At 38.0% G+C, this 144179-nt stretch overlaps 1 protein-coding gene and 1 long non-coding RNA gene across 2 annotated transcripts; one reads left to right on the forward strand and one right to left on the reverse strand.

The window, feature by feature from the left end:
• Positions 1-3666: 3666 nt before the first annotated feature.
• LOC5570464 (5-hydroxytryptamine receptor) lies at positions 3667-60447 on the reverse strand. The gene is made up of 8 exons (XM_021845710.1): positions 60011-60447; positions 53976-54224; positions 53532-53665; positions 41478-41587; positions 33923-34112; positions 33416-33550; positions 12980-13183; positions 3667-4609 (listed from the first exon to the last, which is right to left on the reverse strand). Exons 1-8 carry the CDS (start codon positions 60078-60080, stop codon positions 3959-3961), a joined length of 1743 nt encoding a protein of 580 aa, XP_021701402.1. The 5' UTR covers positions 60081-60447; the 3' UTR covers positions 3667-3958.
• Positions 60448-101903: 41456 nt separating this feature from the next.
• LOC110675496 lies at positions 101904-103720 on the forward strand. Its single transcript, XR_002499543.1, has 2 exons — positions 101904-102788; positions 102856-103720. It is a non-coding gene; the product is annotated as an uncharacterized LOC110675496 (long non-coding RNA).
• The last annotated feature ends 40459 nt before the right edge of the window (positions 103721-144179 follow it).

Raw genomic sequence — 144179 nt, forward strand, 5'->3', positions numbered from 1 at the left:
TGATCAAAATCCTTGATTCTTGTAAATTTTAGGGCCGAATAAAATAAAATAATCGTAAGCCCAAATAAATAATCGTAAACCCAAAATCATCATTCTTTTTTCAAAATCTCGCATAAATGAAATGAATATTCAAATAGATTTCAATAGATTTCCAACACAGTTTTAACTTGTTTAATTACAGTTTGGTTCTTTTACATCAGGCCATCACCCACTGTTCATCAGTTAGACCAGTGCTTCCCAAACTTTTTCAACTTTCGCCCCCTTGAGGCCAATATTAATCTGGAATCGCCCCCCTGATGTGTGATTCAAATATTTTAATAAGGACAAAAAATGTCTTTGACGCGCATATCCAAAGAATCATAATACAATAACTATTATGTACATTTAAAAATATTTTCTTAAATATCGGTAGCCTGGACTGTAAATTAAAATATCGATTTTAAAAATATCTTGCGTACATTACAGGCAATGATTTAGTCTGCAAAAGTTTGGTCCAGTTTCAACTTAACAAATGTAATGTGGCGCCTTGTGACATAGTTGGGGGCGAAGTTCTCCAAAACTATTTAATTTCACATGAATATGTCATATCTGGGTGAACTGCAATGATTCTGTTCACAATTTTTCGTTTTTGATAGATCTTACCCCGTGAATTGTGATTAATCTGCTATTTCTCAAATTACTGGAATAATTTTCAGAAATTGTGAGTAATAAATGCCTGACGTTTCTAACGTTTTTCTTTATCCAATCCAAAAACCTTGAAAATTATATGAAAATCCAATATGTTTTTCAACTCAATTATCCGTTCAATTTATCAAAAGGGTGTTTTTCTAACACCAAGAAAAACTCGATTTTTTCGGACGTTCTGGAGGTGTAAATCCAACGCATTTCTGAAATTACTTCAAATCTATTTATAAATAGAGTTTTTTTGGCTATGGCATCGCTTGAACGCGATTTTTGTAGGCTAAATTTTCCAAAATTTGTTTATAAAACGATTAAAAACATCACAAATGGTACTGTAGATTTTTTTGAAAAAAGCTGAATGCCAGAAATTTTAACTTCCAAATCTTCCAAATATTAACTTTCAAATCTTATTCAAAAAGCTCAATGAACAACTCAAATATGTTGTGTTTGACAATCATGTAATGTTGTCTAAAATAATTTTAAAATGACCATGATTAGAGATGTAACAATCTAAGGTAAAATAGTCCTAGAAATATTTGAGTTTGGAATTGATTAACCTTCAGATGTGTGTCCTCCAAAGGTTATGAGTAATTATTTTCAAATGCTCCCATGTTAGCTTTTTCGCCGCCTTTCTGGATTTTTCGCCCCCCAAATTCTGTTTTACAAATTTTCGCCCCCTTGAGTTTGAAAATCGCCCCCAGGGGGGCGAATTCGCCCACTTTGGGAATCACTGAGTTAGACTAAACAGCATAGGTCTGTACTGGGAGGGAGGGACCGATACTACACACGAAATATGACACAAAAATATTTCAAACTCCAAGAAAACTCCAGCATGCCAAAGACAATCAAGGCAGACTTGATGAAAATCGCTAGTTTTCTTTTGTTGTGTACCTTCGATCGTTCTGGACAAACATGGTTAAAGGGCCAAAACTTTCAACGCACTTTATTTTCGTTTCTATAGGAAAAAGTGTAATTATGCGTATTTGAATACATTATGTTCAATCATAACAAATGGTGCTATAGTGACTCACTTTTGAATAAGCTTTTTGAATAAGCTTTTGTCACATTTGATAAAATGCAAAAACAAGTTTTGATCAATTACGCGCTTTTATCATGTTTGACCATTGTTTAAGATCTGGGCTCACAGTGACAGTTCGTGACAGCAGAATCTCGGCTCACTATGACGTACACTACCCGTCATAAATACGGACTCACTCAAATAAGTATTGCAACACACAGCTGAATATTGAATCACCCTGAAAAGTTTAGCATCACCTCAAAACAGGTAATTTCTTATTGCTATATCTCGAGATCCTTACGACTTACAAAGAAGCGATCTTCGGCAAAGTTGTTCAGGGGATCAAGGACATCCGGAAAGCGAACAGTTAAGTTCGCGATTTTGCCGCTAGGTGGCGCTAGTGAGCATTTAAAATTGAGCATTTTGAACCAGATCTAGCTTGTGATCCGAAAGAGATAGAAAGTTCGGGTCTTCGGCAAAGTTGCTCAGGGGTTCAAGGACATCCGGAAAGGGAACAGTTTAGTTCGTGATTTTGCCGCTAGGTGGCGCTAGTGAGCATTTAAAATTGAGCATTTTGAACTAGTTCTAGCTTGTGATCCATAAGAGATAGAAAGTTCGGGTCTTCGGTAAGTAAAGAACAGAAATAAAGTAAAGGACATCCAAATATCAAATTTTTTGGTTCCTAATTTTGCCACTAGGTTGCACTAGTACGCATATTTAATTAAATAATATATGAAACAAATTCTATTTTTCGAGCCAGATGAGATATGATGATGAATCGAAGCCAAAGTTCAAATTTTCAAAAGCACGGATCTGGAGAACCAAACATCCGATTGAGCTGAAAACTTAATCGATTGGTCACCACCAGCTAGTGACCAATCGATTAAGTTTTCAGCTCAATCGGATGTTTGGTTCTCCAGATCCGTGCTTTTGAAAATTTGAACTTTGGCTTCGATTTATCTTCACCTTAATCGATTGCCAATTCGATTCAATTAGTGTTGAAAATCTGCAAAAAAAAACCATCAATTTTAGTTTAAAACTGATACAAAATTGAAACTTGATCAATTTGGATAAAAAAAAAACAATCTGACAACTTATTATCAACATCAAAGTTTCTCATCCTCCTAGGGTTGCTGAGATCTTACCATAAAAATTATAGTTTAGACAAGAAACGTCAAGTGGGGTTGATTTAAAGCATTATTGCTACCTAGCAAAAAAAGCTGGATTATTTTGGTCAGCCATTAAAATTTTGTAAGGAATTTACTGAATACTCAACTTTTGAAAGAGAAAACGCGAGGTTTCGCTTATTGATCTCTAGCAACAATCTGAATGCATACCTCAATATTATTTTAACGAATTTTAACGAAAAAGAAGATTGTCAAGGACGACAAAACAATCCTATGCTTGTGAAAATAGTTGTTAAGCCTTGTCATTATTGTTATTTCTCTAATCTACATGTTGCCTTGGATTTTTTCCCATGTTTCAGATTGCTGCCTGATCCTCGGCAATGTTCTTCATCGTAAAAATATCTATCGATGTCTGCGTTTAGAATTTTATAGAGGTTAATGTATGACCTCTGACGACTTTTCATTGCAAAAGCCAGTTTTCCCATAATAAATCACCTACAAACTTTGAACGGCTGGCGCTTAATTATATCTTGACCGATCGAGCTGAAATATTGCCCAGTTGATAACGAAATCAAAAAAAGTGAACTGGAGCGAAAATTTTGTCCCACATTGTTTGTGCAGTCTTAAGAGTTTTATCATTGTCTGATCACATTTTTCATACATTTAAGGATTCTGTAAAACTTCACACTGTATTTTAAAATACCTCGAAAATCATAAAAGATATCTTTGAAAATTAATCAATGTAATAGAAGGCACAAGTGAATTAAGATAAGAAATAAAATGCTGTTAATTTTTCCAATTCGATTCAAAATGCATTTAAATCACTTGAATCACGTCTTTGTCATGTATATTTGAGTTTGTATCAATTTCAAGCTGATTTTTGCCCATTATGGAAGTGCTAGGAATATTGATTTCCAGCCCACAGTGCCTCGCAGTGACAAAATCTCATTTCAAACGTAAAATGGCGGATCCAAATTGCACCAGTCAAAAGGTGGGAAATCACTTACCTCGACTGCATCCGTCGAATTCCGTTGTATGGATGGAATGTGCCCTATACGAGTTGCACCGTTTCCGGGTTGGTGATTGTGAAGTGACACAAAGGTGGTTCGAGTTTCGATGGAGTGGCCTAGTATTACAGCTTCCCTCGCCGATAGTTGGTGCTTCGATGCGTTCCGAATAGAATACGCTTGAAGGCCTGTCGGAATTCAGGGCTGAAGATGGTGTAGATGACTGGGTTGAGCGTGGAGTTGAAATATCCCAGCCAGAGGAAAAGGGACGCTACCGTGTCGTTGATATAACAGGACTCGCACAATGGCAGCAGAAGAGCCGTCAGAAAAAATGGCAACCAACAGACGACGAAAGCCCCGGTGATGATGGCAAGGGTTTTAGCTGCCTTCCGTTCCCGCTTCGCTTCCAGGGTTTCCTTGCGTTTGGAGACCTGGGCGTGCGGATTCGGAGTGCTGGCAATGTTCTGTGACGATCCGATGTGAGTGTGAGACCCACTGAGCATTGTAGGTGAGTGCTGAATCGGGGGCACGAGGGTATTATTGCTCGTGGGGCGAAGCGATAAATGCGATGAATGCTGGTGTTGGTGCTGTTGCTGGGTCGATAGCTGTTGTGTGTTAGCACCCGATGAGGAATTGCCATTGCTGCTGCTGTTGTTGTTGTGATTATTGTTGTTCGCTTCCATTCCGACTGCCGTTGGCTCTGACAGCTGTCGATGTTCCACTTCATGGGAAACGGTTGGGATTTGGCTGTTCCCCACCGCTGCCACCGTTGGCGCCTACGATTGGTGAACGAATGCAGCGAAACAATAGAAACTCATTAGCGGATTATGGATTAACAAATGGAACAAAGCCGTAACAATTTGATTATTGTATCCTACATTAATAAATATGGGTCGTTCCATAACAAATACTCACAGAAAAAGTACAAACTCGTAGTAGTAGGTGATGTGGTTTAAAATGTCACTAACTTAAAAAAAAAGTATTTTGCAACAACAAATTTACTCATTCCATGAAATCGGTTGAAAGATTCGAAAATTGAGGGGTCCAAAGGCAGATAGATTTAAGTTTCATTTTGATCGGTTGTGGGACAATTATACGAAAAAAATCTACTATTTCCAAGTTTCCCAACGTTATTTTTAGGTAAGTTTTCCGTCCAGAACTGAAAAAATAGCATAATTCGTAGAAGATTGGCTTGTTGCAATAACAAAACAATACACTTCTCAATTTTAAATAAGTACAGTCGGGTCTCATATTGACTGCATTCCTAAAACGCGCACTCCTATTAGACACACTAGGGCGTTATAGGAGACCCAGGGCTTATGAAATTACATCACTTTGGGGGTGTTGTATAATATCTCGTCGGGTAAAAGCACCGGTTTTGGCCAGCCTAAGAGAAAATGTCAAATAAAATGTAATGGAAAGCCGTATTTATGCTACAAATATGTCAAATGCAAGCTTTCAATCCGTATTATGTGTGTAAAATATCAAAAATGAGCTATAACCATTTTTTCGCTTTGAAAATCCCGTTGGTCAATATAGGCCAACGGAACCAGTTTTGGCCAGAGATTTATTTTTGGTTCCTAAATTGGCCAATCGCATTGATTTCTCATGAGAGTGGCCAAATAAGGAATACCCTGGCCAAATTAGGTGTATGGGAGTTGAAATTATAAGGAAAATGAATTGCTTTTCTTATGTTTTGAATCAATTTGGACGAGTAAATGAACGTAGCTCTATGATGTGAATGTGATCTATTGAACACAAAAGGTTCCATGCTGATTGGCTATGTAAAACGGTGTATAATCCACTATGGCTACAACTGGCGTATGGCCAAAACCGGTGCTTCTACCCTATATCAAAAGAGATAGCACAGTACTGTCATCGGCGTAGTTTCAGTGTTATGTACGATCTACCTCTAGGAGTTGAGGATCATCCTTTTAAATGAGAACTTGGTCGGTAGGGGCGCTTTTTCTGATTTACACTATATGAACCACGAGGGATAAGGGCAACCTCACCATTTTTTGGTCCAAATTTATACCAAAATGGACCTGTCAAAATAAAATAGATCAAACCGCGCGCGCATGCACCGGTTGTTGTATTTTTGCAATCCATTTCGAATGTGATCAACGAGAACAAACCAATAGTGAATTGAACAGCAGAATTTATCAAACCTGAAGAATTCCGAAGGAACTCTGAAGGAGTACACGGATGAACAGCAAAGGAATTCCCGGATGGATCGCGACAGAATTCGCAGCGAAGCTTGGAAAAAATTCCGGCAGAGCTCCGAAAGAATTACCGGCAGAGCTCCGAAGGTATTCTCGGTGGCGCTTTTCTCCGGGAATTTTAAAGGGAATTTCCAACAGCATTTCCTTCGGGAATTTCATCTAGAAATTCTGCCGGGGAATTACTCTAGACGCATCTCCAAAGATTTCATCAAGAAATACTTCCAAAAAATCATCTGTGGATTTTCTCAAAAAATTCTTTACGTATTTTTTCAGAGAATTTAAAACAGGAATTTCTCCTGGAAACTCTTTGGAGATTGCACTTGGAATTTCCTCCAGGAAGTCCTCTGGGAATTTCAAAGATTCCTCCGGGGATATCCCCCAACATTTATTCTGAGGATTTACAGCTGGAATACCTCCGGTGATTTGCTGCAGGAATTTCTCCGGGGATTTGCCCCAGGAATTCCATCGGGAATCTATTTCCTTTATAAATTTTTTCGAGGATTTCGTCCAAAAATTCTTTCGGAGATTTTTCCAAGAGCTCCTTTTCGGGGATTTCGTATGAAAATTCATTAAGAAGTTCCTTCAGAGGATTTCCGATAGTAAATCCTTTGGGGATTTGTTCAAAAATTCATAAGGAATTCTCCTGAAGATTTTCTCCAGAAATTCTTTCGGGGATTTTTTCAGAGAATTTTTCCGGAGACATCTTTTAGAAATTCTCGGGATTTGAACCAGGAATTTTTCCGGGGATTTTTTGCAGGAATTTATCCCAAAATTTCTGCAGAAAATCCTCCGGAGATTTGAAGGATTCCTTCGGCGATATCCTTAGAAACTTCTCCGGGAGTTTACACCAGAAATTTCTCAGGGGATCATCAATAGCTTGTACTGCGGAGATTTCGTCCAGAAATTTCTCGAAGAATTTTGTCCAGAAATTCTTCCAGGGATTTCCTCCAGGATATCTTCAAGAAGCACCACCGAGGATTTTCTCCCGCAATTCCTTCTTGGATTTCCTCCAGGAATTCTTCTGGGGATTTTGTCCAGAAATTCCTCCTGGAACTTCGTCTAGAAACTCATCTGGCGATCTGCTCCAGGTATTCGTTCATAGATTTTCTCTATAAATTTCTTCAGAGATGTTCTTCATTAATATTTAAGGGGATTTCCAACAGCAATTCCTCTGATGATTTCCATAGCATAAGCAAAAGCATAGATGACCGTACAATTCGTAGTTGCTACTCCGTGATTGACCAGAACAATCGAGGTTGCACAGGGAATCAATGAATGAGGCTTGGGATTAGCTTACCATTCTTCAATGTGCACAAATCGAGAGTTCAAATTTGAAAGTCAATACGGCGCCGGCCATGTCCTTACGGTCATCGGGGAAGGGAAGGAATGTTAGTATGATTACTGTTGTTACTAGAGACCGAGATCACCTCTACATCTCCACGGTTGTCATGGAAAGGATATTGGGTTAGTGGGATAAGGTAGAGATCTGGGAGTCATTAATGTTTGGTGATGCGATCCATGATATAATCACGCCTAACCGGATTCGCGAAATAATTCGATATTCGCATTGTACGCCCAAGTAACAATTTCAATGCTTTCTGATCTTAGATGTTATTTATTGGGGTTTTATGAGAGGTGCATTAAATCATAACAGATTTAACAGAGCATTGAATAGAGCAAATCGGACTTTTTAGTGAAAACCACTTAAAAGTGCTTTGTAGATACCTATAAGTGCTTCTGTTAAATCTTACTTGCCGGCCTAGTTTGTAGATAATAAATTTTATTTTGGAGGAGTTCTGTAGTGTCTATTAAAACCTATAGTTAAAACTTCATTTTGCTTGTCTTACAAAGACAACGTTAAAACTCCCAAGACTTCATTAAGTCATGTTAAAGTCTTCTCAAAACTTAACGATCTGATGCGTGATATTGGACTGCAGTCTGCTTGTTATAATCAATATCGTTGTCGATAATAATAATCATTTAGAGAATTATTAGTTTATCAGTAGAGAAAAATAGGAATGGCAAATATCCTTCCTGTAAAATTATCCGATTACTGTGCGTAGCGTATAGGTCCCATGCTTGCTTGTACTTCCCGTTCTAGCGGGATAACTGTTCGGCACCCGGCTGAACTACACGGCTAAAGTTTTAATTTTCCTGGTACTTCTATCACTTACCGTTTTCTGCATCTATACAGCCGATCAACCACAAGCTTCGGTATAACAAATAGTAATTTCATTCCAGTTAAAACAATACTAGCTATATAACGGAACGAATTTAGTTCATTAAATTGCTTCACAAAATAATATATTTTGCTTTGTTTACCTTTTTGACAGCTCTAGTTTTCCTGAGTGCATTTAGTTTAAGCCAATGCTCCCATAAAACCCGTTTGTCTTAGTGCAGAACAAATAATCTGATTTAAGAATATTTTAGCCAGTGAAGGATTTTGGGGAAGGATTCTTAAAATCAAAAGCTCTCATGAATGATTATATTGTACGGAATGACCACCAATTGATCTTGAACCATCCCAGACAAAACCAACATGATTTAGCTGGATGGAATCCATTTTTATTGTCGCCATTTCGGGCACATAATTACAATTTGCTTTGAAAATTCCATTTTATGATTGAGATCAGCATGAAATCATTCTAAAAATGGAATGGAATAAAATATTAGACAGGCAATTATGATATCGTTAGTATGGCGCGTTGCTGTAAATCAAAACAAAATGTGTCATTCCATCAGTAAATTTTCTTTGGCGTGAATTTCACGCGATTGTATGGAAATTTACCGCCACGCAAAAAAAAATATTATTTTGATTTATTATTATTAGTCGGCAGACATCATGATGGTTTCAATATTTTAAAAAAGGTTATGACTCATAAACAACTTGTTGACTGATGTTTGTTCAATCGTAAGCTCTTAACATTGGTTTTATTCCGTATTTTAGGATATCGCAAAAGATTTAATACCGCTAGTTGAGCTCAATATGACTATACAATAGCTCTTATGTGTGTTTTATAGATCACTACAAGAGTAGATGTATTCATACACTACAAAACTAAGAAGTATAGACACGGTTTAAAGATATAGTCTTAACAACCTCCTGTAGAGTGGGCCTTTTGGGGTTTAACGGAGTTTTATCAAAGGTTTATTAGGGTTGTTAAAACTAATAAGTTTTAAAATGAGTTTTAACGATATGGTTGTAACAATAGCTTGTAGTAAATGAGAAAACTAATAATGTTACTTGGGCGACGAACAAGTGTTCATCACTCGCCCACGCAAGAGCAAGCGACGCGATCAATAGATCAAACACTTCTAGCGATCCACGGCGCTTTTTCATTTCTCTGAGCGAACGACGTGCGTCAAGTTTGATCCTGCCCCCATCGCCCGCCCTCGCAGGAGCAAGCGTCAAGGTCGAAGGATCAAACACTACTCAGCAATTCCTCTGATGATTTCCATAAGAAATACTTCTAGGGATTTTGTCCAGCAATTTCTCCGGGGATATCATCCAGGAATTCCTCCGAGTATATTCCCCAGAAAAATCATCCAGTTTTTTCAAAGAATTCCCCTAAGAATTTTCCCTAAGAACTCTTCCGAGGATTTTCATCAAATCTCTTAAGAATTCTTAAATTCCTTCGGAGATTTCCTCAAGAAATTCCTCGGAGGATGTTATCCAGAAATTCTTGCGGAGTTTCTTTCATAGAATTCTTCTGGGGATTTCCCCCAAGAATTCTTCCGGAGATTTTCTCCTGAAATTTCTTCGAGAATTTCGAAAAGCAATTCCTACGGGATTTCCTACGGGAATTTCAAGGATTTCTCGGGATGTTCCCCAAAACCCCCTCGGGAAATTTCTCCAGGAATTCCCCAGGAGATTTCTAATAGTAATTTATTCGGGGATTTCGTACAAAACTTCTTCCGGGCTTTTCTCTAGGAATTGCTCCAGGAATTTACTCCAGAAGCACCTCCGGAGATTGGTCCAGAAATTCATCCGTGGATTTCTTCCAGAAACGCCTCTGTCGATTTGCTCCACGAGTTTTTCCGGGGATTTTCTACACGAATTTGTCAGGGGATTTCATTCAGAAATTCTTCCGGGGATTCATTCATTGGATTTCTCCAGGAATTAATCCGGAGATTTCTCCCCAGAGTCCCATTTTTCACAAGGATTTCCTCTGAGGCCGAGGATTTTCCCCAACGATTTTCTCCAGATATTCCTCCAGAGATATTGTCCAAGAATTCATCTGGGAATTCTTTTGGAGCTCTACCAGGAATTCCTTCGAATTTACTTCTTAATTTCTCCAGAAATTTCTCTAGATTTCGTCAAGCAATTACCCGGGAGTTCCTCTAGAAACACCTCCATGAATTATTCCGTTATTCCTCCAGGATTTCCATTTGAAGATTAACTAGGATTTTGTCTAGAATTGCTCTGTAGGTCCTCCACAATTCTTCCGGAGTTCCTTCAGCAATTTCTCCGAAGTTCCTCCTGAAGCTTTGGAGGAACTTCAGCGAATATGCTGGATAGAATCCAGAAGAGTTGCAAAAATAACTCCGTAGTTATCTCTAGAGCAACTTAGGAGGAATTACCGGAGAAGTTTCGAAGGAATTGCAAGAGAAACTCTTAAAGAAGTCCAAAGGAAATCCTAGAAGAACTCAGGAGGCGTTGCTGGAGAAACTCTGGATGTGTTTCTGGACGAACTCCGGGGTAATTGCTTGACGAACTCTGGAGAAATTCTTGGAGACACTAAGAAGAACATTCGAAGCAAAGGGAACAAATCCTCGGAAGAATTTTCGGAGGTAATCTACGTAGCAATTTTTGAAGAATTTCTGGAGAAAATTCCCGGAGAAATTCCCAGAAAAACCCAGAAGAACGCTACCCGGAAGAATTCCTGCACGAATTTCCAGGAGAATTTTTTTTTAAAGAAATCCCTAGAGGAAAGCCCCGAAAGAATTTCTGGACAAAACCCCTAGAGGAATTCCTGGACGAAATCCCCGCAGGAATTCTTGGGGTAAATTCTCAAAGGGAGCAATTTCCCGGAAGATTTTTTAGAGGTAATCTATGGAGCAATTTTTGTAGGAATTCCTGGAGGAAAGCCCCGGAATAATTTCCGGATAAAATCCCCGGAGGAGTTCTTTGGGGATATCCTGAAGGAACTCTTGGAAAAAAGAAGTTCTTGATATCCCCGGGGGAATATTTGAAGTTCCCGGAGGAGTCCCTGGAGGAAATTCTCGGACCAATTCCTGGTGGAAATTCCCGGAGAAATTCATGGTGCAATTTCCAGAGATATTCCTGGAAAAACTCTCTCCCGGGAGAATTCCTGAACGAAATACCAGGAGGAATTTTTTTAAATGAAATCTCTAGTGGTATTCACGGAAAAACATTCTGGACAAAATCCCCAAATGGATTCCTGGACGAAATTCCGGTAGGAAATTCTCGAAGGGAGCAAATCCCCGGAAGATTTTTCGGAGGTTATCTACGGAGCAATTTTTGGAGGAATTCCTGCTGAAGAGCCCTGTAATAATTTCTGGAGATAATTCCCGGACGAGTTCTTGGGGGATATCTCTAGAAGAATCATTGAAATTCCCGAAGGAATTCTTGGCAAAAAGTAGTTCTTGATATCCCCTGAGGAATTCTTAGAGGAAATTCAGGACCAATTCCTAGAGGAAATCCCTGGAAGATGTTTTGGAGGTGATCTGCGTAGCAATTTTTGGAGGAATTCCTGAAGGAAAGCCCCGGAATAATTTCTGGAGAAAATCCCCTGTGAAATTCTTGAAATCCCCAAAAAAATCTTGAGAAATGTAGTTCTTGATATCCCCGGAGGAATTCCTGAAGGAAATTCTCAGACCAATTCCCGGAAAAAATCTCCTGAGGGATTCCTGGAGGAAATTCCCGGAGAAATTTCTGGTGCAATTTACAGAGAAATTTCTGGACGAAATCTCTGGTTGAATTCTCTAAAAAAAACCCCGGGAGATTCTTGGATGGAAACCCCGCAAGAATTGCTTTTGGAAATTCTCTGAGATATTTCTGGAGAAAATACCCGGAGGGAATCCTTAAAATCCTCGGAGGAAATCTCAGGAGAAACTTCTTGTTCAAATCCTCAGAGAAATTCCTGGGGGAAATCTTCGAATGTATTTGCTAAAAAAAATAACCCCCGAAGGAATGTCTGGACGAAATTCCCAGAGGAATTCCTAGACGAAATCCACACAGGAATTGCTTATGGAAATCCCTTGAGAAATTATTGGAGAAAATTCCCGGAGAAATTATTGGAAAAAACTTGCGGCTCAAATAACGTTAGCCCTTGTGCTACTGAACAAATTTGCCGAAGACGCCATCTTTCCAAGTGGTAAGGCTACTAAGCTATGCGCAAAACAAAAATGCAATCAAGGGGATGGTCCAGTCTTTTTTTTTTCTTTAGGCTGATACAAATATTAATTTACTTTTATGTCCGAGACCACTTCGAAGGTACGAGGGGGGGATAAAAATAAATAAGGAACAAAAAAATAAAAATGAAAAAAAAAAGTTATTTTTTCGAATTTTTATTTTTAACGATACTTGTTAAACTTTTTTCAATCGTCATCTGGATCATTATTTTACCTGTTTTTTTTTATTTTAAAAATTTAAAAAACCTATGTCAACAAAATGATGAATCTTTTTTTTTTCTCCCCTTCAAAATTTTCGGATTTTTGAAGGGGGGGGGGCGACATAAAAGAAAATTAATATTTGTATCAGCCTTATTAACGTGAATTTTAACACATATGGCTAGTTCTTCACTCAGGATGGTCCAGTCGGTATAAAAAGGGGCTTTTTGCATGTTTTAAATGAAGAAACATCTGACCAAAATTAAGTCGTGATGTTCGATTGCTCGTGTAGCTCGGTGTGGAACGACCCATATGTTGCTTTTTGAGCTAATTTCAAACACGAATGCGTACCTCGTCACTACTGAAGGCCGTCTCCACGCCACCCGTTTTTCGCTCCGCATTCGAGCTGCCCTCGGTGTCCTCGACCGTGTTGACGGTGTTAGTTGAGTTCCCTTCCACCAGCCCCAACTGGGAGGCTGCCGATTTGGCCGGATTGCTGAATTTCTTCTTCAGGCGAAACCGTATTTTCGATTTGGTCTGCTTCGGTGTTTCTTCCTGTAATGAAACATGGAATAGCTTGGTGAAAGACTCTTGAATGGCGACAGATAAAAAATTATTTTATTAGCCTGCTCTTGGTTGCTGATTAGAACGGAAAATCGCATGGCTTACACTACTGAGGCAATAACTACACTGTGTTGCAATAAAACTGAAAGAAAAACTAAACCTCAGTTTTTTTTTGTTTGGTGATATTCAATTGATTTTCTTTACATTCTTTTTATTCGAAGAATTACTCGAGCATTTTTTATTAGCATATACATATATAGAATTTCTTCAATGAGTATCGAGAACATTCTCAGGATGAAAATGTTATGATTCATTACTTATAAAAAATAAAGAGTAATCAACCTAAACATTCCTTCAAAATTTCATCTAGGAATCCTTTATGAATTTTCTTCAAAAACATTAAAAATCTGCCTTCTAGGACTCCAACGTGTTCATGCGAGAGAAAGTTCAGAAAACTCACTGGCTACGTTGAGAAATTGTGAAAATTCACAAGTAGGGTATAAGGTACCACAAACCAACTCATAGCGATCAAGAGTGCGATGTTAATCCACTGTGATTTCTTAATTGATCTTCGAAAGCTTTTCATGTTTCCTAAAATATGTTACACAGTGTTCCAATTTCGCTTAGAAGAAAGCTGTAACATCGACTTGAGAAACTCGAGTTGCCTGCCCATCTTAATTTGCGCGCTCTGCAGAATGGTTAATTAGTTGAGCGTGCCTGACGTACTAAAAGGGGAGTAATTTACTGTTTTTGGCTGCCATGAAGCCCGATTCCAAACCATGCGAACCCCATTCTCTGACTGGTTATTACGCAAGACATGTGCCATCCTGTGGATCGGAATTAATGAGTGGAACGTACCTATACATATTCGATTGGCCAGCCCAGGATGATTTCCGTGGAAATGACCCTCGAAACTAAATCAGATTGGAGTTGAATGGCACCGTGGGTGGGACACCACTAACTGAATGCCAATGGCATCGGTTCACTAAATCATCGCGTCGGTTCTGGGAACGGAAAACGTTTTCGTTTGTCGATCGTTCTCTGAGACTCAACAACGTAACACACAAATATTGTGCCCTATTATTGATTTAACGGCATATGATTTGCAGAATGGCCATTTCATTCGTTTTATTTCCAATCGTTAACGATAATTGCACCCGTTTTTTCATGTAGGTTTTAATAACTGTTGTTTAATAAAAAGCGAATCTCTAAAAACAATTGCAAACACTTTAATCTTAACGGAGCACGAAATAGCTGGAATGTTTTCAAAGATTAATCATGAAAATTAAAAAATCGAATTTGCTACTGTTTTATTTAATTACTTTAAGAATTTTATAGATACACGTATTTTAACCTTAACTCAAAGGCCGTCTTGTATCATCGTACTTGCCACACGGTCTACTTACGCGAAAATGGCAACTTTGACAAAGAAAGCTCCTAATTAATAACGGTGGAAGCACTAATTTAACACTAAACTGAGAAGCAAGCTCTGTCCCAGTGAGAACGTAATGCCAAGAAGAAGTAGAAGGCCGTCTTTAGTGTCGCGTAATAAACTCAACTTTTATATAAGTCGAGCCTTTTGAAACGGGACAATCAGAATCACAGTGTATGTTTGATTAACTATTTTATACAATAATTTGCAAAGAAGTACATATTTTAGTGATACCCGAACTCATGACTTTGTGTATGTGATCTCACGATTGTACAAAATTTAAAGCCATACTGAATCCGAGTGTTAACCATTAATTGAACATATTTCATCTTGGGTATTCGTACAGCTTGAGGACTCCTGAAAATCACTCAAAACATTCTACAAAATCTATTGAAGTTCATAAGAAAAAATTGAGAATTCCCAAAAATCCTTCGGAAACTTCTAAAACTCAAATTCCTCGAATCTTGCATCTAGAAACTCTTACCAACCCATTGGAACAATCTTTGGAACCCTAAGGTTTAAAAACGTCTTCAAACTACTTGGAATCCATGGACTAGGTTTATAATCTTTTGGAGCAACATAAAAGCTTCTGTAAATCTCTTGCAAAATTCCGAGAATTCCTGGAGAGAGTTTAAAAATTATGGAATTGGGGAAGTGGCATTCGAGATAACGGGGTAGAATCGTAAACCCCCTCATATATCCCAAAAATTTGTTTTGAAATCATTGGGGTTCTAATATTTTCTACTAGGAAAAACACAGGAAATCCAATGAATTTCTCCTGGGATTACGCTAAGAATTTATTTTCAAATACTTTAAGAATTTTATTCTAGAAATAACCTTGAAGAATTCTTCCGAAAGTTTTGCCTCGAATGTGACAAGGTTTTTATTTAATGGATTTATATTCTTGTTGAAATTCTTCAAAGTATTGAAATAATTCATAACTACTTTTATGGAGACCTTCAGGATTTTTAGCTAAGTTTTTGCAGTATTCATGCTCCTTCAGAAATTTACTGAAGTGTTCAAAAATCAATTCGATCATAAATAGTACAGGTGCACCAATTATAATTTGACTTATATGATGTGTTTCACTAGAAATGTGTTGACATTTAGAGATATTCAAAATATGGATGTTTTCGAAATTTCACAAATAGCCAAATAGGGAACCACTATACTGCCCATAACTGTATATTTGTAACGTTCGACAAATGTAGGCATTGAGTAAATGGAATACCAAATGTTCATTTTATGGCAGAATAAGAGGAAACTAAAATTTCTAAAAATTACCAGGAACTCAAAAGTGCTTATTTGAAACTAATATTTTGTACAACTCATATCGCATACTAGGTGAATTGTCAAAAAATAATTCTGATAGAAATTTCTTTGCTATCACATTACGAGGCTCATTTATAATCTCAAGGTGACCGTTATGCGGTTTTAATTACCAATGTGACAAAACAACTTGGTATTTTTTCGAATTTTCTAGAACAATTTCACGGATTTCAGTAAGTTGATCGAAAGTATTTATCATTTGATGACTCTCCATGGTATTAACTCCATTTTGTCAAAAATGTCGGATGTGACTGTTTTGCAGTTATGGCCAGTATAGCCAGTACACATTTTCTATACCTTGTTTAAAAATAACTCAATAAACTAATTAAGATACTTGTTCAGCAATGTCTGCAGGAAGTATTTCAAGGATTTATCTAGAAATCATCCAAGAGTATTGCAATTGATGCCTATTATGATTTCACTTAAATGTCCGTCAGAAACTTTTTCAATAACTCATCTTTCTGCAATAGAAGTACCAGAAACTTTTCTGGTTTCCGAATTGCTTTTCAAGTTTTATTTTTTTCAGACAGTCCTTCAGGATTGTTTAAACATTTATCTTCTTCTTGTTGGCATTTACGTCCCCAATGGGACAGAGCCAGCTACTCAGCGTAGTGTTCTAAGAGCACTTCCACAGTTATTAACTGAGAGCTTTCTTTGCCTTTTTTGGTTGGTATTTTTGCATTCGTATATCGTGTGGTACGATGATACTCTACGCCCAGGGCAGTCAAGGAAATTTTCATTACGAAAAGATCCTGAAACGAGCTATCAATACTACCTCTAGTGTACCAGTTATGACCAAAGTGGTTCCCTACATGGCCATGCGTGAATTCACGAAAATTTTCACATTTGTGACAACAACGGCGCGGGAAGTGATTGGTTTTAGTCAACGATGAAGGAGAAACGACTGGTTCGATGAAGAGTGCCAGATAGTGACAAAAATGGAGAATGTCGCCAGAAGCCGTATGCTTGTGGCCAGTGCCCGACAGAACAGAGAGCGGTACAGGGCAGTGAGAGCCGAAGCAAAGCGAATCCACCGCAGAAAAAAAAAAGGCAACACGAAGAAGGTGTGGCAGCTGAAGCTCAGGATCGCATGAACATTAACAATATGCGGAGATTTTATGCAACAAACAACGGCGCTCGCCTTGTGCAATGATAGTGAATGAAATTTGCTGATCGATAAAACGGCGTTTGCTGCCAGGTGGAAGAAGTACTTTCAGCAATTGTTGAACAGTGAAAATGAAAATGTAGTGAGAAACAGGATGAACATTGAGGATGACGACCAAGCTGTGGGTCCATCGACCATATACTGCAGTGCATTCTGTTTAACAGACTGAGTCCGCTTGAAGAGTCCTTTGTCGCCGAGTAAGAAGCTGATTTTCGGTAGGGACAACGGACCGTGTAAAGAAAAGTTAGTTGGAGTTTTTAAAGAAACTCCTTCTAGATATTTAGATGTTGTTATAGGACCGGACCAGTTTCGGACCTCTTCAGAGCAAATTCGTAATTTTGAGTTGAATATGCTTTAAACTGTAACTAGTTTAGTTAATAGGTTTTTTATTACTGTTTATAGGTTAAGATTTGTCCTTAACTTTAATTTGTCCGTCGTTTGTAACTGTAGGGTTTTGTTCCAATTTGTGTTAAGGCTTATATATATATATATATAGTTTAAGGAGTTCATTAGGTACTCACAATTCACGTAATTTCACAAATTAAGGAATGATTTCAAATAACAAATTAAGTAGATTAAGTAGCATCAAATTTATGCACTCTACTAGTTATAATGCAAGCATGACTTTTCAATTTCATGACAGCTGTCCTACCTAAGCTCCCTATCAGAGCAACAGCATTCGCATTCGCATGGCACTCAATCTGCTTCCCTGTGGTATCTTTGTGAGGGCGGTACTGAACGCGCTGATCCGTGTTGCCAACACGCCCCCTCCCGTACTGCTTCAAGTCTTTTTATGCTGTTAGTCGCCGGTTGTCGCATTATACCAAAAGAAGTCTGATCATCCAGTCCATCACGTCCAGGATACACCCGAATGATTCTTCCTCTGATCCAGCTATTTCTCACTCCTTCGTTTACGACGATGACCAGATCACCGACGTTGATCCCCTGAACCTCTCCAAACCACTTCGGCTGTCGAGCGATAACCGGAGGATATTCTCGGATCCATCGCATCCAGAATCGGTCCAACATAACCTGAGCAACGTTCCAGTTCGACCGCAACTCTCCTCAGTTGGACGGACCGATGGTTGGACGATTCCGCTGAAACCGAGTAATGGGAAGTGGTTCCACGTTAGGGCAGTTGATTCCTCACCTTCCAGCGGAAAGTAAGTTAGAGGTCGTGAGTTCATCGTAGATTCCTCCTCCGCAAGGGCCATTATGAATGTCTCCTCTTCTGGGATACTCGACAACTCCATGTAAGGGGGCTGGGGTAGTTTGCCCACGTTAAAGAAAACAGCGATTTTGAATGTGAAAAACATTATTTTATGCTCTTTTTTAATTATGGTCGGATAAACAAACATGTTTTCTTTCAAATAGTAGAAACAGCTATCCATTTTAGCTTTTTTGGGGTAATAAATAATTTTTTGAAAAATGCTTGCTTAACTGCATATGTATTGTTTTGCGGAGTATACCCCATTAGGCATAAAGACGTTAGACATAAGGACTTTAGGCATAAGTATGTTAGGCATAATGGACGTTAGGCATAAATACATTAGGCATAACGGATGTTAGGCATAAAATACGTTAGGCATAATGGACGTATGGCATAAAATAATTTGCGTGTGTGTCATTTAAAACTCTTCTCATATCGAAAATTGTTCGGGTCCATTTACAAATTTAATTACAGTGATGGAGGTGGGTGGGTGTCCTTAAGATGTACCAGTTCATAAAAAGTAATAGAAAATTCATACAAAAAGCGTTACGTGGGTGTGGGTTAGTTGATTGGTTATAAATTACTATTTCCGGTGTTATGAAATTTAACAATGAATCCATTATCGGAAGATATGGAAGAAGATTGTTATCATGGACATTGTTATCATTTTTAAGTCTAGTTAAATCCATTTTTGTAAATATCCATTTATATTTGCGATGAGTAAGTGTTATTTATTTCAAGAGATATTTTGTTTTTTTGAGTATATGACATTTTTTGTTACATTTTTCTTACATAATTGCGTTTATTATAAAGAAGGGAAATCTTCTATGTAATTTTTAGTACTTATAATGCATATGATTAACTGGAGGACAACAACCTAGAGTCAAGTCAAAAATTCATGTTATGATAGGTGACATAATCTTCAACAATAATATTCTGGTAGTGTGACGCCAATAAAAACGTTACATTCCCACTTCGAATCTGCTCATCAATTTAATGTGATGAAAACCGTTCTTTTGCCTCTTCTGCCAACAATTTTCGACGATTTTCAAACAATTTTGATTAGCCACATACGCCCCGAAAGCACCTTGAACATATTTGAAGTTCGTTGAATTTGAAAAGTATACTTTGATTTCAAAGTCAATTTAACAGTCAAGCTCAAATTTAACATAGCGTAGTATTCAGCATTTAGCATAGCATGCATTTTTATGGAAGTATTTACATCTACAATAAGAACAGCAAAGATCCACAAAACGGCATATTATTGAAAGAAGGTCCTTTCTTACAGTCAATAGATTGACCGTATAAGTATAAAGAATAGCCTATGATCCAAAGAAGGTAAAATGTATGAAGGAAGTATTAAGAGTAATAGTGACATAAATTTTTAAATAAATATGTCTCGAAAAAACAGTTTAATTATAAAAAAAGGAAAAAATTTCTGATTAAAACATTGGCAGCACTAACTCCAACAATTTTGTAGACAGTATACCTATAAAGAACAGCCTTCAGTTTAAAGAAGGGATAATCTCTGATGAAAAATTTGTCAATGTGTACAACCAAACTCAAAAAATGAGCAGCAGTTATAGTGTTGTTCATATCCTTGGAATTACGCCTAAGCTCTCAGCTTAGTGTTCTAGGAGCACTTCCACCATTATCCACCAACCAAATTTTTGCTATGCCATTTTGCATTCCTATTTGTGCACGATACATGAGCACGTTTATACTTCATGGCCTAGGATCCTGGATCGACTTGAAACCGAACTAAAATATCTTCAGAATGGCTTTAATCTATGGTCACAGAAGTTACCACAAAGCTAATGAAGGCAATTGCCAGCATTTTCATGCTAATCATTTAATCAAGTTTTGTCCTAGAAATTGACCTCAAAGGACTCACAACTATGGGACGACTGATAGGCAATCGTATTTCAAAGGACACACTTTTGATCTTTGAAGCTCTCCACAATTACCAAAAAAGTCAGCTCACTTTTCACAAACAATTTCATTTTTTTTATTTTGGGAATTATGCCTATCATCCATTATGCCTAATGTCCATTATGCCAAACATCCATTATGCCAAACGTCCATTATGCCTATCGTATTTATGCCTATCGTATTTATGCCTATCGTACTTATGCCTAACGTCCTTATGCCTAACGTATTTATGTTTTGCGGGGTAAAATGCCCCGCTTCAGTCCTGCGTTAGCCGAGCTGTAAACGTACGCACACAATCATGCTTGTTTATAGGCTGCATACATCCGAGCGTTTGTTCGGGCGAAAAATGTACATTTGGAAGGTTTAAATTTGTGCGTAACTTCAACGTGGCATTACGTTTGGTAGAATTTGAATTCAAACGGCTGTTGCGGTGTTATGAAATAGGGGTGGTCGTTTTGCTCCCTGAGTTGATTAAAGTTTAGGTCCTTTGATAAGCTTTTTCAAGGACAAATTTAACATATATTTTGCATGTAATACAAACTATGACAGTGCACAAGTTGGCTTTCGGTGATAATTTCAAAAATTTGGTTATTTATTAACCTGAAAAATGAGCTTGAAAATCGCACAAAATTGCGACGAGAACAGTGAAAACCGGTTTTATACATTTTTAAGGATTTTTTTATATTAGTAGAAGCATTTTTATTCATTTTCTATGATCTAGGATGAAAAAAAGCATTCTAAAACACATCGTTCGTCTAAATCAAGGGTGGCGCGTTCCGCCCCCTATGAGCATATTACCCCCAGTTCCCTTACGCTAAACCTGACTTAATTAAACGTACTAGCCGTTCCAACACGCCTCCCATATGGGGGACGTACGGAGGGTTGTGTTTCCATTGGGTTTCGGCGTTCGTGAACGTCTCCTCTAGACCTCGATTTACCGCTTCGATCTGTTGTCTCAATTATGCGCTAGCCCCGTGGAAGTTGGTACCTTGATCCGAGTATATTTGCTGCGGCGCATTTCGGCGGGCGATGAACCTGCGTATTGCCATCTTGCACGACTCAGAATATATGCTATAGGCAATTTCTAAATGCACGGCTCGGGTCCCCAGACAGGTAAAGAGTGCTACCCATCGTTTAACGCTATCCCGTCCAAACCGAACATTAATCGGGCCGAAGTAGTCCAGCTCCGTAAAGGTGAAGGCCCGGACATACGGCGTGAGACGAGCAGAGGGCAAGGGAGCCATTAATGGAACCTGTGGCTTGCATTTGTAAACTCTGCACTAGTTACAGCCGTTTGCCACTATCTTGACGGCTGTCCTCAAGTCAGAAACGTGGAACTTCTGGTGAATCTCGTTCACCACCGTTCATTTTGTCCGAAACACATTCCGCGTTTGCGATGCGGGATCCCATTCTCATCATTCCGGCGAAGTTCAAAAACGGAGATAATTTGAACACTCGGCTGCTCTTCTGGAGCTTTTACGTTCATCTGGCTGCAGCGTAAGGTTTCTATGAAGAATACTTCATTCCTCTGGATACTCGTTTGCTTGAATCAGCTTGAATACAGCCGACTCGTTTCCATTCCACGCTACCTAGGGTTGCTTTTCCGTCCTTCGATCCGCTTTGTTGCAACTTCTTGTAATCAAAGCGTAGAATGTATGCCGTTGAGCGGGTTAGCCTCTCTCCCTTCAAAAAACGTTCAAACTCGATGATAGGTTGCGTCGGTAATTTTTTTTTTATCTAGTTCATTTATTTGAGGCTCAATCGCGTTTAACGCTTTACGGAGCCGAAATCCATTTTTTGTATTATTTACAAATCATTCACTTTTTCATACCAAAATTAGTATGGGATGGAGCCAGGGTACTCGTGGCAACTCGAGGTTAATGGTCACAATTTTTGGAAGGAAGGACATGGTGAGGATTGGGTTTAGGGTTTTCTGCAGCTCATCCGGGAGGTATATCGTGGTAACTCGTGGTGACGTGTAATGGCGTTGGTACCAATTTCTTGCCGGTATTCGTCTGCCGGATGGCCAGGATCCTCAATCCAACATAAAGGGGACAAACACAGAGAAAAAAAAAAACTGGAGAAGAGAACACAAGAGAATTAAACTTTTATACAGGACAAGCGAAGAAAATCGTAAATTGCGACCATATAAATGAGATCGCGAGTGCCCAACACATCTCTAACAGGAACATAGGGTTGTCTACCTCGGGCCGCAAGGGTATCCAAAAGTTGCGCTCTGGAGGCGTCCATATCCGGGCATTTCCAAACTACGTGATCGATGTCATCATAACCATAACCACACCTATTACAAATATTGCTCAGCGCGAGGTTAATCCTGTGCAAATGTGCATCTAGCGAGTAATGGTTGGACATAAGTCTTGACATCACGCGAATGAAATCTCGACTTAGTTCCAAACCTTTCCACCACGCTCGCAAGGAAACTCTAGGAATTATGGAATGTAACCACCGTCCCAGTTGGCCATTCAGCCAATCGCTTTGCCAACCGTGAAGAGAACTTTGACGTACTAAATGAAACAATTCATCGTGTGAAATTCTTCTATCATATATCTCACCTTCCTCAGCGCCCACCTTTGCGAGAGAGTCCGCCTTCTCATTGCCATAAATTAAGCAATGTGAGGGGACCCATACAAAGGTAATCTTATATGATCTTTCGACCAGTGCACACATCTGCTCTCTTATTTTTGTAAGAAAGTAAGATGCATGCTTTACAGGTTTCATCGATCGGAGTGCCTCAATAGAACTGAGGCTATCCGAGAAGATGAAGAAGTGGTCTGCGGGCATGTTTGAGATCATCCCCAAAGCGAAGTTGATTGCTGCCAGCTCAGCAACGTAAACCGTGCAAGGTTCCTGAAGTTTTCGGAAGGCGGAAGAGTTTTCATTGAAGACACCGAAGCCAGTGGATCCATTGATACGGGACCCGTCTGTGAAATATCTCCTGTAGGAATCGACATTTTGGTACTTTGCGTTGAAAATACGTGGAATAGTTAAACATCGAAGTTGATCTGGAATTCCATGAACAGCTTGTTCCATGGTCAGATCGTATTCAACAGAGGAACTGTCATTGGTGAAGCGTACACGTGGAGGTTTATAACATGAAAGACTTATGTCAGATGACATGTAGTAGAGATAAACTCTCATGAATTTTGACTGAGTATTCAGTTTGAGCAATTCTTCGAAGTTTTCAATGACGAGTGTGTTGCTCACTCCACACTTAATAAGTATTCTTAGCGAGAGCTCCCAGAATCGGTTCTGTAGCGGTAAAACCCCTGCCAGTACCTCCAGGCTCGCATTATGTGTTGAGTGCATACACCCTAAGGCGATACGCAAGCAACGATATTGAATTCGTTCCAATTTGATAAGGTGGCAGTTTGCTGCTGAGAGAAAACAGAAAGAGCCATACTCTAGAACAGAGAGAATGGTTGTTTTATAGAGTTTTATGAGGTCTTCCGGATGAGCACCCCACCATGTTCCGGTAATTGTTCGTAGGAAATTGATCCTTTGTTGGCATTTTTCCATTAAATACCTAATATGGGTTTGCCAAGTGCCTTTAGAATCAAACCAGACCCCAAGGTATTTTGAAGTCAAAGACTGGTCGATGTCTGTTCCCAAAAGCTTAAGCTTTAGTTGGGCAGGATTCCGCTTCCTTGAAAATACAACCAGTTGAGTTTTTTGCGGCGCAAACTCGATCCCTAAATTTCTAGCCCAAGTGGATAGATTATCAAGGGAATTTTGCAATGGTCTTTGCAAGATTTCCGCTCGTGGGCCCTTCATAGAGACCACAGCATCATCTGCAAGTTGTCTAAGCGTGCATGGTTCTTCCAAACAGTTGTCAATATCTTTAATATAAAAATTATAAAGCAAGGGACTTAGACATGAGCCTTGGGGAAGGCCCATATAGCTAATTCTGGATGTTGTCAGTTGGCCGAGAGTGAAGCTCATGTGCTTTTCTGACAACAAATTGTACAAGAAATTATTCAATAGTCCAGGTAGGCCACTATTGTGCAGATTTTCTGACAATATTTCTATGGAAACTGAATCAAATGCGCCCTTAATATCCAGAAAAACTGATGCCAGTTGCTCCTTGTCGGCAAAGGCTAATTGAATATCTGATGAAAGCAACGCTAGACAATCGTTTGTTCCTTTACCCTTGCGAAAGCCAAATTGAGTATTGGAAAGCATATTGTTTGATTCGACCCAGTGATCGAGTCGGGATAGGATCATTTTCTCTAACAATTTCCTTAAACATGATAACATAGCGATCGGGCGGTACGAATTATGATCAGACGCTGGTTTCCCAGGCTTTTGAATAGCTATTACTTTGACCTGTCTCCATTCAGGTGGAACAATATTGTGCTCCACGAATGAGTTGAACAGGTCAAGCAACCGTCTTTTAGCGATATCGGGGAGATTTTTAAGAAGATTGAACTTAATCATATCGCGTCCCGGAGAGGAGTTGTTTGATGAAAGAAGAGCCATAGAAAATTCCAGCATAGTGAATGGCCTGTCCAAAGAATCGTCTCTTGGAGTTTCCCAGAGAGGCGGATGAGCTGGAACTGAGTCTGGACAGACCTTTTTTGCGAAGTTGAATATCCAACGGTTGGAGTATTCATCACTCTCATTTGCGGATGAGCGGTTTCGCATGTTGCGAGCCACTCTCCAAAGCGTCGACATTGAAGTTTCTCGTGAGAGGCCATCAACGAAACGCCGCCAATAACTACGTTTCTTCGCTTTGATAAGATTCTTCAGCTTATTTTCGAGCTTCGAGTACTCTAAATAAAGTTCTGAGGTACCATATCTACGAAAAGCTTTAAAGGCATTAGATTTTTCTCGATACAACTGAGTGCATTCATCATCCCAACCAGGTGTGGCTGGTCGTCTTTTGAAGGATCCACTTGGAACTCGTTGTTTTTGGGATTCTAATGCACTTTTATAAATCAATTCTGTTAGGAATCGATACTCATCCAACGGTGGGAGGGAGTTGAATGATTCGATTCCGAAAGTTACCGCTGATGCAAATTTTTGCCAATCGATATTCCTAGTGAGGTCAAAAGGAACCTGAATTGACTGTTCTGACCTTTCACAATTAGTTCTGATAGAGGTTATTATGGGCAAGTGATCACTACCATGGGGATCATCGATGACCTTCCACATGCAATCGAATGATAGTGAACTTGAACCCAAAGACAGGTCAATGCGGCTTTCTTTGCCGTCGGATGAAATACGTGTCACTTCACCTGTGTTCAAAATGTTCAAATTGAAATCGTCGCATAAATCATAGAAAATAGCCGCTCTACAATCGTCATAAGATTCGCCCCATCCAGTACCATGTGAGTTCATATCACCCAGTATTAAAACTGGGAATGAGAGCATGGAGACTGCATTCCATAGATGACGGCGGTTTATTGAAACTCTTGGAGGAATATAAACAGAAGCTACGCAAAGATCTTTACCCTTTACGTTTAATTGGCAAGCAACGATTTCTATGCCTGGATGGGTCGGGATTGGGATTCTGTAGAATGTATGGCACTTTTTGATCCCTAAAAGTACTCCCCCGTAATTATCATCTCGATCCTGGCGTATAATGTTAAAATCGTAGAAGTTGAGATCATCTTCAGAAGAAAGCCATGTTTCACAAAGTGCAAATATTTCACAATCGGAATTGTGAAGCAAAAACTTAAATGTGTCTAGTTTAGGTTTTAGACTATGACAGTTCCACTGTAGCACAGTGATCATATCTTGTACCTCACTCGATGAATTATCCATCGAAAGATATGATCGAAGCAAGGAGGGGCCACGAGATAGTCAATTCCCTGAGATACTCTTCTATTGCGGGGAGAAAAAGGTCGAGTATGCCTCTGAATGAGTCTGAAACTCCGAGGGCATCACATATGCGATCCACAAGGGCCTTAAAAGTTATCAGTCCTCGCTTGGCCCGGGGGGTTTTCGAGGAAGAGCGAGGGACTTCAGTAGCTTTTTTCTTGCTATCTTGTCTAGAGCTTCTTTTTGAAGTATATTTAATCGGTGGAAGCGGGGGCGGCAAATCTTTGCTACAGCACGGAACGGATGCATCAAAGACCTGTTGCTTCGGCATTTTCAAATTTGCCCCACCTCCTTTGGAATTAGGCAAACTTTTGAGGGAAGATTTCAATACCTTACGGCGCAGTCCCGGAGAAGATGGAGACTTTCTTTTTCCGGGTGCGTGTACCTCCGAAGAATCCCCCCCATCGGTTTCGTCGTCGTACGCTTCGTCGGAAGACAACTCTTGAAAAGAGTTACCAACTGGGATGGCGATGAAGACTCTTTTGCTGGCGGATTTAAAGATTTCACCATATCCGCATACGTCTTCTTGGAGCGCTTCACAATGGAGCGACTCTCATTTCGAATGCGCCTTTTGTATGCCGGGCATTTCTGCAAGTCATGCAGATCCTTGCTACAGTAGCAGCATTTTTCAGCTTCCTTTGTGCAAGCATCTTCTAAGTGAGCTTGGTTGCATTTGCCACAACGGGGCTTGTTGTCGCAAAAGCTAGCACTATGACCAAGCTGCTTGCAGTTGGTACAATTAAATACCTTCGGCACATATAGGCGCACTGGGTAAAAAACACTATCAATGCAAACAAATTTTGGGAGGACGGAACCAGGAAAAGTCACTCGAAACGAGGATGACGGCGAAAACACTTTCTTATTTCCTTCCATGGAAACTGATTGCAATTGTTTGCAATCCAGTATAGCCACATCAGGAATTGACCGGTTATCAAAAACGCCTTTGCCAGTCTTTATGTCTTCGCATGTCAGACTCGCGTCAACGATTTTCCCTTCCACCTCTACCTCTCGTGCAGAAATGTAGACGTAATATTCCACAGTAAAAGCCTCATGCTGAGCAATCTCATTTGCTGCTTTGTAACTAGGTGCAGTTACACGCAGCTTGGATTGTTTTACTTGATGAATAACGGTCCCAGGATATTTACGCGTCAGCTCTCGAGAGATCGAGAGCACATTCAAAATCTTACTTTTGCGCCGGAAATAGACAACCCAAGGCCCTGCCGAAGATGGTTGATAAAACCGCGTTCTAGCAACAAGATCTTTAGGAGGCGTATCGCCTCCATCCGATTCGTCCATGCGGGAAAACTTTCAACCGAAACCAAATAAACAAAACAAAAAAAAAAGTAAAAAGAAAAAAAAAAAAACAAAAAAAAATGTGAAAAGAAAAAAAAACTTAACTAATCAATGCGCTACTATGTACACACCTCCCCTATACGGGCAGAATAAAAAAAAAAAAAAAAATCAAGAAAAAAAAATTTACCGATCAGTGGACTATTTTGTACCCTACTCCCCTATTCGGTCGAAACAATCGAACCGGGAGAGAGACAGAAAAGAAGCGAAAACAAGCTTGACCTCAACACTGTTTATTCGGAGATGTGATAGCAATTCAATGGATATGGAATTGGTATACAAATTTATACTTATCCGTTTACGTTCGATGTACAGCAGGAGAACGTTCACGCACCGTAGGTAGCAGAATGACTTCTGCTTTGATGTTGCTCTCGGTGCGGGGGAAAAAAATCAATCACTTAGAGCTGGATGTGATGACTTTTTTTATTGCGGTGGAACGATACTAGTTACACTAGTTCGCTTCCTTCGCAAAGCGCGATCGCCTAAGCACAAATATTGCACTAAACTAGTCGTACTTGGAACTATTACGAAAATACTGAACCAAAAACCCACGCGGGCGGTGGGGGAAAAAGGTCAAAAAGTACTTTGCAAAAGTGCCGTGCGATGAGACCGGGAATCAGTCAACCGACTCGTACAAGCGCTAAGCAAGGAATGATTGCGTCGGTAATTACTGGTGCACATGTTCATGTGTAATTCTTCCGATGTAATGGGCTCGATCGCTTTCTCTGGCCAATCAAACTCCGGCTTATATAGGAATGCTGGGCCCTTGTACCACCTGCTCTGTTTATCGAAGCATGGCCCATATCCCCACTTGGTGCCTTAATCAGCTACGTTCATCTTCGTTGGGACTTTCCCCCATTCGGTGACTTCTGTTTCCTCCAGGATCTCTGTTATCCAAAACGCTACAAGCTGCTTGAATTTCCGTAGATCAGCCAGTTCAGCACTGTTGAAGAATCACTCCACAAAGCTTTGCGCTTGATCTCCAAACAATGCTTTGAAATGACAGACTTGGCGAGGTGTGCTCCGATTACGGCGGCTTGCAGCACCAACCGTGCAACTGACATCAATTTGATCGGCTTTGGTTTTGGCAGATATCAGGATGCAGCGTACTTTTCCACAGTCCACAATCCGGAAATAAGCTACGGCGGCATATGCAGAGCTGCTAGCATCCTTGAAAACGTGTAGTTCAAGCAAATCGTAAGCTTAAGGATTGTATCCAGGAAAATAGTATCTAGGTATCTTCACCGTATTCATCGTTTCGAACAATTTGGCATACCGTGGTGCATCAATACCCGGACGCTTAAGACGACATGAATGTTCAAACTACGATTTAAGTATGTTTAATTAGAATTTTCGTAATGTTTTATTATGTTGCACATTCTCACACTTCAGACCTTCATCAAAGTCATGGAATTATTGGAATTATTCAAGATTTTTACAAATAAATCAATAAAATATTGGAGTCTTTCTTTTCTTTAAATCCGGATACCTAATGCAAATGATGTTTTTAAATCAAGACACATATGATATAATATGAAATATTTGTACATCTTTTCAAGAAAACTTCACAAACTTGTTTAAATATCTTTCTTATATCAATTCGATGTATGCATTTTCCATATAATGTCACAAAGAACAAAACGTAACTATAATTAGAGATTTAATTACCTGAACCAAAGCGCGTGTTGTTCGAGCCTTTTTACGTGTGGCTTGATTGTGATAACGAAAGATATACACGATTAATCTTAAATTGTCCCGTCTTTTGATAACTCACAACTGTTTATGTATACTTTTCAAGTCTTCTCTTATTTTATCTTCCATGGAAAAAACAGTTCCACTGGTGAAAAGTGGGTCTTTCACACGCTGTCAGGATTTAAAATCACTGGCTTGTAATCCCGGACAGTCCCTTTATACACTGTTAAATACACATTTGCATCATTTTTCACACCAGTAGTGTTATCGAACATTGAAAGTATCACTTTGCACTTAATTTTGTTCAAAACACTCCACAAAATTATACTTCACGCACTTTTCATCTAACTAAACGTTGTTCGTGCCTTGGCTCAAGCGTGCAGATATCGTTAAACTTGAACTAAAATGAACCGCGATGGAATGACGTCCGACAAAAACATCTATCTTATTGATATGTTTAATAATTATTTGGTAATATGAACTAGATTGAAATGATAGGGAATAATCTTCAGTGTTTAAAGTTAAGAGTAAGAATAAATTTCAAACATATTAACATTCAAATTAAGCTGAAATCAATTAATATTAACAGAGTGTCCGGATATTGGTACCGTCCGGATTTTGATTCACCACGGTATAAAGAAAAACGGATTTATTTTTATTTGAATCACAACAGCTGCCCGAACATACCAAGAATAGCAAACATATTGTTGTTATTATCTGACACTTTATTCCCACAAAAATACAGAAATTTAACGGTTTTAAAGGCACAACACTTTCATTCATCGTATCAGTTCAACAGTCAATTTCAGCAGGCACTGAAACTTTCAACACTATATGGACAATATTCTTCCTGAACAATTTGGTTCTAAAACTGAGATGATAACTATATCAATTATCATTCCAGTTTAGTTGTTTAGCGATTTTTTTAAGAGATCGGATATTTTCGTAATACTAATCCCCAAAACGCTTTTATAAATGTCACACCGTTGTAATTTCTGAACGCCTTTTTTCAAAGTTGGCGTCATACAAAAGTTTGTTAGTAAAATACACATCTACATACCTCAAGGAGGCTCCAGATTTCCTGGCACATTCTGCAAATTGATTCTATTTAATTTTTGTTAATACAATATTGAATTACATTCCACAATTTATTCAAAAATCAAACGAGATATAAAAGCAAATACTACTCAGAAGTTTATTGTCTACTGCGTTCTTCTACGAATTGTATACAATTCATTGTCGACGCGGATTTCGAATATTCAAAGTTTGGCTTCGTTCTATAATCACCTCAAACCAAGTTATTTGGCTCTTATCCACACATTTTTCAACTGTGGTCTTACAGACCATGTGATTTTTTTTAAAATATCTATCGAGATAATTGAACCATAAATTAATTAAATGATTATGATAAACTCGAAGGATCAGGCGCATTCTGTTGTCAAACAAACAATCCTACATTCAGCTATATCAGCGCACTGGAATAATTCACATTAAATTTAATTTCTCAGGGATGGCTTAACAGCATCTCTACATGATTTACGTGAGATACGGCCAAATTACTCCAGGGCGTGGATAAAGCTTAGAAGTTTTGTCTGATGGCTTTCAGGGCGTTAGGATGTACCTGGTCTACTTAGGATAAGATCAAATAATTACAGGGCCTTGACACAGCTTGGAATTTTTATTTGATAGTCCGATCTGAGTCACGGTCAAATAACTTCAGGGCATGAATACTTGGAAATTCTAAATGATGTCATACATGGCGTCAAGTAGACGGGGTTTACAAGGGATAAGGTTGAATAACTCCAGGGCGTTGATACAGCTTAGAATTTTCAATAGTTGTCCTCAGGGCATCATGATGTACCTGATGTACTTAGGATAAAGTGAATCTACTCCAGGGTGTTGATACAACTTGGACTGTTAATCAATGTCTTCAGGGGGTTGAGATGCAGCAAAGCTACGTGGGACAACCTCAAATTACTCCTGGGCGTCAATATAGCTTATAATTTTCATCTGATATCTTACAGGGCGTCAACATGCGCTAGATCTTCGAGGGATAAGGTCAAATTACTCCGAATTACTGCATTACTTCATTGTCAATACAACTTGATCTATTTAGGATAAATAACTCCAAGGCGTTGATACAGTTTCTAATTTTCAATTAATGTCCTCAGGGGTGAGTCGAAGTAAAATTACTTCAGGGCGTTGATACAGCTTTGAAATTTCTTTTTATGTCATACAGAGCGTAAAGTAAACTTGGTCTTTGTGGGATGAGTTCAATGTCTACAGGGCGTTAAGATGCATCTGGTCTACTGAGATTAAATTTAAGTTACTCCAGGGCGTTGAGATATCACATAATTTCCTTTTGACGTCTTACAGGGCGTCAACATGCACCTGATCCATGAAGCATAAGGTTAAATTACTCCAGAGCGTTAATACAGCTTGGAAAATCAAATTGATGGCTAACAGGAAATTCAGATGCATTTAATCAGCTTAGAACAAATGGCTCCATGGCGTTGATACAGCTTGAAATTTGCTACCATAGTCTTCAGTGCACCTGATCTACGAAGGATAAGGTCGAATAACTACAGGGCGTTAATACAGCTTAAAATTATCAGTAGTTGCCCTCAGGGCGTCAAGATGTACCTGATCTACTAAAGGTCAAATTACTACAGGGTGCTGGTACAACTTGGACATCCAATTAATGTCTTCGTGGGGCTGAAATACGGCTGGATTTCGTAGAATAAGGTCAAAATACTCCAGGGCGTTGATAAAGTTTATAATTCTTTATTGACGTCTTACAGGTCATTACGATGCACCTGATCTACTTAGGATTAATTACTCCTGGTCGTTTACACAGCTTGCAATTTTGAGCTAATGTCCTCAGAAGATGAGAATGCACCTGATCTACATGAGACAAAGTCAAATTACTCCAAGGCGTTGATTTCGGTTCATGTCATACAGGGCGTTAAGTACATCTGGTCTTTGTGGGAAAAGGTCGAATTACTTTACGGCGTTGATACGGCTTATAATTTCATATTGATATCTTAAAGGACGTCAAGATGCACTTGATCTACGAAGGTTAAGGTTAAAGTACTCCAGGGCGTTGATACAGCTTATAATTTTAAACTGACGCCTTGGAATTTTAAAATAATGTCCTTTGGGCGTTGATGTGCATCTTATCTACATATACAGACAACTTATTCCATGGCTCATGTCTTACAGGGCGTTCAGATGCACCTGGTCTACGTATAATAAACTCAAATTACTCCATAGCGTTGATATAGTTTAAAAATGTCTATTGAAGTCTTACAGGACGTTAGGATGCACCTGATCACGTAATGATTTATCACTCTTCCTATACTTTTCATGAATTAGGGTGAAAATTGTAAAAAAAAATCTGAGGAAAGCTTCTTATTCGTCGACAAAGCGCGACTAAGCAGGACGACAGGGCTGCTCTTGTTGCAAAGTCCAGGACATATACTTGAATAGGATCGGATGGATTTTCTCGCCACATGAACCACTGAACTGTTCGATCTTCAACTCTAGTAAGCACTTGATGGAATTTTTCTATTATATCGCCACTGATGGCGATTGATTTCTATTGGTAACGGCACAAGAAGGCTTGCAGAGAGGTTAGCAGATCAGGTTCTTTTTAGGAAAACGGAGTTTAACGATACACCTTCTACCGATGCGGCGGCATACCATACAACCCTGAGTTTCTCAGGCTTTTTTGGGTTCACCACGCACCCAAGGGTAAAAACCACGTTCGTTTCGCATCCATCGTGTCCAGTTCTCGATGAGTGGCTTTGTGTGCATATCCCTTAGATACACAGCTTGCGATTTGCTGCTCAACATTGGCATATACCTAATGCTGGTGATTTAAGAAGACTACATTCCAAGGCCTGCTATTGAGGAACTCAGCGTTGTCGAATCTCCACAAGAAGCCGTTTTCTAATCTGCTGGTATCAGTCCGGTTTATGGTTGCTTGAAGAATCTCTTGAGCCCACTTGTCATCTGCTTGGTTTTTTTTTTCGAGAAAGTTACTCCTCGAATACCTTGGGATCCTATAAAAACATCTAGAAGTCATTTGAAAATGCATTGCAGCTCTTTGGGAGCATTAAATACCTCGGGAAAACTTCATGATAAGCTTGAAACCCATCGTGTTGGCCACCCCTAAGAATTAATTGTATATCCTTTATTGTGTATACGCATCTTATTTGAAAAATAACCTTTTGCATTCGAAGTTTGAACTTTCCTACTTTCCAAACTTACCTGATTGTTATTACCCGTCACCGGTTGCTTCGGCCTCCGCCGGTGTATCCGTCGCCGTGCCGTCTGATAAATCTTCCAGTACAGCACTAGTATGACTAAGAGAGGAACATAGAAGGTGCAACACGTCGCAAATATCTGCCGGAGAAAAACGAAAATCAGCCTTCAATTGGGAGAAATTGGTACCCACCATGATATGGGAGGAGATAATTACTACTCGGTTGACATCACTCCACCTTTAACATAAGTGAAATTGTAACACGTACCCGATCAGACAAAAGAAACAAGGTGCTAACAGAATGTGTTGCTCAGATACGATTTGTTTTATCACAAGTTGTTATAAAACATGTATCATTATTAGTTAAAATAACAAAAACTCAAGAATGTTTATCGAGGATGTTCCAAAGCAACAAAATCATATCAAAATCTAATATTTTCAACTGATGTTGATAGAGTTGAGTTATAATATTGTTACATATTTCTGGTCAGGTACAGCCCAAAAACACTCACCTGGTATGCGATGTCCTGTGAAACCATGCACTTTTGCTGCTCTATTCGTTGTAGATAGTCCGGGTCCTTCCAGCCGAACTGTGGCGCCAGTGACACAATGACCGAAGCGAACCACACCAGGAAGATCATCGTGAAGACCCGGCGGCTGGTGCGGGAGTGCATGTAATCGATATTGGTCACCGCCCAGTACCTGGTCGAGTTCGACATGTGGAAAATTGAAGGAAGAAAAAGCAGATGATAATCGATCAGTTTCATTCAGTTTTGCTGGTCATTGCTGAAGTCAATTTTCAGTTTTCTGTTCTGCCGGGTTTGGCAAGGTGAGACTAAAAACGCAATTAACGAAAAAAATTATCATCAATTGTGCACCCACCATTCGAAAGATATGATATCCTTACATCCTCCACGTGAATTTGATATGTTTTTTCTAGGAAAATTAAAGTTTTTAGATTTTGGGCCGTTATCAAGAAATAATTCATGCTTGAAAAAAAAAAACCGGATTGTGAATCTTTCAACATTAATAAACAGGTTCAGATCCAGCATTAAAAGTTGTGATTTCCAAAGATCTTCTTAACTTCCATGATTTTAACTTAATATCAATACCAATTGAGGGGACGGACCTGGTGCTTTATGTCACTATAACTTTCATTTCAGTTCATGTAAAGGATGCAAAGATACCTTACCTTTCAAGTGGTGGGTGCAGGATTGATGGTCATTATTTTTGTTAATAATGGTTCCAGACACACCGTGTTGCCACACAGAGTCAACTGTAAATGGTTTATGTATTTGGGGGAAGAATCGTCGGGTTTATTTCAAACAGAAGCCTAGATGATAAATTGCTCCAGTCGAGCGGTGTTAGCAATGGAGGAGAAAAGTGTGCTAAAACTCGCCTCGGTTATGAACAGAAGGAGGAATATAACAATCCCACAAAAACCATTCCAATTATGTTGAATTATTCATGCCAGTGTGAACGCAATTAAACGGTCATTAAATATTAATCTCTTCCAAAGTCAAGCAAAATGCAAACGGTTTGATCCTCTTTAATTAATTGATACAACAACCCTACTGAAGGGGCTCTTTGAGAGGTTTGAACCTTAAAAGTTTTATGTGACATGAACCGACACTGCCGCATAGAGGTTCAGGTTAGCCAAGAAGTATACTGGCTGAGTTATTAGCCTCTATTCTATGGTGTGAGGAAGCTGAACTAGATAATTTTGGTTACGGTATTTTCTCAAATTCCGAACATGACTAATATTCCAAACACATAATATTGGGATTCGGAGAAAATCTCAATCTTGATTAGGAGGGAATCTAGCTTTGTTCGTTTTTTATTTATCTTAGAATGAGTGTGTTTTGATAGTCCAACTTTTTAATGCAACAATGCATACTATTCGCTGAAATTTCTTCATCCGATTAGCTTTGAATGTTCCCATCTAGAATGAGCGTCACAGGAAATTAATTTCCAACAAAACGACAAAAAAGATCATCCCCCAAGATGCCCGGCTTATGCTCGTTTTATCACCGAAAGCATTTCGCCGGAACAAGTTAAATGGATCGCAGCATCCCGAGGACTCTCTCGCTATCTCTGCCTCCGAAGAACAGAAAATGGAAAAACAAAGAAAGCAAAAAACGCAAATACACGTCCTACAGAGCACCAGATGACCTCACGTCTCAAAAAGCATCAGACCAACACGAACCGCCATTTTCAATTTATGCAAATTCCGTCATGGAAAATCTAATTTAGATGAACTTTATTCGAACCGACTGGGTTTCGCCTGAGGGAGTTCAACCCAGCCGCACACTGGAGCAATTTGGGTTAATTGTGGCCAGATCTAAAATTATCAATAATTTTATTAGACATTTGTTCCAATGTTTCAGCATTGGATATTCTATGTAACTCATTAGTACTATACCAGGGGGGAAGCTTCAGAATTATTTTCAAAATTTTATTTTGAATCCTCTGCAGAGCTTTCATCCTGGTATTACAACAGCTAGGCTATATTGGTACAGCATACAACATGACTGGCTTGAAAAATTGTTAGTAGATCAAGAAAACTTGTTTGTTTTTAAGACAAAGTTTCGATTTTCTGTAAATAAGTGGATACATATATTTTATGTATTCATATACACATATTTAGCTTGAATGCCTTCACAGTTGATTTATGAAAGTTAAATTTTCATCTGGCATGAGCCTTAGATACTTAACTTCATCTGAACAACATGCCTCTAAAAGCCCCTCATTCTGACAACATGTGGACTTAAAGGTTTCAAATAAAGAGCTTTTATGTGGGGATCATTCAAGTTGAGTTTTAGAAGCATTAGGAGAAATCTTTCGTTTTTGTGAGTATGAAGAGAAAGTATCCAAACATTTTTGCGGAGAGGCCTGTGTCATCCGCAAATGAGGATTTTTGACATTCCTGAGGTAACTCAGGTAAGTCAGATGTAAAAATATTGTATAATATTGGTCCCAAAATGCTGCCTTGAGGAACACCAGCTCTTACAGGAAGTCTTTTAGACTTTGAGTTCTGATAAATAACCTGAAGTGTACGATTTGACAGATAATTTTGAATTATTCTAACAATGTATGTTGAAAAATTAAAGTTTTTTTTGAATTTGAATTTACGTACCTAACCTAAACATATAACGCATTAATCGTGGCAATAGAAGATTGTAACGATATTTGCGAAATTATTAATTATTTTATTAAACATTTGTTCCAATGTTTCAACATTGGATATTCTATTTAACTCATTGGTACTATACCATGGGGGAAGCTTCAGAATCATTTTCAAATTTTATTTTGAATTCTCTGCAGAGCTTTCTTCCTGATATTACAACAGCCAGTCCATATTGGTATAGCATACAACATGGCTGTCCTGAAAATTTGGTTGAATACCAAAAGCTTGTTCTTAAGACAAAGTTTTGATTTTCTATTAATAAGGGGATAGAGACACTTTACATATTTAATACATTTGGCTTGAATGCCTTCAATGTGATTTTTGAAAGTTAAATTCTTACCTAGATACTTAACTTTATCTGACCAATTTATTAGAACCCCTCTCATCGTGACAACATGTCTACTTGAAGGTTTAAAATGAAGAGATTTTGGTTTATGCGGAAATATTATTAGTTGAGTTTTGGAACCATTCGGAGAAATCTTCCATTTTTGCAAGTATGAAGAAAAAATATCCAAACTTTTTTGCAATCGACTACAGATGACACGCAGACTTCTTTCTTTGGCGGAAAAGTGCGATTGGACAGATAACATTGAATTATTCTAACAATATATGTAGGAAAATTGAAGTTCTTAAATTTTACAATCAAACCTTCATGCCAAACACTGTCGAATGCTTTTTCTATGTCTAGAAGAGCCAGACCAGTAGAATAGCCTTCAGATTTGTTGGAACGGATCAAATTTGTTACACGTAAAAGTTGATGAGTGGTCGAATGTCCATGGCGGAATCCGAACTGTTCATTGGCAAAAATTGAATTTTAGTTCATGTGGGCCATCATTCTGTTCAAAATAACCTTTTCAAAAAGTTTAATGATGGAGGAAAGCAAACTGATTGGACGATAACTAGAAGCTTCTGCATGATTTTTGTCTGGTTTCAAAATTGGAACAACCTTAGCATTTTTCCATTTCTCAGGAAAATATGCTAATTGAAAACATTTGTTGAATATATCAATTAAAAATGATAAGCTTTTTTCTGGAAGTGTCTTGATGAGGATGTAGAAAATTCCATCATCGCCAGGAGCTTTCATATTTTTGAATTTTTTAATAATAGTTCTCACTTCTTCCAAATCAGTTTCCCAGGCATTTTCGAAAACGTTCTCTTGATTGAGAATATATTCGAACTCCTGAGTAACTTGATTTTCAATTGGACTAGTAAGTCCTGAATTAAAATTGTGCGTACTTTCAAACTGCATAGCAAGTTTTTGAGCTTTTTCACAATTAGTTAGTAATAATTTGTTTTCCTCTTTCAATGCCGGTATTGGCTTCTGAGATTTTTTCAAGATTTTAGATAATTTCCAAAAGGGCTTAGAGCCAGCGTCCAATTGAGAAATCTTATTTTCAAAATTTTTGTTTCTTAATTGTGCAAAACCTTTCTTAATTTCTTGCTGCAAATTCTGCCATATAATTTTCATAGCAGGATCGCGAGTGCGTTGAAATTGACTTCTCCTCACTTTTTTAAGACGGATCAAGGCTTTAAGATCATCATCTATAATCACGAATTCAAATTTTGGGATTGCAATGCTCCTGGCTTCAACAATGGAATTTGTTAAAGTTTCAAGAGCATTGTCAATATCAAGTTTTGTTTGTAAAGAAATGTTGACATCAAAATAAGAGTCAATATATGTTTCATATATATTCCAGTCAGCTCGAAAATAATTGAAAGTAGAGCTGATATGATTGAGAATCACTTCATGGGATGTTTGAAATGTAACAGGGACATGATCAGAATCAAAATCAGCATGAGTATAATTGGCTACAAAGATGACTAGAGTCAGTTAAGACCAAGTCAATCGTAGATGGATTTCTAGAAGAGGAAAAACATGTAGTTCTATCAGGGTATTGAATTGAGAAATATCTTGAAGAGCACTCATCAAATAAAATTCTGCCGTTTGAATTACTTTGAGAATTATTCCATGAGCGATATTTGGCCTTAAAGTCATCAATAACAAAAAAATGACTTATTGCGAGTCCATTTTCGCAAGTCAGTTTGGAGCAAATTAACTTGCTGACCAGAGCATTGAAAAGGCAAATAGGCAGCTATGAAAGTATATTTACCAAGCTGTGTTTCAACAGAAACACCTAAAGTTTCAAAAACTTCAGTTTCAAGTGACCAAAACAGTTGATGTTTTATACTGCTATGAATGATGATTGCAACTCCCCCCGCTCTTTTGAGTTTGGATCCAGGTTTTAAATAGGTTTCAGTAATAACTGCTATATGCACGTTATTAGCTTTAAGAATATTAAACAGCTGAGGGACGGACTTGGTGCAGTGATTAGAATACACGCCTCTCACGCCGAGGACCTGGGATCGAATCCCATCCCCGAGATAGTCGCTAAAAATCAGTGACGACTTCCTTCGGAAAGGAACTAAAGCCGTTGGTCCCGAGATGAACTAGCCCAGGGCTAAAAATCTCGTCAATAAAGATAGAAAAAAAATATTAAATAATAAATTCCTCTTAACCATTCATAGAAAGAGCATTCCAATTTAAAATATTTAAATTATTATTTGGATCCATTATAAAAAACGTAATCCAATAATAATTTGATAAGTGAATTTTACACCAATATGGACTGCTTTAGTGGTGGCTTTGAACATTGCATCAATCATTTGATTCAATTGTTCAGTTAGAAAAATAAAATCAGAAGGAGACATAACGCTTGAACGTGGGTACATTATCTGATGATTTTCTGTTAGAGTTTTCGGTAGACGAAGAAGCGGAATAGAAGTTTTCTGTGGTGGCATCGTTTTTTTCCATTTGATTTGAAACAAGTAGAATGGGTACTCATAGTATGAATAGGGGAGGAGTTCAAATTATCAGCTACGATATCGGCAAATGATTTTCCTTGGGTAGATACATTCGAAATTAAAAGATTCGAACGACTACCCGACGGATAAGAATAAGTTTGTGAATGAGCATGACTATGACCTATCTGATGGGTATGATTCCTAATCAAGCGATGCCAGGCAAATTCCGGAAACGACCGTTATCGTATCAGATATTATCTTTCATCTGCCTAGCACGAGCCTCGACGACTCGCCTACGCGAAGGGAAAATTCCAAAAATTTGACTTGTGATTGCCCCCGCAATTCGAGCATATAAACATGGTGATATCTTCCTTCACAGGACAGAAGTCCTTAGCGTGAGAAGAACCTCCGCAAATCATGCATTCAGCATCCATGCGGCAATTTTTTGTACCATGACCTCACTTTTAGTACCGACGGCACTGAGCGGGGTTCTGATAATTTCCTCCAGGTTTCTGGAAATGTTCCCATGTCACAAGGACATCGAACATAAGTCTTGCTTTTTCTAAAGCTTCAATATTATTATGATTTTCTTTTTGATAAAGTGAACTAAATAATATTCTTGAGAAAGCCCTTTCCGAAAAATGCCAGATCGGCATCTCTTTTTCATAATGATTACTTGGACTGAGGAAAATCCAAGAAAATCATTTATTCTATTTTTGATCCCTTCTGGTGACTTATAGTCACTTGAGAGACCTTTCAAGACAACTTTGAACAATCGTTCAGTTTTGTCGTCATAAGTAAAAAAATGTGCTTCTTCTCTTCAAAATGTTTGAGAAGACGTTCACGATCTTTAAAAGTTTCCGACAAAACGTGACAATCTCCTCTCTTTGAGATTTGGAAGGAGACCTTGATTCCCCTAATAGAGTTCAAGATCTCCTGCCTAAATCCCCCGAATTCGGAACAACTGACCAAGATAGGCGGCACTCTTTGCTTCTTCACATCAATCAAAGAGCCTAGGCAAGGAGCTGTTTCGATGTTCAGTATATCTGTCTTAAGCATCGAACTGATTGCTTATTTCGATGCAATTATCAATATTAACCATTTCACCTTTGGAAGAAAGCGCGCATTCCAGAGAAACATCCTTTTTTCATTTTTGCCACGTTAATGACAGTTTCTGGACCCACTTTTCTGGAACGAAGTTGTGAATTTTGTTCGAGGTTGCTCAGTGAATACACGAAAGAAGAAGTGACCATTAAAGAGGTTTTCCCCCAGACTGTGCCCAAGAAGGATAAAAGTTACCTTATGCGACACAATCTGACATGTTTTATTACTGGTGTGTTTAGGAAGAACTATATATTGTGAGCAAAAGTTATTCTTGTGTCCATAAGCAAAAAATACAGTGAGGAAAATATATCAATTTTATAAAATTGTACATGAAAAACAGTAATTATTAATATATTATGAAAGAGATTTGACAATAATAATAGAGCCCACTTCTTACAGTTTAGCACATCTCTAGAATAATGGGATATCTCCTCAATGTAGCCTCAATTCAAATTTGAAATTATTCCCATGGATTTGTGCTTGTTACTCCTCTATGCAACATTCCGAGTTGAGTTGGACCTTTTATTCCCAGCATCTGGTTCGGCGCATCAACAGCAGGGCTTAGGGCCACGGCAAAATCGGATTAACGGATGCGGACAGTGTATCGATAACCTTTTTTTTGGGGTTTGTTTCTGTTTTTGCTTGTGGGTGGCAATGTATGCGCAGTGTGAATGAGAATATAAATGGCTGGAACGGCCCTTGTTCCTCGGAATTCCACACCGCCGAGCGGTCGGTTGTTTGTAGAACGACGAACCGTTTCTAGTGTGTGCTATTCGAATGAGAGTTTTCGAGTGGAATTCGTTTGAATAAAACATTTCACATTTTGTAACGCCGGAGTAAAAAAGGGATGAGTTCGACAGCTGTGACCCGGAATCGTTTTCCAACTAACTGATAATTTTCTGGAAATGATTGCAGTAATCTCCAATTTGACAATGGCAGCTGCGGAACAGAGCATAATAAGTCCATTTACTTACCTATCCGTGGCAATAGCCACCAGATGTAGAATGGAAGCTGTACAGCACAAGACGTCACAGGACGTCCAGATATCACATAATTCGGGGCCCAGTATCCAGCCTCGACTTATCTGCGAAATGGAACGATAAGAAGACACGATTTAGTTGAGAAAATTGAAACACCTGCGTCACGGTGCGCTTCCTCCTCTTCCTCTCGGATGCCGGCTCTATAGGTAACAATGCTAATTATTACACCAAATTTGACTTGCACCGTCAGGACACAGTTTTCCGGGGTTGTCCTCCTAGGCGGATGTGCATGGAAACACGTTTTAACTCTTACTGCTGGAACTGGTGCAACCTTGCTGTCCAACCATTGGTGGAGCCAGACCAAATTGTGTCTCCTCAAAGATCGTGGTTGAGCTATTCTACAACCAGCGTGTTGAGCTTAACATTTGAGGGGCACAAGGTGCCCTAACACCACCAATGGTCGCCATTACTGTGCGATGTACAATAGACTGGTACATATTCAGAATTATTAATGTTAATAACTTTCAAAGTGACTGCTGGTTGCAGTTTTTCCGAGTGCTATTGGAAAATATCTTTCAATTTTTATCATATCAAAAGAAAATTGTTTTTAGGCACCTATAATAAAGTGAAATTTATTATATTTCATCAATTTTGTTCTAATAAATCAAGTAGAATATAAACTAAACCTATTCTATTATTTAAGGTACCCATGCTACATCAAATACTGAATAAGCATATCGAAAGTTTTCAAAACAAGAATTCTGTCCAAAAATGAGCCAATTTGGTTATGTTTTAGAGGTGTATCAAATCCATTTTTTTTTCGATCTTACTGAGAATTAATTGGAAGTGTATCATTCTTTACTAAGGTGGTCCGTAATGTTTAAACTAAAAAATCTTAAGTTATATTATTTATACCCCAGAAGCTATTGTGAAAGTTTGTGCGAAATGCGTCAGATTTAACTTTCAACGCTCTCTCATCGTAATCATCGTCATCATCGAAATTTCAAGAGCAGTTTTTCTATTTAAAACTGAAAACTAATGGATAAAAATGTGTTTACTGTGTTTTTGTTGAAAAATAGTATGCAGTCAACACATTTTCCTGTAGTGGAATTTGGGGCAAGTGTGCCACCTTAAGCAAATTGTTCTCTTACTTTGTCTGAAGCTTATAAAACCCACCAATTTAGCCTAGTTTCGCTTTTTTTCATAGGCACTGTGCCATTCAAAAAGAGAATAACTTCAAAAAGTACTAATTTTGGAGCTTCTCAAATATTATCTAAAATTTGTCAACACTATGCCACCCATGTGGGGCAAGACGGCCACCGAATGAGCACCGCGTGTAATTCTTTTTTTAATAAAATTTTCTTCATTCTCTATCAATATCACTCATAAAGCAGATGATAATCGATAATTTAAAAAAATATTTTTGAGTTAATCTTCATAAGGGGATGCATAATAACAAGGTTCATCACATGCGGAACTCTCTACTAGTTATTTCGAATAACTGAAATGGTAGAACTTGACAGCTACCGCAGAACGGAAAGTTTTCAAAAGAACCGTAATATTGAATATTTTGAGAAAAAAAATCACTTCGGGAGCAAAAATGTCAGCTCTTCCCTTACGATATTTCAGAAGCTACTACTGGTGCACCATTTTGGTTTATTATTATGATTTTGTTGATGATGTTTACATTTTTATAAATTTCAATCCGACGACTTTCGTTTACCAAATTGATGGCACACTTGCCCCAATAAGTATAGATTTCAACCAAACTGGATTTCGTATGTTAAATTAAATACTGTTTTCGTTCAAATGCACAATATCTTACATATTTGAATAGTATCACGATGTACAGTATGTTAGAAAAGTATGTCAATAATTTACCTTTTACCATGCTATTTAAAAACAATAAAATCCACTCAAATTTGGTTGTTTTTACAAAAATCGATGTTAATACGTCGAAAATAGAGCAATTCCCATCACATTTTGATCATTGCATTACGAATTATTTGGAAACATATTAATTAGCTCAATTTCCGCTAAATTTTCTTGATTTTGGACGAAAAATCTGCTATTGAAAATTCTGAAATTAATGACAGATCCTGCCCCCTTAAGAGAAGGAGCTAAACGAACTTTAAGATGTGTGGAGAAAAGTCTTCCCATGAACAGAATCGATGTTCAACTTTGGTTTGAACCTTGCAACTTGTGTTGAACCGCAAACGCGCTTCGTATCTGTACCAGTGTATCAAACCGAACCCAGTAGAGTAAAGTGGGACAAAAGTTCGAGTGGGGTAAGAGTTTCTTTTTAATATTTCTAGCTCAATTCAAAACAAAACTTATAAATGTCATGGTGGTTCGAATTCTATTCAAGTAAGAGACTTTTACTCCAAATATCATAAAAATTGATTGAGATTTGGAAAAGTTGTGACTATTTGTTGTTTTTCGACGTGAATATTGTAATTTTCGGTCAAACTTTGGTTGCGTGAAACCAAATGAAGATGAAATATTTTTCAATATTTTATGTAAGGGCGTTTCTAGGCCTATCATTAGGATGCTTTGAGGTGTATTAGTTTTCACATAAATGCTTGGAAACAATTTTTGGCCCATAGTGGGGCATAAGTTCGACCCACGTATTAACTCACGGAAAAATTGCAAATGTTCTAAAATCCACATAATATCTTCAAATTAATGTGGGGCCCAGATAGCCGTAGCGGTAAACGCGCAGCTATTCAGCTAGACCAAGCTGAGGGTCGTGGGTTCGAATCCCACCGGTCGAGGATCTTTTCGGGTTGGAAATTTTCTCGACTTCCCAGGGCATAAAGTATCATCGTACCTGCCACACGATGTACGCATGCAAAAATGGTCATTGGCATCATTAGAACACTAAGCTGAGATGCAGGCTCTGTCCCAGTGGGGACGTTACACCAGAAAGAAGAAGATCTTCAAATTAAACCAAATTTGTCTGATTGTGCGAAAGTTGTCAGCAAAATTTTAAATTTACGCTTAGTTTCGCGAAAAATTGCTATTTTTTGAGTAATCACAATTAACCCTGTGTTGGGCAATTTTTGGATGAAAATTTAGTGTGTATTTTTCGGCAAACTTAAGTTTTCGGCTGGTATAAAACATTACTGTCATAAAAGTAACGATATTTTGTGTTTTAGCCAGCGAACTTTTGCCCAACATTACATTCGAACTCTTGCCCCACCGGTGGGGCAAAAGTTCGTTTAAGACAATCAATTTTGAAACTGTTATAACTAAAAATGGGTAAATATTTTGACACAAGTTTGTTCAGCAATATGAATGCCAATATGTAGGAGGTTCACTGTATGGTATTTGTTTTGTTTAAACTGGTATTATTTTTCTGGGAACTTTGATTATACCACTAAGGTCGAACTACATGTGTAGAGCAAAATGGTCCAAAATTCCACCGTTTCTTTTTTTCATATTAAGATCTACATTTTAGACCCATTCAAAGTCTTATCAGTAACTTTACAATATTTGCAAGACATCGCCATCGAAACATTTCCTAAATTTGAGCTTTTTTATGGTCCGCAAAATTGGTTGAGAAATGGTGATGGTTCAGAATTTCCGAATGAATGGGGTAGAATGCCATTTAGTATGGAGAACGCAGAGACCGCAATCAAGTTTCTCCAAAAGCTTGCTCTGTGCCATAGAAACGTTCATTTTTTAATAATATCATACCCGTAACGCGGGTAGATCACCTTTTCGAGGTGCGTTACGGGGTAAGATCTACCATATTGTACTCTTGTTGTATCTGTTCTTGTGAATACTTATAAGTTAGGGTCGGAAGACTATAAGAGAGTAACAAGCCACTAAGACCCACCTATTTGTCATAGATGATGAGGAGGTCGAAGTGGAAAAATGGCTCAATCAGCATCTGAGGTTGGTTTTAACTCATGAGACAATTTCTTTCCGAGTTCAAGAGTTTATCTTTCGATATCTAGGAGGGAAACGATTCCGAATCAGTGGAGTAGCAGACCTCTTAACTTCTAACATAAGCTTTTTGTTAACAAGGAATCTAAATGTCTCATGCGATGAAACCTGTTCACAGTTTCAAAAAATGACTTTGAACCTTATTAGCGTTTAGCAAAGCCATCTTGACTAGAAAACCGTAGTGATTGAACCCTTGAAAAAGGTCCCAAACGGACCGAAACGTCGGGAAAATCAAAAATTAGCGTTTTTAATTCCCTGAAGACTGCTCAGCCAACATTGGTTCAATAACATAACCTCAGTCGAAGCTCATTCAAAAAACCTTATAAGTAGAAGCAATAATTTGATACGCTAGAGTACCGATGCATGGTCAAAATCAGTATCATTCAATCAGCTTAGTGGCCGAACCTGATTAAGGGGCGCGCTTTTGAGAGTTCAATGGTGACAAACTGTTTTCTCCAAAAGGTATAAATAGCGGTATCTTTTTCTAAAGAGGCTCTATGCAAAATGGTAAAGAATGATATTTGTATAAAATACGACTACAGTACTGACCCGATTTTGTCTACCCCCGATTTTGTCTCCCCCCGATTTTGTCAGCTTTTTGACCCGATTTTGTCAGCCTATTTTAAATTTGTCAAAAAATTGTTATCGTCATGTTTTACCACGTTTACATTAAAATTGATGATGATGTTTGATGCTATGCACGCATGGGCGTAGCCAGAGGGGGCAATGGCAACGCCTTTTATTAAGTGTTAAAAATCGATTTTACCAATATAAGGGAGGGGGGAGCCCCTGATAAAAAAAAACTGACTACGCCCATGTCCATCGCCCTCTTAAAAGTCCATGTAAACATGTAACACGTCAAAATTTGAAAAACAGGAACAAAATAAAATGACCCAATTTTGTCAGGTTCCCCATTTTGTCAGCCTAAAATTCATCGAGGGGCTGACAAAATCGGGTCCCTACTGTACTTCATTATTTCTCAATAGTAATGGAGTAGAACGACATGCACTAAACAAAGGACACGGGTATACCACAAAAGATCAAAGAAAACTGGTCGCAGGGGTTCATCCCGAACAGAAACAGAAAAAAAATAAAATCATCGGAAAAGCTTAGGACTTTGGCAAAAGAGTGAAAAAACGTTGAATTTCACCGGGAAATTTGAGGCAAATCTAGAAGTTTATGTGTAAAGGCTGTAGCGGCAACTCTTGGGTAAACATATTTGAACATCGTTTGACAAGGAATGCAAATTGCAGCGTTATATGAATGAACCAATGAGTGATATGAATAAAAAGCGTTGAACTTTACTACATGTAGCATTTGCTCAAAAACAAAATCCACAAAGTCTCACATAATCTGAGATAACGCCATAAAAGCCATTGGTAACCACGTGTATAACTCGTTGTTTCTGAGCAAATGAATGAATAAGCATCCAAACCAACACCACTGGCAGGAAGAGAATGATGTTGTTAAATAACATGTAAATCCATTCAAATGCTCAGAAACAACGAGCTACACACATGGTTACCAATGGCTTATAGGGTGAGATCACAAGTTATGCGAGAAGTTTACTACACTTTTGGTATGAATAAAAAACGTTTCAAACATGTAGTACCTACACGCAAAAAAATTGTGCGGTAAAAACTACCATTTTAGGGGGTTAACTTAAGCGCTCGCACCGGCAATTTTCAGCAGACCAGAAATGTGCTTGATTTTACCATGTCTGTAGTTGGAATCAGATTGTTGTAAATTATTTCTCTCAAATGTACCAGTAATGCGGTGGGGTGTACCGTAAACATAGTAAATTGGTCTGGATTTCCATGGTAGTTTTAAGAATGGGCGTAGTCAGCTAAAATAGTTATTTTTACCACAGATTTTTTTCCCGTGTACATGAGCAGTGACTGAAGCTGCACGTTAAGAAATTTCCATTCAGAGTGCAGAAAGATTCTGCACGTAAAGAAAAAGCTATTCAGAGTGACGCTTAAAATTAATACAATCATGCTTATGAAGGAAATGCATGAAAATCGATTACGCGACAATTTGCACAAAATCATGAAGGTGCCGTAATTTGACAAGATTGGTAGTGTAATTTGGCGATTAGTCTGGTTTTCTCTTTATGTGTATGATTGTATGATAAGATGATTGTACATCGAAAATTTTCTGGGTTATGTTCGGTCTTCGCCAACGCCAGTGATTTTTGCTTAGGGGTCATGTACATATTACGTCACGCTCCAAGGAGGGGGAGGGGATCAAGCCAAGCGTGACAAGCCTTACAAAATTTTTGAAGGACTCATACAAAAAACGTGACAAAGGGGGGGGGGGGGAGGCGGTCGAAAAAGCCGAAATTTAGCGTGACATAATTTGTGTACCATCCCTTAACATCTATGAAGAGATCTTGAGATTACTGCTATCAAATTAGGAACCACATGTTTCCTAGCACCAGTACTGAGATCCTGGTGAAATTACGGTAGAATTTTTATGCTCCCCGTGTGTTTTCCTAACAGCATGTTGATTTCCGGAAGTTCTAAGTGTTTCTGTGAAATTTTCGTTATTCCGTTGGGGTTTCTGATAGAATCCTTGGAAATTTGTAGAATTTAGAATGTTGAGATTTTTATGGGAATTGTAGTCACTCCGTTGGTAGTCGTTAGAATACAATGAGGATCTCCCCTTAAAGACAAGGGCTCCCTTTGAAATTATTAAAATTCTTATCGATTCCACAAAAAATCCCATTGAAATCTAGAAAATATTTACCGACATTCAGAAGGTTTATATTAAAGCTTTGCTTTGAAATTCCAACGGAACTGGAGGTCAACGGAATCTTAAAGGTTTTTACAATAATTACAAAGATTGATTTTCAGAATAACAAATATTCACACAATAACTCGCAAGAATCCCACCGAAATCTCATAGATTCTTACATAAATACCGTCCCAAAGATACCAACCGAATTACAAGAGATTAATAACCGGAATCCTATTCCCACCCAAATTCTAGAGTTTTCATCAGATTTCCAATATTCCCGTAATATTCCTAGAATGGCTTTTTAAAATTCCAGAATTATCATTAAAAATCCGACATCCCTATCGGAATCCCAAAGTTCCTTCAGGAATTCCGGAATTCCAAAGGAAATCAGAGAATTTGAGATGTCAGAATTTACACGTTAAATTCAGAATTACATTAAAAATATCTCAATTCCTACCGACATCCCAAGATTCCTATAAAATAACATAATTATCGTAATGCCAGAATTCACACGGATACTTAAAATTGCTACAGCTGGTAATCTTACCGGAATCTCAAAATTGGCGGGGCGAATGTTTTCGTAACCTCAGAATTCCTAAGCAAAACTCAAAATACCTTCCGAAACATCAAAACTCATATCGTTTTCCCATGATTTTTACTCAAAAGAAAATTATTCCCTTCAATTCCACAATCTTAAAGCATGTGTTGCCACCTCTGAAGCTAACTACCAGTAGCTTTGTAGTAAATGCTACCTTTATTCATAGCAACGCGTTGTTTGTGGTATTTTCGAAAGGTGTATAAAGGAAAATGGCACAAACATGTTCCACTCGTATTCCTCGTATAGCGTTTACTACCGAGAATGTAGCAAACTCAACTTTACTCGCAATATTCTCGCGGGGTAAGAGTCCTTATTGTTGAGAATGATCGTGAGCATTAGTTGTACTCTTGAAATGTTGAGGTATGCCGAATCATTTTTACCTTAAATGAGGAAGATGCGTACATTATTTTATATTAAGCTAGGTTTATTCACACCCCACTCTTATAGCGTGACATAATTACTGCACGATCTCCAAATGAAAATAATGCATTTTTTTGGATAGTTTAATATTGATCACCTTAACTTAAACTTTACAATAGTCTTCCCATGAACAGAACCAAGTACAACTTTGGTTTGAACCTTGCAACTTGTGTTGAACCGCAAACGCGCTTCGTCTCTGCACCACTGTTTCAAACCGAACTCGGTACATGTGTAATTCGGTTCAAACTTAGGTTCAAATAATGGCACAAAGCAGACAAACAGGGAACGGTTGAAATCCACGCGGATAAATTTCCTCGATCATATGTATATGGAACTTCTTGGTTTAAATCGCAAGAGTCTTGTGGCTTGAATAAATGTTTATTTACGCAGATCAACTAAGATCAATACTTTAAATAACATTTAGCGGTAACTTTATGAAAATACAAAGGATTTGACTACATCATACAACAAGACACGATAAGTAGAAATTGATAAGCGTGGATATCAACTGTTTTCTGTCTGTCCGTTTGAGCCATCGTTCTGAACCTCGGATGCATCCGAAGATTTTTTAAAAGACTCCGACACTTTAAAAGGACATATCTCCAAGAGTACCAAAATGGCCTCTAATATGGCACCTTACTTCCCCCTTCACTTTCCACTCCCTCCTTCCACGCTTCTCACAGTGTTTTGGAGAGCGATAACAAAAAATGATTATTTGAAGTTACTAACCTTATTGTAGACCGGTGTTTTCTTAACTGAAAGCATTCCATAATGTGTTTTCACAAATTACCTGTTTTTGAATGCAAACAAGTAGTTATTGCTGTGATTTGTGTTGTTCAATATCACGCACTACCGAATCACTTCTTCTTCACGCACCGTGTTGTTGTTTGAAGGCTTTTCGGTGCCCGTTCTAAAATTCACTTTTCATTGTATTTCTACTCATCGTGACAATTCAAAAATCTGATGCGATGCTTGTAACACTTTATGTTTTCTCGCGCCGTACTGCTGGGAGCAATAAAACACTTAATTTCACCGATTTGTGCTCGAAAAATAACACCGGAATACGAATTCACAGGGCCAACATTGTTTATGAATCGGATGCGCAGCTCTCACTGATTGGAAGTGATGTCAGTTTTTATGTTTAGAATTAAAATTGTTTGGATATTCATACAATTGCTACAACCACGTATTTTACAATTTCATAACACTCAGAAGGTGTACAATGTCACAAGTGTTGCAAAACAGGTTTAAGCATGAGAAAAACAATGTACGACGCAATTTAACAGCAAAAATGAATATTAGATATTAAACAGTACAATTGACTGTAGAATTCAAATGCATACTGATGGCAACTTTCTCCGTCCGTAAAACAACACACGCATGTTGTGAAAAATGCTTATAATTTTGGTCAAAAAACATGTTTCTACTATCAAATGAAATCAATTGTGATTGTGAGCTTTAAGGAAGTTGTTGAAGAATTCATATCGACAATAATACATTTGTATGAAACGTGTGCAAGTAATACTGCCTACATAATTCTGTAGGTAGAGGTATACATGGAACATTATGATTTATTTTTGGCCGACGCACATAACATTGTGCTCCGCCGTGTTGGGTGGCTCGAGTGGGTGGCAACATTATGTTTACGTGCTCAATGGACCTTCACCTTAATGCTTCCCAGTGGGCATTTTGCCCTTTGAAGGAAGCACCACACTAGACAACGCACTAGCATGCAACGCCCAGTGGCACAGTCGGGATACATTTCTCACGAAAAGTTTTCCGGCCTGAAGCGGGAATCGTTCCCACACTCCTTAGCATGATGCGGCTAAACGCCTGGTGACACTATCCACACGGCTACGAAGCCCACAAGATAGTTGTTTCAGGCGGTTTTGTACTCTCTTTGTAATCTGTTCTTATGTGTAAACCGAAATGCTTGATCCTAAACCTATACCGAAGCATGTGTAAGGTAAACACTGGTTCAAACGTCAGTTCGAAAACCGGTCCATTTTTATCTCAATTGCAACCGCGGTTCAAATTTTGATGAAAATCTTGTATTTTTAGCAACAAACAGGGATTTCCCAAACCTACCAAGAACGGATGGCCCAATATTGTAGCAGACGGCGTGACCCTTTCAAACCCGACAGTTTAATATTTTCCAAAAAAGTTTTAACTTGTTGTTTTATATACCCTGAAGAGCCAATAGCTGAACCGAAACGTCGGCGATGATTAAAAATTAGTCAACGCAATTAATTAGACTGAAAGCCGAACTCTGAAATACGCTTGCAAAGCCACAATAAGTCAGACAGTACTATAAAGATCGCGTCGAAATCGACAATCAAAAATCTCAATATTTTTATTGGCGAATTGGGTTTCATCGGATTGATGGACGGTTGTAGAAGCTGAATACCCCTTTCGTAAAAGGATTCTGCGATTATGTTACCAGCAAACCGTAAACTAAGCTGGTTAATTGCAAAGCCCGTCCCTCTGCAGACTCTTCACGGTGGACCTTCACTGTTACTAGCTACAATTCGTCGACGCTTTTGGCGACTTCGGGGTAGAGGAGTAGATGCATCGCGTGTTTTCGATGCAACCCAATACCCACTAGTCAGATTATGGCACCGATGCCATCAGTTTGCCTTAGAAGAGCCCGATCCTTTACTTATGGTGGGATGAAATACTGTGGGTTTTCGTTCGTCCGCTAAATGTCGGTAAAGGTTCACGTTGCGTTGTTGGTCTCTCTGGTGGCCGTACACCTTTTAACTGTGCCAGATATGTCGCTCGTCCCATTTATCGCCGCAGGTAAACGCTTCGTGGCTCGTCGCAGTCGTGTTCTTGAGTTGCATTGCGATAACGCGACTACGTTCGTCGATGCAGATCGCAAGCTCCGACAACTTTGAAAGGAGTTCCAGCTGCAGTTCCAGTCACAGAAATGGGCCTTTACTGCTCCAGAAATGATATTACCTTCCGCTTCATTTCTGCCAGTTTTTCACAGTTAGGAGGCATTTGGAAAGCCGGAGTGAAATCATTTAAGTGGGTCCTTAACTTTACAAAAATCTGGAAGATTCAGATAAAATTTGTAAGGTTTTGTAAATAATTTATAAGGTTCTCCATATACGACATAGGAGATCCAGACTTTTCCAAACAAATTTTTAAAATCTTCCAGATTTTTGAAAAATTGACGTGGCATCCCTGCGTAGCACCTACACCCAGCAAGCGTTCCATACCTGGAGATCACCACAGCTTACATAGTCACAAATCAACCACGTTCTGATCGATGAACACGGCAACTTCTCTAACATTATCGACGTCAGGACATCGACTCTGACCACTATCTGGTGATGGTGAAACTGCGCTCAAAACTCTCCGTCGTTAACAACGTACGGTACCGACGGCCGCTCCGGTATGACCTAGAACGTCTTAAGTAACCGGATGTCCCAACTGCATACGCGCAGCACCTCGAGGCTGCATTACCGGAAAAGTGTGAGCTGGATGGAGCCTCTATTGAGGACTGCTGGAGAACAGTGAAAGCAGACATAAACGATAATGGATATAGTGCTCGGGTGATATGGTGTTCCATAACTGGATTCCTCCCTATGTCGATTGTCTTTTTATTATAGAGTTATAGAAAGTTGACTGAATTTCCTTATTTCCCTTAAAGAAATTGAGGCTGTTCTCTGACTTAACCCGAAACTCTTTCAGGAATTGCTCAAGCATATTCCATACACAGATAAAAATATTTAAATTCCAATGTAGTGTAAACTGAGGCATATAGTAAAAATAAACCAAATTCATCTATTGTTATGGAATTTCGTTTTATTTTCAATTAAATATGCTTGAATGGTACATGATCGCGTTAATTTGAAGTGCATTTAATTGAAAATAAGGGATTTATCGTTGACATTTCAGTTTATTTTTATGCTCCAAATATGTGCTTGAAAATAAACATAAATTAGCAACATATATTTAGCTATGTTAGGCAATCCCCAGTACTTGGGGGTGAGATAAAAGGGCTTACTTCGTTGATCATTTTCTTTTCCTTCGCCAAGGTCTGCGTTTAAAACAATCCGTTCATAGATATGCAGAATTGTATGGGATTTCTTGTTCTTGCATTCTAGATATAGCGTCATTCTGCTTCCAACATGATTTGTCACATGATGATCATCTGGATCAGCCTATTGTACAATTTCTCGGATTATCCTCCCCGAACAATGATGCTGCAACAAATCCCCACCCCAAGTGTAGCAATGTTACCTGTAATGCAGTAGTGCTCGGCAGAGGAAGCGAACCGTGAATGGGAGGAAAATCCTGCTATAAGGCAGCAGCAGCAGCATTATAATTACCTCATATACAGCACCCAATGGCATAACTAAGCACGCTACGAACAAATCTGCCACGGCGAGTGACGCTACTAAATAATTCGCTACATTTTGTAAGTTACGTTCTAATATGATGGCAGCAATTACAAAAACGTTTCCTGCAACGAGAAGGACAAAAATTTTCGAATGAGTTCACCGATAAAACGCAGGAAGGAGTTTGTAAATGGGACGACAATTGCGCTGATGATGATGCTGGATATAATTTGTCAATTAAATATTGCATTGTTAATTGGCCGTGGTAAATGAAAACGATAGCTACGGTTACAGTACTGGATATTATAAAGTACGCATTTGATTTACAAGGAACTTTCCAATTAGTGTATCCACTATTTAACTTCATATATGATAAATGTGGAGCATCATGTTTCAACAAGGCCAATTAACCAACAATGAAACATAACCACTCACCTATAACGGTAACTAGTATCATCAGTCCGAGGATGAGTGAGGTCACCGCCATTGCGATGACGTCGGCCAGGGGTTCGTCCAACCCCAGGCCGGTGGTGCCATTTCCAAGGTCGCTTCCGTTGACCAGCGTCGTCGTGGTGCCATTGAGCAACAGGCTGATGTTGTCGTCGCTCACAAAACTGCCGAGCTCTCCGGCCAGGTACGAATCGGGGCTGCTGCCGCTGTCGATGAATATGTAGTCGTACACATCTACGTCCCCAAAACGAAGGGGGTGTTTAACGGGGGGTCCGAGCAGCAGGGTAGACGAACGATTCAATGAGCAGCGATTTATCCCGAATCCAGCCGTTTGGGTGAAGTGGCGATGCAAAGTATGGAAAAAATGGAAACGGTTGAATTGAAGCGAAGTTTAAAACATGAATAGTTCGTGGGGTATAAATGAGGTGTAGTTGCGCAGTCAATGATTTGGAAGTAATTCTCTTTTGAATCATAGTTGAATTCGTTCGAAAAAAAAAAACTTAACTGAGTGCACCTTTTATGAAATTGAATGAGGCTAATTTGCGATAACTACCTGATTGCAAGGATTCAAAATCCAAGCAAAAAACAAGAGAACAAAAAATCCTTCTGAATTAAGAGATAAATTATGGTCGTTTACCGTCAAGTGTCCTCACCATCGATAATGTCGTCCTTATTTTAGACTAAAATTGGATTTGGATTGGAATAAGACTGAATTTGTATTGGATTTGAATTAAATGTGGATGGGATTTGAATTGGATTTGAATTAGATGTGGATTGGATTTGAATTGGATTTGGATTGGATTTGGATTGGATTTGGATTGGATTTGGATTGGATTTGGATTGGATTTGGATTGGATTTGGATTGGATTTGGATTGGATTTGGATTGGATTTGGATTGGATTTGGATTGGATTTGGATTGGATTTGGATTGGATTTGGATTGGATTTGGATTGGATTTGGATTGGATTTGGATTGGATTTGGATTGGATTTGGATTGGATTTGGATTGGATTTGGATTGGATTTGGATTGGATTTGGATTGGATTTGGATTGGATTTGGATTGGATTTGGATTGGATTTGGATTGGATTTGGATTGGATTTGGATTGGATTTGGATTGGATTTGGATTGGATTTGGATTGGATTTGGATTGGATTTGGATTGGATTTGGATTGGATTTGGATTGGATTTGGATTGGATTTGGATTGGATTTGGATTGGATTTGGATTGGATTTGGATTGGATTTGGATTGGATTTGGATTGGATTTGGATTGGATTTGATTGGATTTGGATTGGATTTGGATTGGATTTGGATTGGATTTGGATTGGATTTGGATTGGATTTGGATTGGATTTGGATTGGATTTGGATTGGATTTGGATTGGATTTGGATTGGATTTGGATTGGATTTGGATTGGATTTGGATTGGATTTGGATTGGATTTGGATTGGATTTGGATTGGATTTGGATTGGATTTGGATTGGATTTGGATTGGATTTGGATTGGATTGGATTGGATTTGGATTGGATTTGGATTGGATTTGGATTGGATTTGGATTGGATTTGGATTGGATTTGGATTGGATTTGGATTGGATTTGGATTGGATTTGGATTGGATTTGGATTGGATTTGGATTGGATTTGGATTGGATTTGGATTGGATTTGGATTGGATTTGGATTGGATTTGGATTGGATTTGGATTGGATTTGGATTGGATTTGGATTGGATTTGGATTGGATTTGGATTGGATTGGATTGGATTTGGATTGGATTGGATTGGATTGGATGATTGGATTGGATTTGGATTGGATTTGGATTGGATTTGGATTGGATTTGGATTGGATTTGGATTGGATTTGGATTGGATTTGGATTGGATTTGGATTGGATTTGGATTGGATTTGGATTGGATTTGGATTGGATTTGGATTGGATTTGGATTGGATTTGGATTGGATTTGGATTGGATTTGGATTGGATTTGGATTGGATTTGGATTGGATTTGGATTGGATTTGGATTGGATTGGATTGGATTTGGATTGGATTGGATTGGATTGGATTGGATTGGATTGGATTTGGATTGGATTTGGATTGGATTTGGATTGGATTTGGATTGGATTTGGATTGGATTTGGATTGGATTTGGATTGGATTTGGATTGGATTTGGATTGGATTTGGATTGGATTTGGATTGGATTTGGATTGGATTTGGATTGGATTTGGATTGGATTTGGATTGGATTTGGATTGGATTTGGATTGGATTTGGATTGGATTGGATTGGATTTGGATTGGATTTGGATTGGATTTGGATTGGATTTGGATTGGATTTGGATTGGATTTGGATTGGATTTGGATTGGATTTGGATTGGATTTGGATTGGATTTGGATTGGATTGGATTGGATTGATTGGATTGGATTGGATTGGATTTGGATTGGATTTGGATTGGATTTGGATTGGATTTGGATTGGATTTGGATTGGATTTGGATTGGATTTGGATTGGATTTGGATTGGATTTGGATTGGATTTGGATTGGATTTGGATTGGATTTGGATTGGATTTGGATTGGATTTGGATTGGATTTGGATTGGATTTGGATTGGATTGGATTGGATTTGATTGGATTGGATTGGATTGGATTGGATTTGGATTGGATTTGGATTGGATTTGGATTGGATTTGGATTGGATTTGGATTGGATTTGGATTGGATTTGGATTGGATTTGGATTGGATTTGGATTGGATTTGGATTGGATTTGGATTGGATTTGGATTGGATTTGGATTGGATTTGGATTGGATTTGGATTGGATTTGGATTGGATTGGATTTGGATTGGATTTGGATTGGATTTGGATTGGATTTGGATTGGATTTGGATTTGGATTGGATTTGGATTGGATTTGGATTGGATTTGGATTGGATTTGGATTGGATTTGGATTGGATTTGGATTGGATTTGGATTGGATTTGGATTGGATTTGGATTGGATTTGGATTGGATTTGGATTGGATTTGGGATTGGATTTGGATTGGATTTGGATTGGATTTGGATTGGATTTGGATTGATTGGATTGGATTGGATTGGATTGGATTGGATTGGATTTGGATTGGTTGGATTGGATTGGATTGGATTTGGATTGGATTTGGGATTGGATTGGATTGGATTTGGATTGGATTTGGATTGGATTGGATTGGATTGGATTGGATTTGGATTGGATTTGGATTGGATTTGGAGGATTGGATTTGGATTGGATTTGGATTGGATTTGGATTGGATTGGATTGGGATTTGGATTGGATTTGATTGGATTTGGTTGATTTGGATTGGATTGGATTGATTGGATTGGATTTGGATTGGATTTGGATTGGATTTGGATGGATTTGGTGGATTGGATTTGGATTGGATTTGGATTGGATTTGGATTGGATTTGGATTGGATTTGGATTGGATTTGGATTGGATTTGGATTGGATTTGGATTGTCTTCTTGTCTTCTTGTCTTCTTGTCTTCTTGTCTTCTTGTCTTCTTGTCTTCTTGTCTTCTTGTCTTCTTGTCTTCTTGTCTTCTTGTCTTCTTGTCTTCTTGTCTTCTTGTCTTCTTGTCTTCTTGTCTTCTTGTCTTCTTGTCTTCTTGTCTTCTTGTCTTCTTGTCTTCTTGTCTTCTTGTCTTCTTGTCTTCTTGTCTTCTTGTCTTCTTGTCTTCTTGTCTTCTTGTCTTCTTGTCTTCTTGTCTTCTTGTCTTCTTGTCTTCTTGTCTTCTTGTCTTCTTGTCTTCTTGTCTCTTGTCTTCTTGTCTTCTTGTCTTCTTGTCTTCTTGTCAATTGATATGCGGATTCAGATAGACTGAGGTTCATCAGATATACATTTTCTTCACGCATTTTTGAGAAGAGTATGACGTACAGTTTCCATAGCGATAGTAGTTAATATTTGATACAATCCACTTCGGCAATTCAAAGGATCCTGTTCGAGCTTCTTACAGAAGTTCACATGGATTTTTCAGCATCAAAGTTACCTGCGAGGTATTTTTGGAGCCTTAACCCTCTAATACCCAACCCCGCCTTTAGACGGGGTACGCTTTGGAATTTTGTGTATTTTTTCGTAGCTCGGAAATCAAAATTATTTTATTTTTGGCTTAAACCTTGACTCATCCCACGCATGTAAGAAAAGTTTTTTATGAATTTTGAAACTTTTTTGTATTTTTGAAAATTGTTTGAAAAATTGTATTCTTATATAACCTATAAATGCCCGGGGTTAATTTAACGTGTTATTTATAAAATCATACCTTTTATATTTTTCTACGTTCGACCTATCAAAAAAGAAGAGCCTGTTGGTATCAAAATAATTTCAAACCTGTTTTTCCGTTAGTTACACGGAAAATAAAATACGCTCCGAAAAAAAATTGAATATTTAATATTTTTAAAAGTACCGCAAAAATTTAAATTTTTATTATTGCCAAAAATCAACAACCAGAAAAGGTTTCAAGAAAAAATGAAAAAAGCTAGGGATGTTCAAAAATAAAAATTATAAAAATCAAAAACCAAAATTCAAAAATTCACGAATAAAATAAAATAATTGCCCAGAACGTGTTTAGAACGATTTTAGATAACGAAAAATAATATTTAAATCGAAAATAAAAATGTGGGTATTAGAGGGTTAATGAGTGCTGAGATCACATAAGCTAACGCATTCTCCTAGTCTTACGCCATTGAAATTGATGATGGAAAATTAATCACGCTACCTTGGAGAGATGGGCACTCTTCTACATACCAAGTAACATGACGGTTCACATTTCATCGTAATCATTATTCTTTTCACGATGGAAAAAGAAAACTTCCCAAGTGTGAGCACGTGAAACAACTGCTCATTTACTGTTAGGGCGTATGAGTATCAGATGAGGTTTGCAAAAGGATAAAATTATAATTAATGCATCCTCTGACTGATGGTATCGCGATGACTTCGATGTACTTCTGTATTCAGATCATCAATGGTATAGCATCAAATTTCGTTTCTTTTCGTGACTAATATTGTAAGCATGTACATCATTTTCGATTTCCAAAAACGATTCCAACCACCGAAAAGCAATTCCCATCGAGATTAAGCTTTCTTATCGTCATACAACCACGCATATTAAATCCCCAGAAAACCTTGTATCCAAAGTAACTCATACAAGTTATTGGCATCATAAATCCATAAACTTAACTCCAATCATAATCCCCGATATTGCCAGCAATTTTGGTTGGCTCATCCGACTGGATTGTTTACTGACACGCTCTCCGGCATGCACTCCGAAAGCAAAACATATCGCCACAAAATCAAATTTGTGCCACCCAGCAGGGGCAGGCATGCATTGTATGAGGGCAAAACTTTCGTCGTTTCCATACATTTGGTCAATATTCCTTCTCCGATGACGATGGTGATGGTGATGGTTGCCCTTTCCCTGAAGCAACAACTGCTCAACGTCGTCTACTCCAGTAAGTTATAATGATAAAAATGTATGGCCCTGGGTCGCCTTCGTGACGGGGTAGACTAACACCTATCGAAGCTGAGGGTGTGCGATATGCATTTTTTGTGATGATACGATTCACGGAATTGTCGAAACCAAATCTCGCGTTACAATTCTAAAAGGGACAATGATCGAATTGTAAGCAAATTGGTTTCGAGACAATTCGGATGTTATGCCAATACCACCAAACTCTGCAAACATTTTCAACATTATCATGAAACTAACCGTTATAAATCGGATTTTTAAAACGACCAATAACCGTTTTTCACCAAATCACTGTTTAAAACGGCCAATGATCGAATCTCTTTCCATCAAAAGGGGATACAATTGGAAAATTTCGCAAACTGTCATTGGTATTAGACTTTGCTTCAATTAATTCCGCGATATTCCGTTTCGAATGGTAATTGACAGAATTGATAAAATATCGCATACCTTTACTCCAATCCCCCAACCATATCTTCATATGAACAAACCAGGTAGTTACGCTTGCAATAACCCCTGTCAGCCCTTCCCCGCATCGCATCGTACGCACTCACCGTTGGACTTGGTAAGAGCCGAACCCACAAGGCTGGGCGGTCTAGGTGGGGGTGCCTTGTGGAAATCCATTCTGTCTCCCTTCTAGAAGCTCCTCCTGTTTGCTTCCCAACCACTCCACTCCAGTAAGAGTAAGTCTTAGATGAGTTAGCTGCTACCGGTGCTGCCGAGGATGCTGACATCGAGTCTGTTGTCGTCATTGATACTGCTGACACTGGAATGGGTACTGCTGTTGCTGCTGAAGACGACGATTGACGATCCGGCGCTGACGATGGCCATGTGGTCCAGATTACGACGCACTTTCACCACCGATGAATCGACACAACTTTTTGGCCACTGCTGTTCTTGATTGATGACGGTAGTAATGGTCATGGCGATCGGTGATGGACTGCGGTTTGTCCCGGTTTGGGCCCTCAGGCCAGCGGGTTCGACAACTTGGCAGAGATCTGCAAGAGAGAACGAGGAAATGGAAGAAGTGATTTTAGTGATAGGTGTGTAAAACGGAAACCATGTTATTTGATTTATCCTAATGGTTATTGATGTGGTAATTGGATTTAAGTTGAGGAAGTCCACAGGATTTATTTCTCAAATAACTCATTTGTAAGTTAATCTAAAAACAATCCATAAACTTTAAAAGATCGATTGGAATATGAGGTATAAAACATTCACTCCAGTCCAAAAATTTCGGTTCACACCATAAAAACCTACATGAGAATTTTGTCCATATTTTCGCAATTAAACGTCAAATTGAAACTCTTTATGGCTTGATTTTTACTTAAATTTGCAACATTTTTTAAAAATCAAACTGAAAAAACATAGGTAATATCCTCAGCATTATATCGTTCGAAATTTTAAAATCAATGTGTCATTAGAACCGTAATCTTATATTCTTTGAATACCACTCACGAAATTTTTAGCGGAAACATCTGAAAACAATTCGACATCAATGAAACAGTCTTTCAAGTCATCGTGCAAAAGTTTGGGTTCACCCCTCAGTATCGTGCATAAGATTGGGTTCACATGAACTTACTTAAAACACGAAAATTCTGTGAAATCTAAAACCAATCGTGTACGCGCCATTATTTGCGTTTGAAAAAGTTATGAACTATAAGAATCGGAACTATTAAAACTGGCAGAGATATTGACAAAATTGATCTGCGTGCGGCTCAGGTGAACCCAGACTTTTGCAAGATACATACATAATACTAAATGGTGAACCCACCTCAATCACATCACAAACAATTGTGAATTGAGACAAAATATTCTTCACACAAAAAAACACAATTTTTGGAAACATATCGTGTCAGTATTTTTTTTTTGTCGTACTGTTTTGGTACAAAAACTTCGCAATTTATTTTCCATGTTTTACATCATAATGTATAAACCGTTTATATTTTGGCATTACGGCATATTACGCGCAGCTCGAACGCGAGTACGACAGCTGCCCAAGCCACGACGTCAAAATCATCATAGGAGATCTAAACGCTCAGGTTGGCCAGGAGGAGGAATTCAGACCGACGATTGGAAAGTTCAGCGCCCACCGGCTGACGAACGAAAACGGCCTACGACTAATTGATTTTGCCACCTCCAAGAATATGGCCATTCGTAGCACCTACTTTCAGCACAGCCTTCCAAACCGATAAACCTGGAGATCACCACAGCAGACAGAATCGCAAATCGACCACGTTCTGATTGATGGTCGGCACTTCTCCGACATTATCGACGTCAGGGCCTATCATGGCGCTAACATCGACTCTGACCACTACCTGGTGATGGTCAAACTGCGCCCAAAACTCTCCGTCGTTAACAACGTACGGTACCGACGGCCGCCCCGGTATGACCTAGAGCGGCTCAAGCAACCGGATGTCGCAGCGGCATACGCGCAGCAACTCGAGGCTGTATTACCGGAAGAGGGTGAGCTGGACGAAGCCCCTCTTGAGGACTGCTGGAGAACAGTAAAAGCAGCCATCAACGATGTAGCTGAGAGCAACGTCGGGTACGTGGGACGGAGTCGACGGAACGATTGGTTCGACGAGGAGTGCCAGGAGGTTTTGAAGGAGAAGAATGTAGCGCGGGCGGTCATGCTGCAGCAAGGGACCCGGCAGAACTTGGAACGCTATAAACGGAAACGGCAACAGCAGACCCGCCTCTTTCGAAAAAAAAAACGCCGCCTGGAGGAGACGGAGTGCGAGGAGATGGAACAGCTGTGCCGGTCTCAGGAAACGCGTAGGTTCTATCAGAAGCTCAACGCATCCCGCAACGGCTTCGTGCCGCGAGCCGAGATGTGCAGGGATAAGGATGGGAGCATTCTGACGGACGAGCGTGAGGTGATCGAAAGGTGGAAGCAGCACTTCGACGAGCACCTGAATGGTGCTGAGAGCACAGGCAATGAAGGACGGGACAACGGAGGAAATGCCGTCAGTACTGCGGAAGATGGAAACCAACCAGCCCCCAATTTGAGGGAGGTTAAGGATGCCATTCACCAGCTCAAGAACAATAAAGCTGCTGGTCAGGATGGTATCGGAGCTGAACTCATAAAGATGGGTCCGGAAAGGCTGGTCATTTGTCTGCACCGGCTGATAGGCACAATCTGGGAAACAGAACAGCTTCCGGAGGAGTGGAAGGAAGGGGTAATCTGCCCCATCTACAAGAAAGGCGACAAGTTAGATTGTGAGAACTTTCGAGCGATTACCATTCTAAATGCGGCCTACAAAGTATTATCCCAGATCATCTTCCATCGTCTGTCATCTGTAGTAAACGAGTTCGTGGGAAGTTATCAAGCCGGCTTCGTTGACGGCCGATCGACAACGGACCAGATCTTTACTGTACGGCAAATCCTCCAAAAATGTCGTTAAAACCAGGTCCCAACGCATCACCTTTTCATCGATTTTAAGGCGGCATACGACAGTATCGACCGCATAGAGCTATGGAAAATCATGAACGAGAACAGCTTTCCCGGGAAGCTCACGAGACTGATAAGAGCGACGATGGAAGGTGTGAAAAATTGTGTGAAGGTTTCAGGCGAACACTCCAGTTCGTTTGGATCCCACCGGGGACTACGACAAGGTGATGGACTTTCGTGCCTGTTGTTCAATATTGCGCTAGAAGGTGTTATGCGGAGAGCCGGGCTTTACAGCCGGGGTACGATTTTTACGAGATCCAGTCAATTTGTTTGCTTCGCGGATGATATGGACATCGTCGGCCGAACATTTGAAAAGGTGGCAGACCTGTACACCTGCCTGAAACGCGAGGCAGCAAAGCTGGACTGGTGGTGAATGCGGCCAAAACAAGGTACATGCTAGCTGGTGGGACCGAGCGCGACAGGGCTTGCCTAGGTAGCAGTGTTACGATAGACGGGGATACGTTCGAGGTGGTCAACGAGTTCGTCTACCTTGAATCCTTGCTGACGACTGACAATAACTTCTTCTTCTTCTTCTTGGCATTAACGTCCTCACTGGGACAAAGCCTGCTTCTCAGCGTAGTGTTCTTTATGAGCACTTCCACAGTTATTAACTGAGAGCTTTCTTTGCCAAAGTTGCCATTTTCGCATTCGTATATCGTGTGGCAGGTACGATTATACTCTATGCCCAGGGAAGTCAAGGAAATTTCCTTTACGAAAAGATCCTGGACCGACCGGGAATTGAACCCGGACACCTTCAGCATGGCTTTGCTTTGTAGCCGCGGACTCTAACCGCTCGGCTAAGGAAGGCCCCTAACTGACTGACAATAACGTTAGCCGTGAAATACGGAGGCGCATCATCAGTGGAAGTCAGGCCTACTATGGCCTCCAGAAGAAGCTGCGGTCAAAAAAGATTCACGCCCGCACCAAATGTACCATGTACAAAACGCTCATAAGGCCCGTAGTCCTCTACGGGCATGAAACGTGGACGATGCTCGAGGATGACCTGCAAGCACTTGGAGTCTTCGAACGTCGGGTGCTTAGGACGATCTTCGGCGGTGTGCAGGAGAGTGGTGTGTGGCGGCGAAGGATGAACCACGAGCTCGCCCAACTCTATGGCGAACCCAGTATCCAGACGGTGGCCAAAGCTGGAAGGATACGATGGGCAGGGCATGTTGCAAGAATGCCGGACAACAACCCTGCAAAGATGGTGTTCGCTTTGGATCCGATTGGTACAAGAAGGCGTGGAGCGCAGCGAGCTAGGTGGGCGGATCAAAAGCGTATCGATTTGGCGAGTGTGGGGCAGAACCGAGGGTGGAGAGATGTGGCCATGAACCGAGTATTGTGGCGTGAAACTGTTGATTCAGTGTTATCTGTGTAGATGTTAACTAAATAAATTAAATAAATTAATGAATTTTGGCATGACTGTCCTCCACAAAAACATTCTCCTAATCAACACAAGCAGCTTTGCTGAATTTATCAATAAGCCACAAATCTCACGATTAGTAGCATACAGGCTTCTCTGCAATAATCGATTTCTCTTTCTCGAATTTCTCATTGGATCGGTACACGAAATGCAATTGATTTCCGTAACATTTAACGATGCAGCATGACAACTTACGACGAGTACTTTCTCTTTAATCGAAAATAGCAGTTTAAAATCCTAAGCAACCACTAGCCCGCTAATTCGCTTTTAAGGGCTTATAGAGCTCTTATACGACTAATATAGGACTTGTGTGCTTATAATAGCACGATACAGTATGGCCCATAAAAATGCGAAAATTGTTTGAACGTGAATATAGCATCCACAAGCGTAATTTTCATTGTTTTTGCTAGTGAATGTAATTTCTGACTATTATAGAATATTCTGACATGACTTCGCTATCCAGGACAATTTTTGTCATATTTTTCTGACAGTCCTAAAAAATGTAAGAAAGCAAAGAAGTTCAAAGGTTTTGTCCGCCCAAAGCTATGAACAGCGTCTGATTGTCGCATACTTTGGTGATAAACTAGCCGCCTTCAGAAATCACACTTTGTTGTTGTAAATTTTAGTTCGTTTGGTATCATAGGATAGAGGAGTTCTTAGAGAATGCGTTTTTCATGATCACAATAAAATATTTTGCCAAGGTCATAGTTTTGAGGGCATTTGCGTCTTATAGGTTTGATATGCCTTTATTTTTTGTTAAAGTTGAATAAAAAATGAATATGGAGGCCTATAACAGATTTTTAGGATGACATTTGTTACCTCGGTTAGAGACAACTTATATCAATACTAGCTTATAGGCTTTGAGCAAAACGGAGCCGCATATCAATCTTATATGAAGGTTCAATCAAAGCTCTCCAAAATGAGCCGTTTTAACAAAAATATATTTAAGTCTCCAATGACCCAGGTATAAACCAATTCTATCATTTGATATGGGTGTATGCTAGAGACAAGGCCTGTGAAGAATCTCACGCCATCGTTGGTGTTTTAAAAACTTTCATCACACAGATATTGAACTCGACGTCCGCATGATAAAATTTGAAGGTATGCTTCCAATTCCTCTCTGGTAAGGTGAAAGTAACAGATAAAAATCATGTCCAAAGCGAAAAACTGAGCCTAAATAGGTTAAGCAATTCAAGTAATGAATAATATTTATGTTTCATTCACATTTTCTATATAAAACCTATCATAAAACATGATATGACCCAGGTTTTTACCCAGATGTTCTAGAATGTTTCATACGAGAATTCTGCCGAATGTTCCAGAAGACTTCCATCGGGCTATATAAGCAGCACAGCAACCGAGACCAATGGAATAGTATTATCTAATCCGGCTAACGGTCAGGTAGTGTGTAAGTACAGCAGTGATAAGTGAGCTGGCCAAGGCTCAAGTGAAGTGTAATAAAGTAGTGTTAAGTGGAAAAGTTATTCCACCCGTATGTTTCTTTCACCCATGGAGGAAAATTCCGATTGAGGTACTGCGGTGCCTTAACATTTGTTCCGTCCAAACCAGATACCGTACCTGTGGAGTGAAACCGGCCTATAGTACCCGGTTCTGTATCGAAGCGTTCTCGATAGTCAACGAGGTGATCATCCGAGAGATCCAGCCAATCAGTCGATCGATCTCATTGCTGCTCTTTGCTGGACATCGAGGCGACCAGTCGAGGGATCCCTGCCGATCAACGTGACGATTGGTTTTAACGATGACATTCTTGCCGTCGGCTAAAACACCAAATAGTTTGGTATCTCTGTCACAACCGAGCGTACAAGATCCTTGCCGATCATCGAGAGGATCAGTACCGTCGAAGCCTTCTACTGGTCAACAAGGCGCACAATAGAAGCATCCGTTCTCCCTGGTCAACGAGGTGACCAGTCAAAGAAATTCTGTCGAATAGCGAGAGGCTCGACATCATTGAAGCTGTCTACTGGTCAACGAAGCAAGACCCGTCAACCAAGCTATTCAGGGTGGCCAGTCCTGGAATGCCGGCCGATATGCGAAAGATCGGTACGAAGCGCACCGCAGAATACAAAAGGAGTGAGATGCATCTACAGGTCTGTGAGGCGATCTGTTACAGCGAAGCCTTCTGCTGATCAACGAGGGTATCAGTGGACTGAACTTCGTTTCCCTGTATAATAAGACGTGCAGTAGATACGGCCGTGGTCAACAAGGTGACGATTCGAGAAAGTCCAACTAGTCAGTGAGCCAACAGTGAAGAATCCCGGTCTACCCCATGAGCTACTACTCGCTAAGCGCTGTACATCAACCTTCATCAGGAGTTTCTGGAATGGATTTCAACGACGGAGTTATATATAATATGGTTCGACCAGCTTCACACCGAAGCACTGCTGAATTTTGAGCAGCTATCCGCGAGTCTGGCTGGTAAGTTGGTAATAGGTGAGAGTGAACGGCTAGTTTTGGAACGCTTCAAAAATAGGCAGCGGTCTTAGTATGGCCATAAAAAGCGCTCTGACAAGGCCAGTGTGAAAACGCCACATCGCGTTCTGACGGCTGGAAATCAGATAGAGTCCAATGGGCGGATGAAGCGTCCAGCAGGAAGCAACCGGATTGCATCCCTTGTAAGTCACCAGTGGAATCGCGAGACAGATTGCAATCAGTGTCCGCTCAGAGAGAGCTCTCTGGCTCACCAAGAGCAAAGACACCGTACATCACTGCAAAACCCAAGATCCAGTCGAAATCGTCCACCATGAGCTCGCTCGTTGAATCTACCGCCAGCGATGTTCGGTTTTCGGATAGGACACGGAGTCGTTACCGGTTGGAGTCTGCTTTAATAGCATGCTCCAACCCGTCTAGCGCAGATGTGCTGAGTAAAGCAGTGACACCTGCTCGAGCAGCCAAGTCCCATGCTAGTGAAGTAACCCGACTTCCAAAAGCATCCCGGACTCATCATCTGCCAGAGTCCACCGAAGAAGAGGTCTCGGAGTCATGCAGTGCTAGCAAAAGTGGAGGCGATATACGTGCATATTTTATATGCTGAAACATAGCATTCAATGCGAGTGTGTAGATTTTATTGCGAACTAATCTATACTCTTATGCGACTTAATATGTGATAACAAAATTTATTTGACAGCTGCTACGGATTGATCCGAATTACTTTGTACGAGTATACGGAACAAAAAGAAATGTACATATGAACTCGTAAAATAGCGTTTTATGCGAGGAAACTCATCGATGAAACGATTTCAACCACCATTTAATGCGGATGGGATGCAATTTGTATGAGTAAACGACTTTGTTTGTAAACTGTTATGTGACTTATGGTTGTCTGGGAACACTTAATAAATCCAATATTCCAATCCAAATGCAATAGCAGTACAATGTTAACACTATTGTCCATGTGCTGGTAATGATGATTGACAGAACGTTTCTTTTGTTTGCGATAGAAAAACAAACAGGATTGCTGTCAATTATTTTAATATTAGCCAGTCTAGGGCTGAAAATCTATTAAATAAAGATAAGTACATTTATTAATGATAATGCTGGCAAATATACACTTCCTTGTTAAATTGATGGTAGAAAAGTGCTCATGATTCAAACAAACATCGATAGGTTTAATTCATAACAAATCTACCTGTAAAAAATTGATGGTGTGGCATTTTGCTTAGAGATCTCAATAAGATGCTGTAATGTTCAGTTTTAGCATAGTTTTATTAGAGTTTTACGGAATTCTATGGTAATACATAAAACAAATTAATTCAATTCGATTTGAAAATGTTACTTACAGCCACCTCTCCACATCTCGATATCGAAGGGACAATCGATATAGGGAGAGATCGAGACTTAGAACATATTTTTAATGGATACTAGATTGAAACCCGTTCCGTTGTTAGGAAAATAGGAATTATTATATACAAGCAGACATCATTCCATGCTCCTCAATATTTTTTAATCACTAAAATCTGGTCTAGTATCCTTTGATAAAGTGCTTATCGACATACAAAGAGAAAATTGGGAACGAAAAATCAACAGAACCACATCGAGATATGGAGATATCGAGACAAGGAGGATATCGAGATATGAAGAGAAAATTTATATTTATATATATTATACTTTATATATATATATAAAGGGACCGAGGAAATCATCGACATAAGGAGAGATATCGAGATGTAGAACATCGAGATGCGGAGAGTCGACTGTAGTAACTTTACGATTTTGCTAGCTTAATAACGAAATCAAAATCAAAAATCTCAGGCAAATCATTAGAGTAGGGTGCAGAACCATTTGGGCACTTCCATGATTCACTCTGGCATGGAGGGGTTTTTCGGCCGAATTGTTTGAAACTTTGCAGTAAGAAGCGCTTCAGTACAACGCATGTGGTGACCATATATGAGCTCTGTAACTTTCAAAAAACACCACTGTCCAAGTGAATCAAAAGTGCCAAGAATAGGATCCGGCTCCCTATCCGATTACACCAAAAACGAGCCAAAAACGGTGATCTTTAGTGCATACAAACTTGTTTGCCATTTCTATACAGCAGATCTCAAGTACTTTGCTGCCCATAAAGGCATAACTGTCCCATATGGAAATAGTAGGCATAGAGAAAATTGCGCTCGAAGTTTTGTATTCTCATACAAATGTTCATAATTTTCTAGTACTTTTCTACATGCCATATTTATTTGGTACCGCCGCACAGAACACTCATTTTAATTCTATTGATAAGCAATAAATATAATCTTGGGTTGTGTTCAATTGGTATTCGGGTTGGAAGTTCATGTAGAGACTGTTATGCCTTTATTTTTCAATATGGGACTACACCAGCTTCATATTTTTCCGCAACTTCTCCGAAAAAAATGTGTTAATTTTTATATGCATAGTAAAGTATATATAGAAACATGATTGTTGCGATGAAAACAGGTGTTGGTTCGAAAATCCATATGGGACAGTTATGCTTTTATGGGCAGTATGTTTCGTATATATGTTGTGTTCAAAACTTATGAAAGCGCCAACTCGAACGAATTTTGATGCTAATGTTCCATCAAAAGACTTTCGAGTTGGTGCTATAATTGAATTAGAAGAGTCACAGAATTCAAAATCATGAAGTTTGAGCCGTCGCATGCAGTTTTGGTGCTAAAACTTAGTGGTCCCATTTTACGGAGTTTCCGGTGGTCATTCCAATGCTCCAAAAGGAGCAAAAGGAATAACCATCCATTCATTCTTTTGGCAAAAAACATCCAAACATAATAAATCGTTTTGAGTTGGACACCATTCATTTGGTTTTGGTGCATAAATTCGAGTAATTTCATCGAATTGTCCAGATTTACTACCTTCCGGGACTCCAGGAACCGGTTCCGCATGAACCAGACTGGAGCGAAATTTTCAAGGGATGTGCGCCGGTAATTAATTCCTTATTGCAGATAAATTTTATGCCAAAATGTCCATCAACCGAATAGTACCGATATGGATTACATATACAAAACTGAGATGGAAACTTATTTTCGGATGTTCCGGGTTTCGAGAACCTGGTATGAATGAGTAAATGATTTGAGAATCTTTAATCATAGTTCACGTGAATACCTATTCAACAATATGGGGACGGTTCAGATTACTTCTTTAGTTACGAAACTACAGGTCGTCAAAGTAAGGGTCTCTTAAGGGACTTTTTTCAGATGTATCAGGTTTCCGGTGGTCAAAGCGACCCAATTCCGTATCTTCGGAAGGGTTTCTGAAACTAGACATGTGTACCTTTCATATAAGCTCAACAGAACTAAATTCGGTCGACACACTGATTTTTTCAAGCTGTTTAAATTTCCGTGTCGAAAATGACCCTAAGTCACAGTTTGCATTTTTTTTATAGAAGCTCCCCTGGGGGTCATTCAAAACTTTTGTTTCAGCAAAAATAAAATCCCACAAAAAATAATAAGTTGTTTCAATCAAAAGTTACAATGATTTGAATTTTTAAATGGGTCGAAAAAGACCCTAGCACTAAGGTAAAGTTATAACCCAAACTCCGTAAAAAATATTAAAAAAAAAAAATTGCTCCACACCCCCCGACCGATTATTTTTGTTTTAGTTGCAAATGAAAGGGGACAATCATGGCTTACTTGTGTCATAATTTCAGACATGCCGAATTTTTTGTTTTGAAAATGCTCTACGAAACACACCGTGTGCTGACTCACTCGATCGCATCCCGACCGACATTGAGCCGAAGAAAGCGCAAGAGGAGAAGAGTGTATTCTCCGATTCGTCCAGATTAGAGTCATCGAAACGTACTGTGACGTCCCACATGCCAGCAATCAGGGCACATCAGCGAAGTGATTGCCTTGAACACCGTCAAAAGTCGACTCAAGAGGAGGCGTCCGAACAGCCCGCTCTGGATTCATCGATCGGTGGGGTGACATGTGCCGACCAAGTGGGACCCGCTACCAAGGAGCAGTCTGTGCGTTCCAGAGCCGTGGAGGCTGTTACGACTGTAACCATGATGAATCAAGAATTCACTTTGAATGAGCTCTCAGGACCGTCCTGTGTGAATGAGCCATTTCTCACAGAGACTACCACAGACTTCCCTACAATTGAGCACAGTCAGCCATCTGAGGAGCAGGAGTCCGTTCAGAAGGAGCTCTCTGATCGGTGGTAGGTCATTTGGCATAAAGTCGTTTGGCATAAAGTTGTTTGGCATAAAGTCGTTTGGCATAATGGTCATTTGGCATAAAGTCGTTTGGCATAATGGTCGTTTGGCATAATGGTCGTTTGGCATAATAGTCGTTTGGCATAATGAGTCTGAAACTAAGAATTTCTCAATTTTTCGTTTTTACTTTTCTATTGGATCTTTCTGATGACATCAGGCTTGTTTTGGAGTCAATTGATACAAAATGACACTTTATTCAACAATCATACGCTCTTGAATAAATTTAAGCATATTAGGAAAGTAATTGTTAATAGTATTTTATTATTTATCCAGAAAATACCCTTCTTCCAAATATGAATTCTTCTTTTGAGTTTCGCTTTTGGAACAAATCATTGCGCTGAAGATTTTGATATATTTAGCACAAATTTACCCTTCTCTTTATTGTTTTATTTTTTTTTTCTAAATATGATGTAATCATAATTATAGGTATGAAAACTGTTGATTTAAAATTTCAATAAATTTCTCCTTCTTTTATGCATAGGCTGTTCTTTGGAGCTATATCTTTTAAGTATTTTTATGTTTCCAACTGACTAAAGGGCGGCAATCAATAACATTGATCTGCTCAAATTATCAGCGAAAGGAGAAATTGATTACTGCAGTTACTTCGATGGGTTGTGCTGCTTTTCTCCGCATTTCGGTTCCTCAAATGTCGATTCCCCGAATGTCGGTTCCCCGAACGCCAGTTCTCCGAATATCCCGTTTCTCCGACTAGCCCACATCCCCGAAAAGTTTTAAGCACTCATAATTGTCGTAACTTTATACATTTCAGGGTGGTGAACGAACTGACCATCTAATATGCACCCTTCTTTATTTAATTGGCGGTTCTTTCGAGTTTTACCGTCCTCAGCATTATTGCCAACATGTGTATAGCCGAGAATGACGGAATACTTTCTTTTTTTTAACTGTTTATCGTTCTTTCTCGTCACCGCTTTTCGAAGAAACCAGTCATTCGGGGAAAAGTAGCACAATCACTTCGATGATTCTGAACGCACTTTTTTATGTCTTTTCGTTTTATTATGCCGCCATAATTTTTGGCGTCCATTCTTCTATTGGTTTAATTATAAATGTTGTCTTCTATTGGTTTAATTATAAATATACGCTGTTCTTTATATTTATACTGTTTTAAATTTTATTATTTGGTAAAGCTAAATTTTAACCATTTTTATATTTTGCTGTTTGATCAATTCCTGCCAGATGTGTTGTTAAAATGATAATTACTTTGGAACCTGCTAATATTCAACATATACTTTTTTGGGGCCAACGCGTGATCTCCTTACGAAATATGCTGGACAAAATATTATTTCAATCACAATTCTTCCCTTCTCTCGATAAAAGACGGTGTTTTTGATGTACACTTTCAAAGTTAGAATTTATATTGACCCGTTGAAAAGTTTTGCCACAAATATTTTCTTTTAAAGATGTGTTGTTCATTTGAGCTATGCTGTGAAAAGATTTTTTTGCGTTAGAACCTTACACATTTGAAACAAAAAATAATCTGCTCTCGTACATAGGCTATTTTTGCATTGATAGATCTTTGAATTATCGTATTGATATTTTGCAAAATCCATGCTTTCATCGAGTAATTTTCATCGAGTGTTACGTCTAAACTGGGACAGAGCTTGATCTGCAGCGAAATATTCTATGAGCATTCCCTTGATGAATAACTGTGCACTTTCTTTGCCAATTTACTGCTTTCAAATATGTATATCGCAACGAGCTCAAATATTCTCTATATTCTGAGATGTAGAGACCCGTCACGAGCTTTATTTAGGGTAGAAGCACCGGTTTTGGCCATACGCCAGTTGTAGCCATAGGGGATTATACACAGTTTTGCATAGCCAATCAACATGAAACCTTTTGTGTTCAGTAGATCACATTCACATAATAGAGCAACATTCATTTACTCGCCCAAATTGATGCATAATATAAGAAAAACAATTCATTTTCCTTATAATTTTAACTCCCATACACCTAATTTGGCCAGGGCACTCTTGATTTGGCCACTCTCATGAGAAATCAATGCGATTGGCCAATTTAGGAACCGAAGATAAATCTCTGGCCGAAACAGGTTCCGTTGGCCTATATTGACCAACGGGATTTTCAAAGCGAAAAAATGGTTATGGCTGAGTTTTGATATTTTACACACATAAAATGGATTGAAAGCTTGCATTTGACATATTTGTAGTATAAATACGGCTTCCCATTTAATGTTTATTGACATTTTCTCTTAGGTTGGCCAAAACCGGTGCTTTTACCCTAGTAATGCACTCTAATGTCACAACAATTTTTGAAATTCTTAGCTTGGAAAATCTCTGAACGAACACCACGCTTGTTTAGAACCTACCATTTTTTTCCGTGGGCTCGGTGGTGTCGATCTCGGTAAAAGCTTACAAAATGCCGATATTTATTTTTATTCAACCATTATGCCAAACGGCCATTATGCCAAATGACCATTATGCCAAACGGCTATTACGCCAAACGACCATTATGCCAAATGACTTTATGCCAAACGGCTTTATGCCAAACGACCTTATGCCAAACGAATTTATGCCAAACGGGGTACAATCCTCTGATCAGTACTGTGCGACCCAGCTTTTTCTCGTAGAGACATCCGCTCTAAAACTAGATTTCGACCGTGAAGAGTGTTACCTGGCATCTAGTGGATCTTGGGAACGTGAGAACCCGCGTATGTTGGGCTTCTGGCTCACGAACTGCGGAATGTCAGCGTGAAGATGGCAGCTATCCAGGAAATACACTGGCCGAAAACCGGAGAATGTGAATTCCGAGTGGTGGATCTCATTGCCAACACTTGATTCCAGTACCTCATCTACTACAGCTGCGGCGACAAAATGGAATGTCCCAAGCAGTACAGTATGTTTCAACTCAAGAAAAAAAATATCTCTTGAAACTAATTAGAGTTGTCAATTGTTGAAAACATGACTTACTTTTGCACTGAATAGCAACGCAAAAAGCGCAAGAGGTGAAGTCTGTTTGCAACATATTTATGTTCTAGTGATATTGCTCATTTGTTGCAAAACACTAAAAAAAATGAAAACAAATATATAAACGAGAACTGAACTTTCGCCCTGAAGATCTAGATCATAAATCTTCTCGTCTACTCACTACTCCACCAGCGCTTCGAACAATTGGACTATATAAGCGATCACATTATCTGTTAATGAAGGCTTGTTGTTTGTTACTGCACCTTTACTGCACCCTTCCGTATACAAGCTAATTACTGTTTAAAAACGATAATGAAACAAAGAGATGTTAGATGCTCAACTGGCTGCGAAGAGGGATTTTGTGAAGAAGCGGGATGCGATCCGGAAGCAGTTTGCTAGCAGCGTTAATAGGTTCAACGCGTTGAAGTACCAAGAAGGCGCTGTTGGTGGAGCTTCGGCAGACAAACCGAAGCAGAAAGTGCACGAAAGATTTTTGGGGAGCGTACCCCAAAGGCGATCCGTTGTGAGCGGAAATAAAGTCGAAGAATGTTGAGAAGTCAAAGCTGATGAAAAAAGTGCGGGAAATGGTCGAGGCCGATTCGGAATCAAGCGAAAAAGACGAAAGCAGCGATTCGTTGGAGGATCGAGTGAAAAGTAGCCGTCATAGCAACAAAGCCGGCGACGGGCCGGAGCGTAATGTTGGTCGAAGCTCGAGATGCAGCAAAGTTGGCTTTAGGTTCAAGCAAGCCGTCGGCTGATTTACGAGAGAGCAGCTGACCGCTCGAAAAGCGGTGTCGCAGCACCTTCCGAAGTTTCGCGGAGAAGTGGAAGTTTGGCCGCTATGCATCAGCAGCTTCGAACACGTTACAACGGAGTGTGGATTCACGAATTTGGAGAATCTGAAGCAGCTGCAGGACTGTCTGCAAGGAGACGCGCTCGAGGCAATCAGGAGCCGATTAGTTCTGCCTGATTCAGTTCCGGATGTTATTCGGGACCTTCGAAGCCTGTTCGGGAAGCCCGAGAAGCTATTGAAGACACTGCTGACGAAGGTGAGGAGCGCTCCAGTGGGGCAGAGTGGACAGTCCGCTGAGGATGTTCACGAACTTTGCTACCGACATAGTGTCCGACGTCTCCGAAGTGACGGAATTCACCGGAATTGTCGATGGAGGAGAACAGTCGGAAGAAGGAGTTCGTGCATGTACATTAGTCTGAGCCTAAGCGAAGCGAAGTTACTCGTAGCGAGGTGGCCAGCCGACCTTGCTGGATTTGCAACGGGCCGATCATCTGATTCGGAACTGCGAGGAATTCAGGCAAATGAACATCGCCGAGCGGCTACGAGAAGTCGAGAGCCATAAACTCTATGGAGTCTGCCTCAACAAGCATATTGGAAATCGCTGTCCCTACAAAATCCAGTGTGTGATGCGGAATTGCCAGGCAGCTCCTCTGCTGCACCGGGTAGAATATTCAGTGCAGCTGCAGAGAGCGAAATCGGACTGCACTGTGATTTTCCGGATGATGCCGGTGACACTCTACGTCGGCAAGTGACAGTACGATACCGTCGCATTCTTTGACGGAGGGTCGTCGGCAACTTTGGTGGATGATGTGGTTGCAAAACGGCTGAAGGCAGAAGGGACATGTCGTATTCTGCTGAGGATGTTAAGCATCCTCAGCAAAATCATCGCTGCAACACGTCCGTTGCTCTCCACTATAACCGATTGACTCAATTCTTTCCCTGCGATCGTTGCATCGTCAGACTTCCGATCGGCTCTTTGTTTGAAGTCATCACTCGCGCACACACTCTCTCGTTCTATTCTTTACCGCGTGAGAGAGAGGGCTTCTTCCAACCCTATGTCTACACAGATTTGATTGATTCTCCCGCTGGAGCCTTTATCTAACGTTATGCAAAACCGCAAGCAGCCCAAAGCGTTACTATTGAAAAGGTCCTAGTTTTCAAATGATGATTAGCGATTTAATTTATTTAAGATCAAATTCAAATGTCTATTTGTTAAAGCTTCAATATATCAATGATCTGTCAATATTGCGTAATGTTATGAATCCATTACTACCACATGACACTCTTCATTATTGAACTGAATAATATTTTTCTTCTCGATTCGTATCTTCTAAACAGTTGATTAAATATAGGGGCTCGAACAACCATAGCGATTAAAGCGCAGCTATTGAGCAAAATCAAGCAAAGGATATTGGGTTCAAATCGTAAAGAAAATATTCTCGACTTCCCATGGAATAAAATCTTCTTACTTGTACATGGTATACCGATGCAAGAAATAGTCAATTACCAAATGAAACTCTAGGCTACAATTGATGGAAATGTTCATAGCACTTCATAAGACGTTAAAAAGCAGGCTCTGTCTTAGTTGGACCAGTGTTGTTCAGACCTCATTTCCCCGAAAATAAAATTTTCCGAACTACGAAGCCACGAACTACTACAACCATGTTCTATCCTCCTAAGATAGAAAAGCAGATGGTTAAGCTTGAGTACTGCACACAAAATCGATCAATTTTGATCCCAGAGAGCCACAATTCAAGTTTCGGTGAAATGAAATGAGTGAGTGAGTGAGTGCGAATCATTTCACCGAAACTTAAATTGCGGCCCACCGAGATCGAAACTGTCGGATCCCATGTGCAACACTCAAGCCCAACCACCTCCCCCTCCATCTCAGGAATACAACGCACAGTTATAACAGTTCATGGCTTAACAATTCGTATTTCGGGGAAATGAGTCTGGTCAACACTGGTTGGGACATAACTTCCTAAGATTAAAGCACTAAAAATGGGCAAAAAACATAAGATCGAATGGTCGAAAGGTCATTTGAATGGTAATGCAAATTTCGGATGGTTTCGATCATGAATGCTAATTTCGGATGGATTTCTCATTCTTATAGGCGAAAAACGATATGTTTTACGTTTCCAAAGTTTAGGAGTTTTGGCCTTTTTCAGGAAGCGTAAGGTCTCCATTTATTAACCTTTACAGTACAGGGTGCCAATATCGAACTTTAAAAATTTTGTAACTTTGCAATCGTTCTATGGATTTTGATGAAATTTTCAGGAAAAATCTCTAATGAGTTTTGCTCTTGATTGAATTTTCATATTCTGTGATTGTTTTGAACTTATGTTGAAATTTGTTAGGGTTCTTAGAGTAATGAACCTAATGGGGAAACAGCAAGAAACCTTGTCAAAAACTCAAAAAAATCAATGTTACATTGATTTCCTTGACATAATGTTAAAAAATTGTCCTGTGATTGGCGACGCAGAGCGCTTCATCATGCTTGCGTATTCGTTTTTAGGTTTAGCAACGGATTTTCTGTATACCACACAAAGACGTTTCAGTGTTGAAAAAAGGCCAATACCCCTCGGCCGAAACATCGGAAACGAAAAAAACATCGTTTTAAGACTACCACACTGAAGAAGCCATCATAAAGTAGAAATCGTATGAACAAAAGGGTAATATCACAGAAGAGTTTACGTATTCATTTAATGAGCCTATGCAACAATAAATTGTTAGCTTTGTGTCATTCAGAACTTTTGAGAAAAATCATTTTATTCTCAAACCTTCCATAAGACTTAAAACTGTGTAGGACAACACTACTAACCTTAATGTACTTTCAGAACATACTTCAGAAGAATGGCACCTTATCCAGCTTCCCATAGAATGCACTCCGACTGGCCCTAATCAATTAAAACCAATCCGCTGCGCTTCAGTTCCCATTCTTTGCGGATAGTTAACCTTCAATCAATCTTCATTATCCTGATCGCAGAGAATGGATGGTCCGGCATTTCAGTATAAACCGCACACGTATATCAATTACACCAAACCGTCCTAGCCGTCGTCATTGTAGGAAGGTACCAAACCCAAGTAGCACCTCAACCCGATCAGAAGAAAATAGCAAGACCATAACAATGAATTACAGAATAAAAGTGTAATACCTTGACTTAAGTTGAATAACTATTATGAGGCCTCAGCCGAGTGGTAAGTGTCCGCGACTATAAAGCAAAGCCATGATGTATGGGTTCGATTCCCGGTCGGTCCAGGATCTTTTCGTAATGGAAATTTCCTTGACTTCCCTGGGCATAGAGTATCGTCGTACCTGCCACACGATATACGAATGCGACATTTTGTTACACTGAGTACGACAAATCGTTTGCAATCATTCGTAGTCCACAAACAACAATAAACGTATATCCTATGCAAGGTATCAATAGAAACATAAATTGTAGCGGCAAAAACATCTCTGGAGTTTACTCAACAATTATTATAGCAACGATTGCACATTGCTCGTAAGTTTGTCATTTACTGTTTGCTAAAAGTAGCAAAAACTGGGACCACAAGGCTTCCATTATAGAACTCCACTTCACGATACTAAGGTTCGTAAACTAACGCCACTTTCCATGTGTCTGCAAAGATCAATCGTTGCTTCTCTTTTATGCTGAAGATTGATCTGAGCTATCCTAACCGTAGCCGCTACCCAAATTAGGAAGGATTAAGCTTTTTGAAATCTAGGCACTTAAAAGACCAGCAGCGAGAAAAAAAACCAGATCGGTTCTGTTAAAAGTCGCGAATTTCATTTTAAGACCATGGAGTGGTATTCGTTTGCCATGTTTTTCTACTCGGGGGCACTCGCACGCAAGCACACTCTTTCTAGTGTAATGGATGTGTTCTCGGACGAGAGAAATAGGAGCACTCGGTGGGAATAATCAGTGCATGAAATTGTTCCTTCTGGTCATGTGAGCAGCTAGTGCACCGTGAATACGGAGGTTGGGTATGTTTGTCTCTGAATGGCCACCTCCTGTTCTCTGTGTGCTAGCAGCTAAATCGACACACTACTCTTCTGAGAGAAAGGAACCACGTCGCGTCGTCCCGTGGCCACCGAGGCTGCGGTTGGTTTGAAGTATACATCCATTAGACGCACGCTTTTGAACTATCAAATAGGATTTTTCAAGTGCATCAACGCTGTAAGTGTTTGACCTTTGTCAAACAGTTGATGGACGTTGATTGAATTATCCGCTAAGAGTGGATAGATTAGAATCCTGGATCAGTTTGGACAGTTTTGATTATGAGTACCTCTTAAATTGAGGGCACTTTAGTCTTATAATGAATAGCGAACTTGTTGCACTTACTAGGGTAGGAGCACCAGTTTCTAATTTCTGGCATTGCGTGGGTTCAAATCCAGTAGGTCGAGGATTGTTTCGTAAAGGAATTTCTTTTGATTCCCCAGTGCATTGAACATCACATTAATTTATTTCAAAGTGCTCATAAGAACTATAAACTGGGCAGACTATGTTCTTATCAAGACACAACGCCAGGAAAAAGAAAAAAGATAACATCGATTTTCAAAACATTTAATGATAAAATGTCGAAAAAACTATGCTCCAACTCGTGGGAAATTTTCAAAACAATATTTTTGAGATGATAGGGGAACTGACGTATTGTCGGCAGCCTAAGCAGTTGAACTTTTAGGGAGGCAATTATACACAACAACAAAGCACAACAATTAACAGGAGACACCTTAACTACACTTGAGCACACTTAATTTATGAATTATTATGCACAAAACACTATTTTGTTCTCTAAATCGTCTATTTTTCCTCACCAAAGTCACGAGGCACTTGTTCTTTTATCGGCAATGTAATTACTATTGTCGGCAACAAAATTGTTCTCTTCGGCAATCCAAAAAAGTACAAAAACTAGGTTATGTTTTGGTAACTTTTCGTATTTGTTGACAATGCCTGAAATTGAACGTCACTCATTATGTTCTACTTGTTGAAAGGGCCAATGCAAAAAAATACAGACTACACTGAGAACAGCATTGCAGTTATAAATAGAATAGCTGAGAGTCATATTGAATACACAACGTCACTAAATTTGTGCAGACTAAAGCGCCGTCCACAAATTACGTAACGCTCTAGGGGGAGGGGGAGTAGGCTCAAAAGTTGCGGCTCAAACACAAAATTTACTTTTTCATACAAGGACCGTTGCGGAGGAAGGAATGGTCGAACATGGTTCTTTTGATTTGTTCTTATTGCATATCAATTATTAATGCGGCGATTTGGACTATAGAAATTCATACATTTTGCCTTAAGAAAGATGTAACGATTGCAATACGAAAGCTTTATTTATCGTTTTAGCATCACCCCACATCAAGGCATCGATAGACGGAATCTATGACGAAAGGTCGAGAGACAAAAGGTCGAAAGGACAGAAGGTCGAAAGACAAAAGGTTGAAAGGACAAAAGGTCGAAAGGACAAAAGGTCGAAAGGACAAAAGGTCGAAAGGACAAAAGGTCGAAGAACAAAAAAGGCGAGACAAAAGCTCGAAAATCTTTTTTCAAAGAAGGAAAAATTTCCCACCAAGCAAATCATTTTCGTCCTTTTGTTTTTTCGACCTTTTGTCCTTCAACCTTTTGTCCATAAACCCGATAGACGAGGGGAGTGCGCACGAGCCTATCGATCACAAGGTTCTTGATTCGATTCCAGGTAACAGGCTTCAAATTTATCCCTTTCATTTACCATTAGCACGTCTATCTTTTGATACTATCAAATGATACTATCACAATGGGTAGTGATAGAGATACTATCACTTCTTGAAAAATGATGAATAGAAGATAGACTATATTATCTCTATCAATTGATAGACGGATGGAGATACTATCAGCATTTTTTTATCACTGTTGTATCAAGCATATCTTTATCATCTATCTTTGGGTAAAAATATACTATTTGCAAAATTCTATAGCTATTCCTTTCTATCCTATCATTGATACAAATACTGAAACCAAAATCTTGCGCATAATGGGAAAATGCCAATAAAAATAAATCAAGGTATGTTCTCATGGATATTTTCGGAACGGGCACGACGAGGGAATGACGGCAATCGATGTCCGACGTCATTTTGAAATCCAAGATTGCGGCCTCCAGTTTGGTAAAATCCTTGAAAATCCATGCAATATGGGTATTTTCGGAACGGGCACGATGAGGGGATGACGATAATCGATGCTCGACGCCATTTTGAAATCCAAGATGGCGGCATCTGGTCAAGGAAAATTGTTGAAAAACCATGCAATATGGGTATTTTTGAACGGGCACGACGAGGGGATGATGAACATCGATATCCGACGCCATTTTGAAATCCAAAATGGCGGCATCTGGTCATGGAAAATTGTTGAAAACCCATGCAATATGGGTATTTTCGGCACGGGCGCGACGAGGGGATGACAAAAATTGATATCCGACGCCATTTCGAAATCTAAGATGGCGGCCTCTGGTTTAGTAAAATCATTGAAACCCATTCAATATGGGTATTTTTGGAATGGGCACGATGAGGGGATAACGGAAATCATGAATCATTCATAAATCATGTTTTTGCTCATGTTATATTGAGTGACGTTATAAAGAGGATACGTTATATTGAGGTATGATTTAACTTATCCGGAGGCCGTTATCTTGGATTTCAAAATGGCGTCGAACATCGATTTTCATCATTCCCTCGTCGTGCCGGTTCCAAAAATACCTATATTGCATGGGTTTTCAAAAATTTTCCTTGACCAGATGCCGCCATCTTGGATTTCAAAATGGCGTCGGATATCGATGTTAATCATTCCCTCGTCGTGCCCGTTCCAAAAATATCTATATTGCATGGGTTTTCAACAATTTTCCTTGACCAGATGCCGCCATCTTGGATTTCAAAATGGCGTCGAGCATCGATTTTCGTCATCCCCTCGTCGCGCCCGTTCCGAAAATGCCCATATTGCATAGGTTTTCAATGATTTTACTAATTTCAAAATGGCGACGGATATCAATTTTCGTCATACCTTCATCGTGCCCGTTCCGAAAATACCCATATTGCATGAGTTTCCAACAATTTTTACACTCCTGAAGTCGCCACATTGGATTGCTAAATATGGAATTTAGTTAATTGTCTATACCCATCGTCCAACAATTTTTATTCTATTTTTATCAATTGATAAAGGTAGAACCTCTATCATTGTTATTTGAGAGATGTTGTACTGATAGTATCATCATAAGAATTTTTTGGGATAGGGATACTATCACTCTATCCTCTTTTTCTGATAGGAACCATTCCCAGTGAACCACGTATCGTATAAGGATGTGCGCCAAAAATCTCATGTTCATACGTCAAAAATAAGAATCGCACAATATGTCAAATCAAAACGAATAAATGTTAACACAAATTGTATATAATTCTCCACTACGATTCATCGTCGACAAATTTTTTTGACAACAAACCATGCCGTAAATAGTATAATCTAGAATCACATCAAGTTGTATAAACTGACAGATCATATATCAATGCAGATTAGCATCAAATGAAATCGCAATAACTTAGCAAAATTTGCCACCTGAGGTCAGTATCTTCTGGCGGTGGGCTTCAAAGAACAACAAAGCGTGTGTGCTGTATAGCAAACTTCCTTTCATGTTGGCAAATAATCACACTTTACACATGTAGCGGTCTGTGATGTAGTGGTATGGTACCGGTTTAGGTATCCAAAGGTCCGATGTTCGTGTCTCACTGGAAACTTTTTTTTTTTTTTTATCGGAATTTTGTGGCATCCTATTTCTGACCATGGAAAGTCTGAAAAAGTCGTGCGAAGTGCGTATATGGCCTCCACTTTGGTGTGTATATAGCGTTTTCATGCATTTTATACGAGTGATTTGATTCATATATAATAATGTAAAGCAAAAAATATACCAACCGAAATGTTCACTGGGTTCTCTCATTGATACTATCAGGATAGACAAGAAGTGATAGTATCATCTGGCTGAACTGGTAGTATCAGTTGTCTATCAGATAGATGATAGTATCATCGTCTATCTGATAATTTTGATGCCTGCCCGTGAAATATATTTTTGCAATGAGAATACATATTTTTTTTTAGCCGAACACATCAAGTCAAATTGCGAAATTTGTTCAAAAATAAATGAGGACTTGCGCATTTTTGGCCAAATCTCACCCCTAACGACGGTTCTTGCACATTTGTTTTCAATGTTCCACGATTTTTTTCTGGTTTATGAATATTGTTCGATCCATTCGGATCAACTTTGCCAGTAAAATTGATTTGCGTTCCTATTTTTCTCTGTGTATGAGAAAATCAGAATAGGCCCTTTGCAAATCAATGCACATATGACTTGACACAAAAACATCATCCTCTGATTGCCTGTAGAACAACAGGAGTGTTGCCAAAATAGTTCAACTATTAAAAGTATCTTTTATATGTTTCTCAGTATATTGAAGATTATGCCCTACAATCTACTAATAAGAAAGTATTAAAAGGCTCAATTGTTACCAATGCATGCTTTCTTGGCTAATTCCAATAAATTAATTAGTTGTGTTTTATTTTTTCGGTGAATTTAAATCGTGAATAATAAATACACCGCAATTGAACATGGTTTTCTGGCAACCTAGTCCAGCAATAAAAATTGATTGCCGAGGAAATCAAAGTGCATTAATTTCAATTTGTGATTTAAAGCATAAAAATTAAGTATTTTCGAGTGCTTTATATACAAATCAAAAGTTCAATAGTGCATAAGTGATCGGTGCGTAGCTTGTGTGAAAAAATTGGCATTGGAGCTGAGAATTGGACCTTTTAAAGTGGTGAGTTTTTGTTAAGCTGTTCTTGTGTTGTTTTATTCGGCAGCGAATTCGGCACGAATGACGATAATTTCGTAAGCATTTATTTGATTTAATGATAAAACCCATGTTTTATAATATTTTTGTGAAAGATGTGATGTACATGGAAGATTATAGTTTAAGGAATATGTTGAGTACATTGAAGTTAACTCTTGTTCCATAGATAAATTTAAACGAGGACGATAAGTTAGTGTTGCCGAAAATACCCTCAGGGTGCCGAAGCCATCATTTACCCTAATTTCATAAGTTTAATCGCTGAAATTTTTGAAATGTACTTTTTTTTCGTTTTTGCGTTATGGCCAATTTTGTAAAAAATGTGCAAATGTGCAATTTTGAGCCTTTTCTTTGAAAATTCATAACACAAGAAAGAAGCAATGTAGAAACAAAGTTTTTTTTTATGAAAATGAAAGCAAATTTTCTCAGAAATAAAAAAAATATTAACTGGAAACAGTTTTCCACAAAATTTTCCACTGTTGAGAAAATTCGTAAAGAAAAGCCGGAAAAACTATGCTCAAACTCGTGGAAAATTTTCAAAGAAATATTTTTGAGATAATAATTTCATAAACTTTAATCGCTGAAATTTTTGAAATGTATTTTTTTTTTTTCGTTTTTGAGTGAAGACCAATTTTGTAAAAAATGTGCAAATGTGCAATTTTGAGCCTTTTCTTTGAAAATTCAAATCTCAAGAAAGAAGCATTGTTGAAACAAAGATTTTTTAATATGAAAATGAAAGCAAATTTTCTCAGAAATAAAAAAAATATTAACTGGAAACAGTTTTCCACAGAATTTTCCACCGTTGAAAAAATTCGTAAAGAAAAGCCGGAAAAACTATGCTCCAACTAGTGGAAAATTTTCAAAAAAAAATTTTTGAGATGATAATTTCATAAGCTTTAATCGCTGAAATTTTTGAAATGTACTCTTTTTCGTTTTTGAGTTATGGTCAATTTTGTAAAAAATGTGCAAATGTGCCATCTTGAGCCTTTTCTAATCATAACTCAAGAAAGAAGCATCGTAGAAACAATTTTTTTTTTATGGAAATGAAAGCAAATTTTCTCAGGAATAAAAAAAAATATTAACTGGAAACAGTTTTCCACAAAATTTTCAACCGTTGAGAAAATTCGTAAAGAAAAGCCGGAAAAACTATGTTCCAATTAGTGGAAAACTTTCAAAAATATATTTTTGAGAAGGTAATTTTATAAGCTTTAATCGCTGAAATTTTCGAAATGTACTTATTTTTTCGTTTTTGAGTTCTGGCCAATTTTGTGGAAAATGACCATATAAGCCTTTTCTTTGAAAACCCAAATTTCAATCGAAACATCGGAAAAACAAAGATTTTTTATCAAAGCAATTGTAAATTTTCTGAAACATCTGAAAAATAGATATGAGATTGGTTTTAATGAAGTATAAGTCGGAATGAATGATTTTTTTCATAAAAAATTACACCGCTAAGAAAAATTGAAAAAAAAAACTGTTTCTGCCTCAATTTTTCATTACACTGAAAAGGGATTATTTCTTTTCTATGGAACAAATAAGATTATTATTATTTTTTTTATTTTATTTTTCAATTATTCAGTATATAATTTACATTTTCATCTTAATACTATCTATTTTTTCAACCGGGAAGATTGTCTTTGGTTGCTAACACCAGAAGCTTTTCGTTTTTTTTGTATTATTAAGAACAAAGCATGCTGTATTTTCTTAGTTTTCATGTGCATTTGAGAATTCACTAGCAAAAATGCTTCGTTCGTCTTTTGGTATAAATGAATGATATTTTTTTGTTCCAGGAATTGGAACAAGATTAGAAAATCTTTCCTGAAGAAATTTTTCAACCTCTGAATAGTCATTTTCAGTTGCATAGATAAATTCCCAATCTTTTTTAAATTGGTCTTTCACCTTTTGCGAAATTGTTTGGCGTTATTAATTTTTGCTGACTTTCTAATACTAGCATCTCTAGCCATTCGCTTAATGTTGCCACCGATACCATCACAAGGACCTTTTCCATGTGAGGTGCCATTCTGCTTTGATTTTAAAATCATTTTCATGGTTGCATACATTTTTGAAATTTGACATTAAGCGAATGGCTAGAGATGCTAGTATTAGAAAGTCAGCAGAAATTAATAACGCCAAACAATTTTTGACTGGGCTGTGTCGCAAAAGGTGAAAGACCAATTTAAAAAAGATTGGGAATTTATCTCAATTTTTTTGAGCCCTGCCTGTGGAAAAAGTTTCATGAGAATCTGAGACCCTTCGGCCCACTTTGTACGGAAATAAAAAAATCCCCTCATTTATTAAATTTTTGATCTCTTCAGGTGACTTATAGTCATTTGAGAGACCTTTCAAGACGACTTTGAACAAACGATCAGTTTTGTCGTCATAAGTGTTTGAGAAGAAGTTCGCGATCTTCAAGAGTTTCCGGCAAAACGCGACAGTCTCCTTTCTTTGCGATTTGGAAGGAAACCTTGATTCCCCTAATGGAGTTCAAGATCTCCTGCCTAAATCCCCCAAATTCGGAACAACTGACCGCGATAGGCGGCACTTTTTGCTTCCTCACTTGAATCAAAGAGCCTGGGCTAGAGGCTGCTTCGAATGGGTGTTCGGAAAATTTGTCTAGAGCATCGGACTGATTGTTCATTTCGATACAATTATTCATTTCGTCCTTGGAAAAAAGTTCGCATTCCGGGGAAGCGTCCTTTCTACCATTCCTGCCGCGTGTAGTGACAGTTTTAAAACCCACTTTTTTGGAAGGAAGTTGTGAATTCGAAGATTCACCCTTCCTTTTGTTTGTTGTTGATACCATGTTTAGTGAATAAACGAAAGAAGACGTGACCTTCGAGAGGTTTTCTTTTCCCAAAACGGTGTCCAAGAAGGATTACCACCGCTAGCTTTCACCAACGGGTCCAACGAAAAATCGAAGGCACGGGTCCAAACAAGGATCGTAAAGGGATCAATAGTAGAAAAAATAGTACTGAAAATTACTGTTTTTAATTTTAGCACTGAAAAGTACTGTTTTTGTAGAAAAAAAAAACGTCCAAGAGCAGATAGAATTCGTGTACACACAGCACGAAGGTACGATGCGCACTAGCCCGTAGATATCATTTTTGCATGACTTAGTATGGTCTCATCTTCCGCAAAAAGGCTCATCCAAGCATCTTCAAAAGGCAATATATATTATTTAAAAGGGGTCATTGTTCTCTGTTATACATGAAACTGGATTTCCCTTCCTGCCACAAAGCATGTACCAATCCCAAACAGTATTTCAACTCCCTTCCATTAATTTCCAACCGCTGTAAAATTCTCTCGTCTCGAGCCTGTTTCCAGTTTGATAAACTAAGCAGCTTTCCATTCCACACAATCCGTTCTTATTACCCAACCGCTACTAATAACACGCACATACCTTCGGAAAAACAAATTTTCACAGCTTGCCCGTATATAACAACCCACCATCCACCAGCCTTTCTTCGGAAAGACAAACACATCCTTCGCGACGTCTGTCAACAAATTAGAAACACGTAGCATGGCTCTCGCACCAAAAAACGCATAGACAGCAATTTGCCAGAGTTATTCTGTGCGAATTTAAATGGAGCCACGCACGCTTTTTCCACGCGTATTTTCTTCGGCTGTCAGCCCAAACAGACGACGGCCGCCGCACACATTTCGAAGACAAGACGTATTTGCGTGGGATGCCTGTCAGTTGTTTTTCCCTGGTGATGAATTAAAAAGCGTCTTAAAACCCCTTTCTTTCATTCTTCTTTTGCTGTGTCTGTTGAATTATGGGGAAAAATGGAGTGAGGCCGTAAGCTGCCACAGAAATAACGTTGATATGAACATATCAAGCATTAATCGAACGGGGGTGTTGTTAATCAAATAATGATTCTCATGTTTTGAGAAAAAAAAAAAATAAGACGATAAGCTGCAACAAATCGTAGTTGAATACTATGATTAAAAATAATGACGAAAACACCTCTGTTGATGACTTTATTCCTGCGAAGTGCAAAGAATATTTACCGCGAAATGTTTATTACTTTTTCATCAAAATAAAACTCAATTTTCATGATTATCCAATCCATCCTACCCAATCCAGAACGACGAATTTCTATTTCCTGACTGAATATTACCTTCCGCAGCAGGAATTTGACGTTTACCTTCACTCATCCGACCTGTTTACACCGGTTATTCATGCCATTACTCCCCGAATTCGAGGCAGTTTCCATTCCGTAGCAAACTTTGGTCAATCCAGTTTCCGGACGTCAAGCCGACGACGACAAAACCGGTCCACAATGGAACGGGAGCGAATGGCGGCGGCAAGAAAAATTCTATCATCCTGTCTAACTCAAAGCGAATTTCCCATCCGAAAAATACCAACCAAAAATGCTCTCCATTCATCTCTGCTTTACGTCGCACATTGGGGTAGATCGGTGTTTTCGACGACTTAAAACTTTAGTAATTTGGATATACATACTAGAGGTTTGGTGTCTTCGACAAAGTATTTTGGAATGCTTTGTACTACATTTGATTCCATCGTCTTTGATCTAGCTAACTTTTAACTGATCTAGATCAGTTTACCTTTGACTCCTATCGAATATGATCAAAAAACATTCCTCTGCAATTTTTAAATTCCTCCCGAAAACACTTATCACTAACGTGGATGCCGCTGTATGACACTTTATTAGAAACGTCTTCTTGGTATCGCGTCCTCACTACTTCGGAGTCTACTTCTCAGCTTAGTGTTCAATGATCATTTCCACAGGTATTATTTGCCAAAGTTGCCATTTTCGCATTCGTATATCGTGTGGCAGGTACGATGATACTTCTATGCCCAGCATGTTATAATAATGTTTTGTATGAAATAACCAATTTTTGGATGTTTTTCAACAAGTGTTATACAGCGCCATCCACATCAGTGGCAGAGCATAAGTGTCAAACATGTATCAATAAACAATTTTTCTAATTAAAGTTTTTCGCTACACAGTTCGAACGAGACGTGTAAATTTCTGAGACATATAATGCACATAATTGGAGCGTGGAATATCATAGATATTTACATGATATTATATATAATTATATGTCATGTAATCCAGCAGGATCCTGAGTGATTACATGACATATAACACAGTTTTACATGATTTCAGACTTAAATTTACATGACGTCATGTTTACATCGCATGAGTGAAGTTTACATGACGTCTAATCCTCATTATTTTTAACTGTGTAGGACACTCCTGTCAAAACATAAAACTAGATCAGTTACTCAAAACTTATCTAGATCAAACCCGCTCCATATGTAGTACAAATTATTCCAAAATTCTTAGTTTAAGACGCCAAACCTATAGGATGAATTAGGTCCATCAAAAACAGCAATCTGCCCCCGGTGTTCTCCGTAAGGTCGGACAGAAATTGTTTAAGCCAGTTGACTCGTTGCTGGGGTATGCCACCGTCAGACAGGATTAGGTGGGTTCGGGGAGCAACGCTGTGCCTTTACTGGATCCAATTTTATGCGCGCCAAAATGCCACGGTAATTTATTAGAAAAGTTTTCGAATTTCCAAGCTCCAATGCCACGCCAAGACTTCGGCGCCCGCTGCCGACGGATCTCGTCAACAGAGTAGCGCTTTTTGGTGCGGTTACAAAAGGGGAAAAGGGCGACGGGAGCGATGGGCTGCAAAAGGTTCGGGATGCGGTTTTCGCCTATCATCATTCATCAGCCGGGGCTTATTTGGGGCTAGATGAAGTAGCTTAATCAAGTGCAAAAGTGCAGTTCGGAGAAGATAGCAGATCTGGTGAAGGGTGCTTCGACGGGTTTTTGGATTGGAGTAAATAATAAGATTTTGAGGTAATCCACGTGGAGTTCAGCGAGGCAACTTAGTTTGGTATCTTTCTTTATTTATTTCTTTATTTGGAGTATGGAAAAGCCCATTTGAGTAGATCAAAATTAGAGTTTTTCTCAAATGGGCGCAAAACCTTCTCTTCTTTTCGTATCAACAGAATTTACATAGTTTCCAAATGATACAATTTTGGCTTACATCTATCCACAGCTATCTAACAAAGGTTAACTTCTTCGACTAACTGAGTCTGCAAGTATTTGGCTATATTTTTTACGGAGGGTGCAATGAGAGAGATGGAAATTGAATCGAGACGAACAACGGTTGAAGATTCGACACATTCCAATAAACGATTCGTTGTGCCCATAATTTGTGCGAGCACTCAGAAGAAAAATAAATGTTCAGGATCGAAGACGATGGTATGAAATAATGAAGGTAAGTAATAATAACAACGAAGGGCAATCAATTTTTGATTGAAGAAGATCCTTTAACATCCTATTATCTATTTATAATAACACAAAATGAACCAGTCAGGGACGAGAATCCCCTAATATAGATAATATTAATCTTTTTACAAAGTCAAAATATGAACGCAGCTATTTCAATGCAGGAGCAATTTCAGCGTGTAAAACGAAACATGAACTATTTTTTTTTTTTTTGAATAAGGTCTCCGGGGCAAGTGGGTCCTAAAAAACAATAGTTCAATATATTTTTCAAATGTCAATATTTTTCAAATTCAACAACACGGTCATATTTTGGCAATATTGCGCATTAACCCTTTGGGGCCGGCGCGGTCATATATGACCGCAGTACAAAAAAGGCTGTAAAAAAAGAACCAATGATCAAATGTATATACTGTCTTCGGCAAAGTTGTCCCAAATATACTCTTTTATCAGAGAAAAATATGAAGTATATGCCTTTATGACCTAATTGACAACCTAGAACATCCTGAACATCCTGAAGTTTGGAAAATTGAACTATAAGTACATACGAAGCGTGAAATGCTGTTTGTGAACATAAATGATGTTCAGGCTAGATAATACAGAATTACTCTTTTAACAAAAACACTATTTCACTTGCTTTGCTATGTCCTGGGATGTTCTAGGACGTCCAAACTGTCCTGAAGCACACTCTTTGAAATCTACAACCGTAACAGTAATTGTTTGGGTTAAAAACAATAACATTACAAATTCAAATAGAATCTACCAACCTCTGAGAATCTCAAGAGCTATTTCAAGGAACGTTTGGGATATTCCAGGCCCTCCAAATTACCCTGGAAACCTGAATTTCATGTCTACATTTATTCCAGTAGTATTTCTTGCTAAACTGGGTGAAGTTATATAATCTACCATGTTCACTGAACTTTCGCACGTATCAATAGGATGTTTCAAAGAACGTTTGGAGTATTCCGGGCCCTCCAAATTACCCTGGAGTTCAGAACTTCAGGGCTACACTTATTGCAGAAATTTATCTCGCTAAACTGAGTGAATTTATAAAATCTTTCCTGTTCACTAAACCTTCTCATGCATCAATAGGCTGTTTGGGATATTATAGGTGCTCCAAATTACCCTGGAGTTCAGAACTTCAGGTCTACACTTATTCCAGTATATTTTCTTGCTAAACTGAGTAAAGATGTATAACTTACCAAGTTTACTGAACCTTGTCACGGATCAATAGGCTAAATCAAGGAACGTTTGGGGTATTCTAGGCCCTCCAAATTACCCTAGTGTTCGTAACTTCAGGTTTACATTTGTTTCAGTAATTTATCTCACTAAACTGAGTGAAGTTATATAATCTAACATGCTCACTAAACCGTCTCATGGATCAATAAGCTCTTTCAAGGAACGTTTGGGATATTCCAGGCCTTCCAAATTACCCTGGAGTTCAGAACTTCAGGTCTGCACTTGTTCATGTAATTTATCTCGTTAAACTGAGTGAAGTTATAAAATCTACAATTCTACAGATCTACAATTGTTCTAGTAATTTTTCTTACTAAACGATGAAGTTATTTAATGTTCACTGAGCTTTCTCACGAATCAAAAAGATATTTCAAGGAACGTTTGGAGTATTCCAGGCCCTCCAAGTTACCCTGGAGTTCAGAACTACAGGTCTTCCCTTGTTCCAGTATTTTTTCTTTCTAAACGGAATAATCTACTATGTTGACTGAACCTTCTCTTGGATCAATATGCTGTTTCAAGGAACGATTGAGATATTGCAGATCCTTCAAAATTTCCCCAGGACTTCAGAACTTCAGGTCTACTATTTTTCCAGTAATATTTCCTTCTAAACTGAGTGAAGTTATATAATCTACCATGTTCACCTAACCTTCTCACAGACCAATTGGCTATTTTAAGGAACGTTGGTGATATTCCAGGCCCTCCAATTTACCCTGGAGTTCAGAACTTCAGGTCTACCCTTGTTCCAGTAACTTTTCTCGCTAAAATGATCAAAGTTTTCCCTTTGGGGCCGGCACGGTCATTTATGACCGCAGTCGGAAAATGGCTGTATAAAAAGAACCAATGAATAAAATTTACTGTCTTCGGAAAAGTCCTTGCAAATATACTTCCCTGTCAGGGAAAAATTTTAGGTGTATGCCTTAATGCCCTACTTGGCAACCTAGAACATCCTGAACATGCAGAAGTCTGACAAATAGAATAATTAGTATAAAAGTAGCTTAAAATGCCTTTTGTAAATACAATGAATGTTCATACTTGGTAATACATACCTATTATGTCAAGAAAAACGCTGCTTCACATGCCTTTTCATGTCCTGGGATATTCTACGACGTTCATACTATCCCGAAGCTCAATTCTCAAAATTTACAGCAGTAGTTGCTTGCACTAGAAATAATCAGCGATGTCAGGTTTATTTGGAAATCATTCCGTAGACGAAAAGTGATAAGCGGGGGGAGAGATCCCCGGCATTGCAACTCCGTAGATTTCCGTTGGAAAAATCCGTAAATTACCGTAGAATAATGAGAATTTACGTAGCTTCCTGTAGAAAATATGCATTTTCCGTGAAATTATCTTACGGATCCGTAGAAAGTGCTCAATTCCGTAGATCTACGGAAATTTCCGTAGATCTACGGAAATTTCCGTAGATCTGGCAACGCTGCAAATAATAATATTTTCAAATCAAACGGAATCTATTGACCTCTGCGAATCTCAAAAGCTCTTCCAAACTATCCTGGAGCTCAGAACTTCAAATCTGCCCTTGTGGCAGTGTTTTTTTTTTCGCTAAATAGAGTTCAGTTACATAATCTACCAGGTTATATAGGGCCCCCATAGCCGAAGCTGTAAAGACGCGGGTATTCATCATGACCATGCTGAGGGTTCCGGGTTCAATTCCCGGTCGGTCCAGGATCTTTTCGTAATGAAAATATTCTTGACTGCTTTGGGCATAGAGTAAAGGGTGTCCACGATGAAATTGCCACACACAAAATTCGTGTTTTCATCCGATTGCCATCAAAACTTCAGGGATGGAGAAATAAATATTAAACTTCATTTTACCATTTTACTCGTATTTTATTTACAGTCCATACGTAAATGCCCGCACCTTGGCCTTAACCCCAGCCATGAGATTCTGCACAACCTGTGACCTAGGACACGATGAACGGACAAGTGTACATGGAAGAGTGCTTCCAGAGTCTTGACTTCCTTGGGCACAGAGTATGGGCGCATGCCTGCCACACGATATATCCATGCAAAAAGGTCATTAGTTGAGAAAGTTCTTAGGTAATAAATGTGGAAGTTAGATAATCTAGACAAGTTAGATAATCTAGAACATTCGAAATGATCTGATAATATTTGCTGAACACTCAGAAGGTTCAGAATATACGGTAGATTACAGTTCATCACCATGTATGATGAACAAGATTGTTATTACAAGCATAGACTTCAAGTTATGAACTCAAGAGCAGTTTGGAAGACCTAGCACCTCCCAAAAAAATATTTGTCATCATTTCTTGTTATGTTTAGCATTTTGAGCACCAAAACTATTAAAAGGCATTCAAAAAACTGTATAATAGTTCTTGGAAAAAATCAGGCCCCAAAGGGTTAAATTAATCGAATAATTTCGAAATTGTAAAAACCTTAGAAGAAAGCTTTAGAATGAGCCATTAGACGAAGTTACCACGCTAAACGGGCAAGTGGCACACATCCAGTTTCATGTGTAAGTCCACATAAGTGAGTAAACCATTACAATAAAGGGATCGATGAATCTAAGATTTTTGGTTTTCAATACATTTTTGATGTACATAAGGGATCAACCATAAAATACGTAACGAAGAAAGGAAGAAAACATATATTTAATAGTATTTAACACTTAATATTGAATCTATGACATTTAGTCGAAAATTAAGTCGAAAAGGTATGTTTGAGATTATTGTACAGAGTGATATTCTGACGTTAATACACAGTTATTGAATAATTGAAAAAAGAAATGTATGCTCAATACTATAACATTAAAATTTGAATCAAAGTTGGTTTATACAGTTTTTAGAAGCAAAATTGTGTGAAGGTTTCTTGCGAACATTCTATTTCGTTCGGATCCCACCGGGGACTATGACAAGGAGATGGACTTTTGTGCCTGTTGTTCAATATTGCGCTAGAAGGATGCGGAGAGTCGTTTTCGTTTGCTTCGCGGATGATATGGACATCGTCGGCCGAACATTCGAAAAGGTGGCAGCAAGAGGTGGACTGGTAGTGAATGCGACCAAGACAAAGTACAGGCTAGCTGTTGGGGCCGAGCGCGACAGGGCTCGCCTAGGTAGCAGTGTTACGATAGACGGGAATACGTTCGAGGTGGTCGACGAGTTCGTCTACCTTGGGTCCTTGCTGACAATAACGTTAGCCGTGAAATACGGAGGCACATCATCAGTGGAAGTCGGGCCTACTATGGCCTTCAGAAGAAGAATGTACCTTTTTGAAACTTCTTGAAACGAATAACTCGCACCTATCTGTGCATACCATATTTTGGATTCATACCCTAATTAGTATTGAAATACCTGATCCTATTATCAGTTTGTTGTTTTACGAATACGTAAAAGATATTGTTTGAGGTATTTTACCCTTCATGCAGGGGTTTTTCATAACTTGTTCAGGCAGTGAGTAGCAATGTTCCTCTCCTCGGAGTGTCTTGAAAACCTTCAAATATCTCATAGAATCTCTTGGTACCTCCCCCAACCATATGAAGCTGTCTACGATCCTTGAATAGCGTTTTGAAATGAAACCTTTTTTATACTCATTGTTCCCAGCACCAACAAACGTCTCAAAGCCATAATGGAAGCAAAAATGGATTTTATCTCTAGAATCTACAACGCTAATTTAGAATCCACTTCAAGCAGTATAAATTAATTTCAATGGTTCCCCGCTCCACCGCACCCAATTCATTCATCTTCTGAGGGTGAACCACTCTTTCAGCCATCACGATCGTGCTTCGGAAAAATCAGTTTGAAAGTTTTTCACCTCATTGGACCTATGATGAAGCAGACAGAGCAGAGAGGGCAGCGAGTTAGCGAACAACTAAGCTACTGCTGATTTTGAACGAAATCTCAACCGTGCGGTCTATCTGAAAGAACGTGCCAACAGCCCAAGTGAGGTGAAAAACGAAATCCAGAAGCAGCACCTCGCCGTTAAGAGGTTTACTCAAACTCATTAAAATAAACGAAAGTTCTCTTGAAAATTCGCCCCCTTTGCGACGTCGTCGTGGATCGATAGAAGCCACAGCCGCCGAGAGCACGTTTCGTTTGTGTTTCCCTCAAAGGGGGGAAAGGCGGTCCACGTGGCAGCCTTTTTTTTCGGATGTTGCCCAGCCGAGGCGAGACAGTTAAGTAGGTGGCGCCGCGCGCTCGGCCAAAGTGCTTTTCGCCTCTCGTTAAAAGTGAAGTTTATGGGAATTTGCCTCCATTTTACGGCAGAATTCTTTTTCTATTAACTAAAGGTGGTGGGTAGGGCAATGTGGGTTCAAATGCACTCATGAGGTTGAAGGGACTAGTTAACATTTTATTGAAATCAATATTATTTACGGTACTTTTTCTTCTTCTTGGCATAACGACCTCAATGGAACAAAGCCTGCTTCTCAGGTTCTTATGAGCACGCCCACAGTTATTAACTGAGAGCTCTTTTTGCCAAAGTTGCCATTTTCGCACTCGTATATCATGTGGCAGATACGATGATACTCTATGCCCTGGGAAGTCAAGGAAATTTTCATTACGAAAAGATCCTGGACCGACCGGGAATCGAACCCAGACACCTTCAGCATGGCTTTGCTTTGTAGCCGCGGACTCTAACCACTAAGGAAGGTGGGTAGAAAATATTTAAAATCACTCACGGTGTTTATGGTGGAGGAACATAGTTTAAAAAAAAGAGATCTCCGAGACATCCAGACGAAATGTCGGACCCTCTTCTTCCAATTGGTGTTAAAACGAAAATGATCTGTCTGGGGTCATTATCCTAAGCATATATTGGGTAATAAATCGCATGAAATAGATATTTCCTTGAAATTTAATTCATGGAAGAAATCGTTCTTGACCCCTCTCTATAGAATATTTTCGACTAACACTGTAAATAAACTGTTTTTGTTGAAAAATAATATTTGGCAAGAGGTGATACTGTTAACTATTGAAAAATGTTGTTGTTAATCGTAAATGCGGCAGAGACAAAGTGGGCATTTTAACCATCTTCCCCTACTACGATGCGCAGTTTTTGCGGCTGCCTGCTGAAACTCGGCTCGGGGCCCTGACAATGGGTTGCTTTTGCTAAAAGTGTTCGCTCACGTTCGGTGGTTACCCTTCAATCGCGATGAACGCGGTTCTGTTTCGAGTTGATTGTGGTTGAGGAAATTCTCTTTTATGGCTTCCGCGTAGTTGCTGGCTGCTGCACTCTGCAACTAACATTCCGCATGGTGGAACTTTGTGGGCACGGTTTCGAATGACGACGACGACGACGGCGTGGTAGGTATTCATTTATGGTGGAGGATCCTCATACGTAGTCTAAAAAGTACTGACAGAGGGGCAGTCGAACGAGGAAGGACATCGTGTTCAACAACCAAATAACTGCCACTTTTACCAAACCGTTGATGTTACAGCTGTTCCGGCACCCAATCGCTGCTTGCTGCTATTACTCATGCTTCTTTCACCCACCCATCAGCGCCAGGCGTGCTGAAGAGTTTACCATAGCGACGAGCTTGAGCCGAGAGAGTCATCTCACTCCATAGTGTCTGCGACATAGCTAGTCGTCCTGTTTTTTGGTCTTTTGGTTACTATCGTTGGTAGTACGATGCCTATATATAGTGTAACGTAAAATTAATTTTCCACAAGTGAGATGCACTCAAAAATATGTAAACATTGAATATTTTTTAGATTTACCAAAACATGAAAAGTAAAAGGAAAAACAAATAGGTTGTTCATTGGGTCGTAAAGTTAACCTGAACTCCCCCTCTCATCTACACGAGTGACTGAATCTATGGATGACTCGTAACTAATATTACGTCTTTAACTCCTTTATTGTTCTTATTTCCAACATTATAGTACTGGACAGAATTAAGTACGCATTAGCCGTTTTCAAATACAATTATCACGATATCACTTGTTCCACTGTTGTTGTTGATTATCACTTGTTCCACTGTTGAAAATCATCTCAGGCTTTGCGCAAATTTGGAAAATTATGGATGGCAAAGTAAAAAATATATTTCAATGCACACAACACCAAATGATGAAAATAGTCATGAATTTACACACTTCGAAAGTTCTCAAAACCAGACTTGTGCTCTCCTGAATTTTAAGACCTTAAAAAGAGAAACATCGATGTTTGAGACAAGAATATTAAGATTTTTGGTGCAAGTTACTTGTAATTGTAAATGAATTGCTTTGTTTTTTCTTCTAACCAATTTTGAAACTATTGCCATAATTTGAAATGAAATTTATGAAAAGTTTGAAGAGCATATACTTCATTTGCCCAAACTTAAAAAAATCTTTTTTATAAAAAGTGTTCTCTAAATGTTTGCTCATTTAACTGAAAAATCATCTTTGTTCGACCATAACCTCGTTACTATTTAACCGATTTCAAAACTTTTTATATGCTTTTAAAGCCATTTTAGTTATTGTCAAACTATGTATAGAACACAGGTTATAAATAAGTAATAAGTTTTACTTAGTTTTTTTTATTAAAACCTGCACAAAAACATGATATATTACCGAGATATACACAATTTTTAAATTTTCTCCTGTCAAACGATATTACGAAAGCTGAAATTGTTTTTTTAATTTGTTAAATCCTTAAAAAGAGAGTAAAATCCTTGCAACAAAAAACACTCCATGAATATGAATCATATGCACTATTGAGCTCGTAGTGATAACAAGATGCTTGAGTTAAATAGTAAACTGTAATTTCGACGAAAAAACTCATATAGTCCAAAGAAGTTTAATTTTAATAATAAAACATGTTGTTTGATAGTTTTTGTCGAATAACTAAGTCAAACAAAGCATTTGTTTAATATGTTGAAATAACAGTTCGAAAATCATTATTATTATTATTATGCTTTATTAGAGACACTTTACCACATATCTGAGTGGCATTCGTGTCTGAGTTCGAAAATCATCCTTGGCAGAAATTCCTCGGCGATGTAAAAATGAGGCGATTTTGAAGTTTTTCTGATGAATAAAATTGAACTCGAAATTCACAACACAAATTTTCAAACACGAATCGAGGATGCGAGAGTGCACCAAAATGCGAGCATTTTTTTTAGTATTCTATCTCTCGTGCTGCTAGGCTCACCTTTACTCACACTGTAAAAGAACTCTTGAGTGATCCGCCTGAACCTGACAGCTCTCGCGGTGTAGTGATAGGGGGACTGGGGGTAGTTTTCCCACGTTACCCAAGCAGCATATAAAAGTATTATCAACGACCAGATCAGGTTATATATCAGTTAATAATGCACAACTATAACATGTGTGTTGCTCGCGTAAGGAAAACAACAATTTGAAATGTGAAAAACATTATTTTATGCTCGTTTCTAATTATGGTCTCATAAACAAACATGTTCTCTGTCAAATAGTAGAAACAGCTATCCATTTAAGCTTTTCTGGGGTTTATAAATTAATTTTCAAGAAATGCTTGCTTAACTGCATATGTATTGTTTTGCGCTTCAGTCCGACGTTAGCCGAGCTGTAAATGTACAGTTACCCCACAGTTATGGATCAACTAAGGGTAATTTTTCAGAACAAACTATGATTAAAAAACATGGTGACGCTGTACAAAACAAAATTACTTCCCTGGCACTACTAAATATAGTTGTTTTTGAGAATACACCTCAAAACACTCGATTATTTACGAAAAAGTGTCGATTTCGATGGAAATTGCAAACGATGTCCACCCCACAGATGTGGATCAGTGGGAAAGAAGGCTTCGTATTATGGATCAAACCGACTCATATTATGGATCAAAACACTACACAGTGGTCCAGGAATCAGTTTTACGCGGAAAGATGCATTTTAAGCTTTAGAATGAAACATTAGACAAAAACGGTCTTCTACAAAGTTGTTTGTATTAGTTAAGCCCTTTGTTTGGTTCTATTGAAAATTAGGGTGGACCACATTTTCATAGAAATTGTGTAACTAACTTTCTTATTTGTAGAAATTATATTATACATGCTTCAGCAAAGTTGTAGACCATTCAATTTCAAGCAACTTTGCCAAAAAAAGTTTTTTTGTCCGATTTAGAGCTTTTTTCCTACGGTGACATAGGGTGGTCCGAACAAAACTGGTTTTCTGGCTCTAGAGTTTTCAATTCAAATTTCTCATCAAAGTAGTCTATGAAACACTTTTACAGCTTTGAAAGATGCGTAATTTGGTGAGTGAAGAAACTCGCTATCTCCTTCCGTTTAGGAGTTATTGTTGTTTTTCTCTCAAAAACATGCCTACTTTGATTGTGAATATCTCTGATTGGGGCAAACATAAAAAATATCTTTTGACAGCATTCAAAAGACAAAATAAAATTGTATATTATATCAAAAAATTACAGATGTGTTATTTTTGTAACTTTAATAAAATGCCTTGAAAAACAAAGGATTTTAAGCACAAAAACTTTAATAACTTTTGAACTAAAATAGATATCATCAATATTTTTGCATGAAAATTTGCGTTTTGTTAAGTTCTAAAAGTCGTTCATAGACCGCTTTGACGAGAAATCGGAAATAAGAAAGATAGGGCTCTAAAACTATTTTGAAGATTTTCATAGTATATATTTCTTTATTATTTTGCATTTTAAGCATGAAAATGAAATTTTAGACAAAAATGATCTTCTACAAAATTGTTTCTAAAATGTAAGCTTACATACTGTGTCATTTGAAACTAGGGTGGTCCACAATATCACACATATCATATAATCAACTTTTTTATTTGCAAAAATACTGGTATATGCTCTTAGACAAAGCGGTAGAACTTGAAATTTTGATCAACTTTTCCAAAAAAAGATTTTCTGTAGCTCAAAATTTGACCAATCTAGAGCATTTTTTCCTAATCATCGCAGGGTGGTCCAACAAAAACAAGTTTTTCAACTCTAGTTTTTTCAATATTATTTTCTCGTCAAAGTCGTCTATGAACGACTTTTAGAACTTAACAAAACGCAAATTTTCATGCAAAAATATTGATGATATCTATTTTAGTTCAAAAGTTATTAAAGTTTTTCTGCTTAAAATCCTCTGTTTTTCAAGGCATTTTATTAGAGTTACAAAAATAACACATCTGTAATTTTTTGATATAATATACAATTTTATTTTGTCTTTTGAACGCCGTCAAAAGATATTTTTTATGTTTGCCCCAATCAGAGATATTCACAATCAAAGTAGGCATGTTTTTGAGAGAAAAACAACAATAACTCCTAAACGGAAGGAGATAGCGAGTTTCTTCACTCACCAAATTACGCATTTTTCAAAGCTCTAAAAGTGTTTCATAGACTACTTTGATGAGAAATTTGAATTGAAAACTCTAGAGCCAGAAAACCAGTTTTGTTCGGACCACCCTATGTCACCGTAGGAAAAAAGCTCTAAATCGGTCAATTTAAGAGATACAAAAAAACTTTTTTTGGCAAAGTTGCTTGAAATTGAATGGTCTACAACTTTGCTGAAGCATGTATAATATAATTTCTACAAATAAGAAAGTTAGTTACACAATTTCTATGAAAATGTGGTCCACCCTAATTTTCAATAGAACCAAACAAAGGGCTTAACTAATACAAACAACTTTGTAGAAGACCGTTTTTGTCTAATGTTTCATTCTAAAGCTCGAAATGCATCTTTCCGCGTAAAACTGATTCCTGGACCATAGTGCACTATAACAGCAATTTATCTGCGAGGAAAACGAATGGTGTGCCAATGAAAGCATACGTTTTGGCGTTTGTTTCGGAATCGTCTTATCGTTGATTCATAACTGTGGTATGGGTTTCAGTGCCCCACAGTTATGAATCAACGCTTCTGGGAATACGGATGACATTTTATTTCCTACGAACGGAAAAAATATGCTTAAGCATATTATAATTGATTGCGATGCTGTACCGATTTATGTTTCACGTTAGTAAAATGTGTTCTGCGTAATTGCAACTATATTTGATGAGATATTCCCGTTTTAATCCAACTCTGATCCATATATGTGTGCTATCCATTACTGTGGGGTGACTGTACGCACACAATCATGCTTGTTTATAGGTTGCATACATCTGGGCGTTTGTTCAGATGTTATCATATATATAAAATCCCAGCGTTGTCTGTCTGTCAGTAACGCTTTGAAATGTTTCATTGAAAAGTTTCGTTGAATGCTACAACAGTAATTTAAGAGCACTACAACGGTCAATTTTAATATAAGAACATTACAATTGCAAATTGTGGAGCACTTCAACAGCTCTTTGACAGAATATTCTGGAGTTCTCCGGAACTTCGTTCATTCCAATTCATGAAATATTCTCGAACACTTCATCATTGTCGTCTGTATAGGACTTTGGCTGGTGACTAAAACGTGAACAAATCAACTTCAAGCAAATTGTAATTTGGTCGAACTTGAATCGGATTGGAGTTGAAAATGTGAAACGGGTTTCTCCAGTTCCAACTCAGTTTCAAAACGAGTTTGACATATTTAAAAGCAAGATGAAGATGAATGAGATGAATGTTCGCCAAATATACGATTTTATGAATTTACAGCGAAACCTCCATGATGTTTAATGACTCGATATCGACTCTTAGATGCATACTTAAAACAAATTGTAGATTTCCAAAAAAATCCTGTTCCATGACTCGATATTTTCCTGAGTCGATGGTCTTATCACCACAACTGTGATTTTGAAAAATGTCAATGAATCATACTACTTTGTAGCAGCTATTCGGGAGAATATGCTAGAAGATTTTGTAACTTTTGAAATATTTCACAACAATTGTAGACGATTTGTCTGTGAAGTAGGATGGTCGGTCCTTTGTGATCGGCTTCTTCGAGAAATAGTTCATTTCTTCTGATTTTCTATTTATTTAAATAGTGTTTATAGTCTAATAATATGTGTCAGTGTTGAATCTCGAGAATAAAACAAAAGTTGTTTGTGAATTACTGCGGAAAATCGAAAAATCGCAGCATTTATGGGTCATTTTCCACCATCGCCATAGTCGCGCAGCTTCCAAAAATGCAGAATTCTACATAAATGTGTGTTAAATACTACGTTCTTGCCTAAACGCTTGATGGTGAGGTATACTTAAGATTGATGTTTGAATGTAAACTGCAAACTGTAAGTATGTATATATAGACAATTTCCATTCGTCTGCGGGATCTTCTGCATCATACCATGGGCCACGCAGATTTTGCGAAAATCAGGTTTCTCCATAATAGTCGACGGATCAATAAAATAAAAACACACAGCCGTTTTATTTTTTTTTTAAACTGAACGGCTGTGTGATTTCATCATTTTTGTTCTGTCTATTATTACGCAGAGAACAGCTTTTTTTTTTTTCATTTTTTGTTATTCGCTTCAGATTTACTACCCATTGTGTCTGAAAACATCGCAAATTCATCGCCTTGAATTAATGCGCAACCACAGTATACTTTTACTGCTATCTATTACGTATAAGCTATTTCTCCACATCGACCGTGAACAACAATGTGTTGTTTCTATCAGTTCCACGTTGCCATACAATCATCCCCGAATACATTGTGCACTAGGCAATTGTCTGCATTTCATTTCGATTTATTGACCATCGTCATTAGTCACGTGCTCCTTTGATCAGTGCTTCATCTTCGCGATAATATAATACATATTTTCGCAACGATTTTCTATCAAATATTTTCCCATTTGGTAAGTAAAACACCTCAAATAATGATGTCTAATGTAAAAATAGCTCATGATGTTGAATTTATTGTAGTTATCTACTAATTCATCATGGATTCCAACTGCGATACCGATAGTCTGCTTGCTTCAAGTGGGGATGAAGCTATTTCCATGGCTTCCGTGTCGCAAACTACGGTTACTCCTAATAACCCCGAGAAAAACACTATACCAACGGAAAATCTACCATCTACATCAAAAGATACAACCATCACCGATGTGAACAACGTTATGCGTAAAGGGAAACGGGCTGCTACAAGTCCGCAAACCAACAAGGAAAAAAAATCGAAATATCAAGGAAATCTTCGTCTTTTGGTGTGTCGTGAATCTAAAATTGATCAAAACTTCTTGGACTACCTTTTGGGAGAACTGGCCTCGCTTCAAGACCTGATTCCCTCAAATGCAGAACAGGCAAAATTTGTCGGCTTTGGATTTTCCGGTGGTGATCTGTGGATTGAGGCGGTGGATTCGTTTAGCCTGGAGTGGCTGCAATGTTCACTCAATCAACTGAGCTCAGCCACCTTGGATTTTCGCTTCACCGTGAAATGTTTTGTGCCTCCTCCTGCACTTCAACGATTTGTGGGAGTGTTTCCTCGATGTATAAAAGAACATCTCCGCCCTGACGATGTGTTGAAGAACATTGCCCGTCTCAATACTGGGTTGGATACCCGATACTGGAGAGTTTTTTCATTAAATCGAAATCGATCGGATGGTCGTAGATTTCTCGTTATTGGTGTAGACGAGAACTCATTGCGGGTGTTGGAAAAATGCAATTACAAAATTTTCTACCGTTTCACTCAAATCACTCTAAAGCTTTCAGAGAATAAGAAAAAGAACTGAAAAATATTGTGCCAACTTTGTTTGCCAGAAATTGAAATCAAATAAATGAATTGCCTAAATAAGTGAATTTTGTGTTTATTCGTTTTTTTATATAAGCATTCTTTGTTTTATTAATTTACAGTTTTTTTTTTTTTTTTTTTTTTACAAACTCCAAACAACTGTTCGCATTTGACATTAATCGAAATCACCCTTTCGTAGTTACTCTACTACGTCTCAAATCAATCATGATTTGCCTTTCAACCTTTGTTGCAAGTACAGTTTACTGTCAAAACCACTTTTGTGTATACATTTTCTGCTTATTTGTACAGGACTAGGGTAACGGTCGTATTTTGGACCCCTTAAGGAAGTGATTTTAGTTTTGTGTCCCAATTAATTAATTGCACAGCGTAACCAAGTCAAAGAACATGTCAAAATGTAGAGAAAAACTTTCTCTACGAGATAAAAATACCCAAACGGTCATGTAGGATTCAAAAAACGTCGAAAATAATTGAATTGTGAAGCACTGTTTTTCATTATTTTGGACACAACAATACATTTTGGACCCTCAAAGTATATATTTTGTACCCCCGGCATTTTTTTATCGTTTGGCGACAAAGTCCATGACACTGGATGTATAATATGCTTGCACATAGTTTAATCAATTGATCGACAATGGAAAACCGAAGAAATTCTACAATTTTTGTCCAGAAATTTGAAAAACGTTTTTGTTTACATTTGAAACTTTCTGACGGCTTCAATTTCTGTGTGTAACGTTGTGTAACGGTTGCATGGATGCACCGATTAAATTAAATTAATTTCAGATAAAATAAAAACATTTTCTTTGTACAAACGGTTGATGCAAGTGCGGAATAGTCCTATCTTCCTAAATAGCATGCAAATTGAGTTGGTCTTTCGATTTAAACTGGGAAATTTGCAGGAAAATGGCCAAGGGGGTCCAAAAAATATAGGGGTCCAAATTATATTGGTTACCCTATCAGTTCTAGTTCTACGCAGTCAATCAAATCAATTTTGTTGATGAGCTTACGGTTCCTCTTCGTCTTGGCGTTTTTGCCCTCATGGGTATTTTTTTCCTTTTTCCTTCTCCGCATTTCTTATTCCCTCTCTCCTTCCTTTTCCCAGTCCTTTCAGGTAAGTGATGAGATAGGCTGCATATGGTGATGGCACAAATCTCCCATTTGGAGGGGAACGTGCCGCTTGAGCCGACGTTCTGATACCTGATACCTGATGACTCGATATCGACTCTTAGATGCATACTTAAAACAAATTGTAGATTTCCAAAAAAATCCTGTTCCATGACTCGATATTTTCCTGAGTCGATGGTCTTATCACCACAACTGTGATTTTGAAAAATGTCAATGAATCATACTACTTTGTAGCAGCTATTCGGGAGAATATGCTAGAAGATTTTGTAACTTTTGAAATATTTCACAACAAAAAGAAACACTACAACAGCATATAAGGATATAATTATTACAGAATAGAACACTACAACAGTATTGAACCCACGTGCTCGATGGAGTATGGCCAGAACATAAATTTAGGCGATTTTGTGGTCATCAGTATCATGCTATTTGAAAGATTATACGTAGCATTTTGCTCTAAAATTTCGTTGGAACGTGGTTAGCCACGTCGGGTTAGCTAGTTGTTCAATAATAGGATACATGTTGATGCCGCAAATGTACATTTGTAAAGTTCCAATTTGTGCGTAACATCAACGTGGCATTGCGTTTGGTATCATTAGAATTAAAACGGCATGTTTTGGTGTTATGAAATAAGGGTGGGCGTTTTGCCCCCAAAGTTGATTAAAGTTTAGGTTCTTCGATAAGCTTTTTTAGGGCAAATTTAACATATTTTTCGCATGTAATACAAACTATGACAGTGCACAAGCTGGCTCTTGGCGATAGTTTTAAAAATTTGGTTATTTTTCGAACTGAAAAATGTCCTTGAAAATCGCACAAAATTGCAACGAAAACAGCGAAAAACGTTTTTACACGTTTTTAACGATATTCTTGAGAAAAACACATAAAAATATATTGAAAGCAGCATTTTATGAATTTTCTACGATCTAGGGTGAAATAAAGCATTCTAAAAACATTGTTCGTCCAAATCGAGGGTGGCGCGTTTTGCTCCCTATGGGCATATTACCCCCAGTTCTCCTAAGACTATTTTTTGATGGAATTTACCTTTGTAGTGCTTTGTGCTGAATCTTCCTTGCTCATATTTTGTTCCCTCTCTGTTTAGTATTTTTCGCTCTTTCACAAAGAGGCAAAGACAGCACGCTACTCTAGAGCATGTTAGCGAGCTCTGGTGATGTTGAGAAGAATTATCAAGACTTCCAAAAATTACTTAATTAGCTTCAAAAGCATGTAAAAAATTTAAAATTAGTTGAGTATTCATGAAGTTATTACCAACAAAGATTTTTTTTATTCTTCATTCAGTTTCAATGCACTTTCGCAGTCTTATTGGATGAATGACCTAATATTAAAATAATGGATTCCAGCACGTAGTGTTAACACTGCAGATACCAAAATTGCCACGTTCCAAAAATACAACAATCAATTACAGATACATATATCCAGTAATATATTAAAACTTCGCAAAATTCAAACGAATTTTAGATTTTTGTGCATTTGAATTTTTGAAAGAAAATTTTATTGAGTTTTAATACAGTCGCCTCTCTACATCTCGTTATCGAAGAGACCATCGAGACAGGGAGAGATCGAGACAAAGAACATTAATTTAATGAATACTAGATTGAAAGTCACTCCGTTACTTGGAAAATAATAAACAAACAAACTTCATTTTGAGCTTCCAAATTGTTCTGAATTGCTTAAATCTGGTCTAGTAACCTTAGATAATGTTCATATAGACATATGGAGAGAAAAATGGAAACAAAGAATTAACAGGAACACATCGAGATATGGAGGATATCGAGATATGGAGAGAGAAATCGTATGCAGAATGAAGGGACCGAAGCAATCATCGACATAGGGAGAGATATCGAGATGTGGATAGTCGACTGTAAAACAAATATAAAGAAAGTCCAAAAATAGTAAATTTCAAACTTTGGACGTTTATATCTCAGAAACAATTCTGAATTAAATTAAAATTTCTTCGATGGAAATATGCAACAAGCGTGATGTTGCTAGCTCAAGAACTTTGTTTTCCGACTCCCCAGTGAAGAATTTTGAACTAAACGCGAGCCAAAAGTGAACGAGAGCGCAGTAGTCAATGAACTTGCGAGCAAGAGCCAGCTGTTGCTCAAGAACGGCCCGTTCAGTTGGCAATTATGATCGGAGCTCTCGCTTGGGAAATAATTGAATAAATCGCCGTAAACTTTCATGAAGGGAAAAACATACAGCCCTTGATATTATGCACATCAAAAACATAGCTTTGGCATCGATTTTTGTCGTCAACCAGTCAGCATTTATTGGGTTTAATTTTTGGCTCGCACGCAGAACAGTTAGAAATACGGTGTCCTCGGGTAAAGTTGTTCGTTAGATTTAGGACTATGAGCTGCATGCTTGATTAGTTCGGTATTCTACAAGTAGGAACCGCTTGTGCGCATTGACAATTAGAAATTTAAATATTGGTATTTGCAATCTGTTGTTTTCGGTAAAGTTGCACGTTAGATCGATGACTATGCACTGCATGTAAAACATGTTACACATTTTGCCGCTAGGAAGTACTGGTGTGCATAAAATATTTTCAACTTATACCTCACGATGCGAAACAGCTTTTAAGCGAATGTTTTCAGCGAAGCTGTTCAAGACTATGTGTTATTGCGTAATCTGTTACTTAATTGGTGGTTGGTGCTCTCAGTGAAGTTGTTTGATAGCCAGTCAAAAAAAAATCTTTGAGCTGCGACACGGAATCCATAGTCGAAAACTAATCAACGAACCATGATGGAATCACATCCAAAAGCCACATCTACTTCCGGCTAAGTCACTCGAAATTAAGGTGGACTCGTGAACTCGATTGCTACTTCAATAAAATGCAGTATTCCTGCACAAAGCCTAATGAGAATGGTTTTTTCACAACAGAGTCTACTACCGGTGGAACCATGCACTCACTCACGACACAATCCATACTTCGACGATTCATCACTTCTCAACGACCTTGGCTAAAAAAACATAGCTGTCGAACACCAATGTGCAGCAAGAATCAACTCTGGATTACGAAGTTGTTGATGTTTTCATCGGTTCTGTGTAAATTTATGCCGTTTTTTTTGCAATTTCGAGAGCCTTGTGGAATCTCATTTTACTTTGTAGGCGCAAACTCCAAAAAATCATTGAATGCCTCGTTCCTATTCGAGATGCCAAAGTGAGAACACAAAAGGACTTGAGAAAAAGAAATATTTATAGGCATCCATACGGTAAGCACTCCTCAACGCAACACAACTCATCAATGGTATATGACCAAAATGCACAACACAAATGCAAAACGAAAAGCAAATCCGAACGCATGTCATGATAGGCGATTCCTATAACGCATCTCAATATTACTTAACACACAAAATAGCTTTCCAAGATCTTCACAACCTAACACAAGCCATTGAGCTGCTCATTGCGTTCTATATCTCTTCTATAACTAATGCAGTTTAGCTGTCATCTACCCTCAAAACGCAATCCTTCCAAAATTCAAATATTAACCTCTCACAACGCAAAATGCAAAGCGCAACTCTGAACTTGCTACCAATCCATTTATTGACTTCACAGCACCAACCCGTAATCGCGTTTTTTAGGTGATGCGAAGCCAACGTCAAAGTCAAAACAATGGCATGGCGGATGTGAAGACTTTCACTGACGTAAATAAACTGCTAAGCCGATCACTTATGCACCATGTCCTCAATCACAAACTACAAAAAATGCGATGCAACTGAGACGTGATCTTTGCACCACATTACACCTAAGTTGTTCTAATTTTACTATCAATTACTATCTGTAGCACTCCACTCTGACAAGAAACATAAATTTCCATAGTGAATTCACTTTGCTGCCTGTGATGACCGTAAACAAAAAGGTTTTTTGTAAGTTGTTATAAGCAGTTTTTTTTTCACCGTGCGAATGTTCGCAGCTTCCAAATTGAGCTGCGATCGCGTTCTAGACGTTGGCAAAAAAAAAAAAAAATACAATATGCGCAAGCAGTCCCGTCAACTCGCTGTGCATTCGAATAGTGGAATGGCGGCACTTCTTAATACTTCAATATTAATTCACTGTACTTCAATGTAAACCAAGTATGGCTGTCCTCAAAACGCGCAATCACCCTATTTTTAAAAGTAAACATAACATAACAAAGGTGGCGCACTCCAATCTCAGCGGTCCTCACACCTCGCTTTTAATAAACTTACAAGCGGTCCTTCAAACTCGCTATTATTCAAAGGTCCTCACAATGCACTATTACCCTATTTACTGATTTCTGAGGTCCTCTCAACTCGCTGCAAACCACTTCAAAAGCAACTTCTCTGAACTCGCTCTACAATATAAGTGTAAGGTGGCGGTCCTCACAACACGCACTTACCCTATTTTCTTATCTCAACGGTCCTCTAAACTCGTCATTAATCAAATTATAAACGGTCCTCTCAACTCGCTATTATTCCAATGTGGCGGTGAGAGGTAGCGGTCCTTACAACGCGAGTTAAACTTTTTGGGTTCTGGAGTTCTTTTTAAAAAAGAGAACTTTATTCTATGAGGCAACAAAACAGTCTAACTTTATTCCACTCTTCTATATAAAATTAGGCCTTACACTGCCTAACTGCCTACTCAGCACCTGGTTCCATGTGTTCGAAGTCCAATCGAATGCCCTCGATGCCGATCGGTTGGACTGCTGATGATGCTCGATGCTACTGTTGCTACGGTTCGCCAAAAATGCTGACGATGGTGACACCGTAGGTGGAAGTTGCCAAGTCCGGCTGACAACGAAGTTAAGTCGCGCACTTCCCCTATTTTCCTTTATCATCACGCTTTTTGTTTGTTTGTTGAGAGCTGCTCTCAACTCGCTCTAACATGATTGAATATGGGTTAATCACATGATGTTTCAAATGAGCTGATTCAGAAGCTCTTTGACAGTTCCTCTATGAAAATGACAGGTGCAGGTAAGCACGGATCCTCTACAGATGTAAACAAACGCATAGACGGATCTGTCAGATGAAAAGGCCTATATAATGCACCACCATCATAGTCCATTTTACGAAACGGCAACACTGATGACATTGCTGTTACTTTCACACGTTACGACACCGCCTCCTGTCAAAATTTCATTCATATAATAAGTGATCAGCTGTTCAAATTCGTCTCGTAAAATGGTCTATAAAGTTCGCTAAGGGAGAACGAGAGAAATACAACTAGAAATGTTTATTTACGTCCAAAATTCAATATTTCAACGCAAAAGTTAGGTCATAATCATCGAATAATTGCACTGTTTTTTATTGGCATAATCAAAATAAGCCATTATGCTTGCGGTGATACTTGTTATTTGCAACAAATTTAACCCCTCTACCGGCAGCTTAATTTTTTACCACAAATTAAATATTCGAATCGTTATAACCTTTTTGTTTCTCAATATTTTTGCGCCATTTTTTCACAAGTTCTCAAACAACTCTTCTAGTTTAGGAATCCGTGTCGATATTAATCATTGGTGATCTGGTTTTGAAGATATTCTGATGTTCCTTGGGGGACCGACATTTTCCATATAAAATGTCTATGGCGGCCATTTTGCTTTTGATCAATTTATCAAAAAAATAAAATGTGGGCTATATAATGCCAGGTAATAAGGAGCTACTTTGAAAAAATCATACACATCTATTAAGAATTCTTGGAGATATCTGAAAATTAAAGTATGATGTTTTTTGGAGTTTTTAAGATCTTTATTTGGCCAGCGTGGTTCCAGAAACCTGAATGCTCATTACTTAAAGACGGCTGCACCAAATTGCTTCATTTATTCACAACATACTCTCATTAATGTATTGTTCCGAAGAGAGGAAATTCGAATACGATAAAAACTATGTAGCCTGAGAAATCAACGGGGCTTCTTATTACGGGTCGGTCCCCCAAGGAATTTTGGAATATCTTCAATACCACATGACCAACGATCAATATCGATACAGATCCTAAAACTAGAAGAGTTTTTTGAGAACTTGTGAAAAAATGGTACAAAAATATTGAAAAACAAAAAAGTTATAACGATTTGAATTTTAATTTTGCGGTAATAAATGAAGCTGCCGGTAGAGGGGTTAATCACTAACAAAGAATCCGGATTTTTATAACCTTTGTTGCCAAACATCAATTTTCCAATTTTCTCTCACTAATCGTTCAAGAGCATCGACCAGATCTGTTCGTATTCGAAGGAAAAAAGTTACCGTAATCCGGGGTAACATTGATCATTTTTTTTAGTTTTTCTTAAATTTTTCATTTCACAATACAAATGTTACAAGTTTCGTATTTTTAAAACAAGTACTGGCACCCACCGCTCCTAGCTATGTACTTTATTTTGTTTTTCTAAAGATTTAAACATGTTTAAATAAATGTTTTAAGTGATTTTTTGATTCAGCTGATATGGGGTAACATTGATCACCCAAGTAAACAACGTTCGCTAATATTGGAATTGTCGTTACTTACTAAAATCAGGGACCCTGAAGCCGAATATGAAGACCAAACTCTTACAAGTCATTTACTTTTTGAGTTATTTCAAAATTAAAAACACCTTGAACCACGTAATACGCCTAAAAGTAGGCAATTTCCTCAGGAAATTGTACATTCGTAATAGTAATTAGTTAATGTTGCCTAATTGAATAAACTTATGAAAAAATTGACAACGGATTCGTTTTTGGCGATGCCATTTTTAGTAACACCCGCATTTTCCTTGATCACATCGTCTGCAGAACTCATGTGAAACATGAATTTTCGGTAGTGTCAGTGAAAATGATAGAAATCATTGTTTCAAAAAGTTGACAAATTTGCGCATGAACTAAACGCAATTTTGGCAAAAACCTTAATTATCATTAGCTTATGAATATACGAAAGAGAGGCACTATTCATGGTTCGAAAATGTTTCATCAATAAATCTTTATTTGAACGTTTAACAAGAAGAGTCATCCCGATCAATGTTACCCCGCTGATCAATGTTACCCCGGATTACGGTACCATGTTTTTCAGTGCTTTCTGATCGTCTACAACTATTCCGAGAAAAAGTGTAAATTGTGTGCTTCTTCCTATGCTGCACACGGTGCATTCTCAAGCCAAACCCCTTTTATGACGGTTTTTCTACTGGAAACCAGCTGTCGAAGTGATCGTTTAGCTTTGAAAATATTTGAATATACCTACTAGCCATCTAAAACTCCAATAAAAACTATCTTCCAATTAAATCTATCATGTGGGACCGAAATTCGTACACTTATTGATTTTTCCATTATTTTAATATTAAAATGAATAAATATACAGTTTTAAAATTACACATCTAATTAATTACAATAAGTTATAAGTTGTTGCTCATGCTTATTTGATACAAGTAGGCCATGATTTGAAAATTGTTAAAATCAAAATGTGACCGCTCAGCATTGTGATGATTAGTTTGTGTGCTTTCTTAGTGATTTGCTAAGAAGAGTGAGAATAGTTGCCAACAAGTTAATAGTCTAATTCAAACTTTTTCTGAACCAACTGTTGATCATGATGACTTCTTATAGTGAGTATTTGTAATTCCGCAGGAGTAAATGCTATTTATGAACAGTACAATAACTGTTTGGGAGGATTATTGCGCTGTACGGATTTTGATTCATAATTCCAAATTCAATCTTAATCCGTGCAGTGCAAAACTTAATTCATCACGTTTTAGCTAATAAATATGATATTATGAAGCTGGCTAAATTTTGCCTAAACCCAAATGCTTAAACTTTAAGAAAAATGGATGAAATTGGATGCATTCAGAAGCAGTCGTCAGCAAAGTCGGTCTAGATTCAGGGCCTTGCTTGCCCAAATTGGCCATCAGAAACCGGAAATGTTCCGAATATTCCGGGATCATGTCCAAAGGACATTTTTTTATGTCGCGTGTATTTTTGTGCGATAGATGTTTACAGTTTTTCTTGAAACTAGAACTAATTGGAAGTTGAATGCCAGTGAACGCTTTTTCGTTAGAAATGGTTCCGGAAAATATGGTCACTCATGTTTGTGTTTCCAATCATGTAAATATTATCCGAAGCTATATCCAAGTGGGGGGCCTTTCTTAGCCGAGTGGTTAGAGTCTGGGTCTACAAAGCATAGCCAAGCTGAAGGTGTCTGGGTTCGATTCTGGGTTGGTCCAGGATCTTTTCGTAAAGACCATCGAAGTCCAATCCGTGTTCCTATCTATTTTAGCAGCATATCAAACAGTTCACAAACTTTCTATTTCCTTCTCTATTCCCCTAACTGAGTCTATCTTTCGAATAAAAAAAAAAAGATTCTGACAGTAGTTCGAATAACCCAATACTGAAAAGCAGAAAAAATGAAACACTATCATAGGGATGAAGGTGGCAACGACTTGAACAGAACTGCAGAACAGGAAAAAGTCCAACAATTATCGACGTGCGAAACGTGATTATTTTCCATTTTTCGCTCATCGCCGTTCCGGCACACGTCCTCACCGCCGCCAGCTCACGGTTATCTTTTGATGCGACCATCCAAATAGGGGAACTGGGAGTAGTGAGCCCATTTTGAGGAAAAAGACGATTTGTGCAATATTTTCTACCGAACCCTGGAAACATCCACTTTAATCTTTCATAATTTGAGTCCATAGGTTGTTTTGGTATTATGAAATAGAGGTGGACTTTTTGCCCCACGAGATTATGTTTGAGGTCATTTATTAGGCTTTTTAGGGTTAAACTCAACACTTTTTTCACATGTACCACAAACTATGGCAGTAAACATGGTAGCTTTTGATGATAGTTTCAAAAGTCTGGTTATTAGTTGACTGCTGAATAGAGAAGCAAAATATGACAATTTTCATACCCTCGGGTGCAAAATAGCGTTCCAAAACTCGTCCTTTGTCCAAATCGAGGGTGGCACGTTTCCCTTCCTGTGGGCAAATCACCCCAATTCCCCTAGACGGAAAGGGTCGTTGAAACGAACGATGGGATGGTCTCTCCTGGTCTAGCCAAAGCTGATCCTCAGCACAAAATGTTTCCGAGCAGCGTGCTAACTTTGCCGGAGTTTTTATGAAGTGCTAACGATATAAACGCGCTGTGAAATTTGAGTGGAGCCTCGTGTCAGCACTACACCAATGTGATTCTTTCCAAAGTTTGAAGTCCATCACACTTTTCATACACATTCAATCGTTCTGAAGTTGTGAATGGAGTGGCCAATGCTCTATCCGGATTGTATTCGGTGCACAGACATGTACATTAGGGCGGTTTAAAATTAAAAACAGTTTTAAAAACAATCTTCCATATCTTCCTTGCAATCCTTTAGATAAAAATGGTGTTTTGTGAGATTTTGGGCATTTTAGGTGATGATTCAAAGGCGACCCGAAGACAATATAAGTTTATATACACACCATTTTTTTTGTATATTGTGGTGTAGCATTCGATGCTGCATTACGCTATCGATACATTGATAGACATTTATGGCGGTGCATTGTTCGAAGAACAATGTTAAGCACAAAGTAAATTAAAATAAAGAATGTTCAGTTTCATAAATTTGTCACCTCACATAGAGTTTATTGAATTAAACTTATTTTCTTTAAAAATTCTTAAAATATAGCAATAGATGACTATAACTAGAGCAAACACAACAGGAATGCCATTGTCATGAACTTTATGATAAATTCATGTTTACTACTGCATCTAGTGAAGCACACTAACGATCCAACAAGCTGGAACGCACCATTTCCATTCCAAAGGTATCAGCTGTCAACAATAGCAATCACACTTCGGTAATATTTCAGTTGCATGTGGTGATATTGCTCTGTCGTTGTAAAACAGCTGCCAACGTTTCTCCTTCTCGAGAGACTCACATTCAACTGCAAAATCACAGACAAATAGACCATGAGCTTTGCATCTGATTCATTTGTCATAATATATAGTAAAATTTTCCTCTGTTTGCTTAAATTTCTTCCAAGACATGTTTCAATTTCCGCTGCATTGATCTACTCTTGCATAATGCATATAACCCTCGCAATGAAATACGACAGATACTGCGGAACATCTTCGTACCTGTAAATTTTCTTCCTGACAATGAGTAGCGCAATACAGTATTGACTTGCACCACCACCCCGTTTTTTCAAAGAATCATGTTGACTTTATTGCATAGGTTACGGGTAGTTGTCAGCTATGTCGTCTTTTTAGCCATCGACGACAAAAGCACTACATCATAGTACAGAAAATAACAAATTTTCCCATGCATGCTCATTTTTCTACCGGAACGGAATGCATTGGGATTCAATTGTGGCACACCCGCTCTTTGTCAACCCAATATCCTATGTTCGGAAGTAACCCCCTTCACATGGGCTAAGCTAGGCTTTTCTTCCAGAGGGGTCGAGTGGCCTTAAAAAATGTTTCACAAATTTCAATCAAATACGATTCTGAAGATTCACTTGGTTAAAATCCTTATGATCATCAATTTCAGCATGCCAGCCAACCATTTAATATCAATATTACATACACATTGTTACGGCAATGAACTCGGTCCAAGGCTGATTGCTTCCAGTTTTTTCGATCGTGCAACACTGCTGCTCCACGGAATTTTCAGAGACATAAAATCTCCGATCACGTATTCCTTCGGAAAGGAAGTAAAGCCGTTCGTCTCAGCCTGTGTGTCGATGGGTTCGATATGCAGGATCCCAAGTGAGTGTGGATGTCTTCTTGGGCGTACCAGAAATAGGCAGACGTAAAACTATAACTGATGCCAAAAGGTGTCGGTTGGCAAGAAAAGAACGAAGAAGCGCGAAGCATGCATTCCTGAGTCTTGAGGTAATATTTGTTGCAAAGACTCTTCCGTAAATAACTCCCAATATTAGTAGATGAAAAACCGAATTTAATTCCACTAGAGTTTGTATCCTTTGACAGATACGCGTATTTCGACCTCAACTGTAAGGCCGTCTTCAGTGTCGTGTACTAGACTCGAGTCGGAATTAAATGGTATAGTACTAAATTCGGTTTTTCATCTACTTATAGGTATTCTACTAAACAGCTCGAAGATTTATTATCCCAATATTAGTTCGAAAAGTTACTAATGATGTATCCAATTCCAAACAAATGGCTTTCAATGTTAGTTTCTCTGAGGTATCAATATTTTTTAAAAATCGGTTGAAGATTTCCTCCAAATTACACTCAATGTTTAATAATACTTATATCATCAGGAACATATACAATATATATATTTGTTTTAATTCAATAAAGAGGTTTTACCTATAAATAATCACTTATCTTTCTTTATTTCGTTCTCCATTTGATGTTCCTACCTGCTTCAATATGTTGTTGTTTCTCTTTTCGTTTGCATAACACTTGCTTGAACTTCGTACAAATATCATTTCTTTGAAGTATGAGCAACACTTAAAATAATTTCAAGAAAAAGGGTAAACTCCAGAAGTTAAAATTAATTTCAGAATTCTTATACGTATGGTGCCGCATTTCTGAAAGTTCATCAGGAATTAAAAACATATTTCAAAAGAAATGCAAAAATGTTCTCCAAGATCTAGATTCAGTTAAATTTTATATAATAAATTTAACGACAAGACAATTTGGCAAAGTTGTTAAAAAACCGCCAATACTTTCAGTTAAACTTCCACAATTCTACCGCAATAATTAAAACAAGACCCTAAACAAAAATTGTTTGGAATTTCTGCAAGTAGAAAAAAATGGTTTCTACGTTGGTCTGTTCGCCATAGAATCATGAAACATGGGCGTAGCCAGGATTTCCACTAGAGGAGGGAAAGCGACATGAAAAATATATTTACGGCCTTCATGCAAAGGGATCATAATACACAACCTCTTTACCCTTTTGGCATGAAACGTAAAACTTTGAAGGCCATCCACATTTTTTCCATTCACAGTAATGGGTCCATTAATGCTTTCCAAAACTCTAAGCCCCATTGAACGACAGTCGAACCACGGGATATTAGAATTTCATAAAGTTCTCTTTAGAATTCTCAAAAATTGATTTCAAATGCATTTTCTGAAGGAATGACTCCCAAATTTTCCTGGCATCTTTCCAGTTTTCCTCCAAGGAATCAGACAGAAATTTCCACAGAAGTTGTTTACGGATTAATGTAGAGAGTTTTCCAGGCTTTGGTTTTGATTTTCTCCTTAGGTAAATTGTAGTTTTCAAGAAGTTTTTGTTGAAAGTCTTCAAGGTAATTTATTGAATTGATTGCTTCAAAAAAAAAAAAAAGAAGGCATCATTTATTAAGAGATTCCTCCGTAAACTATTCAAATTTTTTCTTATGAATTCCACCTAATATTTTTTTAAGAGATCGCCTTACTATACATCTCAATTTTCAAAAGATGCCTTCAAAAAACTCCTTTCGAGTTCATTCAGGAATTACATTCAAGCTTCCTCTAAAAAAATAGTCAAGGATATTGTTAATGTATTTCAAGAATCGATTAAAGATTTTCCAAGGAACTCTTTCAAACATCTTCAAACATTTTTTTTTTATCATACTCACGATATTTCCTTAAACATTACTCTATAAAACAAATTATCGAGTTCTTTCCTGACGAATTTTTCTATAGTTCCTAATAACATCCCTTGTATGTAATTTATTTAATAAAATTAAATAAATTTAAGGTGTAGTTGAACGAGTATAGATTAAAAATAAGTTAAGATATTGAAATGAATATATTAATCTTAGCCTTCCTTATCCAAGTGGTTAGAGTCCGTGGCTACAAAGTAAAGCGATGCTGAAGATGTCTGGGTTCGATTCCCAGTCGGTCCAGGATCTTTTCGTAATGGAAATTTCCTTGACTTCCCTGGACATAGAGTATAATCGTACCTGCCATACGATATACGAATGCAAAAATGGCAACTTTGGCAAAGAAAGCTCTCAGTTAATAACCGTGGAAGTGCTCATAAGAACACTAAGCTGAGAAGCAGGCTCTGTTCCAGTGAAGACGTTGATGCCAAGAAGAAAAAGAAGATTAAAATGAGTTTGAATGCTATTTAATTGTAGAAACAAACAAGGAGAAGTATTGAAATAAATAAAAATAAATGAAGTAGGTATCAGAGGTATCTTCGAAAAAAAATCAGGTCTCCAATATTGCTACATAATTTATCATAAAATAATTTCTTCGTGGATTTCTTAAGATACTTCACTAAAATAGTAAGAATAAATTCCTAAGGAGCTTTTCTCAAAATTTCCAAGAAGATAACTTGAAAAATCTCCCCCAGGATTTCATTTATTTTTTCATAGAAGTTGCCAAGAATGCTCCAATAATTCATCAAGGAGTTTCCCATGGCATCCTTTCTATAAATAGTCGAGAAATATTATTAGGAACTTCTCCAAGGATGTGCCTAGATTTTTTTCTTCTAAGAGTATCATTTGCAGGAACTTGTTGAAAGCAAGAAGCAAAATTCTGATTAAAATATCCTATGCATTATACATGAGCCCTGAAGAAAGCATAAGATGAAATCCTGAAAAATCTCTGGAACAATTTCTAGTGCATCTGTGAAATGATTCCTGTATGAATATTTGGAGAAATTTCTGGAATAATCATTTAATTGTTTTAGGGAAAGTACAGGATTAATTATTGGGTGAATCAATTCTTAAATTGACGGATTGTAGAAACATCTGAGAAAATTAAAACACTGCCTAGAGAACTTTCTACAGGAATCATTTTTTAAGAATGCTCGAAAATATAATCAGCAGAAATTCCTACACAAACTTCAATTGTGGGAGGTACAGTGCTAACTTCTTCAAGCTCAAAAGGTATTTATGGATAAATTTCTATGATTGTATCCAGACTATTCAAAATAAGTTACTTTGAAGAGTCTCATTATCAATTTCTCGGGAAATCCCTGAATAAGGCAATGTAATATATGGAGATGTTCCTAGTAAACTTCCTGATCGCATCTTTGAAAAAATTCAAGAACAATTCCTGCAATAATTCTTTGATAATCTGCAATTTCTGGTCAAATTTCCCAGAATGATTAAAAATTCTGCAAAAAATCCAGAAAAAATTTGGTAGAACTTTAGTAGAAGTTTTGGAAAAATCTCTGAAATTGTTCCTGGAGATGCTAAAAGCGGTATTCCTGGACAAACTTTTTGTTCTAAGGTTGATTTTCTTCAAAAATATATAAACGGATTTGAAGAATTGGAACTTTAAAAAAAAAATTGAAGGAGTTCATGAAGTAATTCGTAGTTTTCATGCCATTTCTAAAGGAATTTCTTGAATTTAACAAGGAATAAGAAAACAAAAATAAAGTTATACCCAACAATATAAAATTTCCAAAGCGGAATTCCGGGTTTGACCGAGTTTAAGAGGCAAGCATGAAAAATGTCTTCAAAAATATGCAGAAGAATTTCTGAAGCTGGCATCTTGAACGAATTATTGGAGAAATCCCTATAAAGTTCTTTGTTAGAAATCTTGAAACAATTCATGAAGCCTTTTGTCATGAACAAAGTTCTGATAGCACTACAAAAAAACAATCCCAAACAAAAACCTCGAGCTATTGCTCAAGACTAATTGAAGAAATACGAGGTATTCCGAGGGGGGCCTTCCTTATCCGAGTGGTTAGAGTCCGCGGCTACAAAATAAAGCCATGCTGAAGGTATCTGGGTTCGAATCCCGGTCGGTCCAGGATCTATTCGTAATGGAAATTTCCTTGACTTAACAACCCCCCCCCCCTAACTGCCACACGATAAACGAATGCAAAAATGGCAACTTTGGCAAAGAAAGCTCTGAATTAGTAACTGTGGCAGTGCTCATAAGAACTCTAAGCTGAGAAGCAGGCTCTGTTCCAGTGAGGACGTAAATGCCAATAAGAAGAAGAATGGTCAGAACAGTAAATTCGAAAATGCGTCTCCCTGCTTCAACCCGTCTAACATCACGAACGAGGTTGCGATCTGAACACTTGGTTTCGAACTATCCAGCGATCAGCCTAATTAGTTTCGCCGGTAAACCATGTTCAGACATTACACAGAAAAAATTCCGTTCTCGTATCCGTGAACAGCAGACGTGAACTCGTCAACAAGCAAAAATACACCGTGAACTAGATCATATCCATGTGAACACGTTGCCTAGTTCCACATGATGGTAGTTCATGGCGTATTTTTGGCAGTTCGCGTTTTCCAGAACTCTGCAACAGCTCATTTCTTTTCACTAAGTCGTACGCCACCTTGAAATTAATAAACAGATGGTGAGTCTGCAAGTTATACTCTCGGAATATATCTAGGATCATTCGCAAGCAAACCAGCTTGGTATTCGCCGACGAAGGACTCTTCGAGCGGTCTCAGTCTGTTAAACAGGATGCGCGACAGAATTTTGTACCCCGAATTCAGCAGGGTGCTTCCTCTGTGATTGGCACACTCCAGTCTGTGCCCTCTCTCGACTCAGGGACTGAGGAAGGTCCCAAACAGACCGAAACGTTGGACAAAATAAAATAACAGTTTTTAATTTTGTCAAGACTGAAAAGCCAATATATTACAGTTCTTCAGCTCGCTAATAGCCTTTTTAACCTCTCCTATGGTCGGTGGGTCCGCACTTGATCGTCATCATCAATATTCATCCTGTCCATCGCTACATTTTCATTTTCACCGTTCAACAATTTCTAAAAGTGCTTCTTCCACCTGGCAGCTACCGCCGTTTTATCGGTCAACAAATTCCCTTCTCGATCATTGCACATGGCGGACACTGCTACGGTATCATACCGCGCACCATTGACCGTTGCATAGAATCTCCGCATATCATTCCGGTTCATGCTTCCGAGAGCTTCAGCTACCACACTTTCTTTGTGCAGCCTTTTCTTTCTGCGGTAGATTCGCTTTTCTTCGGCTCTCGCTGCCCTGTACCGCTCTCTGTTCTGTCGGGTACTGGCCACAAGCATACGGCTTCTGGCAACATTCTTCATGTGTGTCACTCTTTCGCACTCTTCATCGAACCAATCGTTTCGTCTTCGTCGTTGACCGGTACATTATCTGAATTGAATTTAAGTTGAAATTATTCAACAATTTTATTTATAAGATCTTCCATAACTTTTCTTGTATGTGTATCACTAGAAATCTGATATAAATTGGATATACAAATCGCTTCGTAGAGTAAGTTGCAAAGAATTCTCTAAAATATATTGAGATTTTCCTAGAGCAGCTTCTGTATAGAAAAATGGAGAGTGAATAGATTTCTAGATTGCAAGAATTTATTGATTCACATTGGGAATAATTTCTGAAGAAATTTTTAGAAGCTGAAAGATATCTGATGAAATTTCTGGATTTTTTTTTTTTTTTTTGAAAAGTTCCAGTATGAACTGCTCTAGTAAATCTGTTGAAAAATGTCTTCAAAAACTCTCCTAGTGTTTGCCCAAGTCTCGTTAATAAAGGAATGAAAACTTGGATGAATCTCTGGTGAATTTGTTGGAAGAATCTTTGGAGGACATCACAGTAAGTTTATAGTAATGTATAATATTTTTCTAAACTTTTTTTTGCATTTTTTAATGAATTATAGAATTTTTTTTTTTAGATAGTTTTGAAGGAATGCGTAAATAATGCAGATAAATCTTGAAAAAAAAAACAAAAAATCCTGTGAAAAAAATGCAGATAGATCTGCAAAGGAACCTTCCTAAGAAATTACCAAGATAATCCCAAGAACCATCTTTCGAGAGATTAAGGTGATTATAGAACGAAGTCACTCCTCAAGTTTTCAAGAGCACAAGACTTGAAAACCAAACAGTGCTCCACGTTGAAAATTTATCCCATTGGTCACTACCAGCAAGCAAGTTGTTTGCTTGATTTTCAACGCGTTGGTTTTCCAGTCTTGTGCACTTGAAAATTTGACGTTTGGCTTCGTTTTATAATCACCTTAACCGAAGTATTTATTGAAGGAATTTGTAGAGAAACTTGAAGAAGAACCTCAACGGCAAAGCTCGAAAAACTGTTGCTTAATTTTTTAAAGAAACTGTGGAATGAACTCTTGCTTGGCGATCTTGAAGACAATTTTGCTGAGTTTCCTTGTTTTTTTTTGTACTTTTTCTTGGTGAAATCCTCAGCAATCCCAAAAAATCTTAATCAAACTATCTCTTCATGAATGGATGATATTCTAATCTAATCTTTGGAATTTATACGTAATAAGTACGCAGAGGAACTTCCTTGAGAAATGTTGAAATATTTTTAAACCATTCTCTGACGGAACTCTTCAATACCACTTATAAGACGCGACGTGAGACAGGACACAACACTTATTGTTCTTACAATGATTAAAAGGAGTTAAAATTACCTTTTTAGTCGACATCGTCCCGTAGATGGGCAACATCGAGCCCAAAACCGGTCGACTAAAAAGGTAATTTTAACTCCTTTTAATCGTTGTAAGAACAATAAGTGTTGTGTCCTGTCTCACGTCGCGTCTTATAAGTGGTGTCGAGGTTCTTACGTTAGCACAAACCCCAAGAAATTGAGTGACTCTTCAATAGATTTTTCAAAGCAATTTGATTAGAGGCTTTTCGTAATATTTTTTAGGCACTTCAGGAAGCCTTAAGAAGCTTCAAAAAAAAATGTTGACTTAGAAGTACTAATCCATAGCATTATTATTCGTGGGATTCCCTGGAGTTACAATGCGAATACAGGTAAAGGAGTTATTGGAGAAAGCCCTGGAAAAGTACGTAAATAATTCATGAAGGAATCCCCGAGGAAATTCTTAGAGAAATCCTTTTAAGGCATATGATTGAATACCTGCAAATTTCGTAGACGAACCACAAGAATGTTCCTCGTGAGTTCTTTGGAGGGGTTCTCAAAGGGTTTTATACAGGGTTAGGCAATGAATTAATTGTGGTAGATGAAAGCAGCGTAGCAAGTGGTAGTCGAAATACGCGTATTTGTCATAGATAAACATTTAGGGCGGAATTAAAAGGTACAAGGTACTCCAATCCACATTTAAGTTTCTCTATTAAGATTCTGCTCAGAGGATTCGAATACATTTAAAAGAGTTCTTATACAATAAAAATTAGGAGTAAATATTTTCCGTAATTAACATTGAAATTCACAAACACAACTGATGTGCAGCGATATGAGAGAAAATAACAAACAAATAAAATCAATAAACATTTATGCAAACTACGAAATTTGTTGAAATCGTTGATTACTTCTGAAAAACAAGGACTTGCTAGGCCCCCTCCATAATAAAGTCCTAGCAACGCCAATGATTGGGTCCATTTCCTGAAATTTTACCAGAAGTATTCTATGAGTTTCTTTAAGAATTGTTTCATTGTTCTCTTTTCTAGGAAATTTTCCTTTATTTTCGTATTGAAATGCACCCAATTAATCTAGAAATTTATTTAGAAGTTGGTCGGTGCTCAAACAGACTGAACGTGTTTTCAATGGCTTCAGAAAAACGAACCCCAACCATTTTAGAAAGCAAAATATCTGAATTATTTGGTGTAATAATGGAACATACCTGTTTTTAAATTTCTAAAAATACTAACTTTATATTCCTCTTGAACTTTTGTTCAAATTCCACAATAAAGCAGCATTTTAAGTGTCCCTTTGCAATTGCATTCAGGAATGTATACATTTATTTTTTTATTTATTGCGTTCCCTAGAGCAAACTCTTCTGAAACACTCCTAAAATCTTAAAAATTAAAAACAGTTCAAAGAATTTTTCTGAAGATTTTTTCAGGAGTTTTTCTAAGAATATCCTTTACAGAAATGATTTGAATCTATCCTTTGTATTTTGCAGAGGAGAGGTGTTTATAGATAGTCAAACTCGGATGAAGTTCATGCGAGATGTTTTTGGTAAACTTTGTTTTGATTCGCAGAAGAATTCAAAATATAATACCTAGGTGTACTGGTTGATTTTTTTGGTTAATACTTTTTACTAGAACTCCATGGAGAATCTATATAAATCAAAATGGAATGGTGTTTGCATGTCACGAAATTGCTTACAAACGGGTCAACGGATTTAAATGATTATTTCTTTTGTTAATCAACGGTTCCGACGTGTTTGTGTGTATAAAAATCCTAGGATATAAACCCAAAACCTTTCATGATCAAATTTCAGAGCAATTTTCTAAAAAAAATAGAGGAAAGTCGTTCGAAATTTATAGCGTTCACTGGTATCAAATTACTTTAAGAATTAATCAGACAATCCCTTGATAAATTCTTTTCAACAGAACTTGGCAATTCTTTAGCAAAAATGTTTTGATGTCATATACGATCTCAAGAAGGAATGAGAAAGGGTCCCCTTTTGGCTACGTCCATACCCCCCTCCCTAACATCCCACCGTTGACCAAGTGCTCTCGTATTGAGAATGATCAGTGCCATTTTTAGTGCCGTGTCGCTTGCGTCACGGAGACGACGCCGGATAAACCAAATCGAATGCTGTTTTATTTCACTTGGATCCAATATACTTGGGTAGGTACACATATACTTATAGCCATGCTATGAAAATAGTTTTGTTGCAATGCGAACCCCAGACGAGCAGACCGGGATATATCGTTCCCTGGGCATGGCCACCGCAATCCGTATGCAGGGCTGGTAGCGACTTAGTGTCTTGAAAAATAGGAACTTTAGAACTCATGCCTGTAAAACAGAGACCGAATATAGACTAAACAGAGAATATAAAGAAACCACATAGCTAGTGCGAAATTGGAGTTATCTTAAGAACTGGAGGCAGTAGCGTTGGAAGTTTTGAAGAAGTCTTCAAAGGAATTTCTTTGGTGAAGTTCTAGAAAAAACTCCAGTTGAAATCTCTGGAAAAATCAGTAGAAGTAATTCAGAAAGTTTTCCTCGAGAAATCTAAGAATACATTAAAAAAAAACCTGTGGAATAGTCTCGTGAAAGTATCTGAAGGTTTCTCTAGAACCTCTAGAATTTGACACCAAGATTGACTGTGAAAAAAGTGACTTTAGAGACTATTTTGGCTGAAGAATTTTTAAAAGCCTACCATTTAAAAATAGATAATGAATCTTTGAGCTGTTTAGTGAGATATAATTCAATAAATGAAAACGTGTCCAAGTCGCCAAAAAAAGATGCAACTAGTCCTGTAAGGAAGGAGAGGGGACCTGAGATAAATGAGTGGAGGACACCGACAGTGAGAGGGCTGAAATTCAATCAATCTTTTCTCCTCTATGGTTCTCAACCGTTAGCCTCACCGAGGGACGGAGGGACGATTCCTGGGGCCACATTCATATGTGGCGCTTGCTTGTACCGTTTCAATGCGAGAAAATATATTCCGGTAAAATGAGCTATACTCCACACAATTGTTTGGGAAATATTGAATCAGGTAGACGGCAGTCAATCCTTCTTCGATGGGTCGCATTTGAATGGAAGAGGTGCTCGCTTTATTCAACGGTGAAGTGATACATACATTTCAGGACAGAAACGAACCGTTTTTGACATGGCATTGTACAGAGTGATGGGAAAAGAGCATCAGACTCTGAGGGGATGAAAATCGAACTTCCCAAGAACCTAGGTCCGTTATTGTGCATTTCAATTTGGATCAATTCGAAATCCATTTGTCGAGATTTTCTAGTAGCGATTGCAGTTTCGATTTCATGGAATACTTTCAACAGAGAAATGAGATTGAATGAGAGAAACGGAGAACATCCTTTTGAATGCTTGCGATGTCATTGAAAAATATTCCATCCCAACATCGGATTGACCTTTTCGATTTTTTCGGGTTCATGTGAGGATTGGGAAATTTCAGATACAAAGCACTTGTATTACGTCGATTGTTGATGGACTAATCTCTTTATTTTCTGAGTAAATTCAAACTAAATTTGTATTTAGTTCATGGAACTCACCAATAATGGGATGCAATGGAATGAATTTGTGATTCTGAATCAAGACTTATATTCGATGTCCGTGTGACATGGGAACATTCCCTGAAACCTTGAAGAAATTTCCAGGTTCCCACTCAGTGCCGTCGGTGCCAAAAGTGGGGTACCAAACACTGCTGCATTGACGCCAAACCTCCCATAATATGCGGAGGTTTTTCTAACGCTATGGACGCGTTCGAATTTTTTAATTTCGATTGAATTTATCAAAAACAAAAGGCCAAATTAATTGGAAATAACCCTGTCTCCGCAGATAACATCTACACCGTCGCATCATCTACGGAAAATCCCAATAGAAAATCATCAGACAATTAACCTACTTCTAGTAACATGTCTCCCTCTGATTTTGATTTTTAACCCTCTAATACCCAACTCCGCCTTAAGACGGGGTACACTTTGGAATTTTGTGTATTTTTCGTAGCTTGGAAATCAAAATGATTTTATTTTTGGCTTATACCTTGACTCATAACACGCATATAAGAAAAGTTTTTTATGACTTTTGAAACTTTTTTGTATTTTTAGAAATTGTTTGAAAAATCGCATTCTTATATAACCTATAAATGCCTGGGCTTCATTTAACATGTAATATAAAAAATCGTACCTTTTATATTTTTCTACGATTAGCCTATCACAAAAGAAGAGCCTAGTGGTATTAAAATCATTTCAAACCTGTTTTTCCGTTAGTTACACGGAAAATAAAATACGCTCCGAAAAAAAAAATAATATTTTTAAAAATACCGTAACAGTTTAAATTTTTATTATTGCCAAAAATCAATAACTAAAAAAGGCTTCAAGAAATAATGAAAAAAGCTAGGGATGTTCAAAAATAAAAATTATAAAAATCAAAAACCAAAATTTAAAAATTTGCAAATAAAAATAAATAAAGGCCCAAAACGTGTTTAGAACGATTTTAGATAACGAAAAATAATACTTAAATCGAAAATAAAAATTTGGGTATTAGAGGGTTAACTATACAATTGAATCAAATGATTGATGCAATGCTCAAAACCACCATTATGACTGAAGCAGTCCAAGTTAGTGTAAAATTTACTCATAAAATTGTAATTGAATTACGTTTCTCTGATGGATCCAAATATTTGTTTTAAATATTTTCGATTGGAATACTCATTCTTAGAAAGCTAAAAAGGACGGGCAGTATAATTTGCTATCAGCTAATGACATACATATAACAGTTATTACCGAAACTTATTTGAAACCCAGATCCAAACTTCAAAACAAATCCAAACATTTTTGTTTATCGTAATGATTGACTGGATGAAGAATTTGGGTCCTACAATTAAATCACTTAACACTTTGTGATACGTACACCTGAACCATAGCAAGAAGTTTCCAAACCATCAATCAGTTCCACTTTGATGTGATTGGCACTTGGAAAAGCACTGACTGACTGATTTCCCAACTTCCACCATTGATACCAGTGCGTCATGCTCTCATGTCGACGTCGTCACTCAGCCAAAGCCGAGGTGCTGAATGTGTACACACTTTCAAGGATTCCGGTTCATAAATATTTAACGATCCTGTTTGCACTTCCTTTCCAATTTGCCACCTATATCCATTTAATAAGGAAGTGGTTGACACTTTTAGTGCTCCACACCACAGGCAGGCGGTAACTGTTTCTGTGCGGTTGGAACTGCTCGGGAGACGGCGACCCATTCATTTCACAGCCTGACGGAAAACATTTGTGCGTGTGACGATTTCTGATTCCAGTTTCACGGAAAAGCTTCGGAGCCAGAATGTGCACCCCAAGTCACAGTCGAAGAGGAAGGAAGGGGGTCTTTAGTTTGATTGTCTTGCTCGTGCCAACTCGTTTGAACAAACTACACCCATCACCCACCGCCACCAATGGCACTGAGTTAGACCTGTGCGCCGATATGGTTTTGATCGATGATGGCGTCTGGACTTTTGGGAGGAAATCATTGTACACAGCCTAAATTTACGAAGTCTTTTTTTCACGTGTATTCAATGAAGGTAACTACGAAGTTCGTAAATTAAGTTCAGACGATTCAGTAAAAATATGTATTGCAATAAAAAGCTTCACGGGAAAAATGTAATTTGTTTGCAGCTTTTCCTCTGTAGTTTAGATCGGAAGTTTTAATCTAAGAAATGATTCTACATACCGTTTTGATTCATATTACGTACACTTAAGGCCTCAGTGAAGTGTAATCCATAAGAAAGCATATAAAATAAATCATTCTGTATAATTCTTCCGCATTATCGAACTTCCAAAACACTTTGCTTTCGAATGACATGTGAAGATTTAGAATAGAGTTCTGTTGATTTTTCATGATTCTTATTCCGGACGGTTCCTTACTTTTGCCCCATATTCCCCATGATTCGGATTCCAGACAGCTCATGAAAATCATAGATAGAATAGTCAAATCAATAATTCCACTTGCCGAACCACTAAAGAGGCGTCCAAGGCAGTTGGGTATTATAAATTTTCATAGATATCAATGGAAAATGTTGACTAAAACGAGCGTCGAAAGTGAGACCTTTTGATCGGAAAAATTTGAAACATTTCATGTGAAATGTTTCCCATACAATGTTGAGAGTCCGGAATTTGAAGCTGTCCGTAACATGAATCACAACGGTAATTCAGAATATTTTGGAATATAGTATCCAGTAATATATGAGTCGAAAAAAAATCTTTATAAATGCTTCGAAGTTCAGGTCAATGTGTTGCTTGATTTCGTTATTGTATTGTTGTGTTGTATTTGAGAGATGTTCTGAGCCATCCAACAATGTTTTGAAATGAAGGTCGTTAGAACATTGTACGAAATAATTGAAATAGTGGACGAATATTGATGAAGTATATGCTTTGGAACAAATGAAAATTTGAAAATTCAACCATGAATTTTGGTAGAGACAATTGAAGTTCTTAGTCATACAAGAAATCCCGTAAAGATGAACCATAAGATCGACAAGATCTACAAGCAATCGATTGTTTGATAAGTAGTACTCAACTCATGTTTTTAAGCTGGATGATTTGTTGAATTTAATGGGCGCTCTACGCAGCCCAATAACATCCTGGAATATGAGTCAATGACTCGAGTCTAGTACACACACTGAAGACGGCCTTACAGTTACAGAGGTCGAAATACGCGTATCTGTCAAAGGATACAAACTCTAGTGGAATTAAATGGTATAGTACTAAATTCGGTTATTTCATCTACTTATAGGTATACTACTAAACAGCTCGAAGATTTATAAAACATATCCATAACATCCATAACATACATAACATACAATCCAATCAATTGTACTCTACATAAAAAATGTTGCAAAAGAGTAAAAATTTGTAATATTTTGTTTGTTTTAGTGTTTTGTAACAGCGTTATATATTTTTATCGACCTCATCACTCGAACGTATCACCAGTATCTTCCAAAAGCGGTACGTAATTCAGAGATAGCATAAAACCATTTTACGTTTGTTTGGCACTGTGGGCGACGTAAGTTTTCTGGCAATACAACTGTCTCTTATTTTGTTTTACTCTTAAGGCTGATACAAATATTAATTTTCTTTTATGTCACCCCCCCCCCTTCAAAAATCCGAAAATTTTGAAAGGGAGAAAAAAAAAGATTCAACATTTTTTTGACATCAGTTAGGTTTTTAGAATTTTTAAAATAAAAAACAGGTAAAATAATGATCCAGATGACGATTGAAAAAAGTTTAACAATTATCGTTAAAAATAAAAATTCGAAGAAATAACTTTTTATTTTCTTTTTTATTTTTTTGTTCCTTATTTATTTTTATCCCCCCCCCCCTCGTACGTTCCAAGTGGTCTCGGACATAAAAGAATATTAATATTTGTATCAGCCTAATTTTATTATTTTGTTATAACTAAAATTGACAAGCATACAAACAGTATACATAAGTTTCAAAATAGGTTAAAAAAAATAACAGAAAAAAAATCAAAAAAGGTAAAGTGGCAAAATGCTTCCACATTGGACCCTTACTGGCTACACTACTGTGTCATTCTTGACAATACCTTTGTTATTGCACTATTGAAAAAAAATGCATTTATTCTATGGAAGATATAAGAAAACCATGGAATGCACGGAATATCAACACCGAAACAAATTGGGTTTTATTTGAATAATATGTCCAGAAAAATCCATACTGGTTACGCCTATGGCATGAAAAAATACATTATAAACATACATTAATGTAAATTCTGTTCTCTACCATCACAACAAATACTGAAAAAATCTTTGCGTCAAATTTTCAATTAACTCAATAACATTATATACGCACAAAATTGCCCCTTTCAGAGCCCCTCCTGGCTACACCACTGGTCCATCACCCGAAAGGCTTTGGGGTTTTTCATATTTCGACATGTAGAATCTAACAAAAATAGTCCGGTTGAAAACCCAGCGTAACACCATCGTGACCTTCCCTTGTAAGAATCCATTGCACATTGGACCGAATCGACAATTTAGCCGGAAAAAAGTGTTATCTCTGTTCTCGTCGAATTTAGACGTTCGATGTCTTCAGAGAAGTTATTCGTAATTGAGTTTTGCATCTTTAAAGGAAAAAGTTAAATAGGGTGGCTCATATTTAAGCTAAAATTTTGACTCAAACTTTTTGTTTGATGAAATTTGTGGCTGCGCTCTTCTGCAAACTTTTAGAAAATATTATTTCGAACAACTTTGTCGAAGACACTTTTGATCTAACTCTTCAATTGAGCTAAGTAAATTGATATTGAAAGTATTAACGTAGGGTGGACCCAAAAAATCAGTTATTTTGATCTAATTTTTTTGTTTTCAGTTTTACGTGAATGTGGTCTTCAGAAGAGTTGTGAAGGAAGTAAAAATACACGTTTTTGCTGAACATCGCAAGTTTGTAATTTTTGTGATTTTGAAGTTATAAGCAAATTAAAGTAAAAAACTATGAAATCTTTAGATGCCCATAACTCATGGAGTTGGTTCGATAAAATTTTTCTTTAAGTGGCATTCGAAAGGCCATACAATAGGCAACTTTTGCTGCAAAAATTGTGAGAACGTATTTTTTGTAAATTGAGAAAATTCACTTCAAAGATACACTGAAAAAACTCGAAATTCGCTTGTAACTCACAAGATTTTAAAGCTAACGGCGTGCTATCTTCAGCAAAGTTGAAGAATTTCATTAGATCTACAACTTTCCCATACACCCATTTTAAGAGAAATGTGCAACAAAATATGAAGAAATGATGATACGATTCAGATGTAGGTCACCTTATATTTATTACTATAAAAACATTAAGTTAGTATATCAGCAGTCGCTTTCATATACTTGCTGTTGTAAACTTTGTATGGTATTATGATTTTATTATTATTTTATCAGTACTCAGTGGTATAATTCACGTATAATTCAAAATGTAAAATGATGCCAATGCAATATAAGAAACTTTAACTGTTTCGTCATTGTGACTGCCATTATTGTGACTGAATACATACAATAGTGTCCTGGGATACAGAACTGTGGAAATGATGGAATAATCTAACATTATTGAAGAAGCCAAGGTTATCAAAAAGTGTGCAGGTTTGGAAAATTATTGATAGAATAAAAGTACAATTATATTGCTTCTACTTGAATAATTTTGTATTAACTAATAGTAAAATGTATTATAAGTTCTAATATTTTTGTTTCACATTTCTCTTAAAATTGGTGTATGGAAAAGTTATAGATCTAGTTAAATTCTACAACTTTGCTGAAGACAGCACGCCGTTAACTTTAAAATCTTGTGAGTTACAAGCGAATTTCGAGTTTTATAAGTATATTTTTGAAGTGAATTTTCTCAATTTACAAAAAAATACATTCTCGCAGTTTTTGCAGCAAAAGTTGCCTATTGTATGGCCTTTCGAATGCCACTTAAAGAAAAATTTTATCGAACCAACTCCATGAGTTATGGGCATCTAAAGATTTCATAGTTTTTTACTTTAATTTGCTTATAACTTCAAAATCACAAAAATTACAAACTTGCGATGTTCAGCAAAAACGTGTATCTTTACTTCCTCTACAACTCTTCTGAAGACCACATTCACGTAAAACTGAAAACAAAAAATTTAGATCAAAATAACTGATTTTTTGGGTCCACCCTACGTTAATACTTTCAAAATCAATTTACATAGCTCAAATGAACAGTTAGATCAAAAGTGTCTTCGACAAAGTTGTTCAAAATAATATTTTCTAAAAGTTTGCAGAAGAGCGCAGCCACAAATTTCATCAAACAAAAAAGTTTGAGTCAAAATTTTAGCTTAAATATGGGCCACCCTATTAAACTTTTTCCTTAAAAGATGCAAAACTCAATTACGAATAACTTCTCTGAAGACATCGAACGTCTAAATTCGACGAGAACAGAGATAACACTTTTTTCCGGCTAAATTGTCGATTCGGTCCAATGTGCATTGTACATATAGGCATAAGCACTTTTGTAGATCATTAGGCCTATATTAGGGTGCCAATGAAAATCGATTTTTCGAATTTCAAAAAATGGTAGTGCTCAAAAGTTTTGTCTCCTCGAAAAAAGTCCCCAAGCAAAATTTGAGCTCAATCGGCCTTCGTTAAGTGGGCCCCAAAGCAGTCAAAGTTTGGCTTTTTTGACCCATGAAATATCTCCAAAAAAACATGAAATTTCCGAAATCGATTTTTTTTTTTTTGGATGTCAGATGTCTAAGAAATGCATGAAACGTCGAGATCTGGTGTTATTCGGATATTTTTTTTTTTTTTGAAAAAATCGACCTTTTGGGACTTAGTAAATTTTTGAGTTGGGGGAGTGAATTGAATTTGAAATGAACGATTTGAATTCAATTGCTGAGAAATTCAAGGCAATAGTATTGAAACATATCCTATATCATTGTTGGCCACTGAAAGCATATTATATGTGGTATTTCATTAGGGTGGTTCATTTACTTTCCATTAGGGTGATCCTTTTTGTTGAAAAAATAAATAAAAAATAGAATTTTAATTGAATATTGAAGACAATAGTATTGGAACATCTCTCACATTATCGTAAGCCATTTTCTACATTTAATATGTGGTATTTTATTAGGGTGGTTCACTTATTTTCCATAAGGGTGGGCCTTTCTGTCGAAAAATCATAATTTGAATGGGATATTATAAACATTTCTCCAAGAATATTTTCAGAGTTCCTGTAGCAATTCCTACGGAGTTCCTGCAGGAATTTTCCAGAATTCCTCTGAAAAATCATCAAGAGTTCTGTCGGGAATTCCTCCAGAGTTACTCCGAGCATACCCCCAAGAATTTCTTCGGAATTCCTTCAAGATTTACTTCTGAGTTTCTCCAGGAATATTTTTTGAGTTTTTCCAGGAATTCCTTCAGTGTTCCTTTAAAAGCTCCTCCAGGAATTCTTCCAGACTTCCTCTGGAAAATTCTCAAGAGTTATGCCGGAAATTCCTCCAGAGTTACTCCGAACATACCCCCAAGAATTTCTCCGGAATTCCTTCAAGATTTACTTCGGAGTTTCTCCAGGACTTCCTTCGGAGTTTCTCCAGGAATAATTTTTGAGTTTTTCCAGGAATACCTTCGGTGTTCCTTTAAAAGCTCTTCCAGGAATTCCTTAAGAGTTCCTCTGGGAATTTCTCCAAGAATATTTTCAGAGTTCCTGCAGCAATTCCTACGGAGTAGGAATGTATAAAATTCCAAATAAATCAGATGTAATTTAGGAAATATATGCGATGTAATGTACCAAAAACAACCAACATGATATTTTTTTAATATCACAATTCCTTTCCTCTCCCTTTCGTTGCTTACCTTATTGCTACTACAACCATTGCAAAATCTAACAGTTCCACATCATAAGGGTCCCGGGGTTACAGTTCAGAGCCTTCTCACCAATCACTATGATTTTTTTATCTGAGCTTGCACAGATGGTGCAAAACTGAATTGGAAAGGTCACTGAGGCTCAATGATTTATCTCTGAGATGAGTGCACCTGAAATCACGAAGTAGCAAGCGGATTTTGTATGAGACGAGGACTCCGAACTGGTTCAGCTTAGTGAAGTGTTGCATTCCGAATGAAAATCACGCAAAACTTTTCAAAAGGACCTTTCTAACAATGAGAGGCTTTCTAGAAAACTCTTTTGTTGTTAACTAAGTTACCTTTACATTTTTCGTCGAACATTACGCAAATATTATGTAGTAGTCCACACCATAATCTTTCGGTCTGTAGATATTAAGGTTATATTTTTACAATGACACTATAATTAAGGAAAGTGGACGAGACTTTTGCGAGAAATCATGATTTCAAACTATACGAAAAATGATGCACCCTAATGGAAAATGAGAGAAACTCCCTAATGAAATATGTTAACAGTGTCCTACGATGATTTCGCATATCAAATGGAACTAGAGGCGCATGAAGGGACCTGAGGTGTGGCTTACTTTTCGAAAGCTCTCTGTTGAGAACTACCTATCTGCCAACACTGTACATATTGACGTGAATTCCGGACGTACCTCTTCACTTTCCGTCACCGCGACAGCGAAGGCAAACGGACGTTAGTGAAAGAAAAAAAAAATAGTTCCATATCAACGTGGTCGATGTTATTAACTGATTAACGGCATATAGTGTTATTTGGTGAAAGTATTTTGCAAACTTAATTGGTTCTCCAACTGAAAGTCCTGCATTGGTATCTAACCACGGTAAGCCGTAATGCAACTCCCGAAATTGAGCAACATATTCATCCATAGCATCTACCTCACAGTTTGTACTCTCCCGGATTTCTTCGGGTTACCAGCTAGAAGCTGTAGTCTACAGGAAACGCGTTATCGGAATACGTTTACTCCAATCTATGAGTTATTAATTCATTTTGTAATTTGATATTCCAAATTATAAATTAACTCTTGCTACCTAATTTGAAAATCGTAGTTAAAACAGCCTCATTCCAAATACATAAACTTGTTCTTATTCTAATACTAGGCAAGCAAGATATTGTGCTGAGCTAAGAGAGATGTTGTGAGCCGAGGTTTCTTAAAGCCTGCAGTAAAATACTGAATGTAAGTCACTAATTTTGCATTGAGCTTAGCTTAGCTTAGACTGGCTACACATATCAATGGTTGCTATTCCGTGATTGACCAAAGTCAGTGAAAATGCACAAAGAATCAACTAGAAGTTCGGCTGGGATTGGCCATAATCTTCTTCAGTGTGCATAATTCAGTGCCTCTACACCGTGTCCAATATATTCTTATACACTTTTTCATTTCTTTGGTATAACTTTATTGAATGTAGGATAATCCAATGTTGTAGTATTTCATTGTAGTCTGGTAGTATTATACTAACGTAGAATAGCTTGTTTTATGAATAAGAAAAAATAATTGCTATGATAAGTGATGAAATGTCCATTGAAGTCGTGTTTTGCACTTAAAATGAATTTTTGTTCATATTGGTCTGGTTTACAAAATGAAAATCAGAGCATTCGCAAAAAAGTTTCAGAAACTTTAAATTAATCATATTGCGTTTTGATTAGATAAATAATGATTTGATAAATATATGTGCGATAACTGCAGATTGAAATTGGTCTCTGCCTATGAGCGTGCCGCAGGAAATATTTTTCGTAGATTCTTAAGTTGATAAAATTAGTTTATAATTGAAATATTTCCAAAATATTTCCTATAGTGAATCAGTATTATAACCACTTTCAAAAAATATTATCACCAATGATGTCAGTTAAACAAGCGCAAAGTAATGTTATCTCGAATTTGTATGAGAATATACTGGACACGGTGTATTTATACAGGGCCAATGACGGCGCCGGTAACGTTCTTGCAGTCAGGTGGGATTGGGGGAAGGAATGTAAGTGTGTAACCTTTGCTATTTGGAGACCGTTTTTGTCTTTGGATCTCCACAAAGGTTAATGGGAGGGATGTTTGTATATGGGGAGGATCTTTGGATCACAGGATTCACTTTGATAAGCGATTAGACCATGATAAATAATTATTTGTGAGGTATAAACATGCTTATATGCAAGTATAATATTTTTGTTTGATATGAATAATTTCTATGTAGAGGAAAATTATGCCGACACTTGAGGTGACGAACCATTCAAAGTTTGTTGAACAAATACCTAAATGTAACATTCCTTATACTTTTATTCTTATGCCGACACTAACAGTGACGAACCATCCAAAGTTTGTTGAATAAAGTGAACCTTTCGCAAGTCTACACTTGTAGTGTCGAACCATTCAAAGTTTTTCTAATTACAAAAATAAAAGTGAAAAGAAAGGGGTGTTTTGAAAAAAAAAAATGTTATACATAAATAATTCATGAATCAGAGTTTATGTCGACACTCACAGTGACGAACCATTCATAGTTTGTTGAAAAATCATATTTACGATTATATGTGCAGTAGAATTTCTGAAGGATTCTTTTGAAAACAAAATCCCTGCCAGCCAAATTGTAAGCGATATTCCTGGTGACGTGACGTAACGGCGCACAGGTCTATACGTAATGTAAGACGATTCAGTTTCAATCAGGTATACCCAGAAACTTCTTTCTGCTTTGCTGTTCAACTGTTCCATTGGTAGCGAGCGAGTTGCCATCACCAGATTTAAGCAGCCGTATTTCGCTCGCCATCAGGGAGACCAGCAGATTCAGCCTGACGTTGGTGCGATAATGTTTTCCGCTCCATGCATGCATTATGTATGAGCCAACCGAAAGCTTTCCACACCCATCCAAATGCTCCCGCCAGAATGGCCATCTGTTCCCTGACTCTGGTGGCAGCAGCAGCAGCTCGCAGACTTTGGCCATGAGAAAGGAAAGCTTATGGTCGTGGAAGCACTTTTCATATGGAACCAGGGCCAAGAATGGAGTTTGTCAATCTGCGCACCTTCAAGTACTGCTGCAGAGTGGGTTGTGATGGGAATTTTGGATTTGTCTTCCTTAGAGAAGTGTGTAGATACTAAATCATTCAGCTCTCAAGATTCATCTGATTGGTATGCGATATGTGCCGAATGATGACAGACGAGGTTGAAGTCAATCATGAATAGATAAATCAATGGTGGTATCCATCTTGGATATTCTTACGGCGAATACGAACAATTGTGCAGAAACTTTGAATCGTGATGGTGTGTTCTTCGCGATCATTTCCAAGATAAATTGGAAATGAAAGGCATAAGACATTAACAGTGTTTGAAGTAATTGCGAACATCTACATGTTTTGAAGTTGAATTAAGTGCAAAAATCAAGTTATCTACACCAGAAACAGAGTATCGTTTTATCTCAAATTCCACGTGGACTTATATTTCAAACTCTTACTTCTAGATGGAGATTTTGCTGAAATAATTTAGTGAAATATGTCACCCAGTTCCACAAAATGGTAACCAATTGCAATTCAATTTAATAGTTGTTAAGATTACATCGCAGAGCATATTTTTGTATCAAGCTCCAAAATTCCACTGTTTATCTGATATAGGAATGCTGAATTAATTGACGTTTAAAAAAATTCATGGAACGTCTAAATAATCGGTCGGTCCAGGATCTTTTCGTAGTGAAAATTTCCTTGACTTCTCTGGGCATATAGTATCATCGTACCTGCCACTGGTTATTCGAATGCGAAAATGGCAACTTTGGCAAAGAAAGCTCTTAGTTAATAATTGTGGAAGTGCTCATGGAACACTATGCTGAGTAGCCGGCTCTGTCCTAGTGGGGACGTTAATGCCAAGAAGAAGAAGAACGAAACGCTGGCGATCATTCTGCAATGAAATGCCCATCAGTACCGGAAGAAAAAACTTACAGCGATTTCAACATAGTGTTGGGTGTTTAAAGTGTGAGCATGATTAAATTACCCTTAGGAAATAATCTAGATATCCTTTCAAGAATAATGAACCTTGGTTAGAAAATACTAACCCCCAGAGATTGAATCCAGAGAAAATTGAAAGTATCTCAGACTTATCGTTCTCTGTAACAATCGTGCACATCATGAGAGCCTGTTTTTCGTCTACTGCTACAGCTCTGATCAGATCGGAGGGATAACAGTGCATGCTAGAACCCATGTTCAAAAGCTTCGAACCTGGCGGACACTATTGCTATCGGGTGTTCGGGTATTGTTTATTGTGCCAGTAACCGAATATGAACGAGAAAAACGTGTTTTATCATTGCGTGCTCTCGTTCGCTGCTGTTATTTGTCAAGCTTGTTACAACTTGCGAAACATTGCCGATCATGTACCGAAACAGTTAGGATGTTTTTCTTGGCTTATTTTGATCGTGTTTTGAAATCAAATGAGAACGAAATTCGCAATGCCTGCTGGACATACATATTAAGGTGTTCCAATGCAGTAACTGTTTTTGGGCAGAGCAAAAAGCTCCCTTGCGAAAATAATGAACACTCAACATGGAAGTGTTTTTTAATAGCACACAGTTGTTAAACCGAATGTGTTTGTTTGAACAACTAAAATTCTTCTTGTTTTTTTTTATATAATCTGCGGTGCCCAATTTTTTTTGCTATGTATCCTCTTCAGATCTCATCACGATGATTCAACTTGTATTGTTTTTAATGAAAGTGAATCGACCATCCTCCCTATCGTCCTCAGCCTCATGATCATGGTGTCAGTAGCGTAGCTAGGGTTTTCGGGGCCCGGTCATTTGGCATAAAGTCGTTTGGCATAATGAGTTTGAAACCAATAATTTCACAATTTTTCGTTTTTACGTTTCTATTGAATCTTTCTGATGACATCAGGCTTGTTTTGGAGTCAATTGATACAAAATGACACTTTGTTCAACAATTATTCGAATAAATTTAAACATATTATGACAGTTATTGCCAATAGTATTTTATTATTTATCCAGAAATCACCCTTCTTTCAAATATCAATTCTTCTTTTGATTTTAGCTGTTGGACCATAGTTTTGCATTGAAGAGTTTTATATATTTGGCACAAATTTGCCCTTCTTTTAATTGTTCTATTTTTTTTTTTCTAAATATGTAACCATAACTATAGGTATGAAAACTGTTGATTTAAAATTTAAATATATTTCTCCTTCTTTTATGCATAAACTGTTTTTTGGAGCTACATTTTTTAAGTATTTTTTTGTTTCCAACTGACGATTACCGAATCGATAACATTTATCTGTTCAAATTATCAGCGAAAAGAGAAATCGATTACTACAGTTATTTCGATGCGTTGTGCTTATTTTCCCCGAATGTCGTTTCGCCGAACGCCAGTTCCCCGAATGCCAGTTTCCTGAATATCCCGTTTCCCCGACTAGCCCACTTCCCCGAAAAGTTTATAACACTTATAATTGTCGTAACTTTATACATTTCAGGGTGGTGAACGAACTGACCATCCAATATGCATCCTTCCTTCCTCAGCATTTTTGGCAACATGTGTATAGCCGAGAATGACAAAAAACTTCCTTCTTTTGACTGTTTATCGTTCTTTCTCGTCATCACTTTTCTGAGAAACCAGTCATTCGGGGAAATGGCTTTCGGGAAAAAGTAGCACAATCACTTCGATGGTTCTGAACGCACTTGTTTATGTCTTTTCGTTTTATTATGCCGCAATAGTTTTTGGCGTCCATTCTTCTATTGGTTCAATTTTAAATTTTGCCTTTTTTTAAAAAAATAGGCTGTTCTTTATTTATTTATACTGTTTTATACTGTTTTATTATTGTAGTTTATTATTTAATAAAGCAAAATGTTAACCATTTATATATTTTGCTGTTTTATCCATTCTTGCCAGATGTGTTGTTAGAATGATAATTACTTAAAAACCTGCCAATATTCAACATTTTCTGTTTTTAGAGGCAACCGCGTGATCTCCTTCCGAGATATGCTGGAAAAAATATTATTTCAATAACAAATTTTCCCTTCTTTCGATAATAGATGGTGTTTTAGATGTACACTCCCAAAATAAGAATTTAAGTTTTGTCACAAATATTTTCTTTTAAAGGTGTTTTTTTGCGTTAAAGCTTTAAACATTTCAACCGAAAAATGATCTGCTCTCGTATATACGCTATTTTTGCCTTAAGTCGCATTGGTAGATCTTTGGATTAGAGCTTTCGATGTTTTGCAAAAAAAATCCATTCTTCTATCAAGTCGAGTGTTACGTCTAAACTGGAACAGAGCTTGGTCTGCAACGAAATATTCTATGAGCGTTCCCATGATGAATAACTGCGAACTTTCTTTGCCAATTTACTGTTTTCAAATATGTATATCACAACAAGCTCAAAGATACTCTATATTCTGAGATGTAGAGACCCGTCACGAGTTTTATTTAGTAATGCTCTCTAATGTCACCACAATTTTTGAAATTCTTTGCTTGTAAAATCTCTGAACGAACACCACGCTCGGTAAAAGCTTAAAAGATGCCGATATTAATTTCAAGTCAATCGTTATACCAAACAGCCATTATGCCAAACGGCTTTATGCCAAATGACCTTATGCCAAACGGGGTACAATCGTCGCTACAATACAGTGACAAGTGACTAGTCAACAAGGCTGGTAGCGGCTAAGTATCTTGAAATATGAATCTTGAGACCTCATGCCTGAAAAAAGAGATTAAAAAGAGACTGATCAAGAATTGCGTTTTGATAAGGATTCCTCAGAGAATCCAACCAGTCATCTCTCAGAGGATCTTTCTTAAAAAAATCTGGTGGGGATTTCTAGTGACGTTACGTCAAATATTTAAAAAAAACTCCTAGATTTGTTTTGAAATACATTATGCTATTCCTTCATAAATTTCACAAGGAATTCCCTCCAGATTTTCGTTCAGGAAGAAGTGTTTATCCAGGGTTGTTTTTCCAAAGAAACCCTCTGACATTATTCCAAGGTTTTTTTTTTTAAGATGTATTTCTCAAGGAAGTTATTTTTCTCGGAAATAATCAAGCGGTTCTCCCATTGAATTCAAAAATTACTTCTGAGTTTTTTTTTTGATTTTTTTTTTAATTTCCTGTTATTTTCGTTTATAGTTTCTTTAATATTGCGACTAGAAATTTATCTAAAACTGTCTTGAGAGATTTTTCTATATGAATTCTTCATCAGGCTTTTCCATTTTTTCCAAAAAGAAGTTCTCAAAGAATTCATCCAGGATTTCTCTAAGAACGCCTCCAAAAATAGGCTAATCTCTGGAAGTTCTCGAGTGGAAGTCTTGAAGGAATTACAGAAATAGTTGCTGTGGTATTTTGTGGTCTGAAACCTAAAATGAACTTTTAAAATGAAGAGTTTATTGAGAAATTTCTTCATAAATTATTCAAGAAATGAAAGAACCCAAACTGTCTGGAGAAATGTATGAAGGATCCCCGGTTGAATCAAACTAATGTAAATTAAATGCAACAATTCATGTGATAATCTGTGGGGTAATGCCTGAAAGAGTTGTTCGAAATTTACATAAAGTGATACTGAAAAAAAATGAGAGCTTTTCTAGTTTTGAGTTATCACGGATGTTTTCAAACCTGGAATAAACCTATGTATACTTTCACGAAAGTATTTTTGTATGAATATTTCTGTTGTTATGACGCTGAGATAGTAATCAATGGAATATCGCTAGAACTAAAAGAAAATATCTTGGAAATCATGTGAGAATTTCTGGGATAATTGCCACATTGTTCGACTGATAACATCATTAAAAATTTTTCAAATCGTTCAATTAAAATTGAGAAATCAATTAAAGTTTTTCAAATCAAATGTCTGAGAGAAATAATAGAAGAATCTTTATAACAATCCCTGGAGATATCTTTATAAGAAAAAGGTTCTAGACAAATCCTAAAAAAATTCCTGAAGCTTTTCCATGATGAATATGTAAACCCATGGCATAATCGCTCTTAGGAATACAAACATTAATTTTGAAAGGATTGGAGACCGGCTTAGTTTAAGGTATGACTCACAATAGGAATATTAAAAAAAAACAGTTTTTGGATTTCTCCAGATCAACTTATAGAAGGCCCCCGTATTTTTTTGATTAACAGAATGATGTATTTTTGAATGAAAAAAACACGACGTTCTGTTAAAAACTACTGTTCCATATGGTTGAAATAAACGCTTTTTATCAATATAACCGGATGCTACAGGGACCCCTTCAAACATAATTTTTTATTTTTACACATTTTAGTTTGTTAAAAACTGAATTTCTACTGCTGTAGGAAATATTCACCATCATTTTGGGGCCCCTAGGAACCCGGGGCCCGGTGCGGACCGCACCTACCGCACCCCCCTAGTTACGCTATTGCATGGTGTTTGCTTTCGAGTAACAACGCCTCTTTCAACAAACGCAGAGCAAATGAACAGACATAAATAAATAGCAAATGAGTTCCATTCTAACATGGGAATATACACTCACAGTCCCGCCAACTGATAAACCAACCGCCCGCCGACCGGTGATGAATTATATCTGCACAAGGACTCTTGGGCTGTCCGGATGCTGAGTTTAGGCACGCTGGAAACGCAAGGAAGGACGCCGCCGCATAGCCATAGGAGCAACAACAAAACTCGTCGGTCAAACCGCAGGCGATTATTTCGCACTTGGCAAACCGATGAAAGCCCCTGCTGTGGTAGAGTAAGTGGGTATAATACGTTGGACTTCCGGTTTCTTTGTTTTACTGAGATTCCGCATGATAACGCCTAATTTGATTACATGAAAAGTTGGAACAAAATGCCACATTCCCATCTTATCGTTCTATTTTCGATTCAAGCTGCACTAGAGATGATAGTCTTTTAGTAGACTGATATCACGAATAAGTACCATTTTAAATCGATTTTATTCTGCAATCATACGGAATCCTTGGTAATTGAAGGGGACGTTTCATACCTGTTTACCCTATGTAGTGGTTAGCAAAACTGTGTGCTCCGTTGTTGTGCGTCATCACAAAGAGTTTTCCCACAGGCGGGAGAGCATGTGTTCACGCGCAGTTTGTTTTGCCGGGCTTGCGTTTAGTAATGGATCATTAAAATAACCAAAACGGCCGCTATGAAAAGCATAGATAGCGCCACCGTAGCCTTGTGTGTTTGACAGAACAGCAATGCTGTCACAACGTTAAATCCCATATACAGTGGCGCCTTTGTTTTGATGCGGTGAGCACTGGCAAAAACTACCTTCAGTGATCCATTACACATGTACCTATGGGTACTTGAAACCTTTGCTTCAAAGCTCTATTGCTCTTTGAAGCACTCTTCTGATATGGTGGTTGGTGAAGTTGTTGGACATGTGTAAGGTAAACCGGGGAAATTTGAAACAGTCGTCCGTGGTCGGAATAGAAATAAACGGAAAATTATCAGGTGTCAGAACTCCGGTTGCAGAGGCATCCCAGACAACCAAAATGTACGTATAACGAAATCACCTGGAGGTTTTGTATGTGCAAAATTTCACTTATAAGATGTCGCGAAAAGGCCTTTTACGTACAAAAGTGGAGGCGATATGCGTGCTTATATTATGTGATGAATGATAATATACAATGCGAGTGAATAAATATTCTACCGAACTATCCTGTAGTCTTATGCGACTTAACTTATGATAACAAATGTTGATTTGACAGTTGCTACGGATTGATTCGACTTTCTTTGTACGAGTGTACGGGACGAAACAAAATGTACAAAGAAACTCAGAAAAGAAGTGTGTTATGCGAGGAAACTCATCAATCTGACGAGTTTATCCCCGGCGTTTTGCGGGTTTGATACCCGACCCGAACCCGTCGGGTTCGGGTTCGGGTCGGGTTTCGGGTTTGAAAACCCGAGACCCGACCATCTCTAGTAGGGAGTCGATGCCGGTTATGGACCCTTTGCGTATTATGGACCCCCTACAGAAAAACATAAAATTAACACTCAAAGCAACTTTATTCCTATGAAAATCCACCGGGGGAACTTCGATTACATTGTTAGTTAGCAGTTTCAGGCAAAATAGTTGATTTGAGACGCATAAATACAGATATTTGAATAGTTTTGTAAATGAAACCACACAAGAGGGTCCATAATACGCATTCCCAGGTGGGTACATAATAGGCTCGTCGGCAGCGAGCCGGATTACATGGGAATCAAATGGAGGGTCCATAATACGCAACGTCAAATTTGTAAACAATCCTATTATGGACCCCGGGAGGGTCCATAATAGGCATTCGGACAACAGTTTTTCAAATGCATATTTCGCTGGAAAAATCGAATGAAGTTGTATGTTTCATAGACGTACTATGAAGTAAAGACATTGAATTTGTTGTTAGACTCCACAAAACGTATATGCGTCTGAGATATCGTTGCGGAAAAGCGTCTAGAATGAATTTCAGCTACTAAGGGGTCCATTACTAGCATTGAAACCCTAATTAGTATAAATAAACGAGTTGTAACGTAAACTTTCATGCGATTTCTGGTTGTCTGGGATGTTGCTGGCCAAGCAGTCGCTTTGTGAAATCGCCAAATTTGAGCCTATTTTATCATCCAAATTGGTCAAACTATTATGGGGCACTCACTATTATGGGTTATTTCCATTTGAACTGCATGTAGAACAGAATTTCAACAATGTAGCTGATGTTATTTGAGAGGAAAAGTAAAGATGAGAGGAAAAAGGACTGGTATCCTTTGGAGAAGCAGAATCGCATAAGCATTTTCAAAACGGCGTACCTGCAGTGATCGATTTCACTGCTT

Source organism: Aedes aegypti, chromosome 2 (genome assembly GCF_002204515.2).
Source record: "Aedes aegypti strain LVP_AGWG chromosome 2, AaegL5.0 Primary Assembly, whole genome shotgun sequence".
In the NCBI taxonomy this organism is placed as follows: domain Eukaryota; kingdom Metazoa; phylum Arthropoda; class Insecta; order Diptera; family Culicidae; genus Aedes; species Aedes aegypti.

What these genes read in the sequence shown, in the direction of transcription:
- LOC5570464 (XM_021845710.1), bottom strand. Translation starts at nt 60,080, where the DNA reads ATGGATTTCCACAAGGCACCCCCACCTAGACCGCCCAGCCTTGTGGGT. An exon ending in CATTGGGTGCTGTATATGAG is followed by an intron (nt 41,588 to 53,531) that starts GTAATTATAATG and finishes TCCATTTCGCAG; the next exon opens with ATAAGTCGAGGCTGGATACT. An exon ending in GTGGCTATTGCCACGGATAG is followed by an intron (nt 34,113 to 41,477) that starts GTAAGTAAATGG and finishes GAACTCGACCAG; the next exon opens with GTACTGGGCGGTGACCAATA.